The following is a 144,179-nucleotide window of genomic DNA, read 5'->3' on the forward strand; positions in this document are numbered from 1 at the left end:
CCTCTGAACACTCCCAACCCAACCAGATTATCCCAATTAATTCGGCACAGCTGAATTTAATATCACCAGTCTCAAACCCGTTACCCAACCCAAGCCTATCTCTTGAACCCGTTAACCCGCACCCTCTTTCTCCCCATCCCAACAGCCTTGTCTCTGACTCCCATCTCATGGAGCCAGTGGTGGGTGACTACTTGACTGAAACAGAGCAGTCAACTGAGTTGGAAAGAAATGAACCTGACCCTATGAATGAAGAACCGTTTGAGGAACCAGAGGAAGAATTGGAAGAGGTGGTGCTGGTGGAGCCAGGGAAGGAGCCAGATCCCGTGATTGGTTCTAACTCTAATCTGATTTTTGAGTCATATGAAGAGGATTTAGATGTGAATGATTATTTAGAGTCAGAATACCATTCTTCTTTACTAACCGAAATGGGTCAGATGGATCAAACAGGTTCGAATTACCAAGAAGAGGACTTTGACGATGAAATTAATAAATTACAATTGGAATTGGATGAGCAAGACAGGTTGAGGGATGAAGAAGAGGCATATCTGGGTGCCTTGGCAAACCCCGCTCAAGCACATCTTTTTGCAGCAGCGTCAACTCTACACGTGGAGGTTGTGCAAGGAGAGGCCGAGATTCCCCAATTGGAGGTTGAGCAAGAAGAGGCACCACCACTGATACCCCAGCCTTTTGAACCCAAAAGCTAGCATAATTTGAGGAGAAGTGCGAGAATTTCAGTACGAGGTGTGACTAAGAGGTATAATAACACGAAACCTAGAGTCAAGAGAACGACTAAAGATGGTAATATCACCATGAATCCGGAGCAGCAAGCAGCCTTGCTCATGGCTTTGAGGAATGAAGTCTTGGCCCCGAATCCGCTTCAACAGCAACAAGTGGATCTGGTGGACCAATACTGTGGATTGAAGGAGGTGGCCATGGGGTTTCTCACTAATGTGGCATCTGGATCGGGTCTGGGAAGAAGGGTCTTGGATCCAAGTGCAACAGGGGCTGCAATCGGCCAAGCTGAAGAAGGTAATTGGGATCCAGCAAGCACAAGTCAGGAAATTGGTGAATCAGTAGGTATAGTTAATGTGGGGCGGAATTTAAATGAGTCTGTTTTAGATGGGTTTGAGTTTGATAGTGCGGATGATTTCTCCGATGAGGAGTTAGGTAGTTAGCATTGTGTTAGGTGTTTAATTTTGTGATACCGTGCATGTGCCGGGTTTGTAACACCGCTGAGTGCGTTTTTGTGTGAACTACCTCTTTTAAATGATTAATGCAATTTCTTTTCCTATTAATATTCTAAATTGGAATGTGAGAGGCTTGGGAGATGCAAAAAAATGTGCGGTTATAAAGGACCTAACATCCGAACATAATCCGGACATAATATGTTTTCAAGAAACCAAGTTGAGTAATTGTTCTATCTTTGAGGTTAGGCAAGTGTGCCCTCCTAAATTTAGACAATTTTTTTCTTTAGAGGCGGAAGGGTCGAGAGGAGGGATTTTGCTCGCGTGGAGCCATATATTCTCTCTTATCGATTCCTTTATATTACAATACACAGTTACTGTAATATTAAAAATAAAAGATTTAACTTTTATGTGTACGAGTGTTTATGGGCCTCAAGAGGATCCGGAAAAGAGAATTTTTTTGCAAGAACTTACAAGCATTCGAGCAAAAAACTCTCTGCCTTGGCTGATCCTTGGTGATTTTAATTTATACCGTGCTATTACAGATACAACAGGGGAGGTTCCCAATTTGGGAACCATGTTGGATTTTAATAATTTTATAGATGATACAGGTCTCACTGAGGTTCCTTTGCAAGGGCGGGCATTCACTTGGTCAAACAAACGACCATCACCGACATTCTCAAAGCTTGATAGAGCCCTTCTATCCAACCATTGGAACAATTGTGGTGCATCTTTTGACTTACGAGACTTGCCAGCTACTGCATCTGACCATGTCCCACTGATGTTAAGAATTACACCACATATCAACCCACCAAAAAGGCATTTTAAGTTCGAAACATTCTGGCTTAATTACCGGGATATTCATGAGGTGGTAGCCCAGGCTTGGGCTTCTATTTCATGCCCAGAACCAATAGAGAGCTTTAGGCGAAAAATCTATGTGGTGCAGCAAGAACTCAGGAAATGGGCGCAGGAAAAATTCAAGAAAAGGGATACAGAACTGGGCCGCTCCAAATGGGTTCTACAACAACTTGACAGAGTAGAAGAACTCAGAGAACTAAATACAATTGAATTCAGACTGAGGATTCGGCTAAGAGAACATATCAGAGTGCTGGCAGGAGATAAGGAGGCCAAATGGAAGCAAAGATCAAGATGCACCTGGCTTAAACTAGGCGATAAGAATACTAAGTACTTCCATGCAGTGGCAAACAGTAGAAAAAATGCTAACTCAATGGTGTCAGTCCTATCAGATGCAGGGACAACAGTACCGGCTAACGACATGCCGGAATTCTTACGTCAGCATTTTCTGGAAATCATGGGCCACAGGTCACCGCATCAACGACCTTTTGATTTATCCGGAAAAGTTGGTCCATCTCTGGCAGAAGATCTCAAGAGCCTTGATGATCCAATCTCTGAGGAGGAAACTTTAAGGGCCATTAATGACATGCCGAGAGGGAAGGCAAGCGGGCCAGATGGGTTGCCAATAGAATTCTATCAAGCTTTCTGGCCACTGATCAAGCATGACATTATGGCCTTTATCAGAGAGTTTAGTACAAAGGATACGTGTATAAAAAGGCTTAACAGGGCTTCTATTACACTCATCCCAAAGAAGCCAAATCCAGAACAAGTTTCAGATTACCGACCGATCAGTGTGATAAACACTATAGCCAAGTTGATTACCAAGATTTATGCTAATAGACTGAGGCCGCACTTATCAAAACTAATTACTCCAAACCAGACGGCTTTTGTACAAGGTAGATCATTAATGGAGTCCTTTCTCTCGGCTAGGGAATTCCTGAGTTTCTGTGTGAGGAAGAAACTCCCGGTTGTACTGTACAAGGTAGATTTCGAGAAGGCCTTTGATACAGTAGATTGGTGCTTTCTTATTAACCTTCTAATCGAGAGGGGGTTTCCACCGCAATGGACATCATCGGTACTGAGCATTCTGCGCTCATCCTCTTCCTCGATTAGGGTAAATGGGATATACTCGGGATATTTTCGACATAAACGGGGCCTGCGTCAGGGGGACCCGCTCTCACCTATGTTATTTATCCTGGTGGCAGACTCGTTAAACAGATTTCTGGCAAACGCGGTACAAATGATGCCTGCTCCGGTATTCTTATCCCCTGAAACGATTTAGTACGCAAACGACACATTGATAATTTGTGAGGCTCATCCAGCAACTTTGAGAATTATCACCCATGTGCTTGATGCATATGCAGGTCTGACGGGGCTGAAAATAAATAAGGGAAAGAGCTGTTTTGTTCCAATAGCAGTCCCACATGGTCTGGTGCAGGCGATTCAGACTATTTTGTCCTCACCATCTTCTACCCTACCAATTAGATATTTGGGGCTGCCATTGACAGTCAAAAAACCGAGGAAGGTCGAGTTTCAACCGATGCTCTCAGCTATACAGGGCAAATTGGAGGGATGGGCATCCAACCTACTATCTTATGGGGGTAAAATCACACTGGTCAAGGCAGTTTTGTCAGCAATGCCTTTGCATTACATGCAGGCACTTAAAATACCAATTGGAGTGATGCAACATATAGACAGAATGAGGAGAAATTTTCTTTGGAAAGGAAATGGGATATGTAGGGGAATCAACTGCCTAGCTAACTAGGAGAGGGTGTGCACCCTGAAAACTAATGGAGGTCTGGGAGTTATCGATCTGGCTTGTCAAAATGATGCTCTATTGACAAAATGGATTTGGACAATGGAAAGCAACCAGACGGGTCTATGGGCTAACACCATAAGAAGATTGTATGGCATCACTACGGCAGAGCAATTAAGATTACCAGCACAAGATGCGTCCTTTTTTATAAAAGATCTCGCTATAATGGTTCCTTTCTACTCAATTTCGGTGGACAGGACTAGCTCTGAAATCTCTTGGAGGTGGACCGGCACTGGAAAATTCTCATGTGCAACAGCGTATACAACCATGCACGATCGGGGGCTAAGATCTCGGACACAGCGAAGGCTATGGAAAATTAAGGTCCCCATGAAGGTCAGGATTTTCATATGGCTCATGCTGGAGGATAAGATCCTGACACAGGAAGTTCTCGGTGTAAGAGGATGCATAGTGCAACCGGGTTGCCACCTGTGTGACTCCAGCGTGACGGAGTCAAGGGATCACCTAATGTGGGAGTGTCCCTTTGCAAGAAGATTTTGGAGAGGTTTGGGCGCTCACCATAACTTGATAATCGGGAGCGAGAGGGGTATCCTACAGGCTTGGATACGGGGACACTGTAACATGACACGGATGCAAAGGGCTCACTGGGATGTTATATGGGCGGCTGGAGCGTGGGCCCTATGGCGAGAGAGAAATAGAAGGCTATTCTCTAACAAAAGGAAATTAGTGCATGGTCTAATTGATGATACGGCTATGGAAATTATCCTTTGGGCAAGTTTTGTGTAATTATTGAGATATCACGGTAGTATTCTTGTAATTATTATATTAGCAGAATAAGAGTAACTTTAGGGCTTTGTATATAAAAACTTTTTCTTTATCAATGCATTTGTTGGCATATTTTTTGCCAACCATCAAAAAAAAATAACTGCACAAGGTGGCGGCATAAAGAAGAAAGAAACTAAGAAAGGAGTACTACAGAGAAGAGAAGAGAAAGATCGAATTTCCGGTGGTGAAGGTGCTAATTGGTGGTGAGCATGTTACAGGGAGACGGCTATTGGAGGGGTGCACAGCCGCATAGGCGCTAATTAATCGGACAGTACAAGGCGAGTTGTTCCGTCCATTTTGAATCTGACGGTCCGTATGATATCTGATCATTTTCAATTGGGAAAATTGGGAATTTTTCACATGACAGTAAGACCAGGCAACTTTAAATGGAAATTTTTTAAATAAAGTGTTTGCTATTTATAATAATTTTGAACAGTCATAGGCTTAAAGGTTAATCAGGAAAGTCTCGTATGTCTCTGATAGAGCTGCTAGACCCCATTAATTATACCAAAGGGGAAAGAAAAACTTGTATAAAAAATGGAACTGTATTTGTACAACTATTTCAAAAGTAGAACTGCCCATAATTTACAAAAAGGTTAAAGAAAATTAACAGGATAAATTGATAAAATATGCAAGCTACTAACCTTTACCACCTTTATTATCGAGAATATCTATCGACTTCGCAAAGCAACCAGGCTGTGCTAGAAAATGATTTGAATAACTAGCTGATAGCAGAGAAAGCTGGTCGCTCGCAATTTTGAATGAGAAAATGTACTCAAAAGACGGGGCAAGGGAATTCCAACACTTCGGCGGAGGTTTATCATTTTCATCAGAAAATGGCCAGTAGCTGAGGTTGTAATCCGTTCCAAATATCTTGGGTGGTGATTGTATCGGATTAAAAGGGTCACATATCATAGAAGAAAGGCTAGTCTTCAATTGCTCGCGGATCTCATGGTGAAAGTCATTGACAGGAGTAGAAAAATTAAAATAAAGATTACCACAGCCAGATTTATCCAAGGAACTACTAAGATCAGGATCTTGAACCGTAATGGTATTGTTCTCATATGAGATGCTTTCCAATGATAATATCTTAGAAAACCAAGAGAGAAATGGCTTATTATAGTCACATCCAATCAGTATCTTACCAAGACAATTAGGAACCTTCGTAATGTTTGATTGCATGTAGAAAGGAGGCCTAATTGGAATAGAATGATTACATGGAAGTGTAGGTGGACATAAGCTGGAGAAGCAGGGAAGGAAGAAAATGAAAAAAAGACAAGCCAGTACTGAAGCGGCCATTAAAGATTAAACCAACCGAGATATTAAGTTATAGCTATATCTAAACATTGGAGAAGATATGGAGACAGACATGCTATTCTTGCAACCTCTTATATAATTTGCCGTGGATTTGTCGATAGCATAGTTTCCTTCATTATGGGGAATTAGCTGACCTTGACTGGGATATTGAAAGATAAGCAATTAGGCCCTACAATTATGAAAAATGTCACCAACAAGGTAGTTTAGTTTCTAAACTATATGCATCTCTTGCACTACCCAAAGATTGAGTGCTTGACTACTGTACCCAATGCATGACCGAAATCTAGGGTATCATTCATTAGAAAATAATAACAACAACATAACTACATAAGGCCCCCAATTTCATTTCAGAAGGGAATATTTCCCAAAGATAAGATATAATAACTTGTAGACTGGTGGGCAACTTTGGCATAAATGTTAGAAAAAGGTAAGCTATAATCTTTTTCCTGCGACTTTAGTCTGGTTTGCTGGTGAAAAATTCCATGCTATTGTAAACATAATTTTTCTTTGGGCTTAAAAGTTAAAAAAATAGTTGACTTAGTCAAAGTTTTCTCTTGTCGTTAGGGATGTCAATGGTACCTTTTTAGCCGTTTACCCGACCCGTATCGTATTCGATAAGGCGGGTATGGGTAAGATTTTTTTTTCGTTATCTTATTGGGTATGGGTATGGGTAAGAATTTTTTTTCGTTAAATAAATGGGTAAGGGTATGGGTAATGACTATTTTGTACCCGTTACCCTATAGGGTAATTATAAAATTCAAATATACATTCAATTCAATTTTCAACTCACTTAAATGTATATTTAATTCAATTTCTAACCTATTTAAATGTATATTCATGTTTTTGAATTTTTATTCTTTATAAAAAATAATTTAGTTGGAATTGATTGCACATTTATTTTATTTTTTATTAGAAATGCAATTATATATGTGTTAAAATGAATGAGTTTTTGATGTTTAATTTGTAAAATATAATAAAACTAATTATTATACTAGTATTATCCGTTATTCACCCGCTTCCGTTTCGTTACCCGATAATATTAACGGGTAAGGGTAGGGTAGGGTAAGATCAATTTTTAATGGGTATGGATAAGGTCAATTTTAATAGGTATGGGTATGAAAATGTCTCCACCCGACCCGTACCGTACCCATTGACACCCCTACTTGTCGTCAAGTACAAGTCTTTACCAGATAACCGTAAAAAGGTTATTGGTGATTCCAGAACTCCCTTTCCAAAAATTTATAATTTATTTATTTTTTATATTGAAATATTAGAAATATTTAATATATTTCTTTGAAAATATATAAAATATTATATAATTTGATTTATTAGAAAGACGGTGACAAATAGCCGGACCAACATTTTTTGGGCTGAATTTTTCACGGCCGTAAGAAAAAGTAATATATTTCTTTGTGTGTTATTGGAAAAAAAAATAAAAATGTTTGAATTCTGAGTTATTGATCGCGGTTCAAAAGTCATTTCTAGGTAATACATAAAATATGTGATCCTTCTAGTACATTAAATTTCTAAAAAGTTGTATCTATTTTGAGATCTTTTTGAATAACAATCATTAAATAACTTAAAGTTTTTGTTTTTATTTCAAAAATAGATATAACTTTTTAAAAATTAAATGTACTAGAAAGATGACAATATTTTTTGTATTTACCTAGAATTGACTTTTAAACCAAGTTCAATAACTCAGAATTCAAGCATTTTTATTTTTTTCCAGTAACACACAAAGAAATATATTAATTTTTCTTACAGCCGTGAAAAATCCGGGTTATTTGTCGCAGTCTTTCTAATAAATTAAATTATATAATATTCCATCTATTTTCAAAGAAATATATTAAATATTTCAATATAAAAAATAACTAAATTATAAATTTTTCTGTTTAAAAAAAAGACAGAACCGCAAAAATTATTTGCAAAAAGGGATTTTTACAAAAAAAAAAAAAAATGCAATTTGTGGTTTGGGTAGGCCTAAAACCACAAAAAAAAAAATTGCAGTTTGAAATTCCAAAAATGCAAAAAAAAAAAATTGTGGTTTGGGTAGATTTCAAAATAACTCAAAAAACTTAATAGTTTTTGAAATTCTTTATTTTTTTTAATATTAATAAAAATTTCGGAGCTACCTTTATGGCCCTATTATATTTTAAAACCAACAACCAACACTAAAAAGTATCTTTAAGTAAATTTCAGAGGAAAATGAGGGCAGTTCTTTAGTCTTTTGGAAAGACTTGGAAGATTTATTGCTTGTAGACTGCGCAGAAAGGAAAATGATATTAGATGGAGACATCACTATAATAATGAGTATTCTTGAGGTTAATATGTAATTGACTTAGTCAAAGTCTTCTCTTGTCAGTATCTGAAAATGACCACCTCATTTATTTTCCAAGGATCAGTTCTTCCAAAGTTCCAATACAATTACTTAATATCTAAGGTGTGCTCGGGGGCAAAAGTCCTTCAGGAAGGAAAGGGAGACGTGCTCAGCCTGCTGTTGCCCGCTTCGTTTACTCGCTTCAGAAATGAGAAGATCGGAGAGGAGAGGAGGGGAGATGGCACTGTAACAAGGGAAAATCAAGCGTAGAAAGTTGTGAAATTTGTACCCCTGATTCGGGATATAGACGGAGTAACACAATCGCATTCCCCTTCCTTTGTCTCCCATCCCCTTTCTCTATACGACAGACTTCGAAAGCACACTCTAAGAGTCTATCCTACCACGGACTGACTTGTTGACTAGCTAGTTATAGAACAAGAACAATCGACAACAACCAAACATGATCTAAATACAAATATATGGACTTAAATACAGATCTAAACATATTTGAAACATAAAAGGGTGCTTTTGTGAAGAGCAGAGATTAGGGGTGTCAATGGGTACGGTACGGGTCGGGTGGAGACATTTTCATACCCATACCCATTAAAATTGACCTTACTCATACCCTATCCATACCCATTAAAAATTGATCTTACCCTACTCTACCCTTACCCATTAATATTATCGGGTAACGAAACGGTAGCGGGTGAATAACGGATAATACTAGTATAATAATTAGTTTTATTATATTTTACAAATTAAACATCAAAAACTCATTCATTTTAACACATATATAAGTGCATTTATAATAAAAAAATAAAATAAATGTGCAATCTATTCCAACTAAATTATTTTTTATAAAGAATAAAAATTCAAAAACACGAATATACATTTAAGTGGGTTGAAAATTGAATTGAATATATATTTTGATTTTATAATTACCCTATAGGATAACGGGTACGAAATAGTCATTACCCATACCCTTATCCATTTATTTAACGAAAAAAAATTCTTACCCATACCCATACCCAATAAGCTAACGAAAAAAAAACCTTATCCATACCCGCCTTATCGAATACGATACGGGTCGGGTAAACGGCTAAAAAGGTATCATTGACACCCCTAGCAGAGATCTACATGATGAGTTTCTTGGCATTATGAGGCAACAAATAAGGTAAGTGATTTCCTTAATTATATATGATGTTATATTGAACCTCTTAAACAAACAAGTACACTGTCTTTCCAGAAAGTGAAACAAAGTTTTTCCTCCTCCTCTTCCTGATCATTTTTATTTTTATTTTATTTTATTTTGGGAATTTTCAGGTTCTCCATTTGCATATTGAAGGATGTGTATTTTGAAAGTTATCTTTTAACAATTACTACCTTCCGAAGGGCCGATTAATGATTACTTCCATTGAATCTACACTTAATTTTCTTTTATATAATGAACTTAATTAACCTTGTCAAAAGAGGCACAGGAGAGTACAATAATGACTCAATCAATTAATTCAAGTTATATATAACTTCAATGTCTTTGTAAGAATCATAATCTATACCTTTATTATAAAAGTTTGTAGTTCGTAATTAATTCAATTCAAAATTAGTTTGTTCTGAAATAAATCAAATAAGTTCAGTTTGAATCTTATTCAAACTCAAAGTCAAACTAGGTATAGTTCGTTCGAATTTGATTTGTAAACTATTTAGATTCGAATCTCAAATAATGCAACTAATGGTTTCAACCATCATTATTTTATAATGCAGGAACCAAATTTATATCAGAGCTCAAAGTTGTTAATATAATGATAACTTACAATAAGAAAATGCTTCAGCAGCGTAACAAATTAATAATGAAAAATAAGTTTCATTTGATTAGGTCCATGCTGTGATTTTAATCAATCCAACATCGTAAAAGACAAGGGAATTTTGGGCTGGCCCATAATTCATCAGTGTGAATTCGTAAAAGGTAAAAGGTAAAAAGAAACCGCGTGAAGAAAACTAATGCATAAATTGCTGGTGGCTGCCATAAAAATCTGTAGTTCATGATTCAATTAACTTCAGTTCGATTCGAAATAAATACAATTAATTTGTTCGATTGAAATTTGTTTTGAAACAAATTAAACTAGTTCGGTTTAAATCTTATTCAAACTCAACTCAAAAGTGAGAGAAGTTTGATTTGATTCGATTCGTGTGCAGTCCTAGGTCCAATACACCCAAATTTATTACTCCAAGTTACTTTCAATTATTAACCGAACATCTTAAATAAATAAGATGCACGATCCAGATCGCATCCGCTACAAAAAAATATTTCCTTTCTGGACGCACTCCATTTATTTCCCGTTCTCTGTCCTCCGTTTCCCCAACGCCGCCGGATCCCCTCACCCCTCCTCCCGCTTCCTTTGAACAGTAGGTAAAGCAGGTCACTAAATTCAAATTCCAACTTTTGGTGCATTGGAACCCTCCTCGAACTTATGATAGTTTAGTTTTGAGGCGATGGAGGCAAGCATGGACTTCTCTGAACTCTTTCCTTGCCGCTTCCAGTGCTTCACCTTCCCAAACCCAAACCCGCCAAATCACTACTCTGATCCGCTTCGCATCGCTGTGCTCGATTCACCCGTCTCCCCTCCCCAATTGCAGCCTCCCCAGTCTCAGACCGCTGTCATGCTGGTCCCACCTGGCCGTGAGCACGACTGGATTTTCTCCACCGAGGCCGGACACCTCCAGTTGCTCCTCTCCTCATCATCCCCTCCATTCTACCGTCTTGTCCTTATCGGTTCCCTCCCTTGCTCCTTTCCCAAAACCTATACCCGCTTAAGTCCCCTACCCGATAAGGATCCTGATCCAATTCAGGATTCTCTCGTTCCTCTTCTACTTGCTCTTTCCCCCAAATCGGCATTTGATCATGGCTACATACCTCAAGTGCCATTTCTCTTCTTTGAGGATGATGCTCTCCACATGTTGCCTGTGGAGATGCTTGAAGGACCTTCTGTTGGAGAGATGATTATAGAGGATGTTGTTATTCAACAGTTTAATTCCTGTGAGATTCGCCGAAGGCTTCGATTCAAGAGGATGCCTTATTTAATTCAGACCCAAGTTCGCCTGATACCTGATTTGGTTGTTTCTTCTTGTTCTACTTCTGATTTGTTGGCAGTGTTGAAATCCAGGTCATTTCAGGTCGAGCTCGGGTCGTTGGTGCAGCCTTATCTCGCACCAATGGTTGCTGGTCTCTCTCTCATTACCAATGTAGTAGACGAGAAAGTTGCGTGTGAGATCATGCCGAGTTGTCTCTGTGTTGGAGTCGGTGGTGGTGCTTTGCTGATGTGCTTGAGGACCCGATTGGGATTTGATGTACATGGACTGGAGACTGATTCATTTGTGCTAGAAGTAGCTAAAAAGCATTTTGGATTGGTTGGAGATGAGTTCCTTCATATCAGCATTGGTGATGGTATTAAAACAATCAAAAGATATGCACGGGAGAAAGGAAGCGGCAACACAAGCCTGGAGGAACCTCCTTCAAGTTATGATGCAATTATGGTTGATTTGGACTCTGGAGATGTGATTAGCGGGGTGAGTGCACCTCCATTGGAATTTATTGAGAAAGATATTCTTCTAGCTGTGAAATCAATCCTATGTAAGAACGGTGTTTTAGTAATGAATGTGATTCCTCCTTTAGACAATGGATCCTTTTATAGGCACTTGGTCGGTGTCCTTAGTGACGTGTTTGTAGAGCTGTACAAAATAGATGTCGAGGATAATGAAAATTTTGTAATTGTTGCTACAAGATCAGAGGTTCAAACTCTTCTCAGAGAAAGTGGGAATCAATTTCTTAGAAAGTTGGAGGAGGTTATTGGCCAACAATTGATTTCTAGCATAACAAAAATTACCAGTCATGGAGCTTAAAGATGGTACAGCTCTGAAGAATGCAATTGCCTTGTATAATTGACTTCTCATTTATTTATAAATAGAAAAATTGACTTCTATCTCCTATTGGGTGCATCTAGAATTGACGTTTTACAAGTTAGTCACCATTAGAGGTGCTATCGGGTCGGGTCGGGTCGGGTCCGGATACTATTATATTTGGACCCGTACCCTAAAAGTGTTCGGGTCCGAATTTCAATCCATATACTTATTTGTTTCAAATCGGGTCGGGTTCGAATTCGGATACCTATCTACCTATAGATATTTTGGGTCCAATCTTTCGGTTCTGAATAGATAGATACCCATAACTTGTTTGTAGATTATTAGGTTTGGTTCAGATACGGGGCGGTTTCGGATCCGGAGCCGGTATATGTCACAAAAAAATCAGGAAGATAGAGAGAAAATAATTTTTGAAAATAAAAATATTGAAGAAGAGATAATTTTTAGAAAGTAAAATATTGGAGATGACGATTTTCTTTTCTATGGTTTAAAAAATCTATAAATGAAATACTAATAATTTGTAGAAATGACATATCTATGTATATAAACATAGCGAATATGTGACTGCATTCTATTTTCTCACATTCAAAAAAGTACTGGGTTCATCATGACTTATGCAAAAATTAATATGCAAAGTTGTATTTTTATATATTAATAGTTATTAATATATGTTTTATTGGATATTTATACGGACATCGGGTCGGATTCTGTTATGAGTCGGATAAGCACAATGCGCAAGGCTGTACCAGGACATAAAGAACACAACCACCCTATTCCTATGTCACGTAAGGAAGGCTCTCCAGCAGGCGCACACACTGGCAAATTTGGCGAGACAAACAGGCCAGTACTTTAGCGGCCTCTTACCTGACACAGTGACACTGCTACTGGAGTTTCAGATAGACAAGAAGCTCAATCCGCTATACTTCCATCATGCAAATCCTAATTAATTGTACTCGGGCATTTTAGAACAGGGACCACTCTTCTTATGAAGGCCTTATTCAGGCCCCTGTAATTTTCTTTCTTTACCAGTATCCTTAGGAAAGTTGTACTGATACTTTTGAAGTCTTTGTTACCAGTATCTTTAGGATTAGTTGTAATGGTACTCTTTTAGATTGCTAGAATGTAATGCTCTTAACTAGTTCAATGAAATGATACGTGCGGGTTTGAATTAAAAAAAAAAAAAATTGAGTGAATCGTATGGGTTTGAAGAACTCTAGGAGAGAGCTCATTCCCTTTTTTCCAGTCATATGCAGTGTTATCAAAACCGGACCGGCGGTTTGACCGGAAAAAACCGGACCCGGTCAGCTGTCCGGTCTGGTCCAGTGGATAGATCGCTAATGTTATTGGACCGGCCAAAACCGGTTTAACTGACCGAGTTTTATTAAAACCGCTGAACCATTTCAAGAAACAAACCCGGTTTAAAACATATTTTTTAATCTTCAGATTTTTGAACTTTTCAAGCTTGGTGTCACGAGGAGATGTCTGTGCCTCTGGGGGGATCAGCCATGGTAAGAGAAGACACTTGATAAGTGATAACCACGACGAGGGGTTGTGCTTGGAGCCGAGGCCAGCAAAAGCACACAAGACAAGATCCTCCCCAGAACCCCACAGCCTATAGATCGAAGTTCACCAGCTATCGTCTTGATGAAAGAGTGTTAGATTGTGCTGCTTAGCGATCCTTTCTTCACGATTTGAAAGTTGCAACTTGATTTTGAGAACCCTCGCCTGAGGTTTGTTCAGTATGTGCGATGAAGTGTTTCTAATAAGGTGGCTGACGTCGTGCATGACACAGCTTGACTGAACAAAGATGGTGCGAGAGAAGAGAGGAGCTAAGCTCGTACGAGCTGGTGTTAATAGTGCCAGTGGTTTACATCTGAATTAGCCTCAAGGCAGCAAGACAAACCATCAAGAAAGTAAAGAAGACCTTGACCTCGTAAAAACAAGAACAATTTGGGATTTCTATATGAAAATTGAGCTGATTTAATTATTTGAGAGGGGGATTGGTGACAATCAGGATAGGAATAATAGTCTATTATCAGTAAACATGAGGCTAATACAATTGATTGCTTGAATCAAAGTTCAATCAAAGGATCTGAGGTGTTGATTTGGATTTGGGGAGCTTTTGGAGCTGAATTCGAGGATGCCTCATTATTTCTGTTGTTGATGAAGAATCTGATTCAAGATCAGATTTGTCTATTCTTGTAGACACAAATTGGCCTGATCTTTTTAGGTTCAAGTTAAGTTTTTGAATTTTGCTGGATTCGTGATCTTTTTTTCCTGGTGATTTTCCTGTTCTTGAATTTAAGGCTGAAAATTAGAATCAGAGATATCACTTGTCTAACGGTTTTGATATCAGTTGAATTTGAAACAAAAATAGTCAACATGATTAACAATATCCCAAATCAGCATTCTTCTTCTGTTATGTATCCACACATAAAAATCTGTCCAATATTATATAGTTTATCTCTAAACAACAATATAATTACCTTGATTAAGTCAAATATACTAAACAACCCTTTCTCCGGTGAAATTGGAGCTGTTAAATTTAGGCTTTAGGTTGTTGGGTTTTGAAGCTATAATTGTTCTAAAAAATCAACGGTTGAACCGGTTGACCCACCGGTCCGACCAGTAAACCGTTGACCCGAAGGTTTTCCGAGTCGATGTCCGGTCTGGTTCTGATAACATTGGTCATATGATGTGGCGGTCTGAATCAATGTTATCAGAACCAGACCGGACCGGTCGGTTGGATCGGAAAAAACCGGAACCGACCAACTCTTCGGTTTGGTTCTCTTAAGAGACCGTTTATGTTACTAGACCGGTGAAAACTGGTTCAACCGGCCGAGTCAGTATTAAAAAACCGTTGAACCAATCACATGAAAAATCGGTTCAAAACATATGCAGAGGCGCTCCCTCTCTCATTTAACCCACGTGATCCTCCAGTTTTTTGGTACTTTCAACGTAAGCCTGGTCCACAAAGTTTCCTTACAAACTCATTTTAAGGCTCATGTACACCAGGTCTAAACAAAGTAAAGAGATCATTTTCCTCAGAAAATCAAAAGATAAATCGAAAAAAACAGAGAAGGGGCTGAGATAAATGGAAGGAAGAGGAATTGATCTTCGTATACATTGCCTTTTTTTCGATGGAAAAAGGAATTAGGGAGAATCTGGTTATGATGTCAAATCATGGCCTAGTTGCCGTATATTGGTTTTTAGATTATGGACTTGTTGGCTATGGAAGGAAAGCCAACAAACTTCTCGCCTTGACATGGTCAAGCATTCTGTCAAGCACACGAAGGCTGGAACTTTGATTTGAAAGGCTAATATTTGATTTACATTTAAATAATATTTAATGTTCTCAAGGTGTTTGATAAAATATTCAAATCAAATGTTTATTTTTTGTTTAATGGAATAGCAGTACAATTGAGTACAAAGTTGAGGTTATTTTTAAAATAAATAAATTAGTGATCCTCTGGTTGAATTCTTGTTTGTATGTGTAGAAAACAAAATAACTCATGTACAAATATAATTATTTTGATATATAAGTTTGATATCTGATTAATATAATAATTTTAAAATATCAGCAATTGAACCGGTTGAACCACCGATCTGACCAGTGGACCGTTGAACCGAAACTTTAGCGGTTCGATGTCCGGTCCGGTTCTGATAACATTGGTCTGAATGAATTAGAATTACAATTGTGAAACTGACTTTTGAGGAAGGAAATTTAGCTGTCAGAATACAAGTTTGGAAATATAATTGGCTGTTATTTCTTTCTCTTTTTAAAGGAAACTTATTATCTAATGAACAATGCTAGAAATTCGTTCAGCTCATTCCTTAAAAATATATTTTAGTCCAAAAAAAATCTGTTATAGAAAATCCAGACTGTCACCGGGAATTGGAAAAAAAAAAAAATTGGGGTATTCTTTAAAAAAAACTATTATGTATGGTTATATATGATTATCTTTCCAAAAAACTTGTTAAGTGTGTCTAAATAATGATCATAAATTGGACATATGCCAATTCAAACTAATTTAACTGTTAATATGTTTGTAAAACAATGGAGTTTGAAGTTATATAAATAATCATATGGGAGAGTCACCAAAATCTCAAGATAAGACTGATATTAAATAAAATTAATGTTACTAACTTAACAAGAGTAAAGTATATATATATACACTTCCTTCGGATCATCTGTCCACAAGAAACTTTTAAAAGGTCACTTTTAACCCAATAAAATTCAGTTCTCAACACTACATGGTTGACAGCAAAGTTGACGCCACTAAAGATACCCAAAAAAACTTATTGGAGAAAAATGATCGTCAGCGAAGATAGTGAATGAAAAACTTAGACTGGTCACGTCAGGTCATGTAATTAAAAAATAGTTTCACGTGATTGTGACTTAAATAGTGGGTAACAATTATGTTACCGTATGATCAAATATAACATAATTAGTCATAATTAATTTTTTTTGTTAATTCATAAAGAAATATATACTAAAAATAAGAAAAACAATATCATAAAATTGATTATGTTATGTCACGAAACGTGGCATGATCGAGTCAATTTGCATGACTTATTGTGACATACCATTTTCAATTGAATAGAAGCACTTCATGCTATATATGTGAGTCATGTTACGTGACCTATACATGTTTTGACGAGACTGACAGAGGAAGTTTGCAGGAAGTTCTAAACGTTTTCAAATTTTACATCGGCAACAATAAAATACTGGGTCAAACTAGGCCTGACATTATGCAAAAGTTAAGGCAGTGCATCTGTGCATGGGCTTGAAAATGGCGTCCTTTTTCCTTAAATGGGCTTTACATTTTTATGTTTAGATCAGGCGTTCAACATTAATCACAGCAGCTGAGCATGAAAATGGCATAGCTTGATTAGCTACTTAGTTAATTAGTAATCTGAAATGTCTAATCTAACTAACACAGACCTAATTTTTTTATGAACCAAATTAGAATCCAATGAATTCAATGTGATTTTGTAATATTTCCTTGAGCATTTGAAAGTTTAAGCTAATCACTGGGAAATTGATGATTCCATCCGTCACTCGTCGAAATTTATAATGAAAGAATCAAAGTCAACGCACCCATTAATGTAAATTTTAGGCAAATAAAAAAAAAGCCTGATTTAAGAGGTCATAGTTACAGAGTCCATCTCTCTCTACAGAGAGATGCAGGTTCGGCTCCCGTGAAAGACGTGTAAATATGCCAGAACCGGAGTACCGGGCACTTTAAAAAATATAAAAAAGGTAATAGGTGACATGAGTCACAGAGTTCTTTAATAAAGGAAGAACATTCTTAACATAAAATTAATCTATTGTGAGTATAATACTATCTATTGAGAGCAAAGTTAGGGTGTGATGAGCACAACTCCAAAAATATATCAGATCGACTTCAAATATTAAATTCAAACCGTTAAAATCCGTGTACTTCATGAGTAATGCATGTATATACAAAATTTTAAAAGTTTAGAGTTTATTTGCTACAAGATCAAGTGATAAAAGAAATAAACTTTTATAAATTAATTTATAAGTTATTTTATATATTCAATTTTTATCATTTATTTAACCACTTGACCTTGTAGCAAATGAACTCAAAACTTTCAAAACTTTGTATATATATGCATCACTCATGAAGTACATGGATTTCAACAGTTTGGATTCGGCGTTTGAAGTCAATTCGATATACTTTCGGAGTTGTGCTCACCAAATCCTCTTGGTGATCACATCACACCTTAGCTTTGCTCATCTATTGATACACCAAGGATACACGCTCCGCGTCGAACAAGGCATTCTTGGATTTGGATCATATAAATACTAACAGCAAAATAAAACTAAATGCCGATTATCTCAGGCCATCGGATGGCTCTGAATTAGATAAAGGTGTAGTGCTACCCATTGATTGCACTGATATGGCATCCACTGATTGCAGCGAGTTTGGATCCAACTCCATGGACTGGCGAGGAGGAGAACAAAGGTAGGGTTTCGGGGGAAGTTCCAATTCACTCAAACTTCTTTCCAACATTTCAACTACTCTGCCCATCGATGGCCGATTAGCCGGGATTGTTTGTGTACACCAAAACCCAACCAAAGCCATCTTTCTCGCGATTTCTTCAGTTTCGTTTGTCACATCACATGCTTCAATTCCGCTGCCTTCAGCTACACGATCATAAATCCAGTGAGGAAAGTACATTTCACTGGAATTCCGAACACTTTGTTTCATGTTTTTTCTTCCTCCAACCATTTCCAAAAGCATCATGCCATAGCTATAAACATCGGACTTTGTCGAAACCACACCGACACCCCTGGAAAAGACTTCAGGAGCGATAAATCCTATCGTGCCCCTCATATCAACCATTGATGAGAGTACACTTTCTTTCGGTGGACATAATTTTGCCAGACCAAAGTCGGCAATTTTGGGGCAAAAATCATCATCTAGTAAAATATTTTGGGGTTTGATATCAAAATGCACAATATGAGTACTGCACCCTCGGTGCAAGTACTCCAGCCCTCGTGCAACGCCGATCGCTATGTCATATAACTTTTCCCAACCAAGAACTGTTTTTGGATTTTCCGAGTATATGTACATATCAAGTGACCTGTTCGGCATGTACTCGTAAACAAGAGCACGCTTGGATCCCTCGATACAAAATCCAAGAAGGCTGACAACATTTACATGAGAGGTTCTACCAATGCTAACCACCTCATTCAAAAATTCCTCTCCATTACTTGTAGAATTATGCAAAAATTTCACGGCAACCATGCGGCCATCAGGTTGTTTACCTTTGTAAACGGTGCCAAAACCCCCCTTTCCCAGCTTGTCTTGAAAAGATTGTGTAATTTTCTTTAGCTCTGAATATTTATATCTTCTTGGAGCAAGGGATCCATATTGTTCCAATAGCTTTTCAATGTTTTCTTGAGCGTTATAGTTCCTTCGCAGCTTGAAAATAATCAGGAACACCATCACAAGAAAAAATGCTCCACCAAGAGAACCTAAGAATTCAATTAAATAATAGGCAAATAAGGAATTGCAAACCACAGGTATTCAGTAATATGTGATGGAAAATAATACAATATACTAATCATCCTGACATTCTATTCCTATCATTTGATATATATAATTTTCAGAGTACTTAATTTGACAGTTGTGAGTTTGCATTAGAATTATAACTTCTTCAGAACATTACTACTTATAATCATGTGAATTGTAATTGAATACTTGCATCTTACTTCTTCTCCAATTCAATAATTAATTGAACTCTGTATATAATATTCGTGGGATTAAAACAAAGTTAAAAAAAAAAGTACCTAAAAGTCCAGCTTCTAAGCGTGTCTTTGAACCTGCAATATTAAAAGTAAGCACATTTAGAAATTAAAATCATGATGGCACAATCTGAAAGCATCATGGCATGCTCTACCACACTGGATGGGTCGTCAGGGACTCTACTTTGGAGATGGTCAGCCTCGGGTTTGTTCACGGCCAGCTCAGCTTACAGATTCAACCATCAAAGAGGTATCAATTGTATTTCAAGGCGCAGAGTGTGGAAACTGCGGACACCAACAAAGATAAGGGTCTTTGGGTGGATTATATATGTTACAAGATAGGTTGCTAACACAGCAGGTGCACACAAACAGGGGAAGCCCGGTGGTCCCAGGGTGCCTTCTTAATTTGCGATAGTAATGTGATGGAGAATAGAGATCACCTACTTTGGCATTGCGCCTTTCGAGAAGGTTCTCACAGGGGCTTCTACCGCACTACAACATTGTAATGCCAGTGTCCTCAAACCGACCACTTGAAGTGTGTTATGGGAAATTCATGGTAGGTCATTTGTGAATTGCAAGTTAATTGTGGCTCTATGTACAACTAGAAGTAATATGAAGGTAAGCCAGGTATCTCCGGTGCTTTGTAAAAAACAAAAAATTCTGTTTAATACAATTGTTAGTGGGCTAAACACCACTAACCATAAAAAAAAAAAATGAAGCAGGGCTACGAGCATAGTAGGTACATTTGAAAGATTTCTGACAAATCATTTTAAGTTAATCTTCAAAAAAATTGATTCTGTCTATAATGAGATGTCTTTTGCAGGACAATTTTACATTGAGATCAATTATAACTGAAATTTAGAGAATTCATAACTAAAAGAAAATTTGTACATAATAAATTTTATTTTTCGAGTCAGCTGATGCTGGTAAACTTGTGGCAACACAGAGAGAACACTGTCAGTGTCATGTATAGACTTTGTAGTCATTTGATATTTTGGCACTAATTTGTAGTCATCCGATCTGGACCATTGGATGAAAGCTAGAGTAGGTGAGACTTGGTGGGGAATGTGAACAATTCTTAGTCAAATTTGAAAAAGAAATCCATAACTGGAAATTTTGTAAATAAACATGATGGTCATAAATGCCAGCTTGAGAATAACAGATGTATGAAATGACATGAGAGGAGTCGTATAAGCCCATATGGAAAAACAAGGTAACTAACTTTGGGGAAAAAAAATTCCAAAAATTTCAATAGTGCACATAACAAAAAATACAATTTAGTTATTTTTTAAATAACTAAAATTCTCGCCGCACAAGTAAAATTTGTTTAATTTTGACCGTATTTAATGTGATTAAATGATTAAAATTGACAGTTATGCTCCAAATAATATTTAAGAAAAACTGTAGTGAGAGTTTTGTTTTACCTTGTTTTGGGTTGTCAGGACAAGTCGTTGCATATGTACCGTTAGCGCAGATGCACATGAACATGGAGTTTGAGGAATTGAAGCCGCACTGACCGTTGCTTGCTTTGCAATCCGTGCAACTCGCCACGGTCCATGTCACCAAAAACCCTTCCTTCATAAGGCTCAAGTATTGATTGACCGTCCCTCCATTCGATCCCAAAAACGGCACTGTAGAGATGGTGCAGTTGGCCTTGTTATCTTCAGAGTCCCCTTGGGTGTAATTCTGAATCTGAACATATGATTCGTTAGTACCGCAGGAATAGGGATAGAAATCAGACGACAATTCGGGTTTTGTTGCACAATTCCAAAAGAACTTCATCAGCTTGTTTGTATTGCTGATCACAAAGGGACCAAAACTCAAGGAAACATTGAATTCCGGAGGCGGACAATTCCCCGTGATTATATCAACAATATTATCGCCAAGTAAAGCAGAGTTATTCTCATAGAAGAGTTGCTTGATGTAGTATGCGCTGTCGTACGACTGCACAAGGGCAGGCTTGCCACTGCTGCTGCAACTGATCTCAAGCGTCGAGTAGCCACAGTAGGATGATTGCTGGCCGTTGATCCAGAAAGGATAGCTGATGGTGCTGTTTCCACACTGTTTGGGCTCGCAATCCGCCATATTAGGGGTATCGGCTGAGGTGAGATGCCATAGGAGAAGGGATGCCATGAAAAAATATTCCAGATTTGACAGGATAGTTTCCATTGTTAGATGAAAAGGAGCAACAGAAAAGAATAAGGGAAGACCGGTAAAATGTTTAAACTAGTGCCAGGTATAAACTTTTCATGTTTTGTATCTGGGTGTTGTACTCTGTTGTAGTGTAAAAACATTTATTTAGATTTACTAGACTAGACTAATAGCTACGTATGAATTGGTTTTGAACGACTTTACGCACAGATTAGTGGCACGCCATGGCCATGGATTAGTCAAATTTTAGTCAAATTTGTTTGCTGTCTATAATTTAAAAGTATCAAGTTTGAAAGTTCGTTGATGTTTTTTTTTATATATATATATAGAGAGAGAGAGAGAGGAGAGTTCAAATGCACTCAAATTTTTGTGCACCCAAATGCATCCTATTTTTCAAATCATTTTTCTCCGTTTTCAAAGTCCGAATAGTCAATCCGAACCGTTAGATGCGATCTATATATTAAGATGTGCTTGGAGACCAAATTTTACATTTTTTGAAATTTTTTTACTATTTATTAAGCCACTTTGAAAATCGCTGATTTTACATTTTCTTGACTATTGAATCAGCGATTTTCAAAGTGGCTTAATAAATAGTAAAAAAATTCAAAAAAATGTAAAATTTGGTCTCCAAGCACATCTTAATATATATATCGCATCTAACGGTTCGGATTGACTATTCGGACTTTGAAAATGAAGAAAACAAATTTGAAAGATAGGATGCATTTGGGTGCACAAAAATTTGGATGCAATTGAACCCTCCTCATATATATATATAGAGAGAGAGAGAGAGAGAGAGAGTGATTAATGTGCATTTGTATGCATATGGTCTGATATGTATACGGTCTAAATTTGAAATTTTAAAATTCAAAACGTCAATCCGAACCGTTCATCTTGTTTTCCATATTAATATGTGCTTGGAGATCAAATTTTACATTTTTCTGAATTTGTTTACTATTTATTAAGTCATTTTGAAAATTGCTGATCCAACGTTGGTTAAGCCACCGTTGGATCAACAATTTTCAAAGTGGCTTAATAAATAGCAAAACAATTTAGAAAAATGTAAATTTTGGTCTCCAAGCACATATTAATATGGAGAACAAAATTAACGGTTCGGATCGACATTTTGGATTTTGAAATTTCAAATTTGGACCGTATGCATATCGGACCATATGCATACGAATACACATTAGTCTCTCTCTCTCTCTCTCTATATATATATATATATATATGAGATGGGCTACGGTGAGTTGCGAAGTAAAGCGACTATTTTACTTCACGCTCATATTTTGTGATTTTTAAGTTCAAAACGTCGATCCGAACCGTTCATCTTGTTCTCCATATTGAAATGTGCTTGGAGACCAAATTTTACATTTTTTGTAATTGTTTTACTATTTATTAAGCAATTTTGAAAGTCGCTGATCTGATGGTCCAGAAAATTTTACTGTTTTTTACTGTTCACAGGAAAACAGCAATTTTCAAAAATGCTTAATAAATAGTAAAAAAATTCCAAAAAATGTAAAATTTGGTCTCCAAGCACATTTCAATATGGATTAAATATCTAACGGTTCGGATCGGTCGTTTGGACTTTCAAAATAAAAATACGGCGTGAAGTAGAAACGCGTTTTACTTCGCAACTCACCGTAGCCCACCTCTATATATATATATATATATATATATATATATATATATAGGAAATGGCTAGCGTGCTATCGGTAGTTAACTCAGTTTTTTGCTACGGTATTTTCGACCACATGATTGCTTTAAATTTCGTGCAAAGAGATGGAGCGCTGAATTGAATTAACGGAGACGGAAAATTTTAATCGCTCTCTCTCTCTCTTATTTGCTCTCCGTCCCGACCTTCTCTCTCTTATTTCCTCTCCATCCCGACCTTCTCCGCACCATCCCTACCCATCACTCTCTCTCGCTCTCGCTCTCTCGCCTCAGATTGGCGCCAGCACAGAGGCATCACCTCTCTCTCGATCTCTCGCCTCATACCCTGACACCAGCACAGACGCGCTCTCGTCAGCCTCAGCTTTACTCCCGCACAGATGCGCCCCATCGTTTAGCACAGACCCTCGCCCCTTTTCGTGAATTGAAGCTTTTCTTCGGTAAATAACTCTATGCCTCCTTGCTTATTTCTTTTTGCTTCTTTGTGGTCTCTCTCTCAATTTTTGCACTGATTTAGGGGTGCGAATTTCTGAAAATGTTAAAAATTGCTGCAATTATGTGAAATTGGTGACTTTCTGTAATATTTGGTTGTACTATTACCTGTCGGTGCCAGAATGGGTTAAATTGAAGGTTAGTTCATATAGAATTGTGCAACTGAGGGTCAATTGAAGCAAAATTGGTTAGATTAAGTCTAATAGAACAATTTGATTTGTACTTAATTGGGATAATTATTGCCTTCGTTGGTCATTTGGGGTTTCTGGTAGCATAATTTATTGATAGTTATTTATGATTTTACCATGGAATATAACTACTAGAAGTCATTATTATTTTGGTTTGTTTCATGTATTTAAAAGTAGTAGTTAGTTGGTATGTTATGACTCTAACTCGGGATTAGATCTATATGTCATTGACATGATCAGCTTTGCTAAATATGTCAAATTGTTTCTTTGTACAATATAATAACTTTGATGATTTTGTTTGTTTGGTAGTCTATTTCATGGATAGGATCTTTCCAATTCAAAATTTTTATCCGAATTGTTAATGTTTTGGTGCAATACTTGCAGATTGTATCGAAAACCTTGACAGAACCGATCCGTTCGCACAAGGACCTGGATAAAGGATCTGTCCCCTTTTTTGATAAGGCTGTCAAATTCTATGAGGGTCTATCAAAGCAGCTCGTGCATCAAGGGCATGTGTTAGATTTGTTTGCATGTGCACTTGATCAGGTTTGTTCTTTGCCTCCAACTTTCTATTTTTGTCATTTCTATTCATTTATTTATGTGCTCTTTTACAGATTGACACTGTCTATGCCATTTGCAAAAGGGACAGACTTTTCTTAATTTTTGTGATTATGAACAATTTTCCTGTAAGCTAAATAAGTCCATTTTATTTGCTCTTGAAGTTAGTCAAGATAGTCAATAGTGGATATAGCCCAGTCATGAAGTTGTTCTATAATTTTGGGTGTTTTGGTCATTTATTTTGTTTGATTCTTGTCTTAAAAAAGTGGATATTGGTTTTAGTGTTACATATTGCTAGGAACATTATTGGTTAATAATTGCAAATGCTGTAAAATATATGCAACCTTTTAGGACTTAAACTGAACTTGTGTTATGAAACAGGTTAGGGTGGCCGAAATAAAAGTTGCAATTGAGAGAACCGGAGGAATTGTAGTTCTTGAAGAGAGCTTTGGCCATGTTTTTTTAAAGATTCTCTCCTGAGATTTTATGTAGGTGAAGGATTTGGTCTTGCAAGAGCCAGATGGATTTGCAATTTCTTAAGTAGTGTTGTTGGAGATGGCACTTGAAGAATGTTGTTGTAGGCTTTGTACTTAGAGATCTATGCTTAAAATGATGTATGTTGTATGCTTGTAAGAAAAAAAAAAAGAAAATGTACTAAATTGGTGTGACTAGATTTTTCTAATTTTTGTTCTTGTGCAACTAGCAATGTAGCATACTTTTGCTTGTAACTCTTTTTACTTGTAATTTTTGAATCAATATATTTAGAGGAAATTAAGAGCATGTAGCAGTTTTATATTTTTGCTAGCTGAGATTCAATCATCAGAGGGCTGATTTAGATGCTCGACACAGTACATGAGACTCTTCTGCATTTTGAGTTATATGCTATATTCAGAAAAATCAACAAGAAAGAATGTAAAAGAGGATCAAAATCTCAGAGAATATGAAGACAGCTATTGTCAGCACTTGCATATGTTTATTCAATTTAGTCCCTACTTATGCTCCTATTTGCAATTATATCCATGACTTTGGTTTTACTGTCACATTTTCATCTCACAATTTCACAGATAGACCCATACTTTTATCTATCTTTTTTTTTTGGTATCTTTATTATACTTTTATAAAAAAATAAAAAAAGGCACATATGAAGATGCTCATATTTTCTTGTAGTTCAGTCATGTTAAAAACATGCTTGGCATCCTCTTTTTTCATATTTTTATATAATAGTCCATATTGTTTTGTTATATAAAATCTGCCAAGTACATGGAGTGGCTTGTTAAACCTGCATCCACATTCATTAATCTATCATTTCTATGAGGTACCAGCAACAATAAGAGCACAAGAAATTCAAAAATTATTGCAGAACCTAGTTTCATGTTATCAACTATTGTCATATATCTCAGTCCATATCACAATTTTGCACATAGACCCTACTGTTATCTATTTTTTAACCAAAAGATCCATATAAGTCATCTTGTTATATATTTATAAATCCATCACTATATATCAAAAGAAAGAAAGAGCAATCTTAGTATAACAAAAGAAGAGAGCTCTATCAAAATGCACAAGTAATATCTATCTATCAAAATGCACAACTATCATCATCTCGTTTTCTCTTTTTTCTCTATCAAAATGCACATGTATCATCATCTTCATCTCGTTTTCTCTTTCCATTAGCCAGATCTTGCTTGCGCTACAAACACAAAAATTACATCCATGTATTCATATAATAAAAAGTTTAAAAGTTGAAAAATTATGCAAGGGAGATGACATACCTTGGGACAACTTCGAAGATTGTGGCCCCCTTTCTCATTGCAGTAGCTACAAGTGCGTTTTTTGGGAGCTGGAGCAATTTTTTCTAGCAACGATTTCATCCTTTGTGGCTTTCTCTTTCTTCCCTTGCATTGCGATATTGGTGGATCGATGTACTCTTCGGCCGACAAGGAAACCAAAGTTTGTTGCTCTAAAATCTCTTCTGGTGCACTCCACTTTGAGGGAATCAAAGTCAAAATTTTGTTCTTTAACTCATCAAGACTAACGTCCGCACATCTGAATGCTTCGACAGATTTTGTAGCCAAATGCACAAGTTGTACCACTTTGGGATATAACGTGGCATGCCTCATAGATTGCAACTCAGTTGATTCTCCTATATCCATACTTCTTTCACGGATTGACATTTTCACACTTTCATTAGCTCCTTTGGTCCAGCGTTTGAGAACGTATTTGCAAGGTAAGTGTTCTATCCCGACATGTTGCATCACCTTGATGGCATGCGCACATAAGAGCCCACTAAATTCAAAACCTTTGCAACTACATAAGACGGTCACATCAGCCATGTCTATGCAAACTTTGTGAATTTCAGGAACCCAATTTGGAAACGAAGGGTGTTTTGTGATGTTGACCTCATAACATCTCTTTTGCTCAACCTCCACAACAGAACCATTACTACTATCTTTCAACCTCTTCTTAAATAAAGAAAAAAATTTCTTAGTATAAACCTCACGTGCATCAACCTCCATTCCATTTAAAGACCATAGCTGAGGGGTTTCATTGATAGTTCGGTAATCCTCGTCACTCTTTCTTTGCCATATCCCCTCTACCAGCTTCTCAAGTTGTAGGACAAACCGATATATAGAAGTATGGTTGTCCACCAATAATTTCATGACATTATTCATTCCTTCACTTCTTTGAGTTGTGGACATTTGAGCACAAAATGTATCGCGAAAGTAGGCAGGAACCCATTCCTCTCGTTTGACAAACATTGTTTTGAGATGATTGTTGTCTTCCAATTTATACTTTTCTAACATCTTGTGCCACGATCTTTCAAAATCAGCGACTGTCAAGCTTCGGTTGATAACAGCTCTCAACTCCTCTTTAAAACCATCCTTGCTGCCATAGTAAACCAACAATTGATCCCTCGCATTCTTCATTACATGCCATTGGCAACATCTATGGACTATACTAGGAAACACCTCTTGTATGGCAGCTTTCATAGAGGGGCATTGATCGGTGATTATTGCCTTTGGTGCCTTGTTGAACATTGCTTGCATCCAAGTACGGAACAGCCATATGAAATTTGTGGCTTGCTCATTTCTAAGAAGACATGCACCGAAAACAATGCTTTGCCAATGGTGGTTGACTCCGATGAAAAGTCCCAATGGCATGCAATATTTATTAGTGTTGTATGTTGTATCAAATGTCACCACATCTCCAAACTCGGCATATGCCCGCCTCGCTCTACCATCAATCCAAACAATGTTCTTTACAACTCCATCACTATCCGGCTCTATGGCAAAGAAAAACTCCGAGTCCTCCTCTTGCTTTTTATTAAAATGAGCCAAGGTCGTTTCCACATCTATACCCACCAACCTCCTATTTTCCTCAACTATTTGATTATTGACATCCTTCTTTGAAAAACAAAGTTTATCAATCCCACCAGCATTTTCTCCTAAGTAATGCCAAATTTGTGAGATTGGCACATTCGATGCTCGCATTTGTCTTATAATTGCCTTCTCCTCTAATGTCATACCTTTTAGGGATCTCAGATTTCTTCTTTTTGATGGGCTAGCAATCAAAACATGATTATGTACAGCATTAAATTTGGACACTTTCCAAACTCCATTCTTAAATCGTCTAAACCTAATGAAAGCCATACAACCACTCCTTGTATTTGAGATTTCCTTTTGAGGTGTCCCCATGTTATCTGCTTGCTTTTGTCGATCTGACAACCCTTGTTTTGAGCACACCATCCTAATTGAAGAAATCCCAACTTTCGTCTTGGCACTAGTATGTACCCGGACACTAAATCCGAGTCTACCACCATATGTGTTGTAAAACTTCTTAGCCTCAATTTCACTAGCAAACTCCATGCCAACAAACGGTTCAACATTCTCACTTCCTCCAATATCCTCTTCCTCCCATTCATCACCTATAACATCATCTTCCTCAATCTCTTCCTCCCTTTCATCACCTATAACATCCTCTTCATTGATTGTATCACCTCCAAACCAGTCTTCCTCAAACTCATAAATTCCAAACTCACCTTCCTCCACAATGGCCATCGGAAGCCCACCTTTCTCGTTGCTCATGTTACCTGGTCAAGTAAATACAAACATAAGAAAATGACTTGTACTAATTTAGTCAAATAATCCCATAAAACTTGAGATGCTTTGATTTGAACCAGTGGTCAGAATCCATTGGCATTGGTTATACTCATAATAAATGTTGTCACCTAGTTAATGACCAATTCAGAACTAAAATCCACCTGATATCATTTATAAGTTTAAATCTTGAAGATGACAGAACCGATCTCTGTACTTGTGTTTATATCAAAATTATCCCTTTTAAAGTAATCAATTTAATTTTTTTTTATGAAACTATAGGACAGATTTGGTTCGACTGAAAATTCAGAACCAGTTTAAATTATCTAAAAGAGTCAACTGACTAATTTGATACAAACCAAAGTTTAAAGACTAATTTGATGAAAGCCTAAATTTTTCCAGAGCCGGTTGCAATTTTTTTGTAAGTATCATAACTTGCTCTATCTTCTATTTTGCCAATACTGATGCATAACATATTGTCTCCAGGGTTATGTGCAAGCATAGATAAAGAGAGATAGAGAGAGAAATGAGTGAGGGAGAGAGAGAGATACCTGATATGTGGAGAGGGCAGATTGAAAGGAGAGGAGAATTGCATCCACGGAGAGAGGGAAACACGAGGAGAAAAACCCAGCGACAGTAGCAAAGGAGACGTGGCAACGCGAGAGATGTGCTAAACCCTAGCGAATCTCCATGGGGGAGGAACGCAAGATGGGAGGGAGTGGGGCGGGAAAAGAAAAAAACCCTACCGGGTGGGAGAAGGTCGGGATGGAGAGCAAATAAGAGAGAGAGAGAGCGATTAAAATTTTCCATCTCCGTTAATTCAATTCAGCGCTCCATCTCTTTGCACGAAATTTAAAGCAATCATGTGGTCGAAAATACCGTAGCAAAAAACTGAGTTAACTACCGATAGCACGCTAGCCATTTCCTATATATATATATATATATATAAGAGTTAGGCTGGGGTGCTATGGATAGCATAGTGGCCTCTATGCTACGGCTCAATATTCGAGTTTTCAAAATCCAAACGGTCGATCCGAACCGTTCATCTTATTCTCCATATTAATATCTGCTTGGAGACCAAATTTTACATTTTTCTAAATTTTTTTACTATTTATTAAGTATTTTACAAAATTGTTGATCCAACGGTGGCTGCACAAAACAGTAAAACCGTTGGATTAGCGATTTTCAAAGTGGCTTAATAAATAGTAAAAAAATTCAGAAAATTATAAAATTTGGTCTCCAAGCAGATATTAATATGGAGAATAAGATGAACGGTTCGGATCGACCGTTTGGATTTTGAAAACTCAAATATTGAGCCGTAGCATAGAGGCCACTATGTTATCCATAGCACCCCAGCCTAACTCTATATGAGTTAGGCTGGGGTGCTATGGATAGCATAGTGGCCTCTATGCTACGGCTCAATATTCGAGTTTTCAAAATCCAAACGGTCGATCCGAACCGTTCATCTTATTCTCCATATTAATATCTGCTTGGAGACCAAATTTTACATTTTTCTGAATTTTTTTACTATTTATTAAGTATTTTACAAAATTGTTGATCCAACGGTGGCTGCACAAAACAGTAAAACCGTTGGATTAGCGATTTTCAAAGTGGCTTAATAAATAGTAAAAAAATTCAGAAAATTATAAAATTTGGTCTCCAAGCAGATATTAATATGGAAAATAAGATGAACGGTTCGGATCGACCGTTTGAATTTTGAAAACTCAAATATTGAGCCGTAGCATAGAGGCCACTATGCTATCCATAACACCCCAGCCTAACTCTATATATAAATAAATAAATGTAGATGAAAATTCTAAAACTATTAGTTTCTCGATGGTCCCTCAAAAGTGAATAAACAAGTAGTTCAACTTTTTTTATTTTTAGAAAATAAAATTATATTGTATCAGAAAACAAATTGATTTTTTTTTCTCCAAAAATATATAGTAGGAACAAATCAAAATTTCAGTCCAGCTATGAAATGACAGAAACTTTGATTGGATCTCCCCCTTTCACATCACCACACCATGCACCGCAGACTATACCTGATTTCAAAAACTAGATGTACCGACCAATATATTCGGTCATCCCCCATATCTAAATTTCAAAACTGAGTGAGAAACAACTATTAACCCCCTCCCCCCACCTCACATATATGGATTTCAAAAACTGGGCGAATCGAACCAAAGTTCCGGTCACCCTCTAATCTGGGTTTTTTGTGATCCAAAACATGTGTGTTGGTGCAAAAGGGGTTGAACGAATCAAAGTTGTGGTCAACTGGTCATCTCGTGCCTGGATCCAAACTTTGGTTCAGTTATTTTGGAGGGAAAAAAAAAATTAATCTATTTGCTGAAAATTTGATTTTTATTTTTTATTTTTCTAAGAATAATAAATTGGCTATGATTAGTTAACTTAAATTCAACACCTATTTTTATACTAGTATGAATATTATTTGTGTGTTGAAAAGGAGATTATCTTCTGCTTAAATATTTAAATTGTATCGGGAACTTGACTTTTATCGAATGACTCATGGAAACAATAATAACGAAGTTCCATCAATTTATAGCAGAAGATGCCAATTTGGTTATGGTTTATAATCTAGTTTTACTCAAATGTAGTAATGAATGATGATCACTTCTAGATATATTTATTGATAATCTTAATATTATTTTCAAATTAATTCAAAATTTTAAAATAAATAGATAAATTTGTAAGTGTGTTGATGGACTTGTACATGAATCTCCATCCTTTGCATTAATGTATTGTTTGAGTAAATCTCCAAATCATGCGATTAGAATTCGGACTAATTTGGTCCACACCTATAATGCACAGGACCTTTAATATGAGTATGGATTTAAATTGGACGGTCCATATCTTAACTCAAAAGTTTGAGTTTCCTCATAAGATACGATATTTTTATATAGACTACAGATCAAATAAAATTTTAAAAATAGTAAAAAGTATATTAAAAAATATAAAATTTAGTCTTATATTTTTATATGAAAATCATATTGAGTAAATATGATCGATCATTTAAACTTTAAAAATAAAAATATGGAGCTATAGTACAGACCTAGTGCACTATGCACTGTACTGTAACCTCACTTTTAAATTTACTCGATATGAGTAGAACTAGGGTGTTCTTTTACCAAGTCCCTTGAAGAACTCAAGTCTAAAACCCATCAAATCGGTTTTAAATGACGAATTCAAACCGTTGAAATCCGCCTACCTTACGAGTGATACATCTACATGTGAAAATTTTAAACATTCGAATTAATTTAGTATAAAGTCAAGCGGTCAAAAAACTTTCAAAAAATGAATGCATTAAAATTGATTTATTAACCTTCTAATTTTGACTGATGGACTTTATACTAAATTAATTTGAATATTTAAAATTTTAACATGTAGACGCATCACTCCTAAGGTAGATAAGTTTCAACGGTTCGGATTTGTCATTTGAAACTGATTTGACAGGTTTTAAACTTGAGGTGAACTTAAGAACACCCTAGTTCTACTCTTGATCAGTGTTATCAGAACCGGACCGGACCGATGGTTTAACCGGAAAAAACCGGACCCGGTCATCTGTCCGGTTCGGTTCTTTGAAAGGATCGTTTCTGCTTTTGGACCGCTCAAAATTGGTTGAACCGGTCCGGTTTTAATAAAAACCCAACAGACCAGACCGTTCAAGAAAACGGTTCAAAGCATATTCATTGTACATTTCTCTTTCCTTCTTCGACTATCTTTCCTTTTCTTCACTGGTACCGTCAACATGGAAGCAACACGAATCGTGCTGGATTATATAACAAGATTGGTTCGATTTCTTACTATTTTTTCTCAATTCTCTAATCTCCACTGCACTCAGCCATTGCAGGGCTCAACCTCAACCCCTCAAGGCTGCACGTTCTCAAGGCATAATTTTGAATCGAAATCACAAAAGAATCTATCAAGATCGAATAATGTAAGTAATCTCATGTAATCAAATTGATAGACCACTTGAAAATTTAATATTTGAGTTGATTTTATTGAATAAATCAATGCATTTAAGGTGTTTGATGAAATGCTCAAACTAAAGTGTTTTTCTGTAAGTATAAATTCTTATACCAGTTGGGCGTTCATGCCGAAAGTTGAATTCTCATACTTTGGTGTTAGGTTTACCAAAATCTATGTTTACAAATTAAAAAAAAAGCAAACTAATCAGGAGTGGAATTGTTAAATTTCTAAAGACAATGCATAGTCAGACAGGAGTTAATGCAGGCTCTTGGTGGGTCATGGATTTTTCGTATTGGATGGAAAAAAAAATTACCGGAGTTTTGTACTGAGAAAATACTTGTCGACATTCTTTATAGCTATTAACTACCTTCTCATTAATCAACACATGAGGGACTTTGATTGATTCAATTTTGAACATATAGTTTCATTAGAAATCTGACGTTTCAGGCATAAGAATAGTTTTAGTTGTATCTCATTAAAAACCAGTAATTTTCTCGGCAATGTTACTGACGTGTACTGGTATCCTATTGTGATTATAAGAGCCTGTATACAAATGTTCTGAACTTAGTATGGTTATTTTGTAACATATGACATTCATTCTTGTAAGGACTTTAATGTAAAAGTAAATGACATTGCTGGAATTTCAGGTTATAAGTTGTAATTGTTTTAAAAGACCAGCAATTGAACCGGTTGACCCACCGGTGCGACCAGTGAACCGTTGAACCGGAGCTTTAACGGGTCGATGTCCGGTTCGGTTCTGATAACATTGCTCTTGATAGATACATCAAGATTTGTACAATAGCCTTAGTACGGACCTAGGAGCACATGAGATTAATTTTTATTTATATTTTACTCTTTCAATTATTATAATAGAGAGGATTATGACATAAGATGAGGTAAAGGCAAAGGGAGAAATAAATAGGAGCTATACAAATATTTTATTTAAAATTTCAGAGGAAAGTATAGTTTATCAAACTGCTGTTGCAACCAAAGGATGGGAAAAGAGTAGAGTGGGCAAGACATCGCCGGGGCCATGATGACATAACCACGCACAAGTGCACAACAGCACAAGAAACTTTAGGCACTTTCTGCTCTCAACCCGCTGCACGATTTGAAGCAAAGTTTGCACCACAACTACTGAACAATTTTTTTAAGAAAAGGATTGTCAGCGCCTCAGCGGAGATTGCAGGGATCCGTATATATGCTCCCAGGTAACGTAGATGATTTCCCTCACTTTACAGTTTGAGATTAAATCTCAGCCAATTTGAAATTCGGGTTAGCACAAGGGAGCAGAATTATTGAGCTTTGAGATTCGTACCAAGTTAAAAAGAACGGTCAAGATCTACTAATTGTAAAAGATTTCCTTTTCGGGTAATGAAGTGGATGTGAATTCATCTGCAGGAAGTTCTTTAAGTTTTCATATTTTACATCGGAAACAATAAAATACTGATCAAACTGGGCCTTCTATTTTGCAAATGCAGTGGATGGGCTTGGAAATATCGTCCTCTTTGCCTAAATGGGCCTTACATTTTTATTTTTAGTTCAAGCGTTCAAGATTAATCACAGCATGAAAATGAGATTGCATGATTTGCTATCTGAAAAGTCTAACTTAACACAGAAGGCCCCAATTTTTTAAATTAATATCCTATGAGTTCAATGTGCTTGTATGAAATTTTCTTAAGCATTTGAAAGTTTTTTTTTTTGTATGGTTCGCTAACAAATATATTGATAAAAAAAAAAGATTACAAAGTACTAATAAACATTATCTCCTCCCTCACTGCCTATACAATGGAGCAGACATATATTTGTAATTAAAAGATGTCCTAAACGTACTCGGTTAGCACTTCCTATCCCTCTATTCATATCCTAGATATTACACATCCATCCCTCAATCATAAGTCATTACACTAATTTTTGTATATTTTAAGCAATATACAAAAAGTCTAACTAGAGGTAATAGTTGACAGAACCGCGGGCATAGTCCAATGGCACGAGCCTTGTCTCTATGGAGAGCCGCACTTTAGACATCCATGAAAGACATCTAAAGATGCTGGGGTACCAGGGCTCTTAAAAAAACAGAGAGGTAATAGCTGAAATGTAATCAACTAGTCATAGATCAACTAGAGTTCTTTAGTAAAAGAAGAACATTCTAACATAATTAATCTATTGTGAGTATAATACCATCTATTGATACACCAAGGATGCATGCGCACATCGGGTAGGGCACTGTTGGATTTGGATCATATCAATACTGACAGCAAAGTAAAACCAAATACTGATTATCTCAGACCATCAGATGGTTCTGAATTGGATAAAGGTACAGTGATGCCCATTGATTGCACCGAGATCGCATCCACTGATTGCAGCGAGCTTAGATCCAACTCCATGGACTGGCGAGGAGGAGAAAAAATGTACGGTTTTGGTGGAAGTTCCAATTCACTCAAACTTCTTTCCAACATTTCGACTACTCTGCCCATCGATGGCCGGTTAGCCGGGATTGTTTGTGTACACCAAAACCCAACCAAAACCATCTTTCTCGCGATTTCTTCGGTTTCGTTTGTCACATCACAAGATTCAATTTCACCGCCTCCAGCGACGCGATCATAAATCCAATGAGGAAAGTACACTTCACTAGGATTCCCAACATTTGGTTTCATGTTCTTTCTTCCTCCAACCATTTCCAAAACCATCATGCCATAGCTATAAACATCGGACTTTGTTGAAACCACACCAAAACCCCTGGAGAAGACTTCAGGAGCAATAAATCCTATTGTCCCTCTCATATCAACCATTGATGAGAGTACACTTTCTTTTGGTGGACATAATTTTGCCAGACCAAAATCAGCAATTTTGGGGCAAAAATCGTCATCTAGTAAAATATTTTGAGGCTTGATATCAAAATGGACAATATGCGTACTGCACCCTCGGTGCAAGTACTCAAGCCCTCGTGCAATGCCGATTGCTATGTTGTATAACTTTTCCCATCCAAGAACTGTTTTCGGATTTTCTGAGTATATGTACATGTCAAGTGACCTGTTCGACATGTACTCGTAAACAAGAGCACGCTTGGATCCCTCAATACAAAATCCAAGAAGGGTGACAACATTGACATGAGAGGTTCTACCGATGCTAACCACCTCATTCAGAAATTCCTCTCCGTTATTTGTAGAATTATGCAAAACTTTCACGGCAACCATGCAGCCATCAGGTTGTTTACCTTTGTAGACGGTACCAAAACCCCCCTTTCCCAGTTTGTCCCGAAAAGATTGTGTAATTTTCATTAGCTCTGAATATTTATATCTTCTTGGAGCAAGGGATCCATATTGTTCCAATAGCTTTTCAATGTTTTCTTGAGCATTATAATTCCTTCGCAGCTTGAAGAAAATCAGGAATGCCATTGAAAGAAGAAATGCTCCACCAAGCGAACCTAAAAATTCAAACAAGTAATAGGCAAATAAGGAATTGCAAACCACAGTAATCATTTTGACATGTAATCATTCTGACATGCTATTCCTGTCAAACGATATATAAAATTTTCAGGGTCCATTCTTTTCTTTTGAGATACTTAATTTGACAGTTTTGTTGTTTTTATTAGAATTGTAATTTTTTTAGAAGCATTAGTTCTTATAATCATGTCAATTCTAATTGAATACTAGAGTCTTACTTCTCCAATATAATAATTAATGGAACTCTGTATAAAATATCCGTGGTGATAAAAAAAAAGTACCTATAAGTCCTGCTTCTAAGCGTGCCTTTGAACCTGCAATATTAAAAATAAGCAAATTTAGAAATTACTTACCAGAGAACAAATAAAATTAATAGAAACAAAAAAATGAAGTAGAGCAAGGAGCGGAGAAGTTACATCTGACAGATCTCTAACAAATAATTTCAGTTTTATCTTAGAAAAAATCGCTTATTTCTGTCTGAATTGAGACTCCTCTCCAGGAATTACATTGAGATCAAAATATCCAATATACTGAATTTAAGAGAATTTCGTAACCAAAAGAAGAAAAAAAATGTACGCAATATAAGTTTAATTTTGTATAGGATAAGTCGTCTGATTCTGATATAATTGTCAGCAACACAAAGACAGCACTGTCAGTGTCATCTATAGACTCTGTAATCGTTTAATATTTTGGCACTAATTTGTAGTCATCTGATCTGGACCGTTGGATGAAAGCTACTAGATGCAGGGTAGGTGAGACTTGGTGGTGTAGAATGTGAACAAATTTTAGCCAACTTTTGAAAAAAATCCATAATTCGAAGATTTGTAAATAAAATCATAATGCCGGCTTGAGAATAACAGAAATGAATGAAATGACCTGAGATGATGAAAGGAGTCTTATAAGCTCGTACGAAAAAAAAAAAGGTTACTTACTTTATTTGGGAAAACAAATAATAATAAAAAAAATTCCAAAGACTTCAATAGTGAACATGACAAAAAAAAATACAATCCAGTTTTTTTTTTTAAATAACTTAAATTATCGCGGCACAGGTAAAATTTCTTTAAGAGTAGAGAACTCAGGTGTTCTTAAGTTTATCAAGTCTCTTGGTAAATTCAAGTCTAAAACCCGTTAAATCGGTTTTAAATGATGAATCTGAACAATTGAAGTCCGTCTACCTTACAAGTGATGCATCTACATGTGAAAATTTAAACCTTTGAATTAATTTAGTCTAAAGTCAATCGGTCAAAATTAGAACGTTAATAAATTAATTTTAATGCATTTATTTTTTGAACATTTTTTGACCACTTGACTTTATACTAAATTAATTTGAATGTTTAAAATTTTCACATGTAGACACATCACTCGTAAGGTATGCGTGTTTCAACGATTCGGATTCATCATTTAAATCCAATTTGACGGGTTTTAGACTTGAGTTCATCAAAAGACTTGGTGAACTTAAGAACACCCTAGTTCTACTCTGTGAGGAGTATTGATCTACCGTCCCTCCATTCGATCCCAAAAAATGAACACATTTCAAGTGATTAAATTATCAATATTGATCGTTATGCCCTTATGCTCCAAATAATATATATATATATATATATAAAAGTGTAGTAAGAGTTTTGTTTTACCTTGTTTTGTGTTGTCAGGGCAAGTCGTTGCATATGTACCGTCAGAGCAGATGCACATGAACATGGAGTTTGAGGAATTGAAGCCACACTGGCCGTTGCTTGCTTTGCAATCCACGCAACTTGCCACGGTCCAGGTCACCAAAAACCCTTCCTTCATTTGATCTACGGTCCCTCCATTTGATCCCAAAAATGGCACTTTCGAAATGCTACAATTGGTATTGTTATCTACAGAGTCCCCTTGTGTGTAATTCTGATAAATCTGAACATACGAGTTGTTAGTGCCGCAAGAATTTGAATAGAAATCGGACGACAATTTGGGTGTCGTTGCACAATTCCAGAAGAACTTCATCAGCTTGTTTGTATTGCTGATCACAAAGGGACCAAAACTCAAGGAAACATTGAAATCCGGAGGCGAACAATTCCCCCTGATATCAAATAGTTGATGACCAAGCAAAGCTGAATTATTCTGATAGACGAGTTGCTTGACATAGTAGGCGCTGTTGTACGACTGAGTTAGGAAAGGTGTGCCACTGCTGCTGCAACTGATCTCAAGCATCGAGTAGCCGCAGTAGGATGGTTGCTGGCCATTGATCCAGAAAGGGTAGCTGATGGTGTTGTTTCCACATTGCTTGGGCACGCAATCTGCCATTTTTGGAATATCAGCTGAGGCGAGGTGCCATAAGATAAGGGATGCAAGGAAAATTTTGTTCAGCTTTGACAGGCCGATAGTCTTCATTGTTGGATGAAAGGAAGCAACAGAAAAGAATAATAGAAGACTGGCAAAAATGATATAAATTAACCAGTGTCAATTGTAAATTGTTCATGTTCTTTATATAGGTGTAGTGTGGAATTATTTTTTGGATGTAAAACTAGACTAGCTATGGAAATAAATCTGCTGTGATTCTCAACAGAATCACAGGGCTCTGCTTTTCCAAATCCACTCCTCTATTCTTTTAAATGTACAAATCTCAAAATCTGTTGTTTTATGTGCACAAATCTCAAAACAAATGAATTGGTAGATATGGAAAAGAAGGGTCATGTGATTCTCAAGAATCACAGCAGATTTGTTTCCAGTAGCTATGTGTGAATTGGTTTTCAACGACTTTGCATGCACAGTTAGGTGCCACGCGCCATGGCCATGAGGAAATAAATCTGCTGTTATCCCAATGGAATAACAGGATTCTGTTATTCTGATCTCAACCAATCAAAGTTTTTCATGCGCGAATCTGAATGTACAAACTTTTTCATACACGAATCTTAACAAAATTGAATGGTTGCAAAATGAATAACAGGGTCCTGTTATGCAATTGGAATAACAGCAGATTTATTTCCATGGCCATGGATGATGGATCAGTTAAACTCGGAAGAATAAGTCGAAAATTCGTTAATATTTATTTTTGGGAGAATGTCATATATACCCCTCAAAAATTTCGAAATTACTTATTTTTCACTCTAAAATTCATAATATCATACTAGTAATTGTGCCCGTGCACAGCAACGGGAGCAAATTATCTAGTAGAAAACATTAAGCTCCTTAATAAGGAGGAGAGATAATTTAAATCAAATTTGCAGAGAAAAATAGTTAGATACTATATTTATCTACAATATAACACGTGAACTCTAGTGTAGTGGTAATAATTTTGGCACCAACAGAATCCAACTGGGTTCGAATCCTGCCTTCAACAGAAAAAAAAAGAAAAAGGGTGCGCGGTGCACAGGCTCGGTCCGCAGGTGCCGTGCATGGTTCAAAGGCGCGGTCCAAGGGTGCGGCGCGCGGTCTACAGGCACTGGGATCATATGCGGCACGACCAATGCATACTTAAGTGTTGAAGCTCATAATTTGAAAAATTCATCTATGTGCGATCTGGAAATTCAACGGCTAAGCATCATTCCGAAAAAAAAATAGTAAATCAGGACCCTTGCAGGATCTAGACATTAAGCTCCTTAATAAGGAGGAGAGATATACTCCTTTAAATTTCAAAATCTCATATATTTACTCAATTTATTGTCTTTCTATTAAAAGATCATATTAAGTTTACAAAGTTCTCATTTTACACTTTGTTAAAAATAAAAATATGTAGTTTGTGTAATAAAAATGTTTTATTTTCTAATTGGTCAGTGTTCAATGACAAATAGTTCATTTCTCTGCGTATGACGCATATACAATGACATTTAGACTACGCTTGTATGCACATCACCAATAAGAAAACAAACTATTTGTCCTAAAAAAATGTCAACTAGATAACTAAATATTTCTCTTAAACACGGTACATAGTTTTTTAATAAAGATAAAATAGGTACATTATAAATTAAAATGAGTTTAAATAGAAAAGATGATAAATTGGGTAAAATTGTCAGTTTTTGTATTTAGAGGGTTAAATATGATATTATGAATTATAAAGGGGATTTACGTAATTTTGATATTTTTGAGAGATGAAATTCCCTTTTAATTTTTAAATGTGTATGTGAATGATATTTCCAAAGACCACTAGTTTCTCGATGCTTGCAACAAATGCGTTGATGTAAATTGAATAAACAAGTACTATTGTTGGTAAATTCCACACCTACTTTTTTTTGTGTATGGAAAAGGAGATTATCTATTGACATTTTTTCAGAACTTGCTGATTAAGTCTTCACTAGTTTAACTAATGTGTCCGATCAATAATTAAGCAAAATGCATTGAAAAAATAGCTTCCAGAGTTTTCCGGTATGGATGTACAACCCATATTTAGCAAGTTATGGACATATTCTTGCAATTAATGTAAAATGGGGGACCAATTTAATGAAGTGACATGAAAAATGGAAATAAATCTGCTGTGATTCCAAAGAATAACAGGGAGCCTGCAATTTCAAATCCAACTATTTATCTGTTTTGAAATGCATGCATAAAAATTATCTTTTTTTAGATTCGAGCATAAAGAGCGATGAAAGGTTGGATTTGAAATTGCAAGCTTCCTATTATTCCTTGAAATCACAGCAGATTTGTTTCCATGAAAAATTAGGTGTGCTGCGGCATTAATTTGCTGGGATGCAGGGAAAAAAATATTAACAGCGATGGTTTGACATTATGCAATGCATGAGCAATAATTAAAATAGAAAATCATATGATTGACACGCTGAATAAAGTCAAACTAACACTGTTAATATCCTTGTCCGAATGTGATGACCTTAGAGATCAAAATATTATTATAGGTGGTTACATTCCAAATCACTATTGTTAAATTTTCTAAAATTGTAATTTATGACATAAATATTAATTCCGGTTCGGACAAATGAAATTAATTTTAATGTATCATTATGGTAATAGTGAGTGGTGCTGTTGTACTTTACCTTTGGATGTCTGTTGAATTTTAGAGATTGATAGTATAAAATGAAGAGAGAAAATTTATATTGAGAAAAAAAAAGGTTTTTTTTCTTATTACAAGATTTCCTATTTATAATTACAAGGCTCCAAAACTAGCCGTTGGTACTATTTCCTATTTTAGTAATGAAGGTACACGTTACCGGTATCTATCTATTTTTGTAAATAAGTAAATTTCTATTTCTATATTAATTAAATAATGAGATCTATAATTTAACACTCCCCCTCAAGCTAGGAATGTATATATCATATAATCCTAGATTGCTAATAATCTTTTCAAATGGATTCGGGTCCAAGCCTTTGGTGAAAATATCTGCAAGTTGATATTCACTTTTAACGTACGGTGTTTCTATTTCCTTTGCTTGAACTTTCTCTCTAATGAAGTGGCAGTCTACTTCTATATGTTTCGTTCGCTCATGAAACACGGGATTTGATGCTATGTGTCGTGCCGAGTTGTTATCACAAAACATTTTCATAGGTTCTTGAGTTTTAAACCCCATGTCCGATAAGAGTTGCTTAATCCAAGTTAATTCGCTTGCGGTTGATGCCATGGCACGATACTCCGCTTCGGCACTTGAACGTGCCACAACATTTTGTTTCTTGCTTTTCCATGTGACTAAATTTCCGCCTACAAATGTGCAAAAGCCGGTTGTCGATTTTCTATCGAAGCTTCCGGCCCAATCTGCATCGGAATAGCCACATATGTTGTTAGAGTTATTGTTTTTCATCAAAATGCCCCTTCCGGGATTCCCTTTTAAATATCTCAAAATTCTATTTATAGCTTCTAAATGTGGTGTTCTTGGTAAGTGCATGAACTTACTAATTTGGCTTATGGAAAAGGATATATCCGGACGAGTAACCGTTAGGTAGATTAATTTTCCTACAAGTCTTTGAAATTGGTTCATATCTTTTATTGGTTCACCATCTTCACTATTTAATTTATGTTTGTAATCAAATGGGGTAGAGGCCGGTTTGCATCCTAGTTTACCGGTTTCTTTTAATAAATCAAGTGTATATTTCCTTTGTGAGATAAAAAGTCCTTTATTTGAAAAAGCCACTTCTATTCCTAAAAAATACTTGAGGTATCCTAAATCTTTTATATCAAATTTTTCTTTTAATTATTTTTTTATTGTTTGGATATGTTCAAAATTGTTTCCGGTAACTATAATGTCATCTACGTATACTAAAATTAGAGTTGTGTTGGTTCCATCACACTTGGTAAATAGAGAATGGTCGGCATTACTAACCTTAAAATTACAAGAAATTAAATAAGAGCTAAGTTTGCCATACCATGCTCTTGGAGATTGCTTCAATCCGTAGATTGATTTATTTAGCCTACAAACCAAGTTAGAATTGTTTTCCAATTTATGACCGAGTGGCAATGTCATATACACCTCCTCTTCAAGTGTTCCTTGAAGGAAAGCATTTTTAACATCCATTTGGTAAAGATCCCAACCATTATTTACGGCAATAGAGAATAAAATTCTAACGGTATTCATTTTTGCCACCGGTGCAAAGGTTTCATTATAATCTATTCCATAGGTTTGTGTAAACCCTTTGGCAACTAATCTTGCCTTATACCGTTCTATGGTACCATCACTATTATATTTGATTTTATATACCCATTTACATCCAACCGGTTTCTTATTTTTTGGTAAGAGGACTATTTTCCAAGTTTCATTTTGTTCCAAGGCACTAAGTTCTTCCTTCATGGCTTTGCACCAAATTGGATTTTCAATGGCGTCTTGATAATTGTTTGGTTCTAATTTATTTTCAACACAAGTGAGAAATGTATGGTATTCGGATGAAATTTTGTCATAAGAAACAAAATTTTCTATGGGGTATTGAACCGTGTAGGTTTCATAATCTCTAAGTCTAGTTGATGGTGTTGGTATCCTAGGTGACCTTCTAATTCCTAAATTATTTTGTACTAAACATTCACTTGTGTTATTATTAATTTCACTAACTTCATTTTCACAAATATTGGTTGGTTCACAATTTAAGTCATCCATATAAGGCATCACAATGTGGTTGTTTATATTTGTTTGGTCAAATACTTTTTCCTTGAAGTATGGCTCATTTTCAAAAAATGTAACATTTCTAGAAAGATATAATTTTTTATTAATCGGATCATAACATTTATAACCCTTTTTTGTAATATGAGTATCCTAAAAATATAGTTTTTTGTGACACAAAATCAAGTTTATCTTTTCTTTTGATATGCACAAAACTTGTGCAACCAAATATTCTTAAATGGTCATATGTAATTTTTTGTTGGTAGATGATTTCTAACGGACTTTTATTACATAAACCCACACTTGGTAGTCTATTAATTAAATGTGTGGCACAAAGTAGGGCATCCGACCAATAAATTTTAGGAACATTATTTTGAAATAGTAAAGTCCGTGTCATTTCTAATAAATGTCTATTTTTTCTTTCCGATACTCCATTTTGTTCCGGAGTATTTATGCAAGTTGTTTGATGTATGATTCATTTTTCTCTACAAAGGTTTGAAAATTTGTTGTTTATAAATTCGGTTCCATTATCCGATCTAAAAATTTTGAGTTTGGCATTAAATTGAGTTTCTATAAGACATAAGAATTCAAAAAAACACCCAAACACTTCATCTTTAGATTTTAATAAATACAACCAAGTAGTTTTTGAGAAATCATCAATAAAAATAACAAAATACTTAAATCCATTATATGAATCAATTGGGGCCGGTCCCCATACATCGGAGTGAACTAAATCAAATAAAGCCTTAGTTTTGCTAAAGGAAGGTACAAAAGGAAGCTTTGTTTGCTTAGCTAACTTACATGTTTCACAATTCATATAATTTGAATTTTTAAAATCTAAAATACTACTTAAAGTCTTGTCGGATGGATGCCCAAGTCTCTTGTGCCATAGATCAAAATTAACGGTCTTTACGGAAGCACACAAATTAAATTGCTTGGAGTTCAATAAATAATGTCCGTTTTGTAAAAATCCCTCACCAATCTTGACTCCGGTTTCCCGGTCCTGAAATACGACGTTTTTACAAGAGAAAATTGCATTACAATTTAATTCTTGTGTTAGTTTATTTATAGAAAGTAAGTTTATGGGAAATGTTTCTAAGTATAAAACATTTTTAATTAACTTGTTACATAAATTAATTTCCCCTATGCCATTTATTGGTGCCTTCATGCCATTTGCAACTAAGACAAATTTATCATTCTTGGTCGGGTTTATATTTGATAACAATTGTTTGTTACCAAACATATGATCGGTTGCTCCACTATCTATAATAATTTGGTTAAAAAATAAATCTTTTGAGTAAGAGGCAATACCACATGCACTAGGGGTGTTTAGGCTCCCAAGCAGCGCAGAAAGATGCTCCAGAGCTTGTTGCACTTGATCCCCAGCGCCATATCCACCTCCTGACCCGTTTATTAACCCGCCAGCGCCATAATAGGTTCCTGACCCGGTTGAACTTGACCCGCCAGCGCAATATGGGAACTGACCCGCTAGACCTGACCCGTTTCCGAAAAAAACAGAGTTAACGGGTCCGCCTGGTTTATTGGGTCCGCCAGAGCTGCTGTTGGGTCCGAAATAACCATTAACGGGTCCGCTATTTGTAATGGGTCTGAACCTTTGGTCGCTGAATCCTCCAGAGTGGCTAATAGGTCCGCCTGGATACATGTGGGTTCCCAATCCGACTTGATTCGGACCTGTTAGTCTATTGACCCCTTCTTCTTCATTCGAAACAGCGAATGTCTTATTTTTTCCACCGTTTCTTCCCCAATTTTGTCCATCTCCTCCTTTCTCCCCTCTAATTTTTTTAGGTTTGAGATGCGGATAGAGAAACCAACACCGATCTTGAGTGTGACCCTCTCTTTTACAGTGATTGCATTTTTCGCTTTTATTTTGATTTGGTCGATTTGGATTGAAATTGGGGTTTTTTACAGCTAAACCACGAGTCTCGTGTTCCTCAAATTTTGTGATCTGTGGACCACCCATGACTGATCTCCTACTTTCCTCTTGTTGAATTAAGTTTTGAATTTGAGAATAAGAGGGAAGAGGTGCCGTAGTCATGATTTGAGACCTTACCGCTTCATAGCTCGGATTCAGCCCGGCGAGGTATTGAAAGATGTCATCTTTTTCATCTCGTTTTCTGAAGTGTGGTCAGATCTGTGGTTAGAGGCCGGTAAGTCCGAAGTTCGGCCTTTTTCTTCTTAAGAGCACCGAGGTACTCGGTATTACTTCTTGATCCTTGCTTTTCCTGTTGGATTTCTTGCATAAGTTGATAGATATGGGAAAAATTATTTTGTTGCCCGTACATGGTTTTTACGGCTTCCCACAACTCATACGCCGTGTCGGCCGTCTCGAAGAGGTCAGCTACGGTTGGCTCCATTGACAACATGAGCAAGGTTATGATTCTATCATTTTTCGTTCTCCAATTTTTTGCTGCCTTTTTTTCGATTTCGGTCTTATTTTCTGGATTTACTACCGTTGGCTCTTTCATTTCGCCGGTGATATATTCTAACACCTCCCGACCACTTAGAGCTCTATATGCAGCCTTTGCCCATGACAAATAATTTTGGCCATTGAGCAAAATATGTGTTAGCTTTTGTTGCCCTTGCCCTTCTTGAGCCATTTTGATTTTGGCAGATTCTTGCAGATTTTCGCTATTTTTTGGTACCGACTAGCTTTGCTAGTTTATGTGATACTCGGGCGGTATATTTCAGATCTGTCGCTCTGATACCATGTTGAATTTTAGAGATAGATAGTATAAAATGAAGAGAGAAAATTTATATTGAGAAAAAAAAAAGGTTTTTTTCTTATTACAAGATTTCCTATTTATAATTACAAGGCTCCAAAACTAGCCGTTGGTACTATTTCCTATTTTAGTAATGAAGGTACACGTTACCGGTATCTATCTATTTTTGTAAATAAGTAAATTTCTATTTCTATATTAATTAAATAATGAGATCTATAATTTAACAATGTCCAATCAAAACCTGATAATTCTAGTTAGAAAAGGAAAAGGCTTTACTCAAAATGTTTAAATTGTTTCGGGAACTTAATAGTTGTGAGAATTTCAAAGAAGTTAATTATGGCACTTCGGACAAGGATATTAACAGTGTTAGTTGGACTTAATCTATTACGAGTCTTACAATTTTTTGGACGGACTCAGGTCAAATGATCCGATATTCGTTGGACCGCCGCCAATTCCATACGGCTCATATAAATTCAAATAAGGATGCCACGTGGTGTGACATGTGGACCGAAATTTTTATTAATAGAAAATTAATTAAATAAATATCGATAGTGGAGAACAAATCTGAGTTTTCTCGACTTATAAGAAAAACGTGTTATAGACTATCACGGTCAATATTAACCATAAATCTCCGCACTTACACTTAGTAATAAACTAAAAAAACTAAAAAAATTAGAGGATGTGATTGTTAATCACGTCTGGCAATCAATTGGCCCAATTTGAATGAAATGACTGCATTTGAAGTGGCTGGACGTAATTAACAATCACATCCAGTGATTTTTTCTTTTTTTAGTTAATTAATAAGTGCGGTAATTAGTTTATCGTTAATTTTGATCATAATAGTCTATAAACTATCACGTTTTTTCTATATCTCGAAAAAACTATTACGTTTTTTTTTATATTTCGAAAAAACTCAAATTCATTCTTCATTATCGATATTTATTTAAGAGGAGGGTTCAAATGCCTCCATGTTTTTGTGCCTCCATCATGCCTCCATCTCTCTTCATCATTTTCAAAGTTCAAACAGTCGATCTGAACCGCTCAACCTAACCTCCATACTAAAATATCTTTGGAGACCAAATTTTATATTTTTAGGAATTTTTTTACTATTTGTTTAGATAGGTACAAAAATACTGTTTTTAGATGGTTCAGATTTACTGATTTTGTACCTATCTAAAAAAATAGTAAAAAAATTCCTAAAAATATAAAATTTGGTCTCCAAACATATTTTAGTATGGAGGTTAAGTTGAGCGGTTCGGATCGACTGTTTGAACTTTGAAAATGATAGAGAGAGATGGAGACATGATGGAGGCACAAAAACATGGAGGCATTTGAACCCTCCTCTTTATTTAATTAATTTTCTATTAATAAAAATTTCGGGACATGTGGATGTGGTGAATAGTCGCACAAAAATAAGTCAGAAAGTGTCTCTCTACGCGGTAGGACGGTAGGACTTCCACTCGCGGCCTGCAACGAAAGACCTGACGACACAGCATTTGAACTAGCGCAATGGAGAGGTAGACAGCCGTGGGATTCACCCAACTGGAGAAACGGAGCAAATACAAATCGTAGGATTAGTCCTGCAATTATTATTTTTGGGGATGAAACCTCTTGCCGTGGTTTCCACTGCGACCGTGTTCTTGGTATAGTCACTAGATTCACAAATTAAATTTGAATTAAACTTGAATAATTCATTTTATTTTATGATGTTGAACTGAACGTCGAATTATTCGATTGACTGAATTTTGATCGAATTAAACCCGAAGAATTAGTGAGTTTTTTCCAAATTTTACGAATTATTTGCAAAAAATTTCTAAATTTTTTTCATAACATTTTTTTTATTTCTTATGTTTCCTTTCTTGCAGAATTGAGATCTCTGATCCGAATAATTTCAAATCATTTCCGAATCACAAATTTTTTACCTCACCGAACCGAACCCAAATAATTCATTTGTCAATATAGTTCTTGACGATAGTCGATAAATACACTACAAACAATACTCGTGATACCTTTCTGCACTCTTAATACCGCATTCAATCACAGATATAAAAACTAGTGTTCCCCGCCATCATAATTTTTAATTTTTTTGCATATTTCTGTTGGAATCATTTAATATTATCTCCAGCTTATGGAGAATATTACACGGTTGCTATAAAACAAAGATCGTGCGATTCGAAATTAACCGATCAAGTTTTCCTGTTGTATGCAAGTTCATTAGCAACATTACGTTGTGGAAAATATATATATTTCTGTGCTTTCGCATTTTTGTCCTCATGTACTGTTTCGCGAACGTTGAATTATTTAGTAGACTGAATTTTGACCGAATTAAATTCAAATAATTTGCGAATTTTACGAACTTTTCTCGAACTTTTCTTGAATTTTTTTCATAATATATATTTTTTTGGTTTTCTTTTTTTTTTTCTCTCTTGCAGGACTAAGATCTCTGGTCCGGATAATTCTGAATCATTCCCGAATTATTTCCGAATCATGAATTTTTGATCTCGCAGAACCGAACCTAAATAATTCATTTGTCACTATGGGCAAGACAGCGTCGGGACCGTGATGACGTAACTATGCACAAGCATAGTAATCAGATTTGCGTTTTATTCGAATTTTGGTATCCAGCGAATAATTCGAAATCTTATCGGCAGTTTGCATAGATATTAAACGAAATATTCGCAAATTTGACGAATGTTTCGTTTTATACGCGTTTTTTTCGTAAAAGTTCGCCGCTAGTTTTGATTTCGCAGTGAGAAAAATTTAATGATTGTTTTCTTGTCTTCCGAATAGTCAAGACAGATAACTCAAAAGTCAAAATACAAGCTATCAGAGTTACTGATACCTAGGTAAAATAATAAACTAATATATAATTTAGTGCTCACAGAATGCTGGTCCTTTAATAATAAATTAATGTATAATTTTTCAAGAATATCCTTCTTTTTATAATTTTAAAAAATAATAGTATTTTGTATTATTTAGATTTTACCTCTAGTTAATTCTGTATCATTTGCAAATTATATTTAAATTATTTTTGAATCATGAGATTTTAAACTTTGCTGAACTGAACTCAAATTATTCATTTTTCACTATGTGCACAACTGCACAAGAAACTTTAGGCACTTTCTGCTCTCAACCCGCTGCACGGTTTGAAGCAATTGCTCCACAAATACCTGAACAAATTTTTGAAGAAAAGGATTGTCAGCGAAGATTGCACGGAATTTAGGAGTCTAAACGTACGGTTGGATATGGATGGGATATTAGTTAAACCGAATTCTTATCTATTATAATTTTTCAGATACAGATACAAATATGGATTGGGTATCAAACATTACGGATACTAATCGGATATCGGATGGATATGAATATTAGATTTAATATTTTTATAATAATTTTGTTGATTACAAAACATATATCATATTATCAAAACATTAATCACTAATCATGTCATAGTTTTTTTCATATCATATTATCAACATTTAAATATATTTTTTTCATTAATTTATCTAATATTTTTCATAATAAATTTATTGATTACAAAATATATATCATATTATCAAAACATTAGTCACTAAATCACGTCATAGTGTTATATTATTCATAAAAAAAAATATATGTATATTCAGTTTAATAAATCATTGGTATGAATATGTAATTTAATAAATAAATTTAAGAACATAGAGTGCATTTGTTGTGATTTAGGGATGTAAATGGTCGGATCCGGATAGTTAAAAAATCTAACCGTATCCTTATCCGCTATAATATTTCGGATATAGATACGGATACGGATACAGATAGTCTCGGATACGGACACAGATCAAATAATTTAAGTAATTTTTTGGATTCGGACGAAATCAGATAATATCTTATCTGTTTATACCCCTAGCAGGGATCTGTATGCTCCCATGTACCGTAGATGCAGGGGCACAATATTATTGAGCTTTGAGATTTGTACCAAGTTTAAAAGAACGGTCCGGATCCACTAATTGGAAAAGATTTCATTTACGGGTAATGAAGTGGATGCGAATTTATCTGCTGGAAGTTATTTACGTTTTCAAATTTTACATCGGAAACAATAAAATACCGATCAAACTGGGCCTTCTATTTTGCAAATTAATGCAGTGCATGGGCTTGAAAATATCGTCCTCTTTGCTTAAATGGGCCTTAAATTTTTATTTTTAGTTCAAGCGTTCGAGATTAATCACAGCATGAAAATGGGATTGCATGATTAGCTACTTAGTTAATAGTAATCTGAACAGTCGAACCTAACACAGAAGGCCCCCATTTTTTTATCAATTAAATCAATATCCAATGAGTTCAATGTGCTTTTATGATATTTTCTTGTGCATTTGAAAGTTTTTTTTTTTTATTGTTGGCCAACAAATATATTGATTAAAAAAAAAATACAAGGTCCTAATTAACATTATCTCCTCCCTCACTGCCTATACATTGGAGCAGACATATATTTGTAATTAAAAGATGTTCTAAACGTACTCGGTTAGCACTTCCTATCCCTCTATTCATATCCTAGATATTACACATCCATCCCTCAATCATAAGTCATCACAATCATTTTTGTATATTTTAAGCAATATACAAAAAGTCTAATCTAGAGGTAATAGTTGACAGAACCGCGGGCATAGTCCAGTGGTGCGAGCCTAATCTCTACGGAAAGCCGCAGGTTAGACATCCGTGAAAAACATCTAAAGATGCTGGGGTACCAGGGCTCTTAAAGAAACAGATAGGTAATAGCTGAAATGTAATCAACTAGTCATAGATCACCTAGAGTTCTTTAATAAAAGAAGAACATTCTAACATAATTAATCTATGTATAATACCATCTATCACCAAGGATGCATGAGCGCATCGGGTAGGGCACTGTTGGATTTGGATCATATCGATACTGACAGCAAACTAAAACCAAATACCTATTATCTCAGACCATCAGATGGTTCTGAATTGGATAAAGGTACAGTGCTGCCCATTGATTGCACAGAGATCGCATCCACTGATTGCAGCGAGCTTAGATCCAACTCCATGGACTGGCGAGGAGGAGAAGAAATGTAGGGTTTTGGTGGAAGTTCCAATTCACTCAAACTTCTTTCCAACATTTCGACTACTCTGCCCATCGATGGCCGGTTAGCCGGGATTGTTTGTGTACACCAAAACCCAACCAAAGCCATCTTTCTCGCCATTTCTTCAGTTTCATTTGTCACATCACAAGCTTCAATTTCGCCGCCTTCAGCGACACGATCATAAATCCAATGAGGAAAGTACATTTCACTAGGATTCCTGACACTTGGTTTCATGTTCTTTCTGCCACCAACCATTTCCAAAACCATCATACCATAGCTATAAACATCGGACTTTGTTGAAACCACGCCAACACTCCTTGAGAAGACTTCAGGAGCAATAAATCCTATGGTCCCTCTCAAATCAGCCATCGATGAGAGTACACTTTCTTTCGGTGGACATAATTTTGCCAGACCAAAGTCAGCAATTTTGGGGCAAAAATCGTCATCTAGTAAAATATTTTGGGGTTTGATATCAAAATGTACAATATGCGTACTGCACCCTCGGTGCAAGTACTCAAGCCCTCGTGCGACGCTGATTGCTATGTTGTATAACTTTTCCCAACCAAGAACTGTTTTTGGATTTTCCGAGTATATGTACATGTCAAGTGACCTGTTCGACATGTACTCGTAAACAAGAGCACGCTTGGATCCCTCAATACAAAATCCAAGAAGGGTGACAACATTGACATGAGAGGTTCTACCGATGCTAACCACCTCATTCAGAAATTCCTCTCCGTTACTCGTAGAATTATGCAAAAATTTCACAGCAACCATGCGGCCATCGGGTTGTTTACCTTTGTAGACGGTACCAAAACCCCCCTTTCCCAGTTTGTCTCGAAAATATTGTGTAATTTTCATTAGCTCTGAATATTTATATCTTCTTGGAGCAAGGGATCCATATTGTTCCAACAGTTTTTCAATGTTTTCTTGATCATTATAATTCCTTCGCAGCTTGAAGAAAATCAGGAATGCCATCAAAAGAAAAAATGCTCCACCAAGCGAACCTAAAAATTCAAACAAGTAATAGGCAAATAAGGAATTGAAACCAGAGGTAGTCAGTAATATATGCTGGAAAATAATACAATAAATCAATCATTCTGACATGCTATTCCTGTCATATGATATATAAAATTGTCAGTGTTCATTCTTTTCTTTTGAGATACTTAATTTGACAGTTGTGTTGTTTGCATTAGAATTAATGTAACTTCTTCATATACATTACTTCTTATAATCATGTCAATTGTAATTGAATACTAGCATCTTACTTCTTCTCCAATTTAATAATTAATTGAACTCTTTATATAATATTCGTAAGGATAAAAACAAACTTTAAAAAAAGTACCTATAAGTCCTGCTTCTAAGCGTGCCTTTGAACCTGCAATATTAAAAATAAGCAAATTTAGAAATTGCCTACCAGAGAACAGAAAAAATTAATAGAAACAAAAAAAAATGAAGCAGAGCAAACAACAAAATAATTTTAGTTTTGTCTTAGAAAAAATCGCTTATTTCTGTCTGAATTGAGATTCCATTCCAGGAAAATTTTACATGAGATCAAATATATAAGTGAATTTTGTAATGAAAAAAAAAAAATGTACGCAATATAAGTTTAATTTTGTATAAGATAAGTCGTCTGATTGTGGTATAATTGTCAGCAACACAAAGACAACACTGTCAGTGTCATCTATAGACTCTGTAATCATGTGATATTTTGGCACTAATTTGTAGCCATCTGATCTGGACCGTTGCATGAAAGCTACTAGATGCAGGGTAGGTTAGACTTAGTTGGAGTAGAATGTGAACAATTCTTAGTCAACTTTTGAAAACTAAATCCACAATTGGAAGATCTGTAAATAAACAGGATGGTCAGAAATGCCAGCTTGAGAATTAACAGAAATGAATGAAATGACATGAGATGATGAGAGGAGTCTTATATGGAAAAAGCAGTTAACTAACTTTGGAAAAAAAAATTCCAACGAATTCAATACTGCACATGACCAAAAAAAAATATTTTTTTAAATAACTAAAATTCTCACCGCACAATAAAATTTGTTTAATTATGAACACATTTAAAGTGATTAAATTATCAACTTTGATAGTTATGCTCCAAATAATATATATATAAAAAAAAAGACTGTAGTAAGAGTTTTGTTTTACCTTGTTTTGGGTTGTCAGGGCAAGTTGTTGCATATGTACCATCAGAGCAAATGCACATGAACATGGAGTTTGAGGAATTGAAGCCGCACTGGCCGTTGCTTGCTTTGCAATCTGAGCAACTCGCCACAGTCCATGTCACCAAAAACCCTTCCTTCATAAGGCTCAAGTATTGATCTACCGTCCCTCCATTCGATCCCAAAAATGGCACTTTCGAAATGCTACAGTTGGTCTTGTTATCTTCAGAGTCCCCTTGCGTGTAATTCTGATAAATCTGAACATACGAGTCGTTAGTACCGCAAGAATTTGAATAGATATCGGATGACAATCTGGGTGTTGTTGCACAATTCCAGAAGAACTTCATCAGCTTGTTTGTATTGCTGATCACAAAGGGACCAAAACTCAAGGAAACATTGAATTCTGGAGGCGAACAATTCCCTGTAATTATATCAACTAGTTGATCACCAAGCAAAGCGGAATTATTCTGATAGAAGAGTTGCTTGACATAGTAGGCGCTGTTGTACGAGTGAGTTAGGAAAGGTGTGCCACTACTGCTGCAACTGATCTCAAGCGTCGAGTAGCCACAGTAGGATGGTTGCTGGCCGTTGATCCAGAAAGGGTAGTTGATGGTGTTGTTTCCACATTGCTTGGGCTCGCAATCTGCCATTTTTGGAATATCGGCTGAGGCGAGATGCCATAAGATGAGGGATGCAAGGAAAATTTTGTTCGGCTTTGACAGGCCGATAGTCACCATTGTTAAATGGAAGGAAGCAACAGAAAAGAATAAGAGAAGACTGGTAAAAAAGATACAAATTAACCAGTGTCAATTACAAATTTTTCATGTTCTTTATCTAGGCGTGGTAGTGTGGAATCATTTATTTGGATGAAAGACTAGAATGGCTAGTACCTATGTGTGAATTGGTTTTCAACAACTTTACGCACAGGTTAGGTGTCACGCCATGGCCATGGATGATGGACCAGTCAAATTTGTTTGCTATATTTTATTCGGAAGTATTAAGATCGAAAGTTCGTTAATATTTATTTTTGGGATGATGTCATATATACCCCTCAAAACTTTCAAAATTACATATTTGTCACTCTAAAATTCATAATATCGTATTACTCCTTTAAATTTCAAAATCTCATATATTTACTCAATTTATTGTCCTTTTATTGAACGCTTATATTAATTTTATAAAGTTTCTTTTCAAACTTTGTTAATAAAATAAAAATGTAATTTGTGTAATAAAAATATTTTGTTTTCTAATTGGTCAAGTTTGATGACAAATGGTTCATTTATCTGCATATGACGTATATACAATGACATTTAGACATACGCTTATATGCACGTCGCAAATAAGAAAATGAACCATTTGTCCTAAAAAATGTCAACTAGATGACTAAACATTTCCCTTAAACACGGTACATATTTTTTTAATAAAGATAAAATAGGTACATTATAATTAAAATGAGTTTAAATAGAAAAGATAATAAATTGGATAAAAATGTCAGTTTTTTGGATTTAGAGGGTTAAATATGATATTATGAATTCCAAAGGCGATTTACGTAATTTTGAGATTTTTGAGAGACATGCATGAAATTCCCTCTTAATTTTTAAATGTGTATGTGAATGAAATTTCCAAATATCACTAGTTTCTCGATGGTTGCAATAAATGCGTTGATGTAAATTGAATAAACAAGTACTATTGTTAGTGAAATTCAACACCTACTTTTTATTTTTGTGTGGAAAAGGAGATTATCTATTGATATTTTCTAAACTTGCATATTGAGTCTTCTCGAATGTGTCCGATAAGTAATTAAGCTAAATCCAGTAGCATAAGCATTGAAAAAAATAGCTTCCAGACTTTTCCGGTATGGATTTTCAACCCATATTTTAGCGAGTTATGGACCTTTTCTTGCAATTAATGTATAATGGGTGGGCCAATTTAATGAGGTGACATGAAAAATGAGGTGTGCTGCGGCGTTTGCTGGGATGCAGGGATGAAAATATTAACAGCTATGGTTTGACATTATGCAATGCATGAGCAATAATTAAAATAGAAAATTATATGGCTGACACGCTGCATAAAGTCTAACTAACACTGTTAATATCGTTGTCCGAATGTGATAACCTATAGAGATCAAAATATTATTATACGTGGTTACGTTCCAAATCACTACTGTTAAATTTTCTAAAATAGTCATTTATGACATGAATCTTAATTCAAACAAATGAGTTTATTTTAATGTATCATTATGGTAATAGTGAGCGGTGCTGTTGTACTCTACCTTTGGATGTCCAATCAAAACCTGATAATTCTAGTTAGAAAAGGAAAAGGCTTTACTAAAATATTTAAATTGTTTCGGGAACTTGTTAGTTGTGAGAATTTCAAAGAAGTGAATTAGTTGGACTTAATTTGTTACGAATCTTACAATTTTTTGGATGGACTCGGATCAAATGATCCGATATTCGTTGGACCGCCGGCAATTCCATACGGTTGATATAAATTCAAAAAAGGCTGCCACGTGGTGTGAAATGTGGATGTGATGAACAGTCGCACAAAAATAAAGTCGGAAAGCGTGTCTCTCCACGCGTCCTGCAACCAAAGACCTACGACACGTGGCATTTGAACTAGCGCAATGAAGAGGTAGACAGCCGTGGAATTCATCCAACTGGAAAAACGAAGCAAATACAAATCGTAGGATTAGTCCTGCAATTATTCTTTTTGGGGATGAAACCTCTGTTGCACTACTCTGCGGCGGTTTCCAGTGTGACCGTGTTCTTGACGAAAAAGACCCTGCAAACAATACTCGTGATACATTTCTGTACTCTTAGTACCGCATCCGATCACAGTTATAAAAACTATTGGTCCCCGCCATCTTAATTTTTGATCTTTTTGCATACTTCTGTTGGCATCATTTATGATTATCTCCAGCTTATGGAGAATACTACACGGTTGCTACAATACAAAGATCGTGCGATTCGGAATTGACCGATCAAGTTTTCCTGTTGTATGCAAGTTTATTAGCAACATTACGTTGTGGAAAATATATATATTTCTGTGCTTTCGCATTTTTGTCCTCATGTACTGTTTCTTAATTATAAAAACTTCATGAAATATAAGGATTTTATGGGATTTCATGTATACCCCTCGAGACTTTGAAATTACATCTTTCTTCATCTAAAATTATAATATCATAATATCCTTTTAAATTAAAAAACAAAAAAGTCACAGATTTACCTACTTTATTGTCTTTTCTATTAAAATCAATTTTGAGTTCATGAAGAATCAATTTATCATTTATTAAAAAGTTTAAAAAATATGTACGATGTTTATGAAAAATGACAATCTTTTAATTGATCAATTTTCAAGAACAAATAGTTCATTTCTCCACTTATGTAGCATACATAGTGATATTTAGATATACACTTATATATGTGTTGAAAATAGAGAAATAAACTCTTTACTTTCAAAAACATAGCAAAGAATTTTAACATCTGGATCTATATATTCTTTGTTGTAAAACTCTAGTCCAATAAAATTCACTGTTACTATACTATTTTTGTATTTCAGAATTGACTCAACCCAATATTAAATGTACTTATATTCTTTTAAAAGTATGATAGCTTTCTTTGTAATTATAGTTGTTTTGAGGTGATTTTGTTCTTTATATGTAAGCAGAAAAAGTTTAATATTCAACATGTTTTCATGACCACGTTAGTACTCTTACTATTTTATCTATGAGTTACAAAAAAAATGTTTTGCTTTAATTTTTTATAATCCAGCATCGAGGAATTTGTTTGAATTTTTTTTTATTTAGGCGGTATCACAATGAGCGACAGTTTACTAGATCAAATATTTTCCAATCAACAACATCTATCCACTACCTCAAATTTTGAGTTTGGAATCTGAATGGTCGGATTGATTCAGAATCAAGACCAATCTAGTCCAATTTAGAAATTTACGAATCTCTTTTAATATCTGTGTCGATGTGAATCAGTAATTAATTTTAGATTTTGTCTGCACTAATTTAAAATTTAAGTTACCGTAAAAGGCACGAATTCGCATCATATATCAAAAGCAAAGCCAAGTGTAATGTGTTTACCAAAAGAGTTTGATGATTACAACTCTAAAAATATATCGAATGGACTTCAAATGATGAATTTAAGCTGTTGAAATTCATGTACTTCATTAGTGATGCATATACATGCAAAATTTGAAATGTTTTGAATTCATTTGCTACAAAGTCAAATGGTCGAATAAGTGAACATTTTTATAATTTATTAAGTTAGTTTTATATATTATTTTTCATTATTTTTTTGACCACTTGAGATTGTAGCAAATAAATCTGAAACTTTTAAATTTTTAGATATATATGCATCACTCATGAAGTACCTGGATTTCAACGGTTTGAATTCATCATTTAAAATTGATTCGATATACTTTTAAAATTGTGCTCACCAAATCCTCTTAATGAGTACACCACACCCTAGCTTTGTTCTATTTATCAATACTTATTGTCCAAGCATTGTAGAGAGGGGGATCGAGGACGGAGATAAAAAGGATTTCCAAACCCGCCAAAATCAACCCACGATTGAGACTTAGCTGATAAGCTTGTCATAATTTGAGATTTGCTTAGTTATTGTGCACCATCACGGCATCACCATCACCATAGCTTATCCTTTTCTCTTTGTCGTTCATCTTAATTTGTGATTTAAATTAACTTCACTGACCAACTTTATAATCACATTTGTTGCATCAAGCATTGGCTTGTGATTTGTGAACCTTCTCCACCAATCAAATATTAGATTAAATGGTTGTCCAAGTCCTTCAAATTATTAAATGGATGTTATATACGATGTCAAGTTTGATAAATTTAAATGCTGACTGGGACAACCACGTCACTGTAAGACAACTTTGCTGCATGTCAGAGTATTCTTTACAAACTATAACCCCAAACTTAGCATATAATAGTTATTGTTCATACCTTTTATCAGAAGACAGTTCGCAGGGGCAGAGAGAAGTAGGGAAAGGAGAACCAAATTCTTTATAAATTGAATTTTTTTATTGTTGCCTTATATATTTTTTAAAATTTTATGAAAATTAATATTTTTGTCTTTCATATAAAATTAAATTACAAAATAATTATTTATTCAGCCTCTCAATCTTAATATTTAGATTTTGTCCTTGCAAGTTTGCTTCCATAAAATACAATATGAGAATATCATATTTAATTAACAATACTTTACTTTAAAGATAAAAAAATAAACACTCTAGAAGCAAAAATAGGATCTTTAAAATTTGGAGACCAACATTCACTACTACAAAAATGGTCATTGTACACTGCACATTGTACACGGATTTGACAATTTTACGTAAAAACCGTGGAGAAATTGTAATTTTTTGGGTGCCCGGAATATCTGTGAAATCTCTACACGGTTTTTTATTAAAGAATCGGTGTAGAAAGCCTTGAGAGAGCTACACGGACGTTTATTAGGGAATGTACACGGCTTATTGTCTAAATAACAGTGTAGAAAGCCTTGATAGAGCTACACGGATATTTAATTAAAGAACCGTGAAGAAATGACCAACTTGTACACGGATGTCTGTTTAAATAACAGTGTACAAAGCTTGAGAGAGCTACACGGATATTTAATTAAAGAACCGTGAAGAAATGTCCAACTTGTACACGGATGTTTGTTTGAATAACAGTGTAGAAAGCTTGAGAGAGCTGCACGGACGTTTAATAAAAAGCCGTGTAGAAAGGTTATTTTAGGGTTTTGGTAAGGGCGCGCCTTTTCGAGCACCAAGTTGGTTATATAAAAGGCCTTCTCCTTCCAGCGCCGTTTTGATCAATTCTCTCTCTCTCTGTAATCTGATTATTTACAGAGGGGGTAATATGAAGATCATGTTTTAATAAAGAAAGAGCTGATCGAATAAAGAGTTGGGATGAAGACCTTCAAAAAAAATGGAAGAGGAGGGATGAATGACCTTCAGAGCCAGACGAAGTGTCAGATGAAGAGTCCAATGAAGAGTCGGACGACTCTTCATTCGACTCTTCATCCGACTCTGAAGGTTGTTCATCCACCTCTTCTCTTTTTTTTGAAGGTCCTTCATCCAACTTTTTATTTTCAGCTAGCTCTTTCTTTATTAAAATATGTATCTTCATATTACCCTCTCTAAACCCTACTGGCACCAAAAGGAAAGAATCACCCACTTGTAAACTAAAAATATCCATTAACGACTGGAAGAGGGGATCCCCTCTTCCAGTCCTTAATGGAAATTTTAGTTTACATATGAATCTTTATTGAACTCTTTCTTTATTAGAACATATTGATCAATCTGTACTCTCCCTCTCGCAGTTAACAATTGGGCGGAAATTTAGGTTTATCAATTATTTCGGATCGCAAATCTATAAAGATGAGCTACTGTTTTTGGAGCTCATAAGATGACCAGTCCGATATAATTGATAACCTACATCTCGAATTCCCATGCGAATTGCTTCATTTCCCCAATTAATTGGTCTGATTTGTGCGCTAAAGTTTTTTTGGAGGATAATTTCAGAGCCGGATAGTCGGATGAAGGACCAGAGCCGGGTGGGGAGTCGGACGAGATCGTCTTCATCTGACTCTCCATCCGATTCTGAGGGTCCTTCATATATCCACCTCTTCCAGTCCTTGATAGAATTTTTTAGTTTATATGGATTTAACTTTTGTAATTAATGCTCAATAAGAATTTGTAATTTTTGTATAAATTAATGTACATGAATTTTTTGTTCAAATTGCTATATATGTTTTGGAATTCAGGATTTTAAATGTCTTCCTCTTTTTTGGAAATTGTTTGTTTTGCTATCTGAAAAACATAAAAAAAAAAACCAAAAAAAAATACAATGCTAAACGGACATTTAATAAAGAGCCGTGTAGAAAGGTAGAATTAAAAAAAGTTGTTTCTTTTAATTAAAAAGAGTTAAAAAATAATTATACACGGCTGTTTATATAAAAGTCCGTGTAGCTCTCTCGACTTTCTACACGGCTTTATAGATAAATGTCCGTGTAGAAAGGTTTAGGGTTACAAAAAGGCCTTCTTCCAGCGCCGTTTTGATCAATTACTCTCTCTCTCTCTCTGTTGGTCTGATTTCTGCGCAGAAGGATCGAGACCGAAGCTGAGATCTTTGAAGTTAATTTGCATTTCTCCTCTCTATCTTGCTAGGGTTAGTCTTCCTCTTTTCTCTCGCTAATTTTCTGGTACTTATTATTGCTTAATTATTTAGGTCAATTATTTATTAATGCATGCATGCTTGATCTGTTAAGGTAATGTAAATAATTAGTGTATTGTGGTCCAATAACCGACCTATTGATGCTTTTAGGTCCATGCCCGTTCAAAATTAATCTAATAGGGATTAATTTTGGATAGTCCCCCGTTTGGGACTGCTCTTTGAATATTGTGTCTCATTTAGGATGTGAACACATTAATTAGCGGGATTTAATTAGTGTTTGAGAAAAATTCGTCAGCATTTCTCCTTATTGCTCCTACGAGTATGTGGTTTACGCATACTTGGGGAGTTAAGGGGAAATGCTGTCGAATTTTTCTTAAACACTAATTAAATCCCGCTAATTAATGTGTTCACAGAAGTGCATGCGCCAGTAGATGCGCCAGTGGATGCGCCAGTGGATGCGCCAGTGGATGCGCCAGTGGATGCGCCAGTAGATGCGCCAGTGGATGCGCCACTAGACCGTACGGGGCTCACAGCAGAAGAGGTTAGCCGTTTGCCTGGTCAGTTGCAGACTCTCCACGCCCACTTGATCAAGGCACCCAAGGACATGACGGCTGTTACCTTCAGTGTCCCCCCCGGTATGTTTCTACACGATGGCAGGGAGGTCGTGCTGCCTTTCACAGAATTCAACGACTTTCTACAGGGCGTCTCGTCAAGCGATAAATGGCTCGATGTGGGAGTCATCACCGTTTTCCTCATGTTAGTGACCAATCAATTATTTATATCATGTGTATAGCACTCAAATATATATACTCTAATGTAAAATGATGATTTTTCAGGTTCCTAGTCCAGAAATGCCGTGAGACCGCATCGAAAGGTAAGGTGAACTTGTGTGCACTTTTGGACCCCGGCAGAATTAATGGAAACATGTTGGAATGGTATGAGGATGATTGTGTCGACTACTTGCGTAAAGCGATGCATCATGCTCGTGGGGATCAAAAGAAATTTCTTCTCCTGCCATACCACCAAAAGTAGGTTACTTGTAACCCTTAATTGTTTATATTTTCAGTTAAACAATTACACAATGAACCATAGCAAACAGTTGTGTCACCATTACATGCTGAAATATATATGTCACTAATTTTATGCTAAAGTACTACAATTCTTCTCCCCCCACAGCTCCCACTGGTGTTTGTTGGTGATTGTGCCACTTGAAAATACGATTTATGTCATGGATTCAAGGCGGCCCGACAAATCCATCACCACTCAGCAGTCTAAAAGAGTCATGACTGTTATAATTAAGTAAGTTATCTAAATATCACTTGGTTTGATTTTTTTTTTTATAATTGTGGAATTGCTAATTACAGTCACTCAATTTTGTAAGGGCTTTTCGGCAATATCTTAAAGAGGGTGGAGTGCAGAGCACGGGTAAGAGCAGAAATAAAATGAATGGGCTCTGGAAGGAGGTGAGCACACTATAATTTTATAATTTCATATTTTTGGGTTCAAAAATTTATTATCATTCTGACATAGGCTGCTGAATGTAAATATCAGTGCCCGCAACAGATTGGCGGTTGGGAGTGCGGTTATTACACGATGATTTTTATGTTTCACTTTGTTGAGAGCATACAATTCAAATGGCCAGCATATCCGGTATGTAATTCATATGTTTTGCCTTGACTTGTCCATACAATTAATATTGATTTCCTCTAAACTTGTTTTATTAGTTGCATTGTTATAATTGCAATAATTTATTTCTATAAAGCAAAACAGAGATGTAGTTGCCGTATTTTTGTAACTTGCATGTTTCGAATTTTTTGTAGTATTCACCAGATTCAAAGAGTTACTCCAAGGAGCAGTTAGATCACTTTAGATGTATGTGGGCAGATTTTTTTATAAAAGAATTTTGTAAACCAGAATATGAATTTGTATGATCTTTGTATAATTCAGTGTACATGAATTTTGTATTAATTTTTTATATAATTTGGAAATTTCGAAAATTTACCGGTTTTGGTATTCTTATTTTGGAAATTCTCTGTTCTGGAATTGATCTGATTTTAAATGGCTGGCAAAACTGGAGGCTAGCCAAAAAAAAGCAAAATTTTTTTAAAAAAAAGTAGTTCAATTATACACGGACATTTTAAAATTTATCCGTGTACAACGGTTTTTCCAAATTAAAAAAATAAAGAAGAAAATTAATACATAAAATTATATATTAAAAAAATATTAAAAAATAAGAGAGCTACACGGATATTTAATTATACATCCGTGTACAAAGATCATTCAATATAAAAAAAATATTAAAAAATAAGAGGGGTACACGGATTTTAATTATACATCCGTGTAGAAAGGTGTTTCCACATTAAAAAAATAAAGAAGAAAATTAATACATAAAATAATATATTTAAAAAATATTAAAAAATAAGAGAGCTACACGGATATTTAATTATACATCCGTGTAGAAAGGTGTTTCCACATTAAAAAAAAAGAAGAAAATTAATACATAAAATAATATATTTAAAAAATATTAAAAAATAAGAGAGCTACACGGATATTTAATTATACATCCGTGTAGAAAGGTCATTCAATATTAAAAAATATTAAAAAATAAGAGAGGTACACTGATATTTAATTATACATCCGTGTAGAAAGGTCATTCAATATTAAAAAATATTAAAAAATAAGAGAGGTACACGGATATTTAATTATACATCCGTGTAGAAAGGTGTTTCCACATTAAAAAAATAAAGAAGAAAATTAATACATAAAATTATATATTAAAAAAATATTAAAAAATAAGAGAGCTACACGGATATTTAATTATACATCGGTGTAGAAAGGTCATTCAATATTAAAAAATATTAAAAAATAAGAGAGGTACACGGATATTTAATTATACATCCGTGTAGAAAGGTGTTTCCACATTAAAAAAATAAAGACGAAAATTAATACATAAAATTATATATTAAAAAAATATTAAAAAATAAGAGAGCTACACGGATATTTAATTATACATCCGTGTAGAAAGGTCATTCAATATTAAAAAATATTAAAAAATAAGAGAGGTACACGGATATTTAATTATACATCCGTGTAGAAAGGTGTTTCCACATTAAAAAAATAAAGAAGAAAATTAATACATAAAATTATATATTAAAAAAATATTAAAAAATAAGAGAGCTACACGGATATTTATTTATACATCCGTGTAGAAAGATATTTCAATATTAAACAAAATTAAAAAATAAGAGAGCTACACGGATATTTAGATAAATAACCGTGTAGAAATCTAATTGTACACGGTTTTTTATGTAATAATCCGTGAAGCTCGGTTATGGAGAGCGCCAGTGTCAAGTATTTGTAAACGGCTGTGTATGTAATAATCCGTGTAGCTATTCGGTAATTGTACGCGGTAAATATCCGTGTGTATATATACAAGGATTTCTAAACCGTGACAGCCTACGCGGCGGGAAATCCGTGTAGCTCGCTTGTTTATGTCCGTGTATAATCACTTATTCTGTAGTAGTGATTAAAAATAATACATGATACTACTCACTCTTAATTGTTTTCTTTTTTCTTTTTTTGGATAAAAGGCTTTTGGCCTCATTAAAGAAACTTTGAGTTACACATCAAAAGAGAGTTTGTGTAAAAATATCACAAACATCCATAATTCCTTGTTCAAAAGCAATATAAAAGCTAATACTAATACTACCAAATCATAATAGTTCATTTAGCAGAATATAAGTCTGCTAATGTTTGGCAACAAAAGCAACAAGAGCATGCTAGCCTACCAATTACAAAGCATAATGCAGTGCCTCAAACAGAAAGTCTTCTTTTAAGCTCTAGACTCAGAAGAGGTCCCTTTCTCATTTGGGTCTTGATATAGCACCGTACCACCATTAAAGTGTCATTCAGATTTCCCACACCTACAGGGTTATCTCATCAATGTCCTCCGGCATCCAAGCAACCACTATCTCCCTTGCCTGCCTTTTCACTATATCTGTTCAATATGTGATGGGCGGAACCAAGGCCTGGGCCCTGGCCCCCCCCCCCGGCCCAGAAATTATACAGAGCCTCCATTAATAAAAAAAAATGGGCACTCCCGTCTCTCTGTGATTGAGCGATCCCAATCCGTCTCTCCGCGCCACTGCGCCAGCCGCTAGACTGTCTTCCTCCGCGCCGCGCCAAAGCGACAGCCGACAGGCGTCTCCAACTCCGTCTCTGATCTCTCTCCGCACCGTGGGTTTCCTGGTTCTGCACAGCAGCGCAGGTAGTAGGGTCTTGAAATCAAAGAGAGGGAGATTTTCACAGATGTCAGACCCCAATTATTCGATTTCTTCAAATCAACGCCTTGGCATTTGAGAGCAACAGCACCTGACGAAAGCTTACTAGCCATGATTGAACTATGTAAAATATAATTTTTGTATGCCTTTCACAAAGCAAAGTTTAACTAGGTAGAAATTTTTTCAAAATGTTCTCATAGTATTTTGTTTCTGCAGAATTGTCTATCCTGAGATCCTGAGAAAAATAAAAAACAGAGAATTGTCTTTTAAGTCTGGTTTTGAGCCAAATTATTTAGAAACTAAGCTAATTAGAAATTTCTTTCCATAAAATGATCACAAGTTCACAACCAACAAGAACTAATTGAACTTGATTTTAATTGGTTAATATCAGTAATTCAACCTCCCATGTAATTATAAGTTTAACTTGGTTGGGTCTTGGTGTAGTGAGAATGTTGCTCTGCGTTGCAGGCCTTGAAAGCTAGCGAATGGGGAAGCGTATCCTCTGCGGAGGTTTTACCTGCGGAGCTGTGCGGTGGTTTTGATCTGGTTCGTTCGTTTCGAATCGGACGGACCAGATCAGATCTTGCCCGAATTTTAAAAAAACTCAAAATTTGGTGAACCCTTAATCCAGCTCGTCCGATCTAAAACGAACGGACCAGATCAAAACCACCTCACAGCTCCGCAGGTAAAACCTCCGCAGGTAAAATCTCTGCAGAGGATAGCGTTTCAGCGAATGGCACCTAGAAGGAGCATTTGGTATATTTTATAGCCAACCTCATATTAGAGCTTTTACTGATACAAAGCACCTGGAAGAGCTTTTTAAGAGATATAAAGGTACCAAAGTTACTTCATGATTTTGTCAAATAATATGCTTCTACAAATTTCAGCAATGGGATCTTATTTAGGTATTACTAGTAAGAAGCCTGCCCATTGCGCAGTTCCGTTATTATCAGTTTATCATACAAGAAATCCATCTCATGTAGTACCTTTATTTTTTTGGCTCTCGAGATTAGTCGACATATACAAATTTGTGGGAAAATGCAAACAATTTTGCAGAAAAATCTCGGAATAATTGGCAGATATGTATAGTCAGTTGAAAAGTATTTCTGACATTTTGATGTTGGAATAATGGTCATTTGAAAAATTGTAAACATAAATTCTACTAGAGACCTCCAATAAATAACTAATACAGTATAGTGTAGTGTACTCATTGCTGTTAAAGGCAAGCGCCTTATGTGCTTAAACTGATATCCTGAGAAACTAGTTAGGCCCTCCTATCGATTATTTCTGGTTCCGCCACTGATGAGAGAAATAATTAGTAAAATTATAGTTTTAAATTATTTTTTTGATGACTGTTGAAAATATATATAGTTCATTTCTAAGCTTCCAAATAGTCCAGCACAAAGCACTTGACATGATTAAAAATGCAATTTGATTCTCTCCTTCAAGTGACCATGCAAACTCAATTATATCGTGAAATGTGGACCAACTTTAAAAAACCTGTGATTTTGGCCCATCCAAAACGAGATGTATTGTGTGAGGAGACAAGTAACAAATAAATAGCTAGTAATTTCTTCAGCAGAATAGAATTGGCATTTGATACATCCTACCCTGCCTTTTTTTCATAAGGCATTGTCAAACTCTGGGGGATAATAACAAAACAATCAGCAATTTTAGCTAGAAATTGTAAAAACAATTGGCAATTAGAAACTAGGTTTGTCAAGATTTTTTGTTTTTTGTTTTTTGTTTTTTGTTTTTATGTACAAGATGACAAGTTCGAACTCAGTTTTTGGAGATAATGTTTTTCTTTTATATAAAAAAATTAAGCTTAGTCCTTACTGATTATATTGAACAAAACATAATATAAACATCTAGTCCTTATTTGATTATATTGAACCAAACAAAAACAATTTAAATTTTGAACTAAAACCTGTTATACAATTTGAAAAAAAAAACTCAAAAGTTACGAGTCCAAAATAATACGAAAATGAAAATAAAATAAGACGAGAAAATTTGAAAAGTAAATAACACTAAAAAGTAAAACTACTAACTTTTGATCCAGTCTGATTTAATGTAGATATGACCATTCTAGTTGAACTTCTTCCGTTGTTAAAGATAATTTGGGAGTCCTTTTTTTTTCCATATGCTTAAAAAATCAATGGGCCTTTTCTTAAAAAATCAATGGGCCTTTTTTTTCAGTACCTTTTTGAAAAAAAAAACAAGAATAATTATTTTAGTACATGCGCTACAGTAATTGCATTACGGTACCTGCACTTTGAGAAATAATTTATTATGATCTTCACTAATTACATAGTCTCAACTAATTATTATTTTAAAATTCCAGCAATATCATTTCTCTATGGTCCCCACTAATTATATAGTTTTCTTTTACATTCCCCGAACTCGTTCTTGTTAGTTTGTAATAATCTAGAAATTAATAATACGATAAGTAATTATTGTAATAATCTAGAAATTAATAAAATGTCATTTTGTTGCATTAAGTATTATTGTATTTATGGATCATTTCGAGTTCATGAATGAAATTGTGAAACTCCATAATATAGATGATATATATTCTTAAAAGCCTCTAACCGAGTTAATTGGCAGAAACACTAATTAACTGTTACAAGGTTAGTATGTGAATTAAAAGATAGTTAAGTTTTACAAATCATTTGACAAGAAATGTCATTTTAATCACATAGATACATATTATAAGAACTTAATATTTGACATATCTCGAATAAAATATTAAATAGAATTGTATTTTTCTGAGTTTTTTCCTTCCTTCCGCTTTAATGAGCATCTTCTGCCTCTCTTTGGAGCAAGCTCTTAGAAGAGCTCTCCGTACCGTTTTAGTTCCCAAATTTGAACTTCACAGTAGGGGTGGCAACGAGCTGTTAAAGAGCGAGCTAGGGTACACTCGTACTCGGCTTGTTAGTATATCAAGCTGAGCGAGCGAGTTTAGATTTTAAGTCCCGAGCTAAAACTATTGCTCAAGACCAACTCGTGGCTTGTCCGAGCGAGCCAAGCTAGCTCGTTATTAGCTTGGCAGATTTATAAATTTATATATTTTCTTTCCTGCTATATCTTAAATTTTCATAACACATCTTATCAATTATGGCTAAAACAAATTAATATTTATATGACTAATTACTAAGGAATGCTCTTAATTCAATTGTAATTAAGTAAATCAACTACTATAAATTAAGTTTATAGCTAAATTCATACATACAAATATATCAAAATCCTAAATTCATACAAATATATTCACAGAATAAATTCATGCATACCAAATCAAGCAAATTCATACAAATTAACTTAATTACTTATAATTAATTCACACATATTCCATATAAAATTACTAATCAACTTAAACACAGTTCAAAGTGCAATTACCATAACACTGGCTATAACATCTATAGACCATAATATCCTCAACATGAAGTGAACGGATCTGATTAAACTATTAAACTATGTATATTAAATAGCTCGTTAACGACCGAGTTGGCTCGGCACGAGCCAGGCCAAACTCAAAACTCATTAATTCTGGCTCGCGTATGTAGCGAGCGAGCTAATTTTAACTCAATCCACTAACGAACGAGCTGTTACCGATCGAGTCACGGGCGAATAACAAGCGCGGGCCACCAGCTTTTTTGCCAGTCCTACTTCACAGTTTGAACTTTGAATGGGAAAGTAGCGCAATATACAAAAAGAAAAGAAACAAGAAACAAGAATAAGAAAGGCATGCAAGGGATCAGTAATGGCGAGAACCCGATCTCGAAAACCATGGCCGGGCTTCGCCCCTCCTTTGAACGGCGGATCTCAAGCCTCCGTGAGCGTAAGACCGGCGCCTCCGCCTCTTTCAGCCGCTGCCTGCACTCGTCAAGCGCCGTCTCCGACGATTTACTCACCTCTCTCGGTTTCCTCCCTCCCTCCCTCTCTCTTTCTTTCTATCTGTCTGGTTTCAACCAAGTTCAGTTGATTTGTCTAGAGGAGCTTACGGCTACTAGGCATCTTATCCAGTGTATTTAGTTAATAATTTTTTTCAGAATTAAAAATTTGCTTGATCTTATGGTAAACTGGCAAATGCCTAGACGTATTTGTGAGGGAAGGTTGGCTAATGGCTGTGCAATTAGTGAGCTTGTATGTTAAAGTGCTTAATTTGTGGGCATATTAGGGGAGTTTTACTTGCATCTGATGAAATTATGAAATTTCATAAGAAAATCTCATTTCACCACATGTTCGCAGCATCTAGTCAATCAAGCTACTGAATTTAGTACTGAATGTTACCCAAAATTAGTTAAGTTGCTCTATACTGGTGCTGGCCCACAGATTACCCTAAAATTTTTGTCTCCTTTTAGGCATAATTCCTTAAATCCTTTAGCTCAGCCAAACAACACCCCCCCCCCCCCCCGCCCAAACCCAAAAAAAGAAGAAGAAAGAAATAGTAACAACAACATAAAAGAAGGAAAAAAAAAAATCTACTGAACAATGGGTACGGCTTTTATGGCTCTATAGTTAAGTTGCTCTATACTGATTCTGACATGTTCTGTTCATTTCCATTGTTAAAGATTTATACTTCATCATTCATATTCTTGATTCTTTTTCAGAGAAATTGGACAAATTGAAAGACAAACACATAGAAGGACAAGCAAATTTGGTAGAAGCTCTATCTGGTAAGTGGTAACTATAACTCTTGTCTGTTATATATCCTCATTTCAAATTTCCAATGAACAAATTTGATAAGCCTTTCATTAGGAAATTAAGTTCACTTTTTGAGTGGTTTGCAACATTGCACTTGGCACATGTTAACCTTTTCCATTATTTGTTTTGGCCCTATATGTTACAATGATAATTATCAACAAGTGTTTTCCAGTGTCACTGTTTGGTGGAGTTAAAGTCTGTATGTGCCAAGGAGAAAGGATTTACATATTGCACAAATATGTTTGTGCATTTGCAGTTAACAGGTAAAGTTTGGAAAGTGGGAACTAATCTGCAACCAGCTATAAATCAGTAATGGAAGTGGATATTCAATTAAACAGTGATGGTTTTATGGGCCGTATCTCCTCCAAGATTTAACTTTGTGCTTTTGACTGGGTGACCAGCTGTAATGGCAATGGTTCAAGTATAATGGTATCAGGGGCAAGTCTATAGCATCCACTTTCCAAAAATAAAATAGAAAAAAAATTAGCCAAAGAAGTTATCCATCCAGCTTTTTTTTTCTTTAAACAACTTAAAGTTTGGTAATGTAGCAATTTTTGTTCGTGAATAATATTTTTTTAATGGGTTTATTATGAACAAACCACTTTGCTAACTTCCTGGATGCTAAACTACCATCTCAAAAATATTGCCCCTATTATGAGAATCTGGGTTGTAGTAACGCCCTCTGAAAGCGCAAGCTTGAGAAGTTAGCAAACGCACAACATCAACCGCAGTTTTTAGGCTCAAACTTTTTTTTTTCTTAAGGATTTGTTCATTTGTTTGCTTCTCTATGATGTTTTGAATATGGCTTGATTGGTTTACGTAGTATCCCTGAAATTCATCATTACTTATGTAGTCACTTTTTACATTTGCTGGCAGTTAAGACAAGAAATAGTGCAAGGCACACTGCGATGACTAATGATCTTGCAGCTAAAAGAGCTAGATGTGAACAGATCAAGAAGGTTATCTCTGATCAAAGAAATAAGGTGGATGAATGTACCACAGTAATTTCAAAATGCTTACACGGTAAGTTCATTAAATGTGTTTTCTCAAGTTTCTCATCAAACCATTGCATCTAATGTAACCCAACTAATTGTCCCTTTATTTAATTTAACTTGTAGCCTTGGAAGCTTGTGAAGAAAAACTTCGTAAAGTTCAATCAGAGAAGGAAAATTTGGACTCAGCAATTGCATGGTACCAAAAAGCTCTTGGTTTGCGAGTACTAGTAGGAGAAGGTAAGATTTCCATCCATTTTTTTAATATTTACCCCCACAAAATCATATTTGTGGTTTTCATATGTCAATTACATTTTTAGCTGGTTATTATCTGAATTGTTTAATTGTATTATAAGAAAAAAAAATTCTCTGAGTACATTAAAGGGTGAAAATGTAACTTCAGAGTTATTCAAGGGTGTAACTGAAAAGAGGAAGAAAAATTAATTTTTTTTTCTCAATTCTTCAGTGATTGCACAAAAAATTCTACTTTCAATGTCCTAGAACCGAACCGAAAAGCTCGATTCTGTTGATCGTGAAAATTCTTATGATTTTTCAGATTCTGTAACATTCAAAAAAAATTCTATCTTCTTTTCTTTCTTTTACATGGATGATTTTTCCGGTCTTCTTTCTCTTTTGAAAGGTGTCAAATTTATATTCAACAAAATCGACTCAACGAATCCAGAAAAGGAGTACTCCTTCACTGTACAACTTGATAATGATAAGTACAACCGTAAGTCAACCTCTCTTTTCTGGACCTATTTATTCAATTCGATTACTAACTAAAAACTTAGTCTGTACTAAAAGCACATTTTGTTTCTAGTATTGCAATGCGATCCTCTTGTTGAAGGAATTGATGATTTGCTCAAGGAGGTCAATGAAACAAATGATTTCTTTGGTTTTGTAAGAGTCGTGAGAGGAAAGTTTGCCTCTTCTAATTTGAGTGGTACCTAACCGGTAACACTATGTTTAATGTATCTTCAGGCTCCCTACGTTGGAACAGGCTTGTAAAGAATAATTGAAATTTCTAGTTTTTTTCAATGCTAAAGAAAAAAAGATTATTAATTTCAAATCCACACTGCTTTCCCTTTTTATTGACGCTGTTTCAAATTTTGTGAGATTAAGTTTTTAACATCCATCTCTCTTTTGAAGTGTACTCCCTTTCAAAGCTTATTTTATTGCACATTAAATTTGAAAAGCTAGCTCTTAATGTACGCATAATTTTTGTTATAATTTCTCAAATTAAATCACGTTGTGGATACAACGATATTTTTATTTTGTCTGAATTTCATTCCCAGTGCACAACAATAGCTAGTGCAGTTGGCTAGAAAAAAAATTCTAATATTACTAACTGCCCAAAGATTGAGAATTCAAACATCTCTCACGATCACAGTCTATGTGAAACTTTCAAAAAGTTGGTTAAGAGCTTATCAAGTTGTACGAGTAATTGCACATTTTTACCGCATATTAATAGTTTAATTAACAAGTTGACATTAATTAAAAATAAATATGTTATTTTCATATCCAACATTTAAAATGCAATATGTGATATTTGTATGTTGAATATACAAATAGGAGTAAAGCTAGCGTGTGACATGCTCACCAAGAAAGTTTGGTGAGCATAACTCCAAAAGTATATCGGATCGACGTCAAATGTCAAATCCAAACCGTTGAAATCCATGTAATTCATTAGTGATGCATATACATGCAAAATTTTGAAAGTTTCGAGTTTATTTGCTACACGGTCAAGTGGTCAAAGAAATGAACATTTTATTATAAGTTATTTTATATATTCAATTTTTATTATTTCTTTGACCACTTGACCGTGTAGCAAATAAACTCGAAACTTTCAAAATTTTGCATGTATATGCATCACTCATGAAGTACATGGATTTCAACGGTTTGGATTTGACATTTGACGTCGATCCGATATACTTTTGGAGTTATGCTCACCAAACTTTCTTGGTGAGCATGTCACACGCTAGCTTTACTCTACAAATAGTACAATTTAATATAAGTTTTACAATTATTAAATTTTGTTGACCTTCGAAAGTATCAATAAGCACGCTGATTTTGTGAAATATGATACACTACTGATTTATCATATCAAATATGTGATATATCATATACAAGCTTCTACGTAATTAAAAAATATTATTAAAATTATCAAGTTAATTCATTATATATGGTAATTTAAAATTATAATATTTTAATCTTTATCTTAATTTATTTTTTTAAAAAAAGGTCAATCCCGATTAATTTAGTTTCAGGCGATTTGGCGAAATCTTTTAATGTTGGATTTAATCCCAGAGCTGGATTTGCTAGATGTTGTTGTCTGTGTCGTAATTATTCTCCTTTTTGTGTGTGAAAGTCTTCGGTTAAATTAGATTCTTTCTTTCTTTTTTTTCTAGGCCGAAAGATATCGTATTTATTATTTATATATTTACTTTTTTTAATGGGTTTGCTTCCTGCCTGCAGTCTGCATTAAACCCCCGGAAAATTACCTTTTTGGTGGTAGATTTTAATTTGACAAATAATTTAAGATTGCAATTTAAAATATGCTTATATGAAAAAGTGAATTAATTTACATCAGATTATATCTTGACGAGTCTGATTAGATTTATTTCTTATGAAAGAATAGAGATCTAGCCTCTATTCGTATATTAATAGTAGGAATGTTACATCGGTTTTTGCTGAGAAAACCACAAGGACTCAAAAAATTTGAGTAATTATTTAAAAAATAAAAATAAAAGGATAAGAAAAAAAGAAGAAGAAGAGAAAATAGCACTATCCGATCATAATCAGATTGTGACTAGTAAATGTCAAAACTTAAAATCTGAATTTTGAATTAAATGGAACTTGAAAATCCTATCATAAATTTGATCCAATCTAAAATGGCCAATTTTGATAAAGATGGTTCACGTTGAACAATTATATGACGCATTCATTCTATCACCTTCAAGACATTGACCTGCATCTATATACATAAAAAAAAGTGCAAGTATAAAAGCAAATTTGATCTCATATTTAGGGGATTCTTCCCAAAATTTTAGTTGTAGAGAAATCATACATATAGGGTCGAAATCAAACACAAGAAAATAATTGAATCAAAGTTATAAATAAATTCATAATTTATAATTATTTGAAAACTAAATATATTTTTATATTTTTTCTGGAAAAAACATAAATATTAAAGTATTTTTTTTTATAAAAAATTGAGCCAGGAGATAGGTGTCGTCCTCGAACTCTTAAGTGATCAATTTGTCATTATTACATGGCTAACTATGAGCACAAGGAATTGTCTAAACTTTAAATTCTGATTTTTGAATTAAATGAACTTCTAAATACTTATCATAATTCATACGAGCATTTTGATCCAGATTGTTCAATTTTGATAAAGATAGTTCATGTTGAACAATTACATGGCGCATTCATTCTTTCTCCTTCAACTTCATCAAGACATTGACCTGCGCCTATAAAAAAAAATGCAAGTATAAAATCAAACATGCTTTAATATATATGAAAAGAAAATTTAGTCTAATATTTTAAGGGGTTCTTTTCAGAATTTTAGTTGTAGAGAAATCATATTGTAAACGGTTGATACTGAACATAAGAAAATAATTGAATCAAAGTTTCAGAGAGACATAATTTTATAATTATTTTGAATAATAAAAATTTTTTAATGATTTTTTCGTGAAAAAAATAAAAATAAAATCACATGTTTGAATTTTTTTTTAGTCAGCAGATAAGTGTCCTTCTCCGACTCTATTCTATGAGATCGATGTTCGTTGCCAAAAACTTTTTTTTGTCAATGTTGACTGTGCCTAATCATTTTGTCATCATTAAATGGCTAAAAATGAGAACAAAGAATTGTCAAAATTTGAAATCTTATTTTGGAATTAAATGAACATGTAAATCCTATCATAAGAGGATTTGATCCGAGTTGTTCAATTTTGATAAAGACGGTTCACGTTGAACAAATATATGAGGCATTCATTCTATCGCGGTCAAGACATTGACCTGCACCCGTGAAAAAAATGCAACGACAAAAGTAAATTTGATAATATTTTGAAGGTTTTTTTTTTTCCAGAATTTTAGTCGTAGAAATATCAAAATTTAAAGGGTTGATTCAAACATAAAAAAGATGCGCATATAACTTGAATTTAATGCAAGGGGCGAAGCTAAGATTTTCTAATATGATGGAATCAAATAATTAAAGTAAGACATAATTTTTTATTGTTTTAAATATTAATTGTTTTTTATGATTTGTTTCTAAAAACATAGAAATAAGAAAGAAAAAACATTAGGATAAAACATATTTTTTTAATTTTTTAATCTTATATATATTTCATATATTAAGAAACATAAATAAATGTATATCTACATGCCTCTGTCACTGTGCAGAACTATCAGAATTCACACGTGAAACAAATAATCTGGCTGTGAGATTATTCGGAATTACCATTAAGGTTTCCTAAATTTCGTTCATAAAGATAACTTAAACTAATATTTGATTACTTGATTAAGACCATACTATATAGAGGTAAGGTTTAATTTAGTTATTTAGGTCATTAGAAGACTACAAATTAATCAATTAAATTTGTCCCCATAAGGTCAATTTGTCGACCTTCAAATTTCTTGGAGCTACATGTCATTAAAATGTCAAAGAAAATATGTTTAGTATTTCCATTTAAACTACTAAAAAAAAAATTGCCAACCTTAGAATTTCTTGGAGATTCTTTTAAAATGTAAAGAAAAATCATTTTTATTTAAACTACTCAATATTTTTTTGGAGATAATTAAACAAAAGTTTTCTTTGTTCGATAGTTTCATTTAACTATTCAGAAAAAAAAAAAAAGGATAGAAAGCAAATTCTACGGCTCATATCAACATATTCTAGACGGGTGGATAATTAAAACGGAATCTATAGTTTTTATTTTATGGTTCAATTATTTTAATAATTTCATGTCAGGTGAAATTATTAAAAAAATGTGTATGAAGGACTTAAATTAGGATATTCTCTTGGAGTTATTCCTCTTCCCATCTATTTCCGGTATTCAAGATCTATAGTTTGTATTTTATGGTTCAATTATTTTAATAATTTCATGTCAGGTTAAATTATAAAAAAAATGTGTATGCAGAACTATAATTAGGATATTCTCTTGGAGATATTCCTCTTAATTCCCATCTATTTCCGGTATTCAAGTAAAAAAGCAAAAAGATGCCTGATTATAAAAAATAAGGGTAATTATAATTTCCCCTACCTATCCATCCCCCATTTCATCCCCCAACTAACTTTCTATTTTAACTATAACTATAACTACTATTTCTAACAACCTTTTATTTTTTTCCACTTTCTCCCTTTCTCTTCCACCTCCATTTTTCTCTTTCACCTCCATCTTCTTCTCCCACCTTCTTCTCCCACCTCCGCCTCCGCCTCCCACCTCCGCCTCCCACCTCCCTCTCTCACCTCCGCCTCCTACACCTCACCTCACCTCACCTCCGCCTCTACCTCCCTCTCCAACCTCCGCATCCCACCTCCTCCTCCGCCTCCGTTTTTCCTTCGATAAGCTCCCCTCCCTCTCCCACCTCGAAATTGTAAATACAATAAGCTTCCTCTCTCTTACACTTTCGCCTCGGTTTTTTCCCTCTACGCCTGCTACTCCTGCTCCAGCGAACGTTCTGCCGGAGATCATCCGTCACTCCATCCCAATCAAGCATGCCTCTGCCAGGAATGAATACTTCAACGTATATGAATGAATACTTCATTGTGTATGAATGAATACTTCAATGTGTATGAATGAATACTAGAGCACGTCTCTACCGGATCAGATCCGTCACTGTCGATCGTATCAAAATAATTTTGTATATGTATATGCAATTAATCCCTTTCATGTTTATATTCTTCTTCCTCATGAAGTAGCGAGTTTTGCAAAGAACAAAACTTTATTAATGGTGAATTAGGCCATTGCGTATTAAATAAATTACATAAAAACAAATTTTGAAAAAAAAAATAGAGATATATGAATGAATACTTGATGTCTTAGAATGAATACTTCAATGTGTATAAATGAATACTTAATATCTTAGGTATGAACACTTGCATGACAAGATATTAATACTTGTGCAACGGACAACTCGAAAGTATGTCATCATGGATCTCATTTGAAAGACAAAATTGTGTAGAAAACGTTCATGGTTTTAGATTTGCAAAATTCTTCATAGATCGTCAGAAATATTGGTTAGATTGAACGGAGAAAAAAAACCCACCTCTAAAAACGTGTAAAAGATGGATGAGTGATGTGTCCAGTTTTTATATTTGCATTTACATGACGATAATGAATACTTTCTCGATAAGAGATGAATACTTGTGCAACGGACAACTCGAAAGTATGTCATCATGGATCTCATTTGAAAGATAAAATTGTGTAGAAAACGTTCGTGGTTTTAGATTTGCAAAATTCTTCACAGATCGTCATAAATATTGGTTAGATTGAATGAAGAAAAAAAACCACCTCTAAAAACGTGTAAAAAATGGATGAGTGATGTGTCCAGTTTTTATATTTGCACTTGCACGACGAGGATGAATAATTTCTCGATAAGGATGAATACTTGTACAACGGACAACTCGAAAGTATGTCATCATGGATCTCATTTTAAAGATAAAATTATGTCAAAAACATTTGTGGTTTTAGATTTGCAAAATTTCTCATCGATTGTCAGAAATATTGATTAGATTGAACGAAGAAAAAAAATTCCACCTCTAAAAACGTGTCCATTTTTTTTTTAAAATACTTGATATATTAGGTATGAATACTTGATGTGTTATAGATGAATACTTGATGCATTATAGATGAATACTAGCGCGCGCCAGTTGTAAAATATTTCAAATATTATGTGGTCCCCAAATAGTAAGTGGTCCCCCTAAGTAGTTAGTAGTTATTGAAGTAGTTAATGACTGGGGGATGAAATGAGAAATTGTTACGGGGGATAGCTAGGTACTCCCAAAAAATAATTAGGTTTTAATTTTTTTATGTTCAACTTTTCGATTTGACACGCGCAATCCCATGTTAATTGCAGGCAACTAGAGTCCGCATGGTCTGCATTAACTCAAAAGAGCATCTTTTGAGTTAACACATCTCAGTCATCTGATTTTAAACGAAATCAATCCGGTCACAGTTAATAATTCAGAGATCCTTTAATATTAATGTAGATTTAGTTCGTACGGATCTTAAAGTGAATCATATGGTCCATATGCATTAACTCAAAATATTCTTTTTTGAGTTAATGCAAAGAATACGAATTCATGCAACTATGGGGTTCATATTTTTAGGTCTTTCCAATTATATGTAATTAGTTATATAATCGAAGATAAATTAAAAAAAGTTAATATGTTCAAATCATTGAAAAATAATGATAGCAGATATTATTATATGAGTAAAGCTAGCGTGTGACATGCTCACCAAGAAAGTTTGGTGAGCATAACTCCAAAAGTATATCGGATCGATGTCAAATGTCAAATCCAAACCGTTGAAATCCATGTACTTCATGAGTGATGCATATACATGCAAAATTTTGAAAGTTTCAAGTTTATTTGGTACACGGTCAAGTGGTCAAAGAAATAATAAAAATTGAATATATAAAATAACTTATAATAAAATGTCCATTTCTTTGACCACTTGACCGTGTAGCAAATAAACTCGAAACTTTCAAAATTTTGCATATATATGCATCACTCATGAAGTACATGGATTTCAACGGTTTGGATTTGGCATTTGACGTCGATCTGATATACTTTTGGAGTTATGCTCACCAAACTTTCTTGGTGAGCATGTCACACGCTAGCTTTACTCTTATTATATTTTAACTTTGTTTGTTTATACATTAAATATATGTCAGTATTTCTTTTAAAATTGAAATCATTAAGTGTTCATTTTGGTTAATTTGAATATTCATTTTATTCGAACTGAGTATTAATTTTACTAGAGTTAGAACTATAATTTTGACAGTTCCATATATTAATATGGCAACTGTTAAAACACATTTAAAAAAATAATATTCATTTTATTTTAAAAGAGGAGTATTCATTTTATTTTAAAAAGTCACTTCTAGGTAATACATAAAAGAGGAGGGTTCAAATGCACCCAAATTTTAGTGCACCCAAATGCACCCTATCTTTCAAATCTTTTTTCTCCGTTTTCAAAGTCCGAATAGTCAATCCGAACCGTTAGATGCAATCTATATATTAAGATGTGCTTGGAGACCAAATTTTACATTTTTTGGAAATTTTTTACTATTTATTAAGCCACTTTGAAAATCGCTGATTTTACATTTTCTGGACCATTGGATCAGTGACTTTTCAAAGTGGCTTAATAAATAGTAAAACAATTCCAAAAAATGTAAAATTTGGTCTCCAAGCATATTTTAATATATAGATCGCATCTAACGGTTCGGATTAACTATTCGGATTTTGAAAATGGAGAAAAATGATAGGATGCATTTGGGTGCACAAAAATTTGGGTGCATTTGAACCCTCCTCTAAAATGTCCTATCTATTTTGAGAATTCTTTTTAAATAACAATCATTAAATAACTTAATTTTTTGTTTTTTCAAAAATAGATACAACTTTTTATAAAATAAATGTACTAGAAGGATGAATATTTTCTGTATTTACTTAGAATTGATTTTTGAACTGTGATCAATAACTGAGAATCCAAGCATTTTTTTTTTCCAATAACACATAAAGAAATATATTAATTTTTCTTATAGCCGCAAAAAATCCGGCATGAAAAATGTTGATTCGGGTTATTTGTAGCAGTCTTTCTAATATATCAAATTATATAGTATTCTATCTATTTTCAAAGAAATATATTAAATTTTTCTAATATTTCAATACAATAAATAAATAAATATAAATATTTCTATTTAAATAAAAAAATGAAAAATACAAAAAATAGGAAAAATTTTAGGCGTTTTTTTTTTTTGCAGTTTTAGACTGAATTACTGCAAAAATTTTTGTGTGGTTTGGGTAAATTTCGAAAAAACATAAAAACCTGAATAATTTCTAAAATTTCATATTTTTTTGATATCAATAAAAATTTCGGCTAATTATTGTGCCTAATCATTTTGTCATCTTGACAAGACTAATAGTGATAACAAAGAAATCTCAAAACTTACAAAATCTGATTTTTGAATTAAATGAACTTCAAATTTGTCCAATTTTGATAAAGATGATTCACGTTGAACAATCATATGGCGCATTCGTTCTATCACCGTCAAGACATTCAACTTAACCTATAAAAAAAGTGCAAGTAAAAATAAAAAATATTTCAATATAGAGGAAAACCAATTTGATATAGTATTTTTAATTTTTTTTTTCCAGATCAAGTTATCCGTAAATAAATTTACAAAACAAAAATCTTACGGTACCTGACTTATCAGATACGGTACGGGTTGGTAAACGGATAAAACCGCGGCCATGTGTATCCTCTGCATTAACTCAAAAAAGAATCTTTTGAGTTAATCAATCTCAACCGTCTGATTTTAAATGGAGCCAATCCGATTTCTGCTTATAAAATAGGGGTCTTTCAAAATTAGTGCAGATCTAGTCTGCACGAATCTTGAAATAAATCTGATGATTAAGATTGATTAACTCAAAATATTCCCTTTTTGGTTAATGCAGAGGATATGAATTCCGCCGCTTTTAAACTTGGATCTCTGCTCATTACTAATTTAAAGAGTCAGTTACATGAGCGCTAATTATCAGTGTTGTAACAAACATTCGTCACGGCCGATTAATCGGTGACGGTGGTCAAACCGTCACACATATTCTTAACGGAGGTATGTTTGCGGTGGAAAACGTTTAATCGGCCGATTATTTCTGTTTATTCTCATTTATTCCAATTTATTTCAGAATTTTTTTTTTCACATTGATTTTTTTTTTATGTGATAGTGTGTGATAATAAGTTTTATAAATCATGTATTACAGTTTTGTTTGTACTTGAATATACATTCAATATTTTATATATATATATATATTTTTTTTTTTCTTCTTACTTTAAAATTAATTAATTCCTCTTCTATTTATTTATCATATATTTTTCTTACTAATTACTGATGTATTTTTTTTTTCAATTAGTACGATATATTCATTTATGAAACTAAGTTGTTATTATAAACTAAATTTAGTAATTTTATGTTGGAATGTTTCATTTCTTTCACATAATATGTTATTAGTATTTGAAAAAAAGAATTTAACTCTTGAATTTATTTTTTCATTAAATAAATGTGTTACTGTAAAGTGCTTATGCGTTAAAAAAAATAAGTGTAGTGTCATGTTATAATAATAAACTTAAGTTAAATTAAGTTTATTTGATAAGTTTAATGAGTTAAATAAATTATTTTTAATAAACTATAATATATACATAAATTTAATAAAAACGTTAAATTGTCCAATAATTCCGATTAATCAACTCTATACCAATTAATTGTTTGACAGTACCCCGTCCGTCGACCGCATGACGTTATTTACAACACTGCTAAATATATAGTCAAAGATGTTGCAAGTCAGCACGTAGCCTCGAGTTTTGAACATGTTACACAAAAACCAACATGCCAGTCCCGGAATAATAGATTCCTGGTCCACTCTTTTCATTAGGTCTCACATACGCCTCCCTCAAAAAAAAAAAGGGTCTCACATACGCAGCTACGCTAGAATTAGGGTTCCCTAAAGTAATCCAAAATTTGAGTTTGAATCCATACTGTCCGATCAGAATGTACACGAATATTGAAGGAGTTACTCGGGGCTGATTGGCCCTAATTCTAATAGAACGGTCCAGATCCGAACTCAAATTTTGAGTTTCTTCAGGGTAACCAAGTTCCCTACCTTTTAGGCTCCTGTACTGTGCCTTTTCATGTCTCCCAACTTTTTCGAGTCCGTGTCTGCCCAGGTACCTGAGGTACAATTTAAAGAAACAAACGGTACAAATTAATTCCATCCAGAACCATCTCAATCCGGTCCATTTTAGTTTGATTTAAGATTTGTGCCAAGCTAAAAGAACGGCCCAGATTTTTCACTTGTACCTCAGGTACCTGGGTGAAACGGATTCAACCTTTTCTACCCCTCAACTTTAAAATATTCCCACTTCCCAGTTCCCAGACTTCTACCCCCCGAAATGAAATTATGGAAAACGAAAAATGCAAAAGTCCTCTCTGCCCCTTTGAGGCTTTGACAAAGGCCGGTCAAACCATTCGGCGCCTCTCTCTCTCCTTTCCTATTTCCCCTTTTGTTTTCTTCTTCATCCCTTCCCTTCCCTTTCTCCTTCTCATCTCTCTCTATTCATCCACCTCTAAGATGTGGATACCTATCTTTCTCCTATTCCATTTATGGAACATAGCTCTATCTGTATCAGATAATGTCAAAATGGAGGCGTGTGCATCAGCGAAGTGCGGGAGTGTTAACATCTCTTACCCCTTTTGGATTTCCAAGACGCAGCCGGAATACTGTGGCTATCCGAGTTTAGAGATCAACTGTCAAGATGATAAACCGTTTTTAGTGCAGTCGTACGACACTAATTACTACATCGATAGAGTCTTTTACGATAATAGCTCCTTCGTGCTCATTAATTCTATACTGGTAAATGGGAATACCAACTGCTCCGTTCCCCATTTCAATGTTTCAGTAGGGCTTGGTCCAATGGTGGTAAGTAAGAACAACAAGGAGCTCGTATTCTTTGACTGTGGAAAAATGGAACCCCTTCCTGTTGAATATTTGCCGATTACATGTGTTACCAACCAATCTGATGCGGATAGCGAGTCCTTTGTGCGGCTTTACCAAAATTATAGTGATGGTGCTGATGTTTCCGTGGAGTCATTGAGCAACTGTAGCATCTCGAGAATACCAGTGTCGGGGTGGAATGGGTCTACGGTGGACCAATACACAACCCTCATGAATGATGGATTTCTGGTGGAGTTGAAGGTGCCCAGTTGCTCTGATTGCCGGAATAGCCATGGTCAGTGTGGGTTCAATACCACCACCTCGACGTTCATGTGCATCTGCCCGGATCAGCATATGTATCCGATGAGTTGCCTGAAACCTAAAAGTAATCTCACTTTGCTTTGACATTTTTCTTTTGTTTTTTTAGTTGAAAAGTAGTTATTGTAGGTGGTCAATTCAATTCTTAGAACTGATCCACAACAAAAGCCACTCCGCCTGGCATACCATATCTTGCCTTATCAAAATTTCTTTTTTTGGCTAATTTACACATGTTCATTAATCATTAAATGTTGCATAGTGAAAGTAGGTATAGGCACTAAAATTTGCTAACCTCACTTTGTTTTTTGAGTGCTGGGTCTGTTGGCCCCAACCCATTTAAGCTGTCGAAGCTGACACAATTGAAACTTGTTAAAAGAATTTAGTGATTTGAGTACGTCAACAAGTCAAACTCGCTGGTAATTATACCTGCCATAGTTGTGAGAGTGAGATTTTACAGTTGCAATATAATCACCTTTATGAATTTCATCACTTTGCCACATTTTGTTGGCAATATGGTTTTATGACATATTCTAATTTAAGGAGGATTTGTAGGCTGCTTTTTAGATTACATGCTAAGTTTTTAGGTAATGCTTGACTACGCCTCCCACTATTTTGTTCAATGGCATATAAAAATCTGCTGTCTATCATTTAAAAAATGTTAAATTTTACTGGATGTATCTCTACTTTGTCCTTTCTATTTTTTGGTCAATCAACTTTTATTTATCTGATTTTACTTGGTCACTCAACTTTAATTTTTATCTATACTAGATTATTGTCTTTAATTTCAGTTCAAGTTACACAAATTGTAAACTAACTTTTTTGAATTGTTAGTTTCTAAACTTATATTTAGTCATAATCTTCCCATGCAAAGTGACTAATTTCATATCTTTGTTTTTATATATAGTTTTGATTAGTTAAAAAAATAAAAAAATATTACAAATTCACATGATTACAATTTTTTTTTTCAAAATTGATAATGTGTATATATATATATATATAGAGAGAGAGAGAGAGAGAGAGATGGGCTATGGTGCATTGCAATGCATAGGCCCCTTGTGCATTGGATCATAAATCATCGATTCAAAGTCCAAATGACCGATCCAAGCCGTTCATCTTATTCTCCATATTAATATGTGCTTGGAGACCAAATTTTACATTTTTTGGAATTTTTTTACTATTTATTAAGCCACTTTGAAAATCGCTGATCTGATGGTCCAGAAATTTTTACTGTTTTTTTACTGTTCATCCAGATTTTCATATTTTCAATAAATCTAAAAAAATAGTAAAAAAATTCCAAAAAATGTAAAATTTGGTCTCCAAGGACATATTAATATGGAGAATAAGATGAACGGCTTGGATCGGTCATTTGGACTTTGAATCGATGATTTATGATCCAATGCACAAGGGGCCTATGCATTGCAATGCACCATAGCCCATCTCTCTCTCTCTCTCTATATATATAATATATATATTTTCTCGAAAAAAATTCGCTACAAAGTAGTTACTTTGACATATAATAGTTGAATGTGATAAATTCCTTGATTAATTTAGTTACAATTTGGATGCAGTTTTAAATTTCAAGTGGATCCATTGACCTAATTTGGATAATAACTGAAGTTCAGTGACTAAAATCTGATACATAAAAGTTGAATGACCAAAAATGGATAGAGGTTAAATTGGAATGACCTCTGATGAAAGTTACTGGTTTGGACATCATAAATGTGTATTTAGAGGAAACTGGGCTGCTCTTAGTCCTCAATTTCTCATCCAACTGGTGTATATCACCATATTGCTTATATGGTTAAGCTAAATTAATGCCTGTTTATTGGATTAGAATATAATAGGCAAGTCAATGCGCCTTTGGGCTAGTTGTGCTTTTGTATGAAGTATTTGTTGAATATAGGCTCAAGCGTTTTGGGCTGCGTTGCAGCCATAGGTTAAGTTAATTTTTGGCAGACTGCATTATTGTAGCCTCTAAATAGTGTTTATGTTTTCTTCTAGGTGAGAACTAAGTTTTGTAATGAGAAAAAACATATGAAATATATTGTATTAAGGAATCATATCTTCTTCAGACTTCAAACTATAGATTAGTTCTTCTAAGATTGAAGTTCTGTGGTTCGTCTTTGCATCATCCTTTATTTATTTTTAGTGGATATTACATAACAGCTTCTTTATTTAGACAACATACAGCCATTAAGGAGTATCAGCCAAAAGAAGCTATTAATTAGATATTATGTATAGAATGTTCTCTTGAGTCTTAGCACACTAGGAAGGCTGATTCTAGCAATGCTTGTTGCAGTTTTTCTAGGTGCTTGGGGGAAAAAAGAGGCACAGTTAATTCCAATGCAAGTCTAAAATTAGGCTTGACTATTTTTGTGTCAGGTACTCAGTGCAGACCTGATCTGTTAGGTACGAAACCAACAGGTATAAGATGGATTAAGTCTCTGAAGAAGCAAATTTGTTTTTGCAAATCATTTACATAGTGTAGTTAAGCAAGAAATAGGTATAAAGACTGAGCCACTGAATTTGGATTTTGCTCTGTGAAATATAGACCCAGGTCTGAAGGCTATCTATTGGTAACCCGAAGATTTCAAAATAACCAAAACTTGTAAACTCTGGATGAGAGGATTTCCTGAAAAGACAGCCTAGTTGTTAGTTATCTGGTTCAGCATGAAATCCTAAATAATTGAGAAAATTATTACCTTATTTAAAATTTCCTGTATACTCGGATGCATATTTGCATTTATTTTTCTCTGGATTGTTTTTGGTCATCATAGCTGCTTCTTTAATTAGTAAAAATAAAGCCAATAGCAGAATAAACTTAGATATGAAGTAAATGTCATAGAAGAATTCATCCAAAACAAATCTAATGGTGATTTCCAGAATGTGATATTAGAAGACTTTACCAAATTGACATTGTAAGCTCAAGAGTAGTTAGTAGTAAACTGTTTCTTCTTTTTCTGTGGCATGAAAAAATCTTCAATGAGGGCCAAGCAGCCCCAGATTTCACAAGCTTACCTTGTGAAGGTTTAAATCTGCAATATATGTTTTGCATGTGCTGCTATAACCGTGTCAAACATTCTTTGTCAAGTAATTAGATACGAAGGAATGTACTTGTTATATTACTTGTTAACTTCAAGGTTTTTAGTTTTAACAGATTTTTTCTTCTTCTTATTTTGCAGCAAATAAAGATAGTCAAAAGAAGACAATTTTTATAGGCAAGTATCCCTTGTTTGCATTATCTGTCATTGGATATCTTCTCCTTGATACCAAATCTTTATGTATTATTTTTTTAGAAAACCTTTTGGAATATAACTTGGTATTTGTTGTGGCCTTCTTTCAATGTGAAGTTGAGTAATAGAATTTGTGAAGAGCCATTGCTGCCTTCCATGCTGTTGATGGACCAAAAATGACCCAGATCACCTACTATTGGGTGACAGATGGTTTTTCAAGTGACCCTTTTGTTTGTTTTGTTTAATTGTGTTTTCAATCTATTTATGATCCATCTAAATGAACTTGACCAAATTTATTTTTGCTGTTTAAATCTGATTTAATGTGAGGTATTAATATTGTTAGTAACGGTTGGTATGGTAAATCATTAAATAAACCATCTAAATGAACTTGGGCAAATGAAGAAATTCATTTGTTCTCTTGTATAAACCATCTAAATTGGATTCAATGCCCCAATACCCATTGAAAATCATTTGTTTTTGAAGTCTACAAAAAAAACTATTTATAATATATTTGTAATAGCTTTTTCGCTTGTGATTTTTTTTTCTCAGTTGGTATATCAGTAGGAGTAGGTGGTTTCCTTGTAGCATGTTGCTTCTGTCTACTCCTGTGCAAGCGCAAGAAGCTGAAATGGGTCTCATCATCCTCGCTACTTCTCACGCGAGACACTTCTGACCAATATTTGAATGACCTAGAATTGGCAGGGTCGCAAATGCAATTCACTCAGATATTCTCCTATGGGGAACTGGAGGAGGCAACTGATAGATTTAGTCCATCAAAAGAACTCGGTGATGGTGGTTTTGGAGCTGTGTATAAAGGTATCATCATGTTCCTCCTTTTTTTGTAGTTTCCTTATTTGATGTATATTTGAACTAAATGTCCAGTGTTAATTCCCAATAAAAAAAAATGAATCAGTTTGATGAGTTTCTTGTAAATATTGAATTTGAAAACTTCTGTTATATACCGCTTGTATAGCTGCTCCATAATGGTGGATATCATGCTACAACCTTCTTGTTTTAATTTGGAAGTAGCAGATAATTTTGAATTGTTGAATTGCAGTAAAAAGAGCAAAATAGGCAAAATAAGTCCAATGTGTTCACTGGCATTGAACTTTGAGGAGGGTTCAAATGCACCCTATCCTTTTTCTCCGTTTTCAAAGTCCGAATAGTCAATCTGAACCGTTAGATGCGATCTACATATTAAGATGTGCTTGGAGACCAAATTTTACATTTTTTGGAATTTTTTTACTATTTATTAAGCCACTTTGAAAACTGCTGATCCAATGGTCCAGAAAATGTAAAATCAGCGATTTTCAAAGTAGCTTAATAAATAGTAAAAAAATTCCAATAAATGTAAAATTTGGTCTCCAAGCACATCTTAATATATAGATCGCATCTAATGGTTTGGATTGACTATTCGGACTTTGAAAACGGAGAAAAAGGATTTGAAAAATAGGGTGCATTTGGGTGCACAAAAATTTGGGTGCATTTGAACCCTCCTCTTGAACTTTTTACATATGCTGAAATTATGAGGTAACATTTTGGACTGTGGATTCAGCCCGGGTATTTACGGTCATTTTTCATTATTTCAGGTAAACTAAGAGATGGACGTATAGTTGCTGTGAAGCGTCTTTACCAAAACAGCCACAAAAGAAACGAGCAATTTATGAATGAGGTGGACATCCTGTCTCGTCTCCACCACCGCAGCCTTGTCAGCCTCTATGGATGCACTGCTCGCACAAGCCGCGAGCTGCTCCTTGTCTATGAGTACGTCTCCAATGGCACAGTCGCTGATCACCTCCATGGGCCCCGCTCTCATGAGAATGCTCTTACCTGGCCGATTCGTCTTTCAATTGCTATTGAGACAGCCGATGCCTTGTCATATTTACATTCAGTTGAGCCCCAAATTATTCATAGAGATATCAAAACAAATAATATATTACTAGATGACGGGTTCCATGTCAAGGTAGGTGATTTTGGTTTGTCACGATTATTTCCAATGGATGTGAGTCATGTTTCGACCGTTCCTCAGGGCACGCCTGGGTATGTTGACCCGGTGTACCACCAATGCTACCAGCTAACTGATAGAAGTGATGTGTACAGTTTTGGAGTTGTTTTGGTGGAGTTGATATCGTCAAAACCAGCTGTAGATATGAGTAGGAGCAGGGATGAGATAAACCTGGCCAATCTAGCATTAAATAAGATCCAGAGATCTGAGTTGGATGAGTTGGTGGACCCCAATCTTGGGTTCCAGTCAAATTGGGAGATGAGGCGGATGGTTTCTTTGGTAGCTGAGCTCGCATTTCAGTGCTTGCAATGTGATAGGGATATGAGACCGTCTATTAAGGAAGTCTTGGAGGCACTAAAAGTGATAGAAAAAGGGGGTCAGGTTGGAGGAGACAAATTAGAAAAGAAAAACTCAAAGAAGGAAGAAGATCACTTGTTAAAGAGTGATGAAATTTTTTCTCCTGTTACAGTCATGGATAGGTGGAAGAGCAGCTCTACTACACCTAATACTAGTGTATGAGGTATCAGTATCCTGTCCTTTTGATTACAGCCAATTCTATGTGCCCACATTAGTGAGGGTGTGTACATAGTATATACAGTTAATTACACAATACTGTGGCCTACACTGTAGAGATTAGTTTATAGTATGTAATGGCATTGAGCTCATATTGTCAATACAAAAAAAATATGGAATTTTGGATAGATGAAATTCTAGCCGTTTTAATTTTGTCTGTGTATATTTCTTTTTTAAGAAAGGAGCAACTAAGAAAACTGTATTGCTTGACTGTTCTAGTAGTTCCAATATTTTATTGTAATTACAGTTAATTTTAATGGAAGCTTATGTTTTTTTACCTATTTACCATCATTTAGATCGATTTTGTTTGTTGAATACTGCAGCATGTTTGTTTTAATTGAAAAATGTCAAGCTTTTTTCATAAATACAATCAATTAATCCTTCCCGATTCCTTGGAGCTTATGCAATATATGGTGTACGTACAATTAGTGGATTAACAATACCCGGGTCGGGTATACCCGACCATACCCGCCCGTGCCCGAGCCCGGGTATGGGTCGGGTACTCGGGTACGTGGGTACGGGCATAAACCGGACCGGACCCGTTTTTTTGGACCAATACCCGACCATACCCTACCCGAGTTTACCCGTACCCGACTATACCCGTACCTTAGTACTTGAGTACCTGTACCCGATACCTGAGTACTGTTCATCCGAATTCAAAATTCAAAAATTCTGTTTTTCCCTCCCAGAAAAAAACAGAAAAAACCAACAAAAAACCAGAAAAAAAAAACAGCAAAAAAAAAAAAAACAGAAAAAAAAAACCAACAAAAAAACAGAAACAAAAAAACCAGAAAAAAAAAAATATCCGTACCCGCCCTACCCGTACCCGTACCCGCCCTACCCGTACCCGCACCCGCCCTACCCGTCAAGGGTACACGGGTACGGGTATAGGACGGGTAGGGTATGATTTTTGAAAAATATACCCGACCATACCCGTACCCGTATACCCTTGTACCCGTACCCGTCCCGGGTATACCCGGGGTACCCGTACCCGTACCCGCCCGCCCATTAAACCTCTACGTACAATTTTCTTATTCTGTTTAGTTTGAGGAGTTATTATGTTCTCATCTCAAAATTAATTAAATTTTTAAACAGGTCTGTGTATCAATCGACATTTCTCTGTGTTTTTTTTTTCATTGTGTTATCAGGTTACCTAAGCCAAAATACATATAATTATGAGGGTTCAAATACCTTCATTTTTTGTCTTGATTATGTCTCTATTTTTAAATTTTCTAATAATATTTTTTTAAATATTCATATGTTAAAATAAAACAATTTGATGTTATCTATATTACATTCTCTATATGCACATTAAAAATTATCACTTTTTAATTTTGATTTTATATGAAACAATAAGTTGAAAAGTCAAAACAAATGTTCTGATGAATCATAATATATTTGCAAGCTTTTGATACTAATTAAAACAAAATCAAAATGTTATAATCTTTTATGTGCATAATAATGAAAGCTAAAAAATATGGGGCATGATAATTGTCCCCCCACTTTCATCCCCCCAATTTTATTTGTTCAATTTCGTCCACATTTCTCATGATCTATAAGGAATTTTACTAATCTAAAACCACGAACGTCTTCTACGCAATTTTATCTTTCAAATGAGATTCATGATGACATACTTTCGAGCTCGTCATTACGCAAGTATTTATACCTCATCATTTAGGTATTTATACCTAGTATTTTACACATATGACACTGCTGATATTTAAAAGTATTAATATAAAGTATTACAAGTATTTATACCTATGCACTGAAGTATTTATACCTATGTGGTCAATTATTTTTGTTAGAGAAAGGTTGACGCAGGGACGATTGGGAAAGGTTGATGCGGAGATGCGGGGTCCACGATTGGGGATAAATACTTGTAAGTATATGTATAAATACTTACAAGTATAGGTATAAATACTTGCACAATGAGGTATAAATACTTGTGTGACGATTAGCCCGAAAGTATATCATCATGGATCTCATTTGAAAGATAAAATTGCGTAGAATATGTTCGTGATTTTAGATTCGCAAAATTCCTCATAGATCGTGAGAAATGTGGACGACATTGAAAAAAAAACCTAAAAACATGTATGATTATTCTTCCCATGTAGTTTAAGTGGTCCCCCCATATAGTCATATCAAGTTAGACATGCAAGTATTAATATCTTAGTTTGCAAGTATTAATTTATTATCTTTCAAGTATTTATACCTATAAATTTAATTAAACTTGGAAGACCACAGTGTTTTGAATAAATTTAATTAAACTAGTTAGTTAAGTTAGTTTATGGAAGTTAAACACGATTGGGGATAAATACTTACAAGTATAGGTATAAATACTTGCACGATGAGGTATAAATACTTGTGTGACGATGAGCCTGAAAGTATGACATTATGGATCTCATTTGAAAGATAAAATTGCGTAGAATACATTTGTGATTTTAGATTTGCAAAATTCCACATAGATCGTGAGAAATGTGGACGACATTCGCAAAATTCCACATAAATGGGGGTTTAAAAGATGGGGGATGATGGGGGGGGATGGAAGTGGGGGGATTCATATAATTATTCAAAAAATATAGAGACATTTGAAACCTTCTTAATAATTTTATAATTATTAGCTCGAATAATACTAATAGTGAGTTGTTAACTATCCTTCAGAAAAAAAATTTCCATCTCTCATCTAGAGTATATTTTTTTCGCTTTATAACTTGTGAGGGGTTCACTCTTAAATTTGATATGTTTGCGGTTTTTAGGAAAAAATAAAGAAATAAAGAAAAAGCATTGTACTAAATAAAATCAAATCTAGACGATTTTATTCCGGATTAGCAAAATCACAACCCAATATAGTATACTGCAAGCCTTCTTTCCAGCCTCATATCCCTTGGTTCTTTTTTCATTAAGATGGAAAAAGTACCCTCTAGACTTTTAAAACCATATAATTCTCTTCTCTTTTTTTTTTTTTTGAGAAGGCTGACAGTGGCTGTCAGTTACAAGGAAGATTAATAAAAAAAACCATATAATCCTCAAGACTTTTAACTGTGTTTTAGAAGTTCAAACCATACAATCCTTAAGACTTTTAAAATTATAGTTTATTTCTTCCAAGTTTTTAGAAGTACAAACCATAAAATCCTCTGTTTTTGTTTACTTCTAGAATCTAAAGCTTTTCCTTGGAATAATATGATCATAGGAACATACGCGCTATGTAAGCTTTTAAATATATCTGATTTTTGGAAGTTTTTTAATTTTAAACACTCTAGAAAAGCTGAAAGATTATAGACTTAATGGAATTTTTTTGGGTGCTTGTGGGGTAAAAAAGAAACACAATTAACAACAACATCATCAATCTATAGTTTGGCTAGACTAATTCATCTCAGGTACTTGCTCGAGGGAAACAGAGTAGGTCCGATGGGCATCGGACCTACTTTGGTTCCAACGGGTTCAATCACCGTCAGATTTGCTTTAGGATTCGCGTCAGAACTTTTGCGTTTTCTTTAATATTCGTGCACACAAATCCTGAAGCAAATTAGACGGTATATCTGCCCATCGGAACCAAACTAGATCCGATGGACATCGGACCTACACCTTTCTCCTTGCTCGAGACCTATTGGTTTGGTACCAATCCAAGTAGGTTTCAGATACATAAAGCCTCTGTTGGGTTCTACTCTTTCCATTCTTATTTCCTTGTAAGCAAAATATTGTTGAGGGCCTCATTTGAACTCCAAATCATTCGACAAGTGTAGTAAAACAATTAGACAAAGGTAAGAAATTAAGCCCCATAATTTAAATTAAAGGACTAATACATATTTAGTTCAGACTTATGAGGGATATGCACATGGAGAGCCTGAAGATTCCCAAAATAAAATAAAATAAAAATAAGAATGATCAGGAAGAGGAAGAGGAAAAGCTTTGTTTCACTTTATGGAAAGACAGTGTACTTCTTAGTTTAAGAAGTTCAGTATAACATCATATATAATTAAGGAAATCACTTACCTTATTTGTTGCCTCATAATGCCAAGAAACTCATACTGTGGATCTCTGCTCTTCACAAAAGCATCCTTTTATGTTTCAAATATGTTTAGATTTGTATTTAAGCCCATATATTCGTCTTTAGATCATGTTTGGTTGTTGTAGGTTGTTCTTGTTCTATAGATAGCTAGTCAACAAGTCAGTCCATGGTAGGACAAAGACTCTTAGATGTTAAGTAATTGTATTGGAACTTTGGAAGAACTGGTCCTTGGAAAATAAATGAGGTGGTCATTTTCAGATACTGACAAAAGAAGACTTTGACTAAGTCAACTATATATTAACCTCAAGAATACTCATTATTATAGTGATGTCTTCATCTAATATCATTTTCCTTTCTGCCCAGTCTACAAGCAAAACTCTTCCAAGTCTTTCCAAAAGACTAAAGAACTGCCCTCATTTTCCTCTGAAATTTACTTAAAAGATACTTTTTAGTGTTGGTTGTTGGTTTTATAATATATAGGGGCATAAAGGTAGCTCCGAAATTTTTATTAACAAAAAAAAAAATAAAGAATTTAAAAAACTATCCAGATTTCCGAGTTATTTTAAAATCTACCCAAATCGCAAATTTTCTTTGCAGTTTTAGATCTACTTTCTGCAAAAAAAGAATTTGCGTCTTTTTTCTTTTCAAAACTCCCTTTTTGCAAATAATTTTTGCGGTTTTGTCTTCTTTTTTAAACAAAAAATTTAAAATTTATTTATTTTTTATATTAAAATATTTAATATATTTCTTTGAAAATAGATGAAATATTGTATAATTTGATTTATTAGAAAGACTGCGACAAATAACCCGGATCAACATTTTTCAGGCAAGATTTTTCACGGCTGTAAGAAAAATTAATATATTTCTTTGTGTGTTATTGAAAAAAAAAATTACTTGAATTATGAGTTATTGATCTCTGTTCAAAAGTCATTTCTAGGTAAATACATAAAATATTGTGATCCTTATAGTATATTTAATTTTTTAAAAGTTGTAACTATTTTTGAAAAAAAAACAAAAATTGTAAGTTATTTAATGATTGTTACTCAAAAAGATTTCAAAATAGATACAACTTTTTAGAAATTAAATGTACTAGAAGGATCAAATTATATAATATTCCATCTATTTTCAAAGAAATATATTAAATATTTCAATATAAAAAATAAATAAATTATAATTTTTTCTGTTAAAAAAAAGACAACCGCAAAAAAAATTTGCGGAAAGGGAGTTCTGAAAAAAAAACGACAAATTTTTTTTGCGGAAAGTGAGTTTGAAAAAACAAAAACAAAAAAAAAACGGAATTTTTTTTTTGTGGTTTGGAATTCCAAAACCGCAAAAAAAAATTGTAGTTTGGGTAGATTTTGAAATAACTCAGAAAGCTGGATAGTTTTTTAAATTATTTATTTTTTTGGATATTAATAAAAATTTCGGAAGGTAGCTTCCTCCATGGATTACTTTAGTGGTATTTGTTTTTTTATGACAAGTCAAGGTCAAGTTCAAGTTGCATATAACACTATGAGATTACTATGAGGTCACCGGGATAATGAAATGAGATATTTGTATAGCTATTATTTTCTATTTTATTTCAACCACCTGTTGCTTAATTCAGTTTGTTTTAATTTTTATTCTGGTCTAATTAACCATCTTTCATACTTGTCCTCTCGAACCGTAATAAGATCATTGGTGATTTGAGACAGATCTGAACTGTCATAAATTGATTTATTTTCTTGTTATATTTTCTGAGTTTACTTCACAGTCAATGGTAGGATGGAGGTGATGTAAAGATAGAATAATTAGTGGAAGACTTGTACTTGACGACAAGAGAATTTTACTAAGTCAACTATCTTTTAACTTTTAAGCCCAAAGAATAATTATGTTAACAATAACATGGAATTTTTCACCAGCAAACCAGACTAAAGTCCCAGGAAAAAGATTATAGCTTACCTTTTTCTAACATTTATGCCAAAGGTACCTACCAGTCTACAAGTTATTCTATCTTTGGGAAATATTCCCTTCTGAAATGAAATTGGGGGCCTTATGTTGTTGTTATTATTTTCTAATGAATCTAATGAATTCTCGGTCATGCTTTGGGTACAGTAGTCAAGCATTCAATCTTTGGGTAGTGAAAGAAAAGAGATGTATATAGTTTAGAAACTAAACTACCTTCTTGGTGACATTTTTCAAAATTGTAGTGGGTGTTCGGCAAGGGCAGATTAAGCCTCCTTAGAGCTCCTTAGCACCCTAAGGAGTCTTAAGCTTGCCGAACAAGTGTTCCTTTATAAAGCTTAAAACTACTTTCTTAGTGCTCCTTTTGTCCTACTTTTTAAGCTTGCCTAAGATTTTAAGCTTTGATTCTACACGGCTTAAGCACTTTTTCAAGCTTAAGGTATTCTTAAGAAAGTGATTCTTCAACTTTATTACCGAACACCCTTTCCTTAGTGCAGCTTAAATTTTAAGCTGGTGACCCTTGCCGAACACCCTCGTAGGGTCTAACTGCTTATCTTTCAATATCCCAGTCAAGGTCAGCTAATTCCCCAAAACGAAGGAAACTGTGCTAACGCCAATCCATGAAAAATTATATAAGAGGTTGAAAGAATAGCGCGTCTGTATCGATATCTTTTCCATAGTTTAGACATAGCTATAACTTAATATCTCAGTTGGTTCCATTTTTAATGGCCACTTCAGTACTGGCTTGTCTTTTTTTCATTTTCTTCCTTCCCTGCTTCTCCAACTCATGTACAGAGAAACTTCCATGTAAACCTTCTATCCCAATTATGCCTCCTTTCTACATCCAATCAGATATTACAATGGATCCTGATTGTCTTGGTAAGTTACTGATTGGATGTGACAATAATATGCCCTTTCTCTATTGGTTTTCTAAATTATTACCATTGGAAAGCATCTCATATGTCAACAGCACCATTACAGTTCAAGATCCTTATCTTAGTAGTTCGTTGAGTAAATCTGGTTGTGGTAATCTTTATTTTAATTTTTCTACTGATCCTGTCAATGACTTTCACTATGAGATGCATGAGCAATTGAAGACTAGCCTTTCTTCTGTGAGATGTGACGGTCTTAATCAGATACAATCACCACCCAAGATATTTGGAACGGATTACAGCCTCAGCTACTCGCCATTTATTGATGAAGATCATAAAACTCCACCAAATTGTTGGAGGGTGCCAGATATATCCGATCCCCTATCTTTTGAGTACATTTTCTTATTCAATCATGATAACCCACGGCTTTCTCTGTTATCAGCTAGCTATCCAAGTGATCATGTAGCACAGCCCGATTGCTTTGCAAACTCAACAGAGGTTCTCAACCGTAATGGTGGTAAAGGTTAGTAGCTTTCATATTTAATCAATTTATCCTGTTAATTTTTTTTAATATTTTTGTAAATTACGGACAGTTCCATTTTGTACATTAATTTTTCTTTCGCCTTTGGCATAATTAATGGGGATCTTGACATAACAGCTCTAATAGAGATAAGATATGAGACTTGGACTGATAAAGTAAACTTTAAGCCTATGACTGTTCAAAATTATTGCAATAATAGCTAACCATTTTTTTATTCTAATTTCCCTTTTCAAAGTTTCCTGGTCTTTCTTTCATGTGAAAAATTCCCAATTTTCCCTTACTTTTTTAAAATGATGGTTACCTTTTTCCTATAGACGATTATTCTGTTCCCTTCTAAAATCAAATCAGAAGCCTTTTACCTCATGCCTAACTCTTTTTGTTAATACAGGAAATCTTAGACTAGTTTTACTCTTCAATTTTTCATGCTCATGTGCTAATGATTCTATATTGACCCCTATATTTTGCTGCTTTCCACTGCAGGGGAAATGGTCAGAGCAAAAAGACAAGATGTACTTATAATTTGTAAGATATTATTTAGCTTGTATCCTCTCTATTCATTCCATTTAATTAGCATGTAAGATATTATTCATACTCATGTGCTCAGTTAACCAGATATGGTTGCAAAAACTCTGGAAGAAACTTCATTCCATAATTTAGCAATACTAGGTTAAATTTACTTCTATATCCCCAAGCTTCATCTTACAGTACTCCACTATAGAGAAGAAATGACAAAAGCAAAAAGAAGGAAGAAAGTAGGGTAATAGAAAATTAAAGCTTATTTTTATTACCTGATTTATTCTGTTCTGAATTAATAAGACCGGCACTAATGCTTGCAAGTATCCATTATTCTCTTGCTACTCATTTTTCTTAATAAACTCTCAATCTTTGTTGAACCATGATAACTTTTCCATTTCTCATGAGTTTCCTAGTCTATTAGTTTTCCCCCTTTTAATTTAGCCCCCCTGTTTGTTGAAACTATATACTTTGATATGAAACCTAAATTATTTGGTTAAAGTGAAATCGATCCTAGTATTAGAACTTAAGAGTACATATAATATCAGCTTCCAGACCAGTTCCTTAGGCATGATCTCTATGTTGAGCTATCAATGTTGAATATCCCAACATGCTCTCGTTAAAATCCAGACAAAAATAATATTATAATAGCAAATATTAATAATTTGATTTAATATATTATCTATTAGTGACTTCAATGGATTATATATGCAAGGGATTGTTTTGGCAGTTTAAATGACCGTCTTACTAATTACTATTTATAATTTTTCTTCAGTTTGCAGTAATCTGGTAGTCTCTTAAAATAATTAAAAGCATTTCCACTCTATAGTTTGTAATGTGTATACGTGCTGAATACTTGTATTTGATATTAATGTAGGTACAGCAGTAGGATCGTTAGCATTCATCGTAGCATGCCTTATTTTGTTGGTAAAGCTTCAAAGTGGCAAAATTTGTGCGGAATGCATTTTATTGAGCAAACACAAACCTAAAGGAAATATTGAAATGCTCTTAGAAAAATATGGATCGTTTGCCCCCAAAAAGTACAAATATGCAGAGGTAAAGAAAATCACATCCTCGTTTCAAGATACACTAGGTAAAGGAGGTTTTGGCACCGTATATAGGGGAAGACTACAAGATGGCCGTTTGGTTGCTGTCAAAATTTTACACAAGTCTTCAAATGATACAGAGGAGCTTTTGAATGAGATCATGAGCATTGGCAGAACTTCTCATGTCAATGTTGTCAATCTAGTAGGCTTTTGCATTGAAGGCTCCAAGCATGCTCTAATTTATGAATATATGCCAAATGGATCACTGGACAATTATATATACTCTGAAAATCCAAAATCAGTTCTTGGTTGGGAGAAGCTATATGAAATAGCAATTGGTATTGCAAGAGGTTTAGAGTATTTACACCGAGGTTGTAATGCGCGTATTGTACATTTTGATATAAAGCCACAGAACATTCTGTTAGACGAAGATTTCAACCCAAAAATTGCAGACTTTGGTTTGGCAAAATTGTGTCCACATAAGGAGAGCATTATTTCAATGGCTGAGATGAGGGGAACTATTGGATACATTGCTCCTGAAGTCTTCTCTCGGAGTTTTGGGATTGTTTCAACGAAATCTGATGTATACAGCTATGGAATGATGGTGTTGGAGATGGTAGGAGGAAGGAGGAATGCAAAACCAAGTGCTGAAAACCCAAGCCAAGTGTACTTTCCACATTGGCTTTATGATCGTCTCAATGAAGGCAGTCCAATACAAGCTTGTGATGTATCAATCGAAACTGAAGAAATTGCAAAGAAGATGAGCATGGTTAGTTTGTGGTGCACGCAAACAATGCCGGCTAATCGGCCCTCAATGAACAGAGTCGTGGAAATGCTGGAGAAAAGTTTAGATGAGTTGAAAATGCCACCAAAACCTTACCTCTGTTCTACAATATTATCAGATACTTCTCATACACCCAAGTGACAAAAATAGGTATTCAGTTTGATGGGTAGTCAATGATTATTTGTGTAATTTTTTTGAAATTTGTGTTTATACTTGAGAAGTTTACATTTTACGCTATATCTATACGAGGAGAGCTCAACTACCCCTTACTTCATGCTCCAATCGTATCCCAACATCTTTATTTTTAATTTTAAATTACAAACAAAAGATTTGAACCGCTCAACATGATATCTACGTTAAAATGTGCTTCGAAATCAAATTTTATATTTTTTAGAATGTTTTTACTATTTTTTAAGATAGGTACAAAATCACTGTTTTTGAATGGTTCACAATTTCCTAAAAAACATTGATTTTGTACCAATCGTAAAAAATAGTAAAAAATAGTATTTTTTTTTATCAAGTATCTAATTAGTTAATGAATTTAAATCCGATTAACTATTTAAACTCGAGTCGATATTATTTTGTCCTCACCTAACGAAAATCCTAAATCCGCTCTTGTTAACGGGTCTGCGTACGCACTTCAAGCACTACAAAATCTTCTCCAAGTCAGGCCTGAGCCAATGACTTATAGTAATATCATTTTCTCCGGCCATTTTTATTAATATCCCTAAAAAAATGAAAATTTTACAAATAACCCTGTGTACCATTTTTTTTATTTCTGCCCTAACCGCCTGGGCTTCGGGCGGCCCATGCCTCTAGTGAGGCGCCAGCTCTTGGGGCGCCCCATTAGGCTTGTGAGGCGCCACCCCCCAGGCGCCCCATATGTAATCTGATTTAAAGCCATTCGTTCTGCCTCTGTCACTTCCCTATTTGAAAACTTCTCTCGAGGCGAGGATCTGCGGCTTTAGGTATTTTTTTTAATTATAATAATTAGTCATTACTGTAGCTAATTTAATGTGACTGTTGCAAGTACTGTAGCGTACCGTACATTTACTGTAGCAATTGCTGTACACCTACTGTAGCAAATTGTAATTTTTTTTAACTTTTTTTTTAAATTATTTTTCAATTAGTCATTTATTACTGTACCCATTATTATGTCATGTAAAACTTGTAATTTTTTTTTAAATGTAGTTTGTTAAAGAAGAGAAGTTAGTTGCACTGTATGTCGGCGGCAAGCTAGAAAGGGGTGAAGATGGCGTGCATTACACGAAAGAAGTCGCATTTGGCTTCGAGATTAATGAAAATACCACATTTGAGGAACTGAAGCAGCTAATATACGAAAAGACAGTTGTAATCCCCAACAGGTATGAAATGGAATTGGCTACACGGATTGACAACTCACGTGGGAGGGGTAGACCTTACTTTGTTAAGTTTCCAATAACAGATGCCAATTTGTGGAGAGTTGTGTATACTCAATTTGTGGCTTGTGAGGTCCCGGTAATGGACATATATTCGAAGAAGGTTCCCCGAACGAGGGCTGGACCTTCAGGTTATGACAATTCGGGTTATGACAACCAGGTGTACCACCAGCACTCCCCTTATGACAACCAGGGGTACCATCAGCACTCCCCTTATGACAACCAAGGGTACCACCAGCAATCCCCTTATGACCACCAGGAGTACCACCAGCAATCCCCTTATGACAACCAGGCAGGGATATCACCAACAATCCCCTTATGACAACCAGGGGTACCACAACACCCCAGAAAATACTGAAGAGTTACCACCACCACCTAGACAAACACCCATAATCCCTAGATTTCCAACTATGCCAGAGTCGGGACCGGTACCCGTTAATCGAAATGATATTGATATTGATGTGGATGCTATTGATGCCATACCAGAAAGGGAAATGGAAACGGGGGATGAATACCAAGGGGTTTGGGAAGCTGATGACTTATCAGATGGTGATGCAAATGTACCAGGTTTATCCAGGGCAGAAAAATCCCCGATTACAGGTCGGGGAAGTAAGCATCCAGTCGCCACATTCAACGACACCACAGCTTTCGAAGAGGCAGACATTAGTTTCTTTGGTCCTCGTGTTGTATATAATCACGAACTTGCCGCAGGGCAAATTTATACCAACATAGATGAACTTGTAAAGAAAATCAATGAGACTCATGTTCACGGAAACTGGGAATGTATAATACACAAAAGGGACCGAACAAGGTTAGTTGTGCTGTGTAAAACTCACCCGCGCTGCGAGTTTCGCCTTTTTGCAACCCCTGCGGGTTCAGTGGAAGCATGGATGATTAAGAAGTGTGAACCACCTCATACATGCAAGTCTGCGTCCACAAGGAGAGACCATGCGCAGCTGACGGCATCATTAATTGCCGATGCAATTGAGGAGGACATTAAGTTGGATCCAATGATGAGCATCAAGGCGGTGGCTATGACCGTCAGACACAAATACAAATATGTAATCCCAAAATACAACAGGCTGTGGAGAGGTCGTGAACTTGCCATCTGCAGGATATTCGGTAGTTGGAAGGATTCATATGGCAAGTACAAATATCGGCACCGTATATGAGCGATGACATGACCCTTTTTTGATAAAAACGGAGTACTAATAGAGGGAGCTAAACAATTCAAGGGCATAGCATAGGTTTTTGGTGCTTGTATCCAAGTTGTGCCATACATTAGACCCGTTATCAGCATTGATGCATGCTTCATGTCTGGCCGTTACGAGGGGAGGCTACTCATAGCATGTGCATATGATGCTGAGAACAAGCTGTTGTCTTTGGCGTTTGCAATTGTTCATAAAGAGGACAGCGAGAACTGGGGATTCTTTATGCAGTTTTTAAGAAGACGGGTGATTGGAGAAGGAAAGTTTTTCTGTGTGATATCAGACCAGCACAAAGGAATTGTAACTTCCCGAAAAATTGAGTTAATATTACTTTGGAATATAAATTTTTATATGTAATATTGAATATATTTTATATGTCTATGTAAAAAAATTTTGATTATTGACTAATATAACAGTTAATTTATAAAAAGTGATGTCTCATATATTAAGTATGATAAATGAAGATATATATTTTTTATTGTGTCTTATTAGTAATTTAATATGAACGATAATATACATATTATATATATGTTTTAATTTGATAACTGCCACAGAAAAATAGCATTTTTTTTTTAATAGTAACCGCCAAGAATTAATTGGAATAAGATAAAAAGGCAACTCCATATACAATTCCGGTCCTTCTATAAATTATAACCATCTATATTTTTATTTGAAACCGTTTCCATTTGTTTATTTGCTGGCGCCTCGCCCTAATTTCAATCTCTCCGTATCAATTTTCTGCCGAATCCAAACAAGTTATATATCTTCTTTTTCTTGCACACCCTTTCGAGAAGAACCTTATTTTATAGTCGATTCGAATTCAAACTACGTCACACTGATTCTGAGTTGTTATTGCAATCCGATTTGAAGTTCTGAATATCTCACTAACAGGTAACCAGACTTCTCTATAATCTGTGTTTTCATTTTGTATGGTTGATTTGGATATGGGTATTGCATATTGGATTATGATGGCATATTTAACGGGATAGCCGGTCTGAGGTTGGAATTTGATTTGTCCGATACACGGGGGCTGCTAGTCGTGGTCGGGACCGATATGCGAGGATTGCTAGTCGCAGTCGGGTTCGATGGTTGAAAATGATGTGACTTGTTTTACAGATAACCTAGACCGATGTGCTATCGCCGATGAAATATGCGTGCATAATTTGATGTGAATTTGTGTGGATTAATCCGGCTTATTTGAATGATTGTTAAATTAAGCCAATTGTAGAGAAGCGTGTCGTTAAATAACCGGTTACTGAGCTTTGTAGCTGACTCCGTTTTGTTATTTTATTTTCCTTTCTGTTGGCGACGTAGGTTGACGGGCCAAGGAAAGGTGTGAAGATGCTTATATAATCACGCTCCGGATGGTAAAAATCTGGGGTGTGACAGGAATAAAATATGTTTTTGATCGTGAAGACCAGCACAAAGGGTGGTAGAGATGACTAGCAGTTTTGCAAAGGTACATGTATTTCAATTGTTTACATATATTATTGTACTTTAAGAAAACCAATTTTTTTAGTACAATTGTTTACTTACATTATTCTATTTCCTTATTTTTTATGTAGTACATGCCAAAGGCAAATCTCTACTTAATGAAGGTGGGCAAAAATAATCCCCAAGATGTCAACGAAGATCCAGCATACGAGAAAATATATCAATCCCGTGATGGAGGTTGGCGTTGGGGAATTATGACCACCAACGGGTCTGAGTCGCTGAATGCAGTATTCAAGCAGAGCCGGATGTTGCCTGTGGCTGCAGTTGTAGATGACACATTCTACAAGTTAAATGCCTGGTTTCAGGAATGGCGTGCTAAGGCCGCAGAATTAATAAGGATGAACCAGTTATTTTCAACAAGGGTGGAGGAGAAACTAAGACGACACAGGGACAAAGGTGCAACTATGACCGTGATTCCGATGGGTAATGATGGAACAAAATTCGAAGTGCAAAATCCAAATGAGTACGTTCCTACCAGCCGTAAACCAGACGGCACTATGGTGTTTGTCAAGAGGGCTTGCAAGTACGTGGTTAAATTCGGAGATGCCACGGCGGTAACCTGTACATTCTTATCCCGATTAGCATGAGTGGTCTGCATATGTTGGTGATAGAATACTCCCTTCAGAAGGATGGATAAGAAAGGGCAGGAGGAGACACAAGCGTATTGTAATGACCATGGACGAGATGGGTGGTAGGCGACTGTCGGGAAATCGGGCTCGCCGTTCTGTTTCCGACAGGCACAGGGCAGGTACCTAGAATTGTACAAAATTTATTTATGCTTTAATTATAATACTAACTGAATTGCATTGTTATATTCAGATGCAATAAACGAACACAACGAAAGAGAAAATGCCAGAGTTGTTGCTGAAGCAACCGGTAGAACACAACCCCCTCCTCCTGTAAGCCAATCATCTAGTAGCCAAGCCTCTACAAGTAATGCCGCACCTTCCACTGGTACCAGAAGAACTAGTCATTTGTTAGGTTTATTCAGACGTGGTGGCAGATAAACTTGCTATTTTGCTTATGCGAATTGATTTATTTGGTTTGAACTATGTTATGAACTTTAATTGCGCTTTTGATTGTACTGTTGAACTTTTTATTGTTGAACTATGTTAAACTATTTTTAGAACTATATATGTATATGTGTATATGTGTATATGTGTATGTGTATGTGTATGTGTATGTGTATGTGTATGTGTATGTGTATGTGTATGTGTATGTGTATGTGTATATGTGTATATTATACATATAGTTCACCAAAAAAAAAATCAAAGTTATAAAAATTTACGACATCACTCCGTAAATATATCAAATATTTTATTTTTTGGCATACACATATACATATACATATACATAATATTTTATTTTTTGACATACACATACACATATATATATAAACCCTAAACCCTAAACTTTTTTTCACAAAATTATTCAAATCAAAATACTAAGATTTCTCTAAAAAAAAAAACACACACACACACACACACACATGGGGCGCCCGGGGGGCTGGCGCCCCACTAGCCTTATGGGGCGCCCCAGGGGCTGGCGCCTCATTTGGTATTTTGGGCCGCCCGAAGCCCAGGCGGTCAGGGCATGTTTAAAAAAAAATTGGGGGCAGGAGCATTTGTAAAATTTTCATTTTTTTTAGGAATATTAATAAAAATGGCCGATACTTCCCACTGGAAAAGGCTGTCAACTATATGACCCAGATAACTAAAGGCCACACAATTAACCAAACTAGTGGATTGATTAGTTTTTGTTAAGATGGTTACAAAATTAACAATTAACAATTAACCACACTATTTATTAAGATGGGTACAAAATTCAATGGTATGAATTTGACTAGTTTTTGTACCCATCTTAATAAATAGTAAAAAAATTCAAAAAATGTAAAATTTAGTCTCCAAGCACATTTTATTGTAGAGATCACATCTAACGGTTTGGATCGACGATTTGAACTTTAAAAATGTAGAAAATGCTTGTTGTAACTTGATCCATCCTCTTGTAAAATTATGTTCTTTTTTAAATTAATAAAAAAAGTTTGTCTATTTTTTTTTTTAATTTCTATTGTTGGTGTGTAATATTAATCAGGGAGATACTAACATATAAAAAATCGAATTTTAACTTCATTTCTTTATATATATATTGAATCGCTTGGTAATTTTATTTTATTTAGTTTGCAAATGTTTATAATTTTTTACCTCTAGAAACATAACAGGGGTTAGTTCTACTTCTTAAGCTATAAATTTTAATCAAACAAGAAATAGACTAAACTATAATTTAATTTTAGACCTTAATTATGAATAACTTAAGCCGGCCTAAGTTAGAATAACTAATTTAGCATGTGCTAGGAATCATATTGGTTTAGTAAATTCTTTTCTCTTTATGGTTTCTAAAAACATTCTTCTGTCAAGGGCCCAAGGAGACCGGGCCAAACCAATGTAAATAACAAGAGGCCACACAGCAAAGTCTTATGTTGCAAAATACATTAAGGGCGTGTTCGGATGTCATGGGATTACGGAACGGGAATAGAAATGGGAATAGGAATTCACTTTTGAAAAAGTGGGAACCCACGGGTACGGAATGCACGGGATTGATTATGGGAATATGAGAAAATGAGTGTTCGTTTGTATCATGGGATTAATTGTGGGAAATCTTTATTTATTTAAAATATGTATATTTATTTGTTTTAATTTAGTTTAGTTATAAATGATTTTTTATTAATTATTGTTTTTGAATGGTATAGCGTTCTGTTCGGTTGTACCGTGAAAATAGTTGTAGGAAATCATATTTTCTTCCTAAAATACTTGATATGAATAAAATAATTATTAATTAAATTGAATTAAATCAATTAAAATACTTATCAATTATTTTTATTAATAAAATTATAACAATACAATTAAATAGTATTGATTACATAATAATATGAAATAGAAGAAACTTTACTAATAAAATTATTATTTTATTGCTAAAATGAGATAATATTTATAAATAAATAAAAAAATTCAAATTTAAAGGTTCAACTTTATATAATATATTATAAATATAATATTTATGAATTTAAAGGTTCTACTTGGAAAAATTCAAATTTATATTAAAAAAACAGAGGCTAACGTGGCGTGCTTGAAGACCTCAATCTCACCTTGTGAAAGGAGTTTAAAGCGACTAGATTCGAAACTAGGTCCGGATCTGAACAACGGGTTAGTCCCACAATATCTATTGAGTAAAGAAAACGTCTATATATATACTTCTTTAACAGCTTGTATCGTTGATTTTGGTGAAGAGAGAGAAGGGAGAAGACAGGCGTCCCACGTGGAGAGAGGAGCGGAGAGAGAAGAATGGGAAAAAAATTATTCAGTCGGAGCTCATTTTTTTTTTCCCATAAAATTGCACAGGCGTAGGAACTTGTTGGGAAAAAGGATGGGAAAAAGATGGGACAAAACATGATCTCCGAACGTGCTCCGGAAAAGAGTTGGAAATTAATTCAAAATCCCATCAGTTCCCATTGAAACCCAGTGTGCCGAACAGGGCCTAAAAGAGTTAATAGCAATGTTATTAGAACTGGACCGGACATCGATTCGGTAATACTTTGAGTCAATGATCTACTGGTCGAACCGGTGGATCAACCGGTTCAACTGCTGATTTTTGTATAACACAGAATTTATAATAGAGGTTATAATCCAAATAAAAGTATTAATCTTTGATTAATTTTAGCTAAGTGCAGGAGATAAAAATGTATGTCCTCGTACTAATACATGAAATCAAAATTTATTTTTTCTAATCGTTAATAAAATTAACTAGCAACAAGGCTGAAAGGCTAAAAGTTGCAATTCTAAGATTGAACAAATTGCCACTTGATAATCAAAATGTGAAGCTTATATTGTTTTTCTCCTTAATTTTTTGTATAGAACTATGCATAACATTATTTTAATGCTAAAATATTAAGATAATCAAATGAATAACGCATAGTTATTTAAAGAAAAACACATTTAAAATATATTTTATGACGAACCATAATGTTATTTCTCCTTAATATTAAAAGGGTAAGATAATTAAAATGTAAAGCTTTGTCAGACACAATTATTTAAAAAAAAAACCCACATGCACATGTATAACACATAAGGTAGTATAGAGTTCGTCCACAAAATAACCTGTCAGTTGCTTTTACCTTTTCGGCTTTTTCTGTAAAAGTAAAAGGTAAAAAGGAGCTGCTGATGGTTCAAATTAATGAGAACCGGTTTTGGTTTTGGGTTGATTCACGGTTCACAGAGAAAACTGTCCGAGTTTTTAATTTTTTTTCCGGTCCATACACTCACTCGGTCTTTTATTAGAACCGAACCGGATTGGGTTGCGGTTCCGGTTTTTTCGGGTCCACCCGCCCGGTCCGGTCCAGTTTTAATAACAGTGGTTAATAGCCCAGCCAATCTATTTTATGTGTAGCATTATTAAAAAATAATACTAAAAAAATGAAGTTTAGGTTATACTTTTAATTTGCCACATAAAATATGTGGAATTTCTTTTATTCAGTCAGTTCATAGATATACTTTTGATTTTTACCGAAAAAGTAACATATCACAATTTTTTTATCCAAATAGAGATTTCATGTAATCATGTTTCTTTTGCCTTTGGTACTTTTGATCTTCACTGAAAGAGTAACATATCACATTTTTTTTAATTTTAGGACCAGGGCATCTATAAATAAGAACCATACAGATATCTAAACGTTGATAAATATACTAATTAATAAAGTCTAGCAGTGAATGTAAGAGTTGTAGGAAACTAAACTCGTTCGAGTATATGATAATATTGCTAGGAGTTTAGTTTTTTCCAATATCTTATCTTCATTAAGCTTGGTGGAATTCAAATGTCTGTTTACTTTATTTTTCTATGCAAGGTTGGGTTTTGAAGTAAAGAATAAGATAAAATCAAATTATTATTATTGGAGAATAATGGTTTAATTTTCTCTGATATCTTATTTTCAATTGCTCAACTGTTTCACGCTCTTCATATTGACGAATGCGAACACAATTATTTGGCACTAAGCTAAGTGATCGTTTTTCTTAAATATTGTGATGTATAAGTGATCATTTTTCTCAAATGTTGTCATGTGTATTGAATCCAACTATTCACTATTATTGAAAATGAATTTCTTATTTTATTCAACTTTTTGCGCCGATGAATCTGGTTAGAAATCTAATCAATACCATGTGCTCTCTATAATTCGAGAAAATCTGAGCCTTCCATTTTTTGACAACCGATTTCAGCCCTTCGTTTTAAACTTCTAATAATCTTAGATCTGAGTTTCTTAATTGCGAGTTCAAGACCAAGTCCAAAATTGGTGGGTATCGATTCTCTAAACTAATCCAAACATATTCGAACCAATTTGAATAAATTGAAAATATAAGAAATTGTTTTAAAAATGGTACTAATTTATAAAGAACGATCTGAATTCAAATTTAAATTTAAATTTTGAATATATTACAAAGGTTGTAAACACAAAAGTGACTGACTCCCTTTAATATTTACAACATTCTTATATTTTTGTTAAGATAGCACAAGGCAGATCATGACTGGAAAGAAATTATATTATCTTAAATATAGTTCTTATATGCAAAGATGTTACAGAGAAGACCAAAGGAAATATGAGACACAAAGGGGAACGAGAAGGGAGTACAGTAGTCATTTATGAAATTTCTCAAATGTCAGTTTTATATCGAATAATTGATGGGAACATTTCTAGCGGCCATTTTTATTAATACCCTTAACAAAAAACTTACTTTTAAAAATACTATTTTGTACCGTTTTTTGTCAAATTACCCCGACCGCCAGGCCTACGGGTGGCCCAAAAATCCAACCAAACCGCCCGTGGCTGGGGCGCTCCATACCACTAGTGGATCGCCCGTGGTTTTTTTTTTTTTTTTTTTTTAAGATCTTAATATTTTGATTTAAATAATTTTGTGAAGAAATTTTTTTTGTTTAGAGTGTATGTCAAAAAATAAAACAAGAGTTGATTTGAAGTATATTTTAAAGAACTAAAATATTGATTTGATTCCTTAAAATTTATATGCATACCAAAATCACGGCCATTTTTATTAATACCCTTAACCAAAAACTTAATTTTAAAAATGCCATTTTGTACCATTTTTTTTCAAAACTACTCCGACCGTTTTTTTTTTTTTTTAGAGATCTTAGTATTTTGATTTAAATAATTTTGTGAAGAATAAGTTTTCTTGTTTAGAGTGTATGGCAAAAAATAAAAATGATGTCGTAAATTCATATAATATGCAATAAATTTTTTTTTACGAAATTGATTTTCAGTGGTTCGTATAAAAGTTATACATATTCAATTAATTTTATGTATAAATATTTTCTTATAATTTTGAACGAAAATTTTAACTGAGAATTTTTATTCTTTATTATGTATGCACATATATGTTGATGAATGTCATTTGGAGATGCAATATGTTGGAGATCTTTAACCAAGAGACATCATGTCATGGATCACATGCATACTCTTTTTTTGATATGTTGGATCTAATACGCCTTAGTTTGTATGAAATTTTGGTCAAAACTAGATCATAACCAAGCATTTTGGCAATTTGAGCCGAATTTTAGGCTAAAGCTTGATCATGTGGTTACTAAGTGGTAAGGATATAACTTTTATACAAATATTGTATTGGATCCCGAGGAGTATATGTTATGTTTTATCACATGAGATTGCATGTACAAAAGGCTTTGTATATATATATGTTGCATGAATTGTAATCTTCTACCTTTCCTTGTTACTAACCAATATCAAATTATAATTATAGTATGGACCAAAGTAAAAGTGTATGCGTATATGTATATGTGTATATGTATACTAATATTATTTGTCAGTTGAATATTACAAGTCTAAATATAACATTAATTAAGGACTCGGCCTTTATTCAAAATAGCAGTTTAGAGCTACTAAAATAGTATGTGTATATATGTAGTTTTGTATATGTATATGTGTATGTGTATATGTATATGTATATGTATATATGTTTATGTATATATGTATATGTATATGTGTATGTGTATATGTGTATGTGTATATGTATATGTATATATGTATATATTATACATATATTATAAAAACCAGAATAAAGGCCAAGTCCTTAATTAGTGTTATATTTAGACTTATGATATCCAACTAACAAATAAAATCAAAATTCACCAAAAAAATAAAAATAAAAAAATCAAAACAAAAATTTACGACATCACTTCGTAAATATATCAAATATTTTATTTTTTGGCATACACTCTAAATAAGAAAACTTTTTTTTTTCACAAAATTATTCAAATAAAAATACTAAGATCTCTAAAAAAAAAAAATAGAGAACCGCTCGTCCCACGGGCGGTCCGCTAGTGTTGTGACCTGCTCGTGGGACGGGCGGTCCGCTTGTGTTTTGGGCCGCCCGTGTGCCTGGCGGTTGGGGCATTTTTAATAAAAAATTCAATATAGGGTTATTTTTAAAATTAAGTTTTTTTTAAGGATATTAATAAAAATGACCACATTTCTAGTAATACAATTTTTTATGGGTAGAGACTGGTTATTAGACCCAATTTCGCCTACTCTTTTTTACAACACGCATAGAATTGTGTTAGTTATATTGATCACATCCCCTATCATTCTGAATATATAGTTTTTTTCTTATCATTTCGTCCCATAAAAGGACCTTGCTAAATTTGTTTTAAATAAAATCCAAACGGTCCTATTAGAAATCAATATTAGTTTATTATATGCAGTGCATGCCCGGTAAAATGTTATCAATACTATTTTTTTTTTTTTTATAAAGAACACTCTCAGGTAATGCTATTAGAACAAAGAAGAAAAATACTATAGGATCACGGACCTTCCTCCAAAAATACAACAACACACATATGGCTTACCAAATAGAAATCATTGTGTAAATTAATTTATTAATATAAGAAATGACAAATATTAAATCTGTAAGAGTGTACGTAAACATCCGATATTTTGTACGTGGTTATGGGGTGTGGGTGTGCGTGTGTGTAAAGATTTTTGGAGTTATAGCAAATAGGGGTGTCAATGGCACCCTTCTATCAGTTTATTCAATCTATATTGTATCTGAAAACACGGGTAAGGGTAATATTTTTTTTGTCGTTAACTTGTGAATTAGAAATCTACTGAGCTGTGAATTAAATCCAAAAGTAGACATTATGTTCATTTAGGAGTAGACACTTAGATCCGCCAGTGTCCGTGTGACAATAATTGCTTGGAAGACCAAGACAATCTCATTTGACACTGTTCGTTTCCAAAAAAAAATATATATATGGCAAAGGTTATGGCACAGTTTGCCATCAATTTCCCTTTGCAGATATTGACTAACTTCGGTCAATATGGTGGGAGCATAGGAGCAGTTTGCAAGGGGAAATGATAAGTTTATGGGATACAGTTTGGGTGGCGGGAGAGAAATAACAGGTACTTTGCCAATCGCTTGAGAACAGTGAACATTCTGGATTAAATCTTGCTGGCTACTCGTTAGGGGTTTTAATTTGTGCGTTTGAGACATTGCAGCTGCTGATACAAGATCCTGGTATCATTCTGAGTTGCTGGTACCTGATACTGGGACATGATCCTGATACAAATTTAGAGTTGCTGATTTTAGCTGCTGGTACTTTGACCTTATCCTAATACCACTCCGAGATTTGAGCTACTAATGCTGCTGTTACCAGTTGGAGCTGGTCACACTACTGGTATCAATTCGAGCTTGGACCCGTTGGAGCTGCTGGTACACCCAGTGTGAGGAAACTAGAAGAGAGATGTGGAAACATAATTCTAATTGATGGATTAGGATACTTTTATTTCATTATAGGGGAGCGAAACATGATGGAAGGGTAAATTTGACATTTTGAAAAAAAAAAAAAATCTATGAGCTCTCAAAATCTGAAAAAATGAGCTCAGTATAGCACTCTCCCTTCAGAAAGCATCCTTTTATGTTTCAAATATGTATATATTTGTATTTAAGCCCATATATTCGTATTTAGATCATGTTTGATTGTTGTAGGTGGTTGTATAGCTACCTAGTCAACAAGTCAGTCCATGGTAGGACAGACTCTTAGATGTTAAGTAATTGTATTGGAACTTTGGAAGAACTGATCCTTGGAAAATAAATGAGGTGGTCATTTTCAGATACTGACAAGAGAAGACTTTGACTAAGTCAACTATATATTAACCTCAAGAATACTCATTATTATAGTGATGTCTTCGTCTAATATCATTTTCCTTTCTCTGCCCAGTCTACAAGCAAAAATCTTCCAAGTCTTTCCAAAAGACTAAAGAACTGCCCTCATGTTCCTCTGAAATTTACTTAAAGATACTTTGTAGTGTTTGTTGTTGGTTTTAAAATATAATAGGGGCATATAGGTAGCTTCCTCCATGGAGTAATTTAGTGGTATTTCTTTTATTTACGACAAGTCAATTTCAAGCTGCATATAACACTGAGATTACTATGAGGTCACCGGGATAATGAAATGAGATATTTGTATAGCCATTATTTTCTCTTTTATTTCAACCACCTGTTGCTTAATTCAGTGTGTTTTAATTTTTATTCTGGTCTAACCATCTTTCACAATTGTCCTCTCGAACCGTAAAAAGGTCATTGGTGATTTCAGACAGATCTGAACTGTCATAAATTGGTTTATTTTCTTGTTATATTTTCTGAGTTTACTTCACAGTCAATGGTAGGATGGAGGTGATGTAAAGATAGAATAATTAGTGGAAGACTTGTACTTGACGACAAGAGAATTTTACTAAGTCAACTATCTTTTAACTTTTAAGCCCAAAGAATAATTATGTTTACAATAACATGGAATTTTTCACAGCAAACCAAAAGTCCCAGGAAAAAGATTATAGCTTACCTTTTTCTACATTTATGCCAAAGTTACCTACCAGTCTACAAGTTATTCTATCTTTGGGAAATATTCCCTTCTGAATTGAAATTGGGGGCCTTATGTTGTTGTTATTATTTTCTAATGAATTATCGGTCATGCTCATGGTTTGGAAACTCGATCGGCTGTGTTCGGTCCGAGTTTCATCCGAGTCATCCAATTTTCAAGTCGAGTCAGCCCGAGTCTACCTGAGTCAACCAGAGTCTGGCCGAGTCTGGACGAGTCCGGCCAAGTCAACAATTTTTTCAATTATTTTTAAATGCTTACTCAATAAAATGAGAATAATATCCAATAGATAATGAGTGAAACCAAAAACCACCGGCGAATTACTATACGTTCCAAATTTTGGTGGTTGATAAGTGCATTTAAAAAAAAAGCGACTGAAAGAAAAGAAATTGATGGAGCTTTTCACCGATAGATAATTCATTGTATCTATTTATAACCATGAGCTGACTACATAAATCATGAATTGATTGCACAAAAAAAAATTACATAATTGATAACAATGATAAAATGTTTAAATACACGTAACTATGTTTAAAAAGTATATTTTATTTGTAATGCTTGTATTACATTATGTAATTAGTAGATATTTTGAGTGTAATATTTTGTCTTAACATAGTCTTTTTACAAATTATTTCCTTATTAATTATTTCCTTATTAATTATTTCTTACTTCTTGGTTACAAAACAAGCTTCTGCCAAAAAAATCCGAGTTATCGATCTGATTCTTCCGATTCCAGCTGATTCATCAGATTCCGATTCCATAGTCAAAATTCCGATTCCGATTCCGAGTTTCAAAACCATGGTCATGCTTTGGGTACAGTAGTCAAGCACTCAATCTTTGGGTAGTGAAAGAAAAGAGATGTATATAGTTTAGAAACTAAACTACCTTCTTGGTGACATTTTTCAAAATTGTAGGGTCTAACTGCTTATCTTTCAATATCCCAGTCAAGGTCAGCTAATTCCCCAAAACGAAGGAAACTGTGCTAACGCCAATCCATGAAAAATTATATAAGAGGTTGAAAGAATAGCGCGTCTGTATCGATATCTTTTCCATAGTTTAGACATAGCTATAACTTAATATCTCAGTTGGTTCCATTTTTAATGGCCACTTCAGTACTGGCTTGTCTTTTTTTCATTTTCTTCCTTCCCTGCTTCTCCAACTCATGTACAGAGAAACTTCCATGTAAACCTTCTATCCCAATTATGCCTCCTTTCTACATCCAATCAGATATTACAATGGATCCTGATTGTCTTGGTAAGTTACTGATTGGATGTGACAATAATATGCCCTTTCTCTATTGGTTTTCTAAATTATTACCATTGGAAAGCATCTCATATGTCAACAGCACCATTACAGTTCAAGATCCTTATCTTAGTAGTTCGTTGAGTAAATCTGGTTGTGGTAATCTTTATTTTAATTTTTCTACTGATCCTGTCAATGACTTTCACTATGAGATGCATGAGCAATTGAAGACTAGCCTTTCTTCTGTGAGATGTGACGGTCTTAATCAGATACAATCACCACCCAAGATATTTGGAACGGATTACAGCCTCAGCTACTCGCCATTTATTGATGAAGATCATAAAACTCCACCAAATTGTTGGAGGGTGCCAGATATATCCGATCCCCTATCTTTTGAGTACATTTTCTTATTCAATCATGAAAACCCACGGCTTTCTCTGTTATCAGCTAGCTATCCAAGTGATCATGTAGCACAGCCCGATTGCTTTGCAAACTCAACAGAGGTTCTCAACCGTAATGGTGGTAAAGGTTAGTAGCTTTCATATTTAATCAATTTATCCTATTAATTTTTTTTAATATTTTTGTAAATTACGGACAGTTCTATTTTGTACATTTTTCTTTCCCCTTTGGCATAATTAATGGGGTCTTGACTTAATAGATCTAATAGAGACAAGAGATACAAAGACTTCGACTGATTAATTAAACTTTAAGCCTATGACTGTTCAAAAGTATTAGAATAATAGCTAACCTTTTGTTTTCTAATTTCCCTTTCAAAGTTTCCCGGTCTTACTTTCACGTGAAAATCAAATCAGAAGCTTTTTACTTCTAGTTGATTATTCTCATAGTAGGAAAAATCGGTATCGGGATCGGGATCGGTCCCGGCCGATACCGATACAGGATCGGGGTATCGGCCGGTATCAGCCGATTCGAATCGGAAAATCGGACTTTTTGATTAGAAGCTTGTTTTACACTAAAAATTAGGAAAAAATTGATGAAAAATTTAATTTGTCAATAATTTATGTTTAGATAAATAATTACAATCAAATAATCCATTAATACAATATAATAAATAAATAGATATCATTATTGAATACATAAATAGTAATAGACATTAAGCTAAAAAAACAAAATCAGATTTAGGAATTTCTTTATTGAATACATAAATAGGTATCATTAATGGCCCAAATCCAATTGATGAAAATAATCCCTACATCTCCCAACACTAAAACTGAAAAGAAAAAAGAAAAAAGAAAAAAAAATGATGAACAGTGAACCCCAATCAGTGCCACTGCCAGCGGACCCCAACTTCTCTTTAACACTCTGACTGAATAGCCCCACTCAAGTTCTCCCTTGTTAAACCAGACAAGTGGGCCTTTTCATTCTGACAATGGGATCGTGAAATAATCCTTCTTCTCCAATTAGCTTTTGACCCAGTCAAAATTGCATATTTCATCCCCAAATCCAATTTGAAGTCGTAGGCTCGTAGCACTTCGTTTTTTTTTGTGAAAATTCGCTCCAAATCGTGAGAATCAACGTCAATAATCGCTCCACAGTAGAAGAATCGACGAAAAGTCGCTTGATTCGGCCAATTTGAACCAGTTTTTGGCTGAAAATCGCACACCGAGGAAATCGGGCCAAAATCGGATCGGCAACGGCCGATACCGATCCGTATCGGCCGATTCGGATCGGTATCGGCCGATTATTCCTACTATGATTATTCTGTTCCCTTCTAAAATCAAATCAGAAGCTTTTTACTTGATGCCTAACTCAATGTTTAGCACAAGAATTGAATAACATTTTACTTCTAGTACTGATGTCCTTTATTGCTTCCATGACGGGCGACTCTCTTAATTTGATAAAATCACCACCCAAAATTTTCAGAAAGGATTATAATATGAAATATTCGACAATTGGGATGATGATAGTAGTGCATTGACAGATGGTTCACGTCATGATTCCTTTCGGTCCATTGAGTTGACATTGTCATTCAATTATGACATCGATTTATTTCCCAGATATCAGCTAATTATCAAATCAAATTTTACCAGAGCATGAGGGCGATGCTAACAACACATTGGGACACGCTTGTGATCAACAGTGTAAAGGTCAATAACTCTGCTCACATTCTATTTGGTTATTTTATTTTTCATTCTTTGCTAGTAAACTGTATTGTAATTTTTTAGTTGTTGTACTTCTAAATGTTATTCACTTTTTAGTCAGGTGAAAGAAAGTAAGAAGTCTATCAAAATTGATGTTTCATCTGTGACATTTCTTTCTTTATCCATATTGCAGAAAATCACTTGCGAACGAGAGTCATAATAGGCAAGTATCACTTCTCTTTTAGTTTTACAGTAATGTAAACGTACGAGTTGTGTTATCTTTACATTTTATATATGAATTATTATGAAACTTTTTCCATTTAGAAGAAGAGTTGAGATATCTCTTTCAAGCAGTGCTTCAATAATATTCTGAAATATATAGTTTAAATAACTAATTTAGAATAGGATTTGGTCTTGAACCCATCCAAACTGATCAATTTACTAATTTTAGCATGGTTTCAATAATATTTTATCCTCCATTTCTTTTGGAGGCAAATTCATACTTTGTGATTCTCAATTGGGATAAAGAAAATTTAATATGGTTGCCTTGGAAACTTTGATAAACCTACTTGGAAAGTCAACTTTATCTAGCTTACGGAATGTTCAAATTTTACACATTTTATTACCCTTTGATATGTTTCTCACTTTATTTCGATTATCCTTCAGGATGCGTTGTGGGATCAGCATCTGTGCTTGCAATTTGCGTTTTATTACTTCTACTCTACAAGCGAAAGAAACTGAGATTGATCTTATCATCGTCAAAGCTTCTGGTACAAAGAGAAGTTTCTGATCAATACTTTCATGACCCAGAGATGGTTGGGTCAGAATACACTCAGATATTCTCTTACGAGGAACTTCGGGAGGCAACTGAAGGATTTAGCGAATCAAAAGAGCTCGGTGATGGAGGTTTTGGCATTGTATATAAAGGTACATACTATCACTTGTAATGTAAGGTAAATGTTTTACCTATTCAAAAAATGTAAGGCAAATGTTTTGGCTTTTTTATTCAGCATTGTTCTCATTTATTATTATTTTTTTCAAAATCTTTTCTCAACTTTTTTAATATAAAATTATTATTTTGGAGAAAAATATGAGTAAAGCTAGGGTGTGACATGCTCACCAAGAAAGTTTGATGAGCATAACTCCAAAAGTATATCGGATCCATGTTAAATGTCGAATCCAAACCGTTGAAATCCATGTAATTCATGAGTGATGCATATACATGAAAAATTTTGAATGTTTCGAGTTTATTTACTATACGGTCAAGTGGTCAAAGAAATAATAAAAATTGAATATATAAAATAACTTATAATAAAATGTTCATTTCTTTGACCACTTGACCGTGTAGCAAATAAACTCGAAACTTTCAAAATTTTGCATGTATAAGCATCACTCATGAAGTACATGGATTTCAACGGTTTGGATTCGACATTTGACATCGATCCGATATACTTTTGGAGTTATGCTCACCAAACTTTCTTGGTGAGCATGTCACACCCTAGCTTTACTCGAAAAATATCTCTGTTTTTAGTCTGATCTAGCTAAGTTTGATATACCTACTTAGGGCCTTGAATTCTATTGGAGCACTGATGATATATTCTTTCTAAAAGAAAGCATTTTTGGATAATAATGGGGTTGTTAAGCGATAATTAACAATTAACATTGGAATATTTTCTAGGGATACTGAAGGATGGACGCACAGTCGCAGTAAAGCGCCTTTACAAGAACAGCTACAAAAGCACTGAGCAATTTATGAACGAAGTCAGAATTCTCTCCGGTCTCCACCACTCGAATCTAGTTACCCTCTATGGCAGCACTGCACGCTCCAGCCGGGAGCTGCTTCTTGTCTTCGAGTTTGTCGCCAATGGCACTGTCGCCGACCACCTCCACGGGCCCCGCTCTATTGAGAATGCATTAACCTGGCCAGTTCGCCTGTCAATTGCAATTGAGACAGCAAATGCTCTTGCTTATTTACATGCAGTTGAACCACCGATAATTCATCGAGATGTCAAGACAACTAATATATTACTAGATGGTGATTTCCATGTCAAGGTTGGCGATTTTGGTTTGTCGCGTTTGTTTCCATTGGATGTGACCCATGTTTCGACGGTTCCTCAGGGTACACCTGGGTACGTTGACCCTGTGTACCGCCAATGCTACCATCTTACTGACAAGAGCGACGTGTACAGTTTTGGGGTTGTTTTGATGGAATTGATTTCATCAAAACAGGCTGTAGATTTGAGCAGGAGCAGAGATGAAATCAACCTTGCTAATATGGCGTTAAAAAAAATACAGAGGTGTCAGCTGGACGAGTTGGTGGACCCGGCTCTCGGATTCAGTTCAAACTGGCAGGTGCGGCGCATGATTTCTTTGGTTGCTGAGCTGGCATTTCGATGCTTGCAACCTGAAAGGGAAATGAGACCGTCTATAAAGGAGGTTTTGGAGACACTGAGAGTGATTGAAAAAGGAGATTATAATGGAGATAAAATGGTTAAAGAAAATATGATAAAGGAAGAAACGTATCTGTTAAAGGGTGAAACAAATTTTTCTCCTGATACTATGACTGATAGTTGGAAGAGCAGCTCTACGACACCTATTACAAGCGGATAAGGTACCAACATTTTGTTGTTCAATTACAACTATTTTTATGTTCGCTAGGGAGATGTACATACTACATATAGAATATAGAGTACTCGAGGAAATTATATGATAGTACATCTGTACGATTGCGCGACTGTTGTACAGTTTATCATTTATTGAGAAAAATGTTTTGTACTTTTGCTTTCCAATTCACTTCACTATTCTTGTTGTCTTTTTAATTTCGTTAGTTGAGATACTCGAGGCGATTTTTTTTCTTTTAATTTTGTAATTTTAATTTACTTTTAGTATGATAGGTACTATGTTCTTCGATTCATGGCAATGCATTGTGCAGAGAAATACATTGTACTACTTATGGCAGTGGCACTTGTTATTCAATGTGAAAATTAATCATACTTTCTGTCTCGGTGGTTCAATCCTTGAATTGCTGATTGATTTATTATTTTTTTAATGTTAGTAGGTGAAGGTTAGTGGTTTTAAATGTCTACTGACAACTTTATTGATAAAATACGAATTACAATGAGTCAAATGATCATTCTTTCTAGATCTAAACTCATTTTTTCTCATAAAATCACATAACTACTATAATAAACTAATTTTACTTATTTACCCTCTGAAACACTCTATTACATCTTTATTCATCTCTCCATGACCGGATCTGCTTTCATCCGATATCTGCCGCACTTTGACGACTAAATTTACTCACTGTAGCACTTCGATAATAGAGTAAAGGCTCTATGTTTTGAGCTTCGAACAAACCGCACTCTCAGCTCCGCTCGGCTCAGTTCCCTCCCATCTCTCTTATTCTTTTCTCTGCACGAGGAGATAGAGATGAGAGATAAGAAAGTATCATTATGTCAGAGGTGAAAGGAATGAAATGGAGAGGTGTGGAGGAGAAAAAAGAGGCAACGACAGCTAAGATTTGCTTTGTTGTTTCTCCCTTTTTTTTACTTCTCTTTAGTTAGTTGGTCGAAATTGCTGATTGAATTATACATCATTGTCAAAACTTGGGGGCAAAATATATGGACAGAAAACGTTTTGATTGACGCAGTGAAAGAGTCATAATTGTATATATCTGTCATAAGGGCCTTCCAGGAACATGGCACCAACCTAGCCCCTCTCAACAAGGCTGCAATCACGCTAATTCTGAAGAAACCGAACCTAACAAGGCTAATGGACTATAGGCCAATCAGTGTAATCAATTCAATAGTAAATGTCATCACCAAATTATTTACGAATAGACTTGCACCGATGCTCGATAGCCTCATTGCACCTAATCATACGGCATTCGTCAAAGGAAGATCTATGACAAAATCCTTTGTAGTGGCAAAGGAATTCCTCAACTTCTACACCAGAGAGAAAGGTGTCAGCCATTTTGTACAAAGTAAATTTTGAAAAGGGTATGTAGAGGAGAAATCAATAAGGAATAGCAAAGTATCTACTAAAAGAGGAGGAAGGAACAAGGCGTAAAGATGGTGTGCATGAGATAAAAGGCAGCATAGATGTTCTCCCTCCATCTCTCTTTATTGCTCTTTTTCTTTATGTACTTTGTTTCTTTTGTTGTTGAATCCACCATGAGCGGCTAAGCAACCCTATTCTAGAGTGAAGACATATAATATTGAATTCTTATAAGTTTAATCTAGTTGTTCATTTATATTATCTTGCACTATGATCTGAATTCTTACTGAGATCTCTATGCCCTATGTTCTTATAAGTTTAATCCCTTCATACCTTTAATTGGGGGGTTAACCAATATCCGAAGAATATAAGTACCTTAGATACAAGTAGAACATGCTGACAAGGTGGCCGCTTGTATTTGAATTGCAGTAATGAAACCTATTAGGATATGGTTTAGCAGGTGAATATCGCATTCTATAACTAATAGTGGAGTAATCCCGATTATTGGTATTGTGAAATATTGGTAGTTAGGACTTATCATAAATCTTCATGCAACTGAACTAAGTACACCGATAGGGGCTTATTCAGTTAGGGTGTTGGTTAGATCGGCAAGGTAGTCAATGCTAGAATATGGTTAGCAGCTCTCAAATCGCATTGATACCAGTACAGGGCATGTGCGGTTCTGATCAAACCGTGTGCGATTTCGATGGAGTTGAAACTAGACTTTGTACGGTTTACCCAGAACGTGTGCAGATGGTGACAGAGCCGCATGCTACTGAGTAACTTTACAAACTGACAGGTATTAGCAGTAGCATGCGATTGGTGATAGACCGTGCCCAATTGTTATGACAACCAGAACCTATATTAAACGAGTTTGAATGATAGAATGTCTAATTCCCTAGAAGTCCATCTTCTAAACACTTAACCTACTACTACTACTACTCCTCTGTTGTAATTCAACATTACAACCGAGCAACCAATAACCAATCAACCAACCTAAAGGAACCAATAACCTAGACCTTAGTTTACATCTTAGATCTCTTAATACATCATCCTTGCGGGTCGACACCCCAATCTATACTATACGATAGATTTATACGCTTGTGAATCGACAGTAGAGTAGAAATTAGGGTTATAAATATTATTAGCATTGATTTTCATCCTATCAATCTCCAAGGGAGTATTTAAGCATTTAGATAAGATGAGGAGAGGTTTTTTATGGAAAAGGTAACGAGACATGTCGAGGCATAAATTGCTTGGTCAACTGGGAGACAGTGTGTGCACTAACACAAAATGGGGGAATGGATATCATAGATGCAATTTAGAACGAGGCACTTCTCATTAAATGGCTATGAAAACTAAACCGTAACCCGACTAGTCAATGGACACGAACCATATAGAAGATATATAGCACGGTAAAGGCAATCTGGGAAACAACAAATAAATCTTTTTTTTTTATAAAGGATCTAGAAAGAAACTGAAATTTTTACCAGGTATTTGTTAGTGTAATAATCTAGAAGTCAATCATAGGATAATTGTATTATATATATTTTGTTCATGAATTGAATGATTAATAAAGATATCATTTTGTTTCTTGAGTATTATCGCATTTATGAATAATTTCGAGTTAAGGACTTGAAATTGTAGAACTCCATAATATAGATGATAAATACTCTTAATAGTCTCTAACCGTGGTAATTAGCAGGAACACTAATTGACCGTTAAAAGGTTAGTATGTGAATTAAATGATGGTTAAATTTTACAGACCATAGACAAAGAGATGTCATTTTAATTTCATAGATACATGTTACAGAACATGGTATTTAACAGACCCTAAATGAAATGTTAAATGGAATTGTGTTCGTGTCATTGTTGTTTTCATTCAGTGTTAAGTTCTAAAGTATGAGGTATTCGTCTTTCCTATATGAGAAGTGTGTATTCATAAATATTGTATAACGCTATCCGTAAAAAGTAGCTATAACGGTGACATTTCAGTATACATGACTTGTGCGAAGGGGAGATGTTCACCAAAGCTACTATTGTCCCTCGTATTACTATATGAGTGATAGTATCACTAAGCCTCTTGATTAAGTAGGGTTATCTGCATGCGGTTTGATTATAAGAGCTAATCATATTTGATAATCTGCTTAAGATCGAGAAAATATTAAGTTTGCAAGGAAGATACACACGTACCTTAAAACTGATCTGATACTATGGAACGAAATAATTAACACGAGTAAATAGTTTACTGGATCGTGATCTTGTACTGTACAAGATCATCTGTGTAATTGGATGGTCATAATGCATTCTGTCAGGTGCCGCTTATGATTTGTAGAAGTAAAAACAGTTTTAATTCTATTTACCAATATAACACAGATTCTATCGGGTCACACCGAAAAAGAAAGTAATCAGAGAATCTTATGGTTAATTATAAATTGTTATAATTAATAATAAGATGTTTATAATTAATTATAAATGATATAATTAATATAAATATTATAAAGATGACGAGCTTAAAACATATTAAACTTATAAGCGTGTACGAAACGTTGTATAAAAGTTACCGCAACAACAGTCGCAAGAAATATAATTGTTCAGAACAATTATATAGATATTAAATGGATTATAAATATTAATTATGAATTAGTATTTTGGACTTAAATCCCATTTGAATTTGGGCCTAAATTAAATTTAGAATTTAATTCAAAATCCCAAACTAATCAAATGAATTATGGACTCAAGGGCATTTTGGTAAATACCCTAGAACTGACCTTAGAGGGGCTTTTTGGTCATTTTGAAACCGCCCTACATTGTTATAAATAAGCATGTAGGGTGAGAGAAATTAATTTGATTCGAGTTTGATAATCAGAATCCGATCGATCTGAAAGTCCTCTTTTGTGTTTTTTTCTCTCAAATAGTGATTTGGTTAGAAAAGAAAGGTATACATAATCCACGTATATTCTTGCGAGTTATGAATAGTGTTTTTGCGGGAGTCGTGAATAGTGTTTTTGCGAAAGTTGTAGTTTTCTATTTTTGTGCATTGTCGTGCATCAGTTTTTTCAAAATTCGTGAATAGTGTTTTTACGCCTTCTATGAATAGTACTTTTGCGAATCTTGTTGGTTAGTATTTCTGACAAAAGAAATACTAACTCTCAGGTTGTTCCTAGTGGATAACCTAGAGAGGCATCAGACGTCTGGTTCTCCGAGACGAGTCAGACTTCAATTCCAACTCGAATTTGGAACAAGGTACAAATGTTGTTTTAATTTATTTAAATGTTAAATAAATTTAGTTTTAGAAATCAATTAAAGAGCAGATCCTCGTAATGCAAATGTTAATAGTTTATGTATCAAGTGTTTTATCTAAAAGATATTATCAATAGGCTCTTTTTTTTTTTCTTATGGCATCAAATAATGTTTGAAAGTACTAATATTAAGTATATATGTAAGTACTCATACCACGTAATGTAAGTGTAAATAGTTAATGTATCAAGTATATGTATCTAACAAATTATATTAATTGTTTTCTCTTTTAGAGAAATCTAAAATCCAAATTTGTCGTTAATATCTTGCTTAAAGAAACGAAACAGATACCCCCACCCAGGGCCGGTCCTGAAGATTTCGGGACCCGGGGCGAGAGAAAAATTTGTGGTCTTAATATAAATAATTTTTTTTATTGATATATCAATAGATCATACAAAATATAAGGGACATAAAGCCAATACCCTTCAAAATAAAACACATACAACGAGTCAATGATTAACATACCCATATCATGCTTCTTGCTACTTGTTTTTTGCTCCTTACCCCTTATTGATAAACCAATTCTAAAACCTTCGTTGTATTTTGTACCTACACAAAAAGCACATATAAACCACATCTTATCTGAAATGACCCCTCCTTGCATTTTTAGAAGCAAAATCATCAATTATATGTTGAATATCAATAGTTTTCAACATTTTTTTTTCAACACTTAATATTATTAATCCATTCAACCTATCTTGAATCATAGTTGTTCGTAAATAAGATTTTATCAACTTTAATTTTGAAAAACTCCTTTCTGCAGATGCCACCGTAATAGGTACAGTTAGTAAAACTCTATAAGCAACCAAAACATCCTTTTCTATTTCTTTTTTCGCTACCTAATGCATATTTTCTAGGAAACATTATTTTAAATTAAAAAATAAAACAAAGTAATAGAACGATAAAACCTAGGCAATGAGGTAGAGCAGTCCAATATAGAGGCCGAGCCGTTGCCGCGCTCGCTGACAATTTTCTAGGTTTCTGGAATCACGTTGACAATTTTCTAGGTTTCTAGAATCATGTTGGATGTGTCATCGTTGATTGTTGAACAATAGTGTTGATTGTTTCTTGGTATAACCTCAATTAATTTCTTGGCATATATGCTTTCGTATAATTTAGTGAGCAATATTGTTGAAGAATATATTGAAAGTTTCAAAATAAAGAAACTTTGACCAACAGTGAAATGAAAAAACAAAAAAAAGGAATGATTGAATCACGGATATCAATCAGATTTTAATACAACCATTCACGGATATCAATCAGAGATTTTAATAGCAACCTATCACAGATATAATTGATCTTCTGTTTTGCAATTTTAATACATACAAATTTTTTATTTATTTTCGGGGCCCTTTTGGAGTTTGGGGCCCAGGGCCATTGCCCTGGTTGCCCTGGGTCAGAGCCGGCACTGCCCCCACCCATTTCTTCGTCTTTTTTTAAATATGTTGCATCTCTCGCTCACCGGCTTGGATCTCATTTCTCCTAACAGTACCTCTTGGTTTACACATCTCCTGCCTTAACCACAATGCCATCTTGTCAGGAGTGTAAAAGGTCAGATATGAATCAGATAGTGATTAAACCGTATCCTTATCCGTTATAATTTTTTGAATACGGATACAGATAGTCCCAGATACGGATACGGATTGGATATTAAACGAATACGGATATGTATCAGATACAATACAAATACAAATATAATCCAAATAATTAAAAATAAATTACAAATGTAAATTCTCATGATAAATAATATCTAAATATAATATTTTTATTTATAACTTAAGTTTCATTGATGTACTGTCTCCAAAAAAAAGTTGACGCAAAAAAATAAATCATGATACATTTGTGTCAATTTTTCAATGAATCATTTTTTGTTGATGTACTGGCTTATGCCTCCAAGAATCATGATATTGTTCATAAAGCATCCCGTCAAGGGAAAAAAAAAAGCAAAAGAAAAAAAGAAAAGGTCTTGAATCCGGATATTGTTGAGGTACTTTAGTCCCACAAGATAGCCACAAATAAATGACAAGCATTTATATATTGGGAAGTCAGGAGTGCTTCAAGGTTGTGAAAGAATTGAATCGTCCTAGGCTCAGATAATATGTAAGGGACAAATCGGATGCGAAGAGAACAGTGCTGGTTATTATATTTTTGAGAAAATTTCTAGTGTGCCCATACAAAATTCTAAAATAGCCAATTTCTTCATTATAACACTGTAATATCAAATATCCCTATAAAAACTTGAATTTTTTTCCTTCTATCCCCTTTTCTTTATTTAATCTTTTATTTAATTATTTGAAACTTTAAATTGACAAATATACCCTTCTAATTTCATTTTTCCTCTTGCACTTTGTTCGTTCCCAATTTTGATGAAGGGCTTTCTCTTTCAATTTGTAGTCTCCTCTAGTCCCTCTTTGGACGTTGTCCATGCTACTTGGACTACTCATGTAGTGTGGCTCCTGTAGACCTACAACTAAGTATAAAGCTCGGATCTGAAGAATGGAACGAGCGATTTTGTAGAAGATGGAAGGAGAGAAATTCTACTACATGGAGTTCCTTTTTACGGCCGTTCTTGTGGCCTCAGAAATTGGGAACTTGGATGGGGATCAGATTTTCTTTGATCCAGATAGTCATCTTAGCATCTTTCTTCGTTGTTGCATCCTGACATTTAATTCATTGAATTTTGACTTTTGAGGTTTCAGATTCTTGCAGTTTACATTTACATCTCTATCTTATTTAGATTATAAAAAATATATCATATTGGTATGGAGATGGTTTGCCTTGGTTTCAATCGAAACTTTACCCAAGAATGTCATATTGGAACCTCATTTGACTGGGGTTGATTCGGCCATAAAAGTCAGAGCAAACATGCTCTCTCACACGCAATATGCTCCAGAAATAATAATTTAGTATTTAATTATATGATTTTGTAGCAGACGACTTAGATTAAGACTATGACAAGTTTGATGTTGGTAATGTCATGATGGTGACCGGCAGGCACAACACGGATCGGGTGGTGTCATAAAAAACCATGAGAATCATAAGGGAAGCTTTGAGACCATCCACGTCCAGGATACTACTGGACATGAGTTTTCAACTCATATGGGAAACGTGTTCACCATTGGCAAGGGTACCAAGCCATGGATATCTCTCCCCAAAGGTGTAGGAATCAAATTGAGCATCATTGAAGAGGTCAGGAAGAGGCTTGTTGCAACTGCAACAACTTAAGGTTTAGGGGTTTTATATTTGAGTTGAACTTGCATTGTGTCTTTTGTGTTTCTTTTAGATGCTTGTTTGAGTTGAGCTTGAGATTTTTCTAGGGAGAGAAGCGAGGATGGGAAAGCTTAGCTGGAGAGAGAGAGTATGGACGAATAGGGAGGGGTGTTTTTGCCAATTCAATATTTAATATAATTAAAAAAAGGGAAAATTTCCTGTGTGCCCATTCAAAATTTGGAAATAGCCAATATCCCCATGAATACATCATAATATCCAATATTCTCATACAAACTTATAACTTTCTTTCTTCTATCCCCTTTCAACCATTTTATCTTTTATTTAATTAATTTAAAAATTATATTGACCAATACATCATTTCATTAAAATGGAGGTGTCCATTAAATTGCTCACAATAATTAAATAAGAGCAAAAACAGAAAACTGTTCATCTTTCTTCTTTCTAATGCGGCAGACCCATCTATGATTCCAGATTAATCTTACACATCCTCTAACTACGGCAACAATGAGGCTACCTCAAGTAGCACCTTTAGTTCTTCAACTGAGTTCGATAGCAGTGCTAGCACAATTTTGGTTCAAGAGGCATTGAAGAATGTAATGGCATGACTGATTTGTCTAAGGAGCTCGAAGCTTTGCATGGTACTGTTCATAACCGAGCTCATGAAGAGTAGCATGGTGGGTGGTGAAGATACAGATACAGACAATTTGGATTTTGTGTTGTGTTCCAACGGATTAGATGAGTTGGTAACCAGTGTTGTAAAATGCGGTATGCGGAAGGTCACTGCATACCGCATATGCGGTATACGGCCGCATATACGGTATATGGCCGCATATGCGGATTTTTATGCGGACTAATATATGCGGATTTTTTCATTAAAAATTAAATATTTAAATCATTTATATAAAATATATTAAATATTTGAGTCATCTATATTAAATATATCAAATATATTAGAAGTTTATTAATAAATAAGTAAAATTTCTCATTTATTAAAATTTTATTAGATTATCTATATTTAAATATTAGGTCCTACCATCATACATTATTTGTTCTATAAAAATGACTGCACATGTAATATTCGGGAGCCAATATCTTATTAATTTGCCTTTTATTCTTTTGGGCCAATAGCCCACAAATGGGCTGCACATGTATATACTGGAGCTGCACGTGAATTCCCTGTGCCATTTACTGCTCCCGTTGCCTTCGGAACCGGTATGTAATATACTGCACCGGCTCATAAGTCCCACAATCATCAAACAATTACTTTCTAGCACTCAAGCTCCTATAAAAGAAGAGGAGGGGGACACTGTATTGCTTACCTGCCTATTCGGACTCAAATAATGGATCTGAAGGTTATTTCAAGGTCCGAACCTAGATAATGGGTTTGAAAATTTTCAGATTTGAATTTAGTTAATGGGTTTGAATTAGTGGTTCTGCATATTGGGACCGCATAATAATTTTTTATGCGGAATTCAACCGCAAACGTATATGCGGCCGCATTTTACAACACTGTTGGTAACCAGATCCACTTTGAGCGAAATCATGCAAGGCAGCCCCTAACTTCAATAGTACTCCATCGTTTATTCCCATGACAGGATTCGGCCAACCTCAAATCATACTAAGCAATTTGTCAATCTTTGCAAATGGTAGAGCAGGTTCGAGACAGTTAACAATTGATCAGAAAGTTGAGCAGTACTTTTCGAAGCTCATGCCTTCAATTTGCCTTTCTGTTACATATTTGTGCTGTAGCTTTCAGCCGTATGCACTAATATTTAATTTTGAATTTGAAAGATTAAGAAATGAATTATTGATCCTTTATTGTTAAAAATCAAAATAGACACGATCGGCAGAGTAGCTAAAGAGTCCCGATTTTTTTATTTATAACAAAAAAAAAATATAAATTTAAAAAACTAACCCAACTGCCTGTTAATTTCCAAATCTACCCAAATCGGAAATTTTTTTTCCGGTTTCAATACCAATTTTTGGAAATTTGTTTTCCGGAAATTGGATCCTAAATCCGGAATATTTTTTTCCGGATTTAGGATTTTTTTTTCCTAAATCCGGAATAATTTTTTCCTGAATTAGGATTTTTTTTTTTTTAGGAAATTTTTTTTTTCCGAATTTTTTTTTAGGAAATTTGTTTTTCATTTTTTATTTATAATTTATTTATTTATTGTATTGAAGTATTACAAATATTTAATATATTTTTTAAAAAATAGATGGAATACTATATAATTTGATTTATTCGAATGACTGCTACAAATAATCCGGATCAACATTTTTCATGCCGGATTTTTTACGGCCGTAAGAAAAAATAATATAATATAATATATGGAGATGGGCTATGGTGAATTGCAATGCATAGGCCATGGTGTGCATTGGATCATAAATCACCGATTCAAAGTCCAAATGACCGATCCAAACCGTTCATCTTGTTCTCCATATTAATATGTGCTTGGAGACCAAATTTTATATTTTTTGGAATTTTTTTACTATTTATTAAGCCACTTTGAAAATCGTTGATCCAACGGTGGCTTCTGATTTTACTGTTCCAAACAGTCACCGTTGGATCAGCGATTTTCAAAGTGGCTTAATAAATAGTAAAAAAAATTCCAAAAAATATAAAATTTGGTCTCCAAGCACATATTAATATGGAGAACAAGATGAACGGTTTGGATCGGTCATTTGGATTTTGAATCGGTGATTTATGGTTCAATGCACACCATGGCCTATGCATTGTAATGCACCATAGCCCATCTCTAATATATGTATATGTATATGTATATGTATATGTATATGTATATGTATATGTATATGTATATGTATATGTATATGTATATGTATATGTATATGTATATGTATATGTATATGTATATGTATATGTATATGTATATGTATATGTATATGTATATGTATATGTATATGTATATGTATATGTATATGTATATGTATATGTATATGTATATGTATATGTATATATAATATAAGAGGAGGGTTTCAATGCCTCATTTTTTTCATACCTCATAATAACTCATATTTTATATTTTCGTTTTCAAAGTCCAAATTATCGATCCGAACCGTTCAATAAAATATTTATACTAAAATATGCATGGAGATGAAATTTTATATTTTTTGGATTTTTTTTTGCTATTTTTTAAGATAGGTACAAAATCACTGTTTTTGAACCGTTCATAAAACAGTGATTTTCTACCCATCTTAAAAAATATATTATATTATATATACATATACATATATTATATTATATGTATATTTTAAAATGTGCATAGTATAAATATTTTAAAATAGCAAAAAAAATCTAAAAAATATAAAATTTCATCTCCATGCATATTTTAGTATAAATATTTTATTGAACGGTTCGGATCGACAATTTGGACTTTGAAAACGAAAATATAAAATATGAGGTATGATGAGGTATGAAAAAAATGAGGCATTGGAACCCTCCTCTTATATTATATATACATATATATACATATATTATATTATATTATATATACATATATTATATTATATTATTTTTTCTTACGGCCGTAAAAAATTCGGCATGAAAAATGTTGATCCGGATTATTTGTAGCAGTCGTTCGAATAAATCAAATTATATAGTATTCCATCTATTTTTTTTAAAATATATTAAATATTTGTAATACTTCAATACAATAAATAAATAAATTATAAATAAAAACTGAAAAATGAAAAAAAAAATTTCCTAAAAAAAAAAAAAATCGTAATTCCGGAAAAAATTATTCTGGATTTAGGAAAAAAAAAAAATTCTAAATCCGGAAAAAATTATTCCGGATTCCGGAAAAAAAATTTCCGGTTTGGGTAGATTTGGAAATTAACAGGCAGTTGGGTTAGTTTTTTAAATTTATATTTTTTTTTGGTTATAAATAAAAAAATCGGTAAAGAGCCTGTGGCATAGGAAAGAAGGAAGACAAGCATTTCCTGTTTTAGTTCTTATTTAATCATGGTGAGAAATTTAATGGACGACTCCATTGTAATAAAAGGATATATTGGTCAATACAATTTTTAAATTAATTAAATAAAAGATAAAATGGTTGAAAGGGGATAGAAGAAAGAAAGTCAATTTTGTATGAGGATATTAGATATTATGATGTATTTATGGGGATATTGGCTATTTTCAAATTTTGAATGGGCACACAGGAAATTTTCCCTAAATTTTATATGTTTGCGTTTAGCAAATAAGAAAGAAAAAGAGAATGAGCATATATTGTATAATAAATAAAATCAAATCTAGACGATTTTATTCCGGATTAGCAAAATCATTACCCAATATAGTATACTGCAAGCCTTCTTTCCAGCCTTATATGTTAGATATGTACTAACAAGTTAGAATATTTTAGGCCTTAATTAATATTTAAGCATGGATTAAGTCTTTTTGGGCTGTATCAATTATGGGCCCGAAATAATCTGTTTTTTTGATATTATCTGATTTGATCTAATTGGATAGATATATCTGAACTGGTGCGAACTGAAAGAGTTTATCTGAATAGATGTAATGTATTATATATACATTGAACTGTTCAGATTTCGGGACTGACTAAAAAACAGATTTCTCTCTCTCTATTTTCGGAATATGACTCTTTCTCTCTCTAATTTGTTCTAATTTCGGAAAGAAATGAAATAGACAGAAAACCGAAAATAGAATATATATTCTTGGATAAGAAAACAATCAGAATAAAAAGAGACAGAAAATAGGAGATTAGGATTTTCGGTTTTATTGGATGAAAACCGAAACTCAGATCTGTCTGATTTCGCACTGAGTTAGAAACCATAAAGGAAAGCAGACAGACAAGAAGGGGACTGCAAGTTGACGCTAGCACTTCGACTTGCAGTTGTTCGTCAACCTGTTCGTGTGGATACTGATAGAGACGTGACTGCGGTTGTTGTTGCGTGGATTCGACATAAGGTGTACGAACCAAAGAAGATTACTGCTAGGACTTGAAGTTTCTGCTGCGCGTCTAGTGGTAAACTCTATTTTAATCTTGGAATTAGTTTTATACATAGATTCTGGCATTCGGATAGTGAACAAATTGATGAACTGAATCGAATTGTTGCACTTTAACCTACCCGAAATTCCTACATTATATCCCTTGTTCTTTTTTCATTAGATGGAAAAAGTACCCTCTAGACTTTTAAAACCATATATATAATTTGTTGAGTTTCAATAAGCTCTAATAAAGAGGTAAGCAAATAAATGAAGAATCACACAAGAAATCAAGACAACAAGCAAGCACAAGAAATTAGAAATGATGTAAGATTTTACGTAGAAACTCTTTTGAAAAAAAATCACGGAAGCACACGGTACAAATTCACTAAAATCAAAGAATCTTACAAGTACAAGGAAATTAGAAATTCTCAATAACATTCTTTTACACACTCTCTTACAAGTTTCAAAAAAAAAAGAGCAAACTCTAGACAAGCTAAATGAAGAGACAACAGAGATAAACAAGAAGCAGCTCAACTCTATTTCCATGCACAGCCTCTCTGACTTGAATCGGCGAATCTATGTATAAAACCAGAAGCTTCGCTGCACCTGCTTTAATAAAAACCATATAAACCCGATTGCCATCGGTTTTACTTCTTGGCCGATATAAGAAGTACCAAAGTAGCGCCTTTAATTAAAAGCACAACAAAAGATCATTGTCATCGGTTTGACCTGTTGACCGATAGAAGCAATATCAAAACCAGTTGCTTCAATTGAAAACGCATTGGCATCGGTTCATTCTGTCTACCGATAGCAAATGCCAAATTTCCATCGGCTCAATTTCTTGCCGATAGGAAAGGTCATCAAGCAGCATCGGTTAAACCCAAAACCGATAGCAAAGGTAAAACGGGCTGAACCCGTTAATTGTCTTCAAACCAACATAATCCTCAAGACTTTTAACTGTGATTTATGAAGTACAAACCACATAATCCTTTAGACTTTTAAAACTATAGTTTATTTCTTCCAAGTTTCATGATTGAATGCTTGTAATTAACTCTAGGATACTCTTGTTTTGTTTACTTCTGGAATCTAAAGCTTTTCCTTGGAATAATATGATCATAGGAACATACGCGCTATGTAAGCTTTTAAATATATCTGATTTTTGGTAGCTTATTAATTTTAAACACTCTAGAAAGGCTGATAGATTAAAGACTTAATGGAATTTTGCTGGGTGCTTGTGGGGAAAAAAAGAAACACAATTAACAACAACATCAATCTATAGTTTGGCTAGATCACTAATTCATCTCAGATACTTGCTCGAGACCTATTGGTTTGGTACCAATCCAAGTAGGTTCAGATACATAAAGCCTCTGTTGGGTTCTACTCTTTTCATTCTTATTGCCTTGTAAGCAAAATATTGTTGAGGTCCTCATTTGAACTCCAAATCATTCAACAAGTGAAGTTAAACAATTAGACAAAGGTAAGAAATTAAGCCACAGAATTTAAATTGTTCCATAAAGGACTAATACATATTTAGTTCAGACTTCTGAGGGATATGTACATGGAGAACCTGAAGATTCTCAAAATAAAATAAAATAAAAATAAAAATGATCAGGAAGAGGAAGAGGAAAAGCTTTGTTTCACTTTCTGGAAAGACTGTACTTGTTAGTTTAAGAAGTTCAGTATAACATCATATATAATTAAGGAAATCACCTACCTTATTTGTTGCCTCATAATGCCAAGAAACTCATCCTGTGGATCTCTGCTCTTCACAAAAGCATCCTTCTATGTTTCAAATATGTTTAGATCTGTATTTAAGCCCATATATTCGTATTTAGATCATGTTTTGTTGTTGTAGGTTGTTTTTGTTCTATAGCTAGCTAGTCAACAAGTCAGTCCATTATAGGACAAAGACTCTTAGACGTTAAGTAATTGTATTGGAACTTTGGAAGAACTGATCCTTGGAAAATAAATGAGGTGGTCATTTTCAGATACTGACAAAAGAAGACTTTGACTAAGTCAACTATATATTAACCTCAAGAATACTCATTATTATAGTGATGTCTTCATCTAATATCATTTTCCTTTCTGCCCAGTCTACAAGCAAAAATCTTCCAAGTCTTTCCAAAAGACTAAAGAACTGCACTCATTTTCCTCTGAAATTTACTAAAAGATACTTTTTAGAGTTGGTTGTTGGTTTTAAAATAGGGGAAATTTTTTTTATGCCACTCCAAAAGTTGAAAATTAGGAAAATGCCACCTCAAAACATGAAATTAGTTATTTGCCACTCTAAAGTCATCAAATTTATAAAATTGCCACAATTATACAAATTTCATAACTTTTTAATTATAAAATGATTTGTGTATAATTTATTTTGAGATGTATTTTGATATTTCCAATTTTACCCTACATTTCATCCTCTTCAAACACATTCCTTGAATCATTTCATGAGCGCAATCAGTCTCCGCGTTATCGACAAAACCAACAAAAGTAGCGATTATAATGGTATTCTGCGTTGTCCCAAATATTGTTTCAGAGAGAAATAGCACCTCTCTTTGGGCACGGCGCCGCTGCTGTTCCTCCCGCACTTGGCGCTCGAAAGCTGCACGAGCCTCAAAATCCTTATCCAGTCTCCTTTTGAATTCCATTTTCGCTATGTGGCCCCCTTGTGGTGGGCCCAATATTCCCTCAGGATCCTACCATACATAATTCTCAAAATTAACCAAAAAAAAAAAATTGTTGTGTTTACCTTAAATCAGGATAAGTAAATCTCTTATAATTAGTATATTTGTACGCATTACACAGTCACCACAGAATGCTTCTGTTTATCTTAAATGGCAAATTAAAAGACAACCAGTAGCTCTTTAGGGTATGTAGCAGCAACAGTACACTGGTTGAACCACTAAAATTACATGGAGAAACAGAAGCTATGCAAGAGGTTACAACCAATTTTGAGGGCGTAAATCAAAATTCATCTATAGGGAGGGGGTTTATGCGAAATACTGAAATAATAAGCTGTTGGTTACCAGTTTCAATCTATAGGGACGCATTGAATTTTGATGCTGCTTCTCTTCGTTGGGTTTAGTCTCTTTAAATTCGAGTTAAAACGGGGAGAAGAAGAGCCAAAGAGAGCTGAGGCAGCTTGCAGTGAGGCCATATCCTCTCTCTCTGGCGGAGAGGAGAAGAGGTATGGAGGTGAGAGGAGATTACCAGTTTCAATCAGATGATGAGGGGTATAGATGGCAATCATTATATAATTATAGAACAATACAGTATAGATGGCAATTAGCTAAATAGGAAGGTTTTGCGGTGGCATTAAACCAATTTCATGTTTTGAGGTAACATTTTTCTAATTTTCAACTTTTGGAGTGGCATGAAACTAATTCTCCCTTTAAAATATAATAAGGGCATAAAGGTAGCTCCGAAATTTTTATTAATATCCAAAAAAAGAAATAAAGAAATTCAAAAACTATTCAGGTTTTCGAGTTATTTCGAAATCTATTCAAATCGCAATTTTATTTTTGTGGTTTTGAAATTTCAAACCACAATTTTTTTTTGCGGTTTTAGGCCCACTTTCCGAAAAAAAAGGAATCGTGTTTTTTTTTTCAAAACTCTGTTTCCACAAATAATTTTTGCGGTTTTGTCTTCTTCTTTTTTAATAGAAAAATTTAGAATTTATTTATTTTTTATATTGAAATATATAATATATTTCTTTGAAAATAGATGAAATATTTTGATTTATTAGAAAGATTGCGACAAATAACCCGGATCAACATTTTTCAGGCGGGATTTTTCACGGCTGTAAGAAAAATTAATATATTTCTTTGTGTTATTGGAAAAAAAAATGAAAATGCTTGAATTTTGAGTTATTGATCTCGGTTCAAAAGTCACTTCTAGGTAAATACAGAAAATATTGTGATCCTTTTAGTATATTTAATTTTTAAAAAGTTGTATCTATTTTTGAAAAAAAAAACTTTAAGTTATTTAATGTTTGTTATTCAAAAAGATCTCAGAATAGATACAACTTTTCATAAATTAAATGTACTAGAAGGATCACAATATTTTCTGTATTATCTAGAAGTGATTTTCGAACCATGATCAATAACTCAGACTTCAAGCATTTTTTTTTCCAAAAACACAAAAAAAATTATTAATTTTTCTTACGGTCATGAAAAATCCGGCTTGAAAAATGTTGATTTGGTTATTTGTTATAGTCTTTCTAATAAATCAAATTATATAATATTCCAACTATTTTTAAAGAAATATATTAAATATTTATAATATTTTAATATAAAAAATAAATAAATTATAAATTTTTCTGTTAAAAAAAAGACAACCGCAAAAAAAATTTGCAGAAAGGGAGTTTTGTAAAAAAAAATGCAATTTTTTTTTTTGCAAAAAGTGAGTTTAAGAAAAAAAAAATAAAACCACAAATTTTTTTTTGCGGTTTAGAATTTCAAAAGCGCAAAAAAAAATTATGGCTTGGGTAGATTTTGAAATAACTCAAAAAGCTAGATAGTTTTTTAAATTCTTTATTTTTTTTGGATATTAATAAAAATTTCGGAAGATAGCTTCCTGCATGGAGTAATTTAGTGGTATTTCTTTTTTTATGACAAGTCGAGGTCAAGTTCAAGCTGCGCATATAACACTATCAGATTACTATGAGGTGACCGGGATAATGGAATGAGATATTTGTATAGCCATTTTTTTTCTCTTTTATTTCAACCACCTGTTGCTTATTCAGTTTGTTTTAATTTTTATTCTGGTCTAATTAACCATCTTTCATACTTGTCCTCTCGAACCGTAAAAAAGGTCATTGGTGATTTCAGACTAGGGGTGGCAATGAATCAAACAGAATCGATCCTGCCCTAGTTTGAATAAGATTTGAATAAGATTCGAATCGAACTGGATTTGATTTGTTTCAAATCGAACTAATTTCGAAACCACATATTTTTTGAATCGAAGTCGAATCGAATTACGAACTAAATTTTGTTTTAGCAGCTCTAATTATACCGGTAGTTTATACATTAATTTTCTTCTCACTGGACAACTCACACAGCTTTCTTTTACCTTTCATGAATTCACACTAATGAATTATGGGCTAATTTATTAGTTGTTAGGTTTTATAATCTTGCCAACTGAGCATAGACAAGTGCAAGACTGATAGTTGCTATATTAACTCTCATAATTGCTACTACGGTACTCAAAAAAGAGCTTCAGTGTGACATCAAAGTATGAAATGAGTGTTTTTAAATTGAAAAATTGTTCATGAAAAAATACATCACAACAAATAATCGTATAAAAAAGATTAAGTACAAGAACTGAAATATGCAGTAAAATAAGTAATCGTACAAGAACTAAGTGTTTTGAGAGTCAGGGAGTGTTGGCTAGGTTAAATTATGACTCTCTATCTGAAGTTCTAATTTCATCAGATAAATGAACGGCCGATGTTATTATGAGATTCGAACCAAAAAAATTCTCGAACCCATTTCGATCGAACCAGATCTAGTCGGTTTGAATTAATTTCGAATCGAACCTGATTTGGTTCGTTTTAGTTTGAACTAATTTCAAATCGAATTAACTCGAATCAAACATGAATCAAACTCGAATCGAATCACGAACTACGAACTACGAACTGCGAATTTTTTTGCCAGCCCTATTTCAGATAGATCTGAACTGTCATAAATTGGTTTATTTTCTTCTTATATTTTCTGAGTTTACTTCACAGTCAATGGTAGGATGGAGGTGATGTAAAGATAGAATAATTAGTGGAAGACTTGTACTTGACGACAAGAGAAAACCTTGACTAAGTCAACTATCTTTTAACTTTTAAGCCCAAAGAATAATTATGTTTACAATAGCATGGAATTTTTCACTAGAAAACCTGACTAAAGTCCCAGGAAAAAAATTATAGCTTACCTTTTTCTAACATTTTTGCCAAAGTTACCTACCAGTGTACAAGTTATTCTATCTTTGGGAAATATTTCCTTCTGAAATGAAATTGGGGGCCTTATGTTGTTGTTATTATTTTCTAATGAATTCTCGGTCGTGCTTTGGGTACAGTAGTCAAGCATTCAATCTTTGGGTAGTGAAAGAGATGCATATAGTTTAGAAACTAAATTACCTTCTTGGTGACATTTTTCATAAATGTAGGGCCTAATTGCTTATCTTTCAGTATCCCAGTCAAGGTCAGCTAATTCCCCAAAATGAAGTAAACTGTGTTATCGTCAATCCATTGAAAATTATAAGAGGTTGCAAGAATAGCATGTCTGTATCCATATCTTCTCCAAAGTTTAGAAATAGCAGCTATAACTTAATATATCTCAGTTGGTTCCATCTTTAATGGCCACTTCAGTACTGGCTTGTCTTTTTTTCATTTTCTTCCTTCCCTGCTTCTCCAACTCATGTACAGATAAACTTCCATGTGATCAATCTATTGAAATTAAGTCTCCTTTCTATCTCCAATCAGACATTACGAAGGATCCTAATTGTCAGGGTAATTTACCGATTGACTGTGGCATTGATGGTAAGCCATTTCTCTCTTGGTTTTCCAAGTTTTTACCATTGGAAAACATCTCATATGTCAACAACACTATTACGGTTCAAGATCGTGATCTTTGTAGTTCCTTGAATAAATCTGGCTGTGGTAATCTTTTTTTTAATTTTTCTACTCCTGTCAATCATGACTTTCACTGGATGCCTGAGCTATTGAAGAGCCTTTCTTCTGTGAGATGTGACCCTCCTAATTCGATACAATCACCACCCAAGATATTTGGAACGGATTACAAACTCAGCTACTCACCACATGATGAAGATGATAGGCTTCCACCATATTGTCAGAGGCCAGAGAATTACCTTGCGTCATTTGAGTACATTTTCTTATTCGAAAATGACAGCTCACGGCTTTCTCTTCTATCAGCTAGTTACTCAGATGATCTTGTAGCAAGGTCTGGTTGTTTTGTAAACTCCACAGAGGTTTTCGATCCTGAAGATGGTAAAGGTTAGTAGCTTCCATATTTTATTAATTTATCCATTAATTTTCTTTTAATCTTTTTGTAAATTATGGACAGTTCATTTTCCAAAAATTTTATTGATGGAAAATACAAAAATTAAAAATATAAGAAGTTTTGGACGAATTTAAAAAATGAGAAGACAGCTAGCCACCTTCTATTATATCCAACATAGACGCCATAGAGATTGAAAACCCACTGCCGGAAAAAAAAATTGAACTCAATGGATGCCATTCAACAAAGATGAGGCGTGCAGCACATACAACATTGAATTAGGTATTATCCATTGAGTCCGCTTCTGTGGTAGCAGAAATCTTTCACAGTTTTATAAGATCAAAATTAAAAAAAAATATATGAACTTTTAGAACTATCTTGAACATTAATTTTAATATCACAGTACACATACGAACTCTGTTTGTACAGTAGTATCTCTGACATGTCTCTACTCGAAGTAGGTCTGATGGGCATTATATCTATATTTTTAGATATGATGGGCTTCAAACCGTCCGATCTGCTTTAAGATCTGTGTGAACAAAAATTAAAGTGGCTGCACACTAATATTAAAGCGGAGTGCACAGATCTTAAAACAGATCGGATGGTCTTGAAGCCCATCAAAACTAAAATAGTTTCGCCATCAGACATAGTCCGCTCTACTCTAATAGATGATTTTTCTACATATTATAAGATCAAATTTCAATACGCTCTATAAAGAAACTTGCAAGTCTTCTCAGTCGTCACTCAAAAATATTTAGAAAATTTGAATCTTTATTAACAATTAGACAAGAACAAACAAGACTCAATAGTGACGCATGCAATTGTTAAAAGTCTCTTTAAAAAGTAAACACTTCATCGAACAAGAAGTGATTTAGTCTGATAACTTTTGTTGTTTTCACCACCTCAAACTCCGCATCATTAATTACAAACATTTCTGAGTCAAAAGTCTGATTGATCTTAATTTAGTCCCGGACGCTGTCTCGAATGGCGTTCATAGAGTTTAATTTGTTTTTCTTTCCCCTTTAGAAAAATTAATGTGGTGATATAACAACTCTAATAGAGGCGAGATATAAAGACTTTGATTGATTAAGTAATCTTTAAGCCTACGACTGTTCAAAATTATTACAATAATGGCTACCATTTCTTTTTTTATTTCCCTTTTAAAGTTTCCTGGGCTTACTTTCATGTGAAAAGTTTCCTGGGCTTACTTTCATGTGAAAAGGATGGATGTCTTTTTCCTATAGTAGATTAATCTGTTCTCTTCTAAAATCAAAACAGATGCCTTTTACTTCATGCATAACTCAATGTTTAGCATAAGAATTCTATAACATATGACCCCACCAACATCATCAGGGCTAAAGATTCATCTCTCAGTAGTTCTTTGGAACACTGGTACATTTAGTTTGGTTTTCCAGATCCTGTTAATAACTAGAAAGGATTATAATATGATCTATTCGACAATTGTGGATGATGATAGTAGTGTTCGGACAAGCTGTTCAAGTCATGATATCAGCTAATTATTCGACAATTGGGGATGTTGATAGTACTGTCCTTTATTAACAGTCATTCAATTATGACAATAGAGATCATTCCCTGATACAAGCTAATTATTCAAATCATCTTTTACCAGAACATCATCGCTATGATAAAACCACACCGGAAGCCACTTGTGATCAACAGTGTAAAGGTTAATCACTTTCCTCAAAATTTATTTGGTTATTTTATTTTTCATTCTTTACTACTAAACTTTATTGTGATAGACTTTTGCACATTGCTTGCGGCAATCAATGCTAGTTGAATAAATTTTGAAGGTTAGTGGCACATTTTTCTTTACACTCCTGTAAATAAATCTTTCTTATCAATATATTGTTAGTGTCAAACTTTGCCACTAACCTTCAAAAAAAAAAACTTTATTTTAATTTTTTAGTTATTGTACTTGCAAATTTTATTCACTTTCAGTCGAGTGAAAAGAAAGTATCAAGTCTATCTAAATCGATGATTCATTTGTGACATTTCTTTCTTTATCCATATTGCAGATAAGTTATCTCAAAAAGAAAAAAATACTGCAGATAAGAAATTTCGGAGAAGAATTATAATAGGCAAGTATCACTTCTCATTTAATTTTAGAATAAACTAAACTTACGTGTTCTCCTTACCATTTTTTACTTGAAAGTATGAAACTTTCAATACAACCCTTATGTTTTGCACAGTTATCTTAATATACCCTTTCTCTTCTTTTGGATGCGAATTAATACTTTATCTCAATTGGGATAGAGAAAATTTAGCATGGTTGAACTGCAAACTTCGATAAACCTTTTTGGAAAGTCAACTTTACCTCGCTTACAGAATGTTCAAATTTTAAATATTTTATTACCTTTTGATATGTTCTCACTATGATTTGATGACCCTTCAGGATGTGTTTTAGGACCAGCTTTTGTGCTTGCAATTTGCATTTTATTACTTCTATTCTACAAGCGCAAGAAACTGAGATTGATCTCATCATCGTCAAAGCTTCTGGTACAAAGAGAAGTTTCTGATCAATACTTCCATGACCTAGAGATGGTTGGGTCAGAATGCACTCAGATTTTCTCTTACGAGGAACTTCGGGAGGCAACCGAAGGATTTAGCGAATCAAAAGAGCTCGGTGATGGAGGTTTTGGCATTGTATATAAAGGTACATACTATCACTTGTAATGTAAGGTAAATGTTTTACCTATTTAAAAAATATAAGGTAAATGTTTTGGCTTTTTTTATCAAACATTGATATCATTTATTATTATTTTTTCAAAATCTTTTCTCAACTTTTTTTAATATAAAATTATTATTTTGGAGAAAAATATCTCTGTTTTTAGTCTGATCTAGTTAAGTTTGATACACCTACTTAGGGCCTTGAATTCTATTGGAGCTCTTATGATATATATATATAAGTCCTATATATATATATATTTCTAAAAGAAAGCATTTTTGGATAATAATGAAGATAATAATCGATAATTAACAATTAACGATGGAATATTTTCTAGGGATACTCAAGGATGGACGCACAGTTGCAGTAAAGCGCCTTTACAAGAACAGCTACAAAAGCACTGAGCAATTTATGAACGAAGTCGGAATTCTCTCTGGTCTCCACCACCCGAATCTCGTTACCCTATATGGCAGCACCGCACGCTCCAGCAGGGAGCTGCTTCTTGTTTTCGAGTTTGTCGCCAATGGCACTGTTGCTGACCACCTCCACGGGCCTCGCTCTATTGAGAATGCATTAACCTGGCTGGTTCGCCTGTCAATTGCTATTGAGACGGCAAATGCTCTTTCTTATTTACATGCAGTTGAACCACCGATAATTCATCGAGATGTCAAGACAACTAATATATTACTAGATGGTGATTTCCATGTCAAGGTTGGCGATTTTGGTTTGTCGCGTTTGTTTCCATTGAATATGACCCATGTTTCGACGGTTCCTCAGGGTACACCTGGGTACGTCGACCCTGTGTACCACCAGTGCTACCATCTTACTGACAAGAGCGACGTGTACAGTTTTGGGGTTGTTTTGATGGAATTGATTTCATCAAAACAGGCTGTAGATTTGAGCAGGAGCAGAGATGAGATCAACCTTGCTAATATGGCGTTAAACAAAATACAGAGGTGTCAGTTGGACGAGTTGGTGGACCCATCTCTTGGATTCAGTTCAAACTGGGAGGTGCGGCGCATGATTTCTTTAGTTGCTGAGCTGGCATTTCGATGCTTGCAACCTGAAAGGGAAATGAGACCGTCTATAAAGGAGGTTTTAGAGACACTAAGAGTGATCGAAAAAGGAGATTATAATGGAGATAAAATGGTTAAAGAAAATATGATAAAGGAAGAAACTTATCTGTTAAAGGGCGAAACAAACTTTTCTCCTGATACTATGACTGATAGTTGGAAGAGCAACTCTACGACACTTAATACAAGCGGATAAGGTACCGACATTTTGCTGTTCAATTACAACTATTTTTATGTTTGCTAGGGGATGTACATACTACATATATAGAATATAGAGTAATAGAGGAGATTATATGATAGTACATCTGTACGATTGCGCGATTGTTGTACAGTTTATCATTTATTGAGAAAAATGCTTTGAACTTTAACTTTCCAATTCACTTCACTATTCTTGGTGTCTTTTTTATTTCGTTAGTTGAGATACTCGAGGCAATTTTTTATTTTTATTTTGCAATTTGAATTTACTTTTAGTATGATAGTACTATGTTCTTCGATTCATGGCAATGCATTGTGCAGAGAAATACATTTTACTACTTATGGCAATGGCACTTGTTATTCAATGTAGTTATGGTTCAATGTAGTTATTGTTCAATGTGAAAATTAATCATACTCTTTGTCTCGGTAGTTCAGTCCTTGAATTGCTGATTGATTTTTTTTTTTTTTGAAAGAAGTTAAAAGTTAGTGGTTTTAAATGCTTACTAATAATTTGATTGATAAAATACGTATTACAATGAGGCAAATGATCATCCTTTTTAGATCTAAACTCATTTATTCTTATAAAATCACATATCTACTCTATGTGTATTTGAAAGGTTCTACGACTCTAAGGTCGGCTTGTGGGAAACAATTCATATTATCACAAGATGTAATATAATTAAACCACTCACACTAATCTAATTAATTACATTCTTCTATTACTCATTAAGTAATAAACCTAAACCCTACTTATTAGAAGTAATAAATAAATTCCTAATTATAATTCGAGATGATATCTAATCTATATCCTGCCAAGGGAGCCCACTGGGTTCTAATCCTAGTCTTTGAACCGCTACTAAGCCCCGTTAGCCAAAGTGTTTACAGTACTTACTTGTATCCCCTCTCCCACCGAGGTACAATGACTTAATACCTATAGGTATGTGGAGGACATTGGCATACAGTAGATAGAACTATGTATGCAATGATATATCTCAATAACATTCAAAGAATAACGAAATCTCAAATAGACATAAAAGAAAAATAAATATAATAAAGAGATAATATAGAATTCATTACACCTAAACCCTAGAGAGGAAAAGCTTAGCTACTTAAAGCCATGACGAAATAAAAAAAGAAATAAAATAAGAAAGACATAACCTAAAACCTAGAGAAACATCTTCCTTAGATGACGCATTCTTCTTCCGCCTTGGACTCCGAGCTCTCTCCCTTCTCCAACTCCAGGATTTACACGCAGTATTCTACTCTAATCTATAGACTTACACAACTAAAACATGCACATCAAATCATATTTCATGGAGGGGGTTTATATAGTAATCCTAAGCATGTAGTCTTGGAGAGCATGGAGGCCAATTTTAGTCTCTCATGCCATATTTGGAGATCCAATTATAGATTTCTTCCCAAAATGAAGCACTAAACTTCCAATCATAGTAAGGCTTTCCATAGGTTCGTCCTTCTAGAAGGTTGCTGCTCAACGGCCGAGATTTTATCCAAACTAGATAGTCCACGGATTAGATCAGTGTCCCCGTGCATATTGACTTTTACCCGCATACTGTATAGGTTATACCGTACGGCACTATACTTAGCCGAATTCGCATCCTCTAATATATCTCATATTTTGAGTGATTTTTTGGAAAATCTCAACCATTCCATTATACGTTCTGCGCGAATCTCAAATTTCAAATAATACTAACCCCTGCGTCACTCCCGAATAGGCACCAGACATGTCGGTCACACAAAATATGAGATATCTCAAAGGATACGCACTCATTCACACATGGTTCAGGCTTTAAAATTTTAAAAATGAAAGAACCAACTCAAACCGGTTCACTGGTTTTTGTGAAAACTGTCCGGTTTTTTTTTTCTTCCGATTTGTATGCATATTCGGTCCTTTATTCGAACCAAACCGGATTTGGTTCCGGGTCTGGTTTATTCCGGTCCAACAGTCTGGTCCGGTGCGGTTTTAATAACAGTGATAAATTGTGAAGGGTTCACTCTTAAATTTTATATGTTTGCGTTTAGCAAAAAAGAAAGAAAAAAGAAAGAAAAAGAGAATGAGCATATATTGTATACTAAATAAAATCAAATCTAGACGATTTTATTCCGGATTAGCAAAATCATTACCCAATATAGTATACTGCAAGGCTTCTTTCCAGTTTCATATCCCTTGTCCTTTTTTCATTAAGATGGAAAAAGTACCCTCTAGACTTTTAAAACCATATAATCCTCAAGACTTTTAACTGTGTTTTTTGAAGTACAAACCATATAATCCTTAAGGATTTTAAAACTATATTAGTTTATTTCTTCCAAGTTTCATGATTGAATGTTTGTAATTAACTCTAGGATCCTCTGTTTTTGTTTACTTCTAGAATCTAAAGCTTTTCCTTGGAATAATTTGATCATAGGAACATACGCGCTATGTAAGCTTTTAAATAGATCTGATTGTTGGAAGTTTTTGAATTTTAAACACTCTATGAAAGCTGATAGATTAAAGACTTGATGGAATTTTGCTGGGTGCTTGTGGGGAAAAAAAGAAAC

The 144,179-nt window shown here is 34.3% G+C and overlaps 10 protein-coding genes, 3 long non-coding RNA genes and 1 pseudogene across 19 annotated transcripts; 9 read left to right on the forward strand and 5 right to left on the reverse strand.

Annotated features, from left to right (window-relative positions):
* Positions 1 to 10,629: 10,629 nt before the first annotated feature.
* LOC144568816 (uncharacterized) lies at positions 10,630 to 12,249 on the forward strand. Its single transcript, XM_078319211.1, has one exon. It carries the CDS (start codon positions 10,763 to 10,765, stop codon positions 12,167 to 12,169), a length of 1,407 nt encoding a protein of 468 aa, XP_078175337.1. The 5' UTR covers positions 10,630 to 10,762; the 3' UTR covers positions 12,170 to 12,249.
* Positions 12,250 to 12,918: 669 nt separating this feature from the next.
* Positions 12,919 to 13,380, forward strand: LOC144568819 (uncharacterized). Its single transcript, XR_013515746.1, has 2 exons — positions 12,919 to 13,232; positions 13,279 to 13,380. It is a non-coding gene; the product is annotated as an uncharacterized LOC144568819 (long non-coding RNA).
* Positions 13,381 to 17,949: 4,569 nt separating this feature from the next.
* LOC144568814 (LEAF RUST 10 DISEASE-RESISTANCE LOCUS RECEPTOR-LIKE PROTEIN KINASE-like 2.7) lies at positions 17,950 to 21,865 on the reverse strand. Its single transcript, XM_078319208.1, has 3 exons — positions 20,888 to 21,865; positions 19,509 to 19,541; positions 17,950 to 19,193 (listed from the first exon to the last, which is right to left on the reverse strand). The coding sequence occupies exons 1-3, from the start codon at positions 21,630 to 21,632 to the stop codon at positions 18,046 to 18,048; spliced, it is 1,926 nt and encodes a 641-aa protein (XP_078175334.1). The 5' UTR covers positions 21,633 to 21,865; the 3' UTR covers positions 17,950 to 18,045.
* Positions 19,219 to 52,799, forward strand: LOC144568820 (uncharacterized). The gene is made up of 3 exons (XR_013515747.1): positions 19,219 to 19,504; positions 36,332 to 36,818; positions 52,662 to 52,799. It is a non-coding gene; the product is annotated as an uncharacterized LOC144568820 (long non-coding RNA).
* On the reverse strand, positions 26,066 to 28,671 carry LOC144568327 (protein FAR1-RELATED SEQUENCE 5-like). 2 transcript variants are annotated; one of them, XM_078318634.1, is made up of 3 exons: positions 26,293 to 28,671; positions 26,156 to 26,210; positions 26,066 to 26,092 (listed from the first exon to the last, which is right to left on the reverse strand). In XM_078318634.1, the coding sequence occupies exons 1-3, from the start codon at positions 28,603 to 28,605 to the stop codon at positions 26,073 to 26,075; spliced, it is 2,388 nt and encodes a 795-aa protein (XP_078174760.1). In that variant the 5' UTR covers positions 28,606 to 28,671; the 3' UTR covers positions 26,066 to 26,072. The 2 variants fall into 2 exon arrangements, with proteins under 2 accessions (XP_078174760.1, XP_078174761.1); XM_078318635.1 differs by lacking the exon at positions 26,066 to 26,092 and having other exon boundaries at positions 26,109 to 26,210.
* LOC144568817 (rust resistance kinase Lr10-like) lies at positions 34,695 to 37,819 on the reverse strand. 3 transcript variants are annotated; one of them, XM_078319213.1, is made up of 4 exons: positions 37,685 to 37,819; positions 36,335 to 36,367; positions 35,023 to 36,034; positions 34,695 to 34,977 (listed from the first exon to the last, which is right to left on the reverse strand). In XM_078319213.1, exons 1-4 carry the CDS (start codon positions 37,746 to 37,748, stop codon positions 34,887 to 34,889), a joined length of 1,200 nt encoding a protein of 399 aa, XP_078175339.1. In that variant the 5' UTR covers positions 37,749 to 37,819; the 3' UTR covers positions 34,695 to 34,886. The 3 variants fall into 3 exon arrangements, with proteins under 3 accessions (XP_078175339.1, XP_078175338.1, XP_078175340.1); XM_078319212.1 differs by having other exon boundaries at positions 34,695 to 36,034; positions 37,685 to 37,818; XM_078319214.1 differs by lacking the exon at positions 37,685 to 37,819 and adding an exon at positions 36,470 to 36,573 and having other exon boundaries at positions 34,695 to 36,034.
* LOC144568813 (LEAF RUST 10 DISEASE-RESISTANCE LOCUS RECEPTOR-LIKE PROTEIN KINASE-like 2.1) lies at positions 50,630 to 53,909 on the reverse strand. The gene is made up of 3 exons (XM_078319207.1): positions 53,028 to 53,909; positions 52,216 to 52,248; positions 50,630 to 51,877 (listed from the first exon to the last, which is right to left on the reverse strand). Exons 1-3 carry the CDS (start codon positions 53,776 to 53,778, stop codon positions 50,730 to 50,732), a joined length of 1,932 nt encoding a protein of 643 aa, XP_078175333.1. The 5' UTR covers positions 53,779 to 53,909; the 3' UTR covers positions 50,630 to 50,729.
* Positions 53,910 to 68,204: 14,295 nt separating this feature from the next.
* LOC144568391 (kinetochore protein SPC25 homolog) lies at positions 68,205 to 71,233 on the forward strand. The gene is made up of 6 exons (XM_078318735.1): positions 68,205 to 68,441; positions 69,133 to 69,198; positions 70,103 to 70,249; positions 70,345 to 70,458; positions 70,859 to 70,948; positions 71,039 to 71,233. Exons 1-6 carry the CDS (start codon positions 68,267 to 68,269, stop codon positions 71,167 to 71,169), a joined length of 723 nt encoding a protein of 240 aa, XP_078174861.1. The 5' UTR covers positions 68,205 to 68,266; the 3' UTR covers positions 71,170 to 71,233.
* Positions 71,234 to 81,442: 10,209 nt separating this feature from the next.
* LOC144568033 (LEAF RUST 10 DISEASE-RESISTANCE LOCUS RECEPTOR-LIKE PROTEIN KINASE-like 1.2) lies at positions 81,443 to 88,334 on the forward strand. Of its 2 annotated transcripts, XM_078318250.1 has the most exons (4): positions 81,443 to 82,316; positions 85,432 to 85,467; positions 86,032 to 86,298; positions 87,072 to 88,334. In XM_078318250.1, the coding sequence occupies exons 1-4, from the start codon at positions 81,569 to 81,571 to the stop codon at positions 88,004 to 88,006; spliced, it is 1,986 nt and encodes a 661-aa protein (XP_078174376.1). In that variant the 5' UTR covers positions 81,443 to 81,568; the 3' UTR covers positions 88,007 to 88,334. The 2 variants fall into 2 exon arrangements, with proteins under 2 accessions (XP_078174376.1, XP_078174377.1); XM_078318251.1 differs by lacking the exon at positions 85,432 to 85,467.
* On the reverse strand, positions 82,370 to 83,218 carry LOC144568040 (uncharacterized). Its single transcript, XR_013515584.1, has 2 exons — positions 82,997 to 83,218; positions 82,370 to 82,962 (listed from the first exon to the last, which is right to left on the reverse strand). It is a non-coding gene; the product is annotated as an uncharacterized LOC144568040 (long non-coding RNA).
* A 5,808-nt stretch (positions 88,335 to 94,142) lies between the features above and the next one.
* LOC144568038 (uncharacterized) lies at positions 94,143 to 140,087 on the forward strand. Its single transcript, XM_078318256.1, has 5 exons — positions 94,143 to 94,162; positions 112,686 to 112,848; positions 136,917 to 137,665; positions 139,300 to 139,356; positions 139,706 to 140,087. The coding sequence occupies exons 3-5, from the start codon at positions 137,008 to 137,010 to the stop codon at positions 139,804 to 139,806; spliced, it is 816 nt and encodes a 271-aa protein (XP_078174382.1). The 5' UTR covers positions 94,143 to 94,162; positions 112,686 to 112,848; positions 136,917 to 137,007; the 3' UTR covers positions 139,807 to 140,087.
* On the forward strand, positions 94,558 to 98,038 carry LOC144568035 (LEAF RUST 10 DISEASE-RESISTANCE LOCUS RECEPTOR-LIKE PROTEIN KINASE-like 2.4). The gene is made up of 3 exons (XM_078318254.1): positions 94,558 to 95,408; positions 95,907 to 95,948; positions 96,817 to 98,038. Exons 1-3 carry the CDS (start codon positions 94,739 to 94,741, stop codon positions 97,908 to 97,910), a joined length of 1,806 nt encoding a protein of 601 aa, XP_078174380.1. The 5' UTR covers positions 94,558 to 94,738; the 3' UTR covers positions 97,911 to 98,038.
* Positions 112,895 to 118,022, forward strand: LOC144568034 (LEAF RUST 10 DISEASE-RESISTANCE LOCUS RECEPTOR-LIKE PROTEIN KINASE-like 1.1). Of its 2 annotated transcripts, XM_078318252.1 has the most exons (5): positions 112,895 to 113,604; positions 115,125 to 115,181; positions 115,369 to 115,398; positions 115,842 to 116,102; positions 116,854 to 118,022. In XM_078318252.1, the coding sequence occupies exons 1-5, from the start codon at positions 112,935 to 112,937 to the stop codon at positions 117,783 to 117,785; spliced, it is 1,950 nt and encodes a 649-aa protein (XP_078174378.1). In that variant the 5' UTR covers positions 112,895 to 112,934; the 3' UTR covers positions 117,786 to 118,022. The 2 variants fall into 2 exon arrangements, with proteins under 2 accessions (XP_078174378.1, XP_078174379.1); XM_078318253.1 differs by lacking the exons at positions 115,125 to 115,181; positions 115,369 to 115,398 and having other exon boundaries at positions 112,897 to 113,604.
* Positions 140,067 to 141,851, forward strand: LOC144568076 (LEAF RUST 10 DISEASE-RESISTANCE LOCUS RECEPTOR-LIKE PROTEIN KINASE-like 1.1 pseudogene; annotated as a pseudogene). Its single transcript, XR_013515591.1, has 2 exons — positions 140,067 to 140,343; positions 140,693 to 141,851. The product of XR_013515591.1 is annotated as an LEAF RUST 10 DISEASE-RESISTANCE LOCUS RECEPTOR-LIKE PROTEIN KINASE-like 1.1 pseudogene (transcript).
* Positions 141,852 to 144,179: the final 2,328 nt, after the last annotated feature.

The sequence above is a fragment of the Carex rostrata genome, chromosome 17, assembly GCF_964058835.1.
Source record: "Carex rostrata chromosome 17, lpCarRost1.2, whole genome shotgun sequence".
Taxonomy (NCBI): domain Eukaryota; kingdom Viridiplantae; phylum Streptophyta; class Magnoliopsida; order Poales; family Cyperaceae; genus Carex; species Carex rostrata.

Bases quoted from the DNA above. Each gene is read 5' to 3' on its own strand.
- LOC144568817 (XM_078319212.1), bottom strand. From the start codon at position 37,748: ATGTTCATGTGCATCTGCTCTGACGGTACATATGCAACGACTTGCCCT. The intron at 36,368-37,684 runs GTAAAACAAAAC...TTAATATTGCAG, and splicing joins CCCTGACAACACAAAACAAG to GTTCAAAGGCACGCTTAGAA. The intron at 36,035-36,334 runs GTACTTTTTTTT...TTGAATTTTTAG, and splicing joins CTTAGAAGCAGGACTTATAG to GTTCGCTTGGTGGAGCATTT.
- LOC144568814 (XM_078319208.1), bottom strand. From the start codon at position 21,632: ATGGAAACTATCCTGTCAAATCTGGAATATTTTTTCATGGCATCCCTT. The intron at 19,542-20,887 runs GTAAAACAAAAC...TTAATATTGCAG, and splicing joins TCCTGACAACCCAAAACAAG to GTTCAAAGACACGCTTAGAA. The intron at 19,194-19,508 runs GTACTTTTTTTT...TTGAATTCTTAG, and splicing joins CTTAGAAGCTGGACTTTTAG to GTTCTCTTGGTGGAGCATTT.
- LOC144568391 (XM_078318735.1), top strand. From the start codon at position 68,267: ATGCAAGGGATCAGTAATGGCGAGAACCCGATCTCGAAAACCATGGCC. The intron at 69,199-70,102 runs GTAAGTGGTAAC...ATTTGCTGGCAG, and splicing joins TTTGGTAGAAGCTCTATCTG to TTAAGACAAGAAATAGTGCA. The intron at 70,250-70,344 runs GTAAGTTCATTA...TTTAACTTGTAG, and splicing joins AATTTCAAAATGCTTACACG to CCTTGGAAGCTTGTGAAGAA.
- LOC144568813 (XM_078319207.1), bottom strand. From the start codon at position 53,778: ATGGTGACTATCGGCCTGTCAAAGCCGAACAAAATTTTCCTTGCATCC. The intron at 52,249-53,027 runs GTAAAACAAAAC...TTAATATTGCAG, and splicing joins CCCTGACAACCCAAAACAAG to GTTCAAAGGCACGCTTAGAA. The intron at 51,878-52,215 runs GTACTTTTTTTA...TTGAATTTTTAG, and splicing joins CTTAGAAGCAGGACTTATAG to GTTCGCTTGGTGGAGCATTT.
- LOC144568035 (XM_078318254.1), top strand. From the start codon at position 94,739: ATGGCCACTTCAGTACTGGCTTGTCTTTTTTTCATTTTCTTCCTTCCC. The intron at 95,409-95,906 runs GTTAGTAGCTTT...TTTCCACTGCAG, and splicing joins CAACCGTAATGGTGGTAAAG to GGGAAATGGTCAGAGCAAAA. The intron at 95,949-96,816 runs GTAAGATATTAT...ATATTAATGTAG, and splicing joins ACAAGATGTACTTATAATTT to GTACAGCAGTAGGATCGTTA.
- LOC144568033 (XM_078318250.1), top strand. From the start codon at position 81,569: ATGTGGATACCTATCTTTCTCCTATTCCATTTATGGAACATAGCTCTA. The intron at 85,468-86,031 runs GCAAGTATCCCT...TTTTTTTCTCAG, and splicing joins AAAGAAGACAATTTTTATAG to TTGGTATATCAGTAGGAGTA. The intron at 86,299-87,071 runs GTATCATCATGT...TCATTATTTCAG, and splicing joins TTTTGGAGCTGTGTATAAAG to GTAAACTAAGAGATGGACGT.
- LOC144568038 (XM_078318256.1), top strand. From the start codon at position 137,008: ATGGCCACTTCAGTACTGGCTTGTCTTTTTTTCATTTTCTTCCTTCCC. The intron at 137,666-139,299 runs GTTAGTAGCTTC...ATCTTTTACCAG, and splicing joins CGATCCTGAAGATGGTAAAG to AACATCATCGCTATGATAAA. The intron at 139,357-139,705 runs GTTAATCACTTT...TCCATATTGCAG, and splicing joins TTGTGATCAACAGTGTAAAG to ATAAGTTATCTCAAAAAGAA.
- LOC144568034 (XM_078318252.1), top strand. From the start codon at position 112,935: ATGGCCACTTCAGTACTGGCTTGTCTTTTTTTCATTTTCTTCCTTCCC. The intron at 115,182-115,368 runs GTCAATAACTCT...TCCATATTGCAG, and splicing joins TTGTGATCAACAGTGTAAAG to AAAATCACTTGCGAACGAGA. The intron at 115,399-115,841 runs GCAAGTATCACT...ATTATCCTTCAG, and splicing joins GCGAACGAGAGTCATAATAG to GATGCGTTGTGGGATCAGCA.
- LOC144568816 (XM_078319211.1), top strand. From the start codon at position 10,763: ATGGAGGCAAGCATGGACTTCTCTGAACTCTTTCCTTGCCGCTTCCAG.
- LOC144568327 (XM_078318634.1), bottom strand. From the start codon at position 28,605: ATGAGCAACGAGAAAGGTGGGCTTCCGATGGCCATTGTGGAGGAAGGT. The intron at 26,211-26,292 runs GTATGTCATCTC...TTGTGTTTGTAG, and splicing joins ATCTTCGAAGTTGTCCCAAG to CGCAAGCAAGATCTGGCTAA. The intron at 26,093-26,155 runs GTGCATTTTGAT...TTTGATAGATAG, and splicing joins AGATGAAGATGATGATACAT to ATATTACTTGTGCATTTTGA.